Below are 144,179 nucleotides of genomic sequence, written 5' to 3' on the forward strand. Positions count from 1 at the left end.
AAAAGATACACCCATTTCCTATTACCTTTTATGGGAGACAAAGAGCTATATTTCCTTCTATCCATAAATGGCAGATAAGTAGCCATATATCTTACATTTGCCTTGACAAGGCACCTTAATTACCAGATCACCTTTTGCCCCTGTTGCCCCTGCATTCCAAAACAAATAGCTAAAACAAATGGCTCGTGGTATTAAATTATATCTAAACAGAGATCTTGGGTTCACATTCTCACACACCATCAATGAAAAAAGAATCTAACATAAGAATCTAACATTTCTTACTTTCTAAATCCTTTGCCTAATTACATTAAGCCAACAAATCTCATACATAACATAGATAGCTTTTTAGAAGAAAAGGCCTTTGCAAAGTAAAAAGGAACTCAGTAAAAAACAGCTTCAAAATAAGCCTCTTCAGTTTACACCCCCCCCTTTCCCAGCCAGCTGCTTTTCCCATTAGCTCTTCCCAAAAATTATTGCCCTTTAACTCTCTCAGTATACCTTAACCTTAGGAAAATATTGCTAGAGTCTGATGGGAGGCACATGGTATTATTTTCTGTTAAACAATAAATCTTACTATTTACCAACTCTTAATTAGTGTTTTTGCAGCTTGATTGTATTCTGTAATATGTAGGGTCAGTGTAACATTTGCTCCCAGCCTGTAATTCCCTTTTACAACTTTGAGAAACTTGTCTCCTGCTACTGCTATAAATCAGGGGGGCCCTTGTTCAGGAGAGCAGGAAGATAAACAACTGCCAAAGTACTTAGCCAGCTAGTTTCTGCCTGGCATGAAACATACAAACATTTGCAAATCTATCTTTAAGCTCATTTTAAAATACAGGCCTTGATCAGATGCCTCATTATCACCTTCAGTCATTGCGTCTGAAAGGGAGAAGCACAGAAAGCTGCCCTCTATTGATCCACCTCTATTGGGCCAATAGATGCCTCTATTGGTCCACCTCACTCCATATTTTTGTGTACACTGACCTATTCAAGATTTCAGTCAGGGAGTCTGTGCCAGCCCTACCTAGGGAAGCTGGGGATTCACTGGGCTACAGCCCTTCCCCTGATAAAACGAACGAGCATCAGAATGGCTTCAGCAGACCTGTGCAAGAAACCCCAGGTCCAAAAGGGTGGAGATATCGATTGTTATGTGCTTGCCATTTGTCCTTCACATCTGATGGATAAAACTCCTCACCTCTGTTTGCAACCTGTGGCTCTGTTTTGATCAGAGGATGGATTGCCGGCAGACATAAAACAAAATGGCCACCCCTTGATATATAATTGGCAGCATCTTCCTCCCGATGTGCGAAAAGAGAGCGAGAGAAAGAGCAGCATCTGTGGACTGAGCTGGAAGCGGCACAGACATCGCCCGAGTACCAGTGTTCAGCGCATAACAACAAAGGCATTTTGGCAGAGGGCCCTCGGTACCCTTTACTACCAGCATATGTTTCTGCCATAATGGATGTCAAGCTCATTTAGGAAAAAGAAAGGGAGGAAATTACATCAATCAAAGCGGAATGGGCAGTGGAACGGTTCATTCTAAATGGCCATTGGGATGCAGTTCAGACTCTTAAGTGTTGTTGTTGAAGTCGTAGTTACATAGAATGAAAAAAGATAGATGCATTGCCATTGCAATGATTACATCGCCCCAATGACAGGGCGGTCGCAGCCACTGCAACATCACCCTAGTCAGATGTGGTGCTGTCCGCTTGGATCAGAGAGTGTTAACAATGCGACTTTAGGGAAGCTGATATCTTTCGTCCTCAGTCTTCCATCTGCAAAATAGGAAGAATTGTGGGGAGCTGCCTTTTACTGAGGCCACATCTACAGCACTTTTTGTGCCACTTCCAACAGTCATGGTTTTCTGCAGAAAAAAGAAAAAAAAGGATGGGAACTGTAGTTCGTAAAAGGCACCACCCTCCCACAGGGCTACCATCCCTACCACGTTTATTAAACTACAGTTCCCAGGATTCTTTGGAGGAAAGTGTGGCTGCTAAAGCTTTATAAGAGTGTTTTCAATGGAGGTTTTTGGATGTGACCCGAGTCAGGCCATTGGCCCACCAGGTTTTGGATCTAACTCTTCCCAAGCTGAATCTAAACATGTCTCTACTTTAGCAAATGGATACATCTCTCAATTTTCCATGGCTGGACTGTACCACCTTATACAATGGCAAGAGTCGTATCTTATTGCCTCACACACCATTTGCATGCAGCCCCCAAAAGGTCACCCACTACAGAATGCGGCCATCGGGCTGTAAAATGTTCCCCACCCATCCTTAGTTGTTCATCATAGTAGGGATATTGGGGTATTTGTTACATACCTTTCCTGTTATAGGGTCAGACTGGGATAACTGCTCTTTCATCTCAAAGCCCTTCCAACACTTGTCATTGTCCTTTTTCCAACCTAGGGAGAATAAGTCTTAAAAGGTGATTTTACCCTGAGCGCTCTCCATTTTGGGAGGTTGGGCACCTAGAGTCAGCCATGGCAGTGGGAGAGAGAAAGCGTCAGCATGTCAAATTCAGCATTCAGTCCTGAAAGGTCCTGATACTGCTATCAACAGCACATTGGAACCTTCAAGGATCCTTATGGATTTTGCTGTCAGTGTTAATAAAAATCAAGTAGCGAGTGGAAAATATTATCCAATTAAACGGTTTTTGAGGGAGCAGAACAAACAAACAAACCAAAAATCCAGCACTTATTGATGGGCTAACATCTTGACAATAATAGACAACAACAACAACAAGCCAACAAATAAAGGGCATCAGGAAAGAAAATGAGGTAAAAATGCAACAAAGCAGACAGAAAAGTACATTTTATGGCCAACATTGGCTAGGAACATGTATAGACTTCCATAACTGACCAATAAAAAACTCTGCATAGTGTTAGTATTCAAAATGCACAGCAGTGAAATTGGTCCAATAATAGAATCAGAGAATCATAGAATTGGAACGTAAGCCAGGATTAATCTTGTCCAACCCATGCATTCCAGGTATCACAACTAAAACATCCCTGGCAAATGGCCATCCAACCTCAGTTTAAAAACCCCCAGTGAAAGAGAGTTCACCACTTCCAAGCTAGTCCATTCCACTGTTGAACAGCTCTTATCACCGGAAAGATCTTCCTAATGTTTAGTTGGAATCGCCTTTCTTGTAATTTTAACCCATTGGTTTGGATATTGCCCTCTTAAACAGCAGATAACAACCTTGCTGCATCTTCCATGTGACAGACCTTCAGACAGTTGAAGATCTATTGTTTATTTCCATACGTCCATATCATAAAATATATGGGCAATGTACATCTATGAAACATAAAACACCACTGAAAAACAATACCAATAATCATTAAAGTGCCTGATTAATCAGTTTAAACATATGCAAAGGCCTGTTGGCATAAGCAAATCTTCAAGAGCACCTTGTGAGATGTTCTCAGTGATCAAGGTGGGATACAAGGGCTGAGGCCGTCCTTATGGTGTCCTGGATCAAAGTTCTATTTATCATGATTGAATCCTTTCATTTGTCTACGGAGCTCAAGGATGTGTACAGGGTTCTGTACAGATTTGTGGGGAAGAAATTCAAAGTTTGTTGTCAGTTCCAGGAAGCTGAAACAGATCCTGGACTGGGAATGTAGGAGAAATTCAATTCAGTACACATTTAAAGCCAGGTCTATGAAATTCACACTTTCTGGTTGGGGGACACCCATCACAGGCTAAGTATCTACTCAACTTTCCCATCAACACCTGAGATAAACAGCATAAGCAGCCCCTATGGAAATAAATACATTCAGATTTAGAACCTTGTATGCCATTATATTGTCATTTATGACCAGGATAACTCATGAGAGCCAGTGTGGTGTAGTGGTTAAGAGCGGTGGACTCGTAATCTGGTGAACTGGGTTCGCGTCTCCGCTCCTCCACATGCAGCTGCTGGGTGACCTTGGGCTAGTCACACTTCTCTGAAGTCTCTCAGCCCCACTCACCTCACAGAGTGTTTGTTGTGGGGGAGAAGGGAAAGGAGAATGTTAGCCGCTTTGAGACTCCTTCGGGTAGTGATAAGCGGGATATCAAATCCAAACTCCTCCTCCTCTTCTTCTTCTTCATGACAGCAAATCATGCATCTAAGTCATTAAATGTACTGCAAATGTGATAACAAAGAAGGCATTCAAAAGCTGAACAACTGGAGGGGGCATCAATGCCCTACTTTGTCTAGGGCAGGAGTGGAGAACTGGATCTGGCTAGGAGAGCAAATCCTTACCTCCCTCCCTCACCACTTTGGGCCACTTTGACAGGTGGGTGGGGCCAGCCACCAGGCAATCAGCCAATGTCATTGTGAATCAGGCAACAATTATAAAAGGGGCTAGCTGCCAGTGCTGATTAGCTGAATGGTGCTGACAACAAGCCCCAATTTCTCTACTGCAGCCAGAATTTGTCAACTGATCACTACTGTCAGGGAGCCCAGCTTGCCAAGGAACAATTGGGAGTATGCTTTAAGCTCGCAGTTATTCCTTTGCAGCCACCAAGGTCCTTTGCAGATGTCAGGTGTGGGGCAGATGGACGTGGTTTGAAAACAGTTTTGTGGGCTGAATCAGGATCCCTGCCAGGCCTACATCAGCCTGAAGACCAGAGGTTCCCCATCACTGATCTAGGATCAGCCATGACCCTAACTATGTACCTCACTGAATGTAATAATAATAATAATAATAATAATAATAATAATAATAATAATAATAATAATAATAATAATAATTTATTTATACCCCGCCCTCCTTGGCCAGTAAAATTACAATAAAAACATAATGGGGGGGAGAAGAGAAAAGAAAAGAAACCAATTTAAAATACGAGTTAAAGTGCAATTTAAAATGCAGCCTCATTTTAATAGTAGCCCATAGATCAAAACCATTATGGGAGGGAAACATAAGGGTCAGACTGAGTCCAAACCAAAGGCCAGGCAGAACAGCTCTGTCTTGCAGGCCCTGCGGAAAGATGTCAAGTCCCACAGGGCCCTAGTCTCTTGTGACAGAGCATTCCACCAAGTCGGGGCCAATACTGAAAAGGCCCTGGCCCTAGTTGAGACCAATCTAACCACCTTGTGACTTGGAACCTCCAAAGTGTTGTCATTTGTGGACCTTAAGGTCCTCCACGGGGCATACCAGGAGAGGCGGTCCTGTAGGTACGTGGGTACGTGGGTCCAGAGACCACCTACGTCAATCAAGGCTGCTATTCAACAAAAAAGCATGAAGGATCTTGGCTGCTTAAGGAAAGAAGTCAGAAATGAAAACTATTCCCAGCCTAAAAGAAGGCATGCATTCTGGGTGCTTTTATCAGCATCAGTTGACACCCAATAACCACCAGAATCCCTAGTGTTACCACCGTTCCTGTACATCTCCGGTACTCTGGTATTCTTCCTAGATTGAGAGAAATGGGGCATAATCAGGTTGCAGCTGGCAATTGTCATCAGAAAACTGCAACACACCTATTTGCCTTCCATCCCACTTAAATCAGATGTCAAGGAAATAAACAACTATCTGGCTTTTAGAAGACACCCGAAGGCAACCCTGTATCAGGATATATTTTTTTAGTGTCTATTGTTTTACAATGTTTTATGTGCTGTAAGCTGCCCAGAGTGACTGGGGAAACTCAGTCAGATGGGCGGGGTATTATTATTATTATTATTATTATTATTATTATTATTATTGAAAGTGTTGTGGCTATTGCTAAAGCAGCAAAAGCAGCAGGGGTGAGGGAAGCAAATTGAGAAGGGCACTATAGACTCCTGGAAGGAAGTAGGAAGAACTCAATGCCTTCAGTCCATTTTTACATGGAAAGGCCATCGTTACAGCACCCACTCTTAAGGCAACATGGACAGTGCATAAATCTACAGCCAATAAGAAATTGCATCTAGGGGTGCTATGGAAAAACATTTATCAGAAAATGATTACACAGGAGATTTGCACCATAGGTACCAGCTTCAGCTTGACAGAAGATGAAGGCCACGTGTAATTAACTCCTAGTGATGACGCCTGCATTTCCTCTCAATTGATATGTGGCAAATCTTTCTCTTTACATGAATCAGACTCTAATTGTGAGTTTGATTGCATCTTCTTCTCCCGTGATAGCACCTCAGCTCGAGACAAGAGATGAGAACCTATTGTACAGCAAAGAAAGGGAAGGGAAGGAAGGAAGTATAAAATAGAATCCAAACTTATGTTCCATGGAATGTGCTCTACAAATTGGGATTATCACAATAGACTGTCCACATTTTGGATTGCTCAGTTTGGAAACCAAGGCTTATGAAAGACAGTTGAAGGAGTTGGGTATGTTTAGCCTGGAAAAGAGGAAACGGAGATGAGATATGATATGATAAAGGTAAAGGGACCCCTGACCATTAGGTCCAGTCACGGCCAACTCTGGGGTTGCGATGCTCATCTCGCTTTATTGGCCGAGGGGAGCCAGCCTACAGCTGCCAGCATACAGCTTTCTGGCAAACCAGAGCAGTGCACGGAAACACCATTTACCTTCCCGCCGGAGCGCTACCTATTTATCTACTTCCACTTCATGCTTTCGAACTGCTAGGTTGGCAGGAGCAGGAACCGAGCAACGGGAGCTCACCCCGTCATGGGGATTCGAACCACCGACCTTCTGATAGCCATCTTCAAATATCTATAGGGATGTTGCATGGAAGATGGAGCAATCTTGCTTTCTCCCTGCTCTGGAGGTTAGGACCTGAATCAATGGTTTCAAGTTACAAGGAGGGAGATCAGGAAGAACTTTCTGTCAGTAAGAGCTGTTTGACAGTGGAATGGACTCCCTTGGAAGGTGGTGGACTCTACTTCCTTGGAGGTTTTTAAGCAGAGGTTGGGTGGCCATCTGCCATGGATGCTTTAGTTGAGATTCCTGCATTGCAGGGCGTTGGGCTAGATGATCTTTCGAATCCCTGGATTCTATGAGTTCAGCAAAATCTGATTTAAACGTGACTCCAGAAACTTATCCATGTTCCACATTTCATGCCCACCTTCATGTCTAGGCACAGAATCAGCACACTGGCACGCTATTAGCCCAGGCCACAGTCCCCTACCAAGCCAATGTGTAGACACAGGTTAAGGCGCCCAGTTTAAATGAGTTGCCAGCTGGGGATGGGGCACAAATGTAATGCAATTCACATTTAAAGGTGAACCTACCCTATTCCCCAGCAAGCCAGTAATAAAATTTAGAACACAGTTACCTTTCTAGTAACATCAAGGTGGTGATAATAGAATTTGATCCTCGCACAGAAAGCAGGGGCCCTTGGTGTAACAGGAGATTTGAGTGAGATTTTTTTTTTTAATTTAAGAAAATCACTTTTTATTATTCTTTTGAGCTTGCTGTTCACCTTCTTCACTTGCAAATGGCTTTGTTTTAGCACTAGAGACTTTAGGCTGCTATAGATTAGAAGAAGCCTCCTGGGTGTTGAAAGGCTTAATTAGTTAACCGTTGTAAAGTGCTTTGTGATCTCGGAATTGAAAAGCTGCACATAACAGATGCGGCATTTTACTAATTATGATGGTTATTATTAATTGACTCTATTAGCCCGCAGCCCTTACTTAACTAAAATCCTCACTGCAGAAAGAAGGGTTTTACCCAAAAGAAGCATGTTATTATTCTCCAAGACCCAAATTCTGCCCTCTGCTGCCGTACAAGTTCATCAGGCCTCCCTAGGCCTTCATTCTTGCCAAGCCTCAACAAGCTCCAAGATTTCTTTTCTCGGCCATGACTCAGGAATGGAATGTGCAGAGATGATATCGAAGGGACAAGGCCAATTCCGAGCATGTGCCAAGTGCTTCTGCTCTTGCCCAGCTCTGCCCATGTTTGAAACTTGGAGGCAAGATGCTAAGACCGGCAGATGCAGTCCTCTTTAAGAAATTAAGTTTTGGACTTCAGCTCTTTCAGAAACTTGTAGGCAGCAAACTGGCAACATGTCAACTGACCCTCTGTACCTAGGGACCAAAAATGGGGACTGGCCTATGGCATACAGATTGTGTGAAAACCCCAGCCTCTCCTTTCCCATCTGGCCTACTTGAGAGGGGGGAGAAAGCCCCATACATGCTTTGTTTGGAAACATGAGAAGTTTCAGGAAGAGCCACCCAGCCAATATAAAACTGTCCATCCTTAGCTGCTCAAAAGAGGAGCAACAGCTCTATTAGGAAGATGCTGCAGAGGCAGTGCTAGCTTCTTGTGGTCTGTTGGACAGCTCCCCTGCTGATCTAGGGCACCTAAGCTACTCAGTTCCTGCTGGTCAGCTCCCTGGTTGATCCAGAAGACTGCTGGAGCCCAATACTTACTGGTGACCTCCTGCACTGCTCAAGGTTGGCAGAGGGATGGGTGAATGGAGATAAGATGTCAATGTTCCTGGGGAAAAGAAGGTTTAAGATCCTGTGGGTCCAGGACCTTCTGCTGCCCACAAAGCACTGCTTTGTGGTGACCATGCTGTCCCAACAAAACTACTCATGATTCGTGATTGAGGGATCCACAGTATCCAATGGCCCCTCAGCTGCTAACTCTGGGAATTTAGGATTGCTCCCCAAACTTTTTTTAATTGGGTGTCAAACCTAATCAGCGTCTCTTATTTAAGATGAACCTCTTTTGAGTCTCTCCGAGAGAAGCTGGGGAGATACATTTTAAGAAAATTCATACTTATATGTGGCTTTCTAGATTTCTTTCATAGGGTTAGCTAAACATCAGCCTTGGCACTGAAGGGGAAGGGTGGTATTTCAGTGATGGAGCATCTGTTTTGCATGCAGAAGGTCCTGGGTTCAATTCCTGGACTTTCCGGTTAGGACTGGGAATGTCTCCTGTCTGAAACTCTGGAGAGCCACTTGCCAGTCAGTGTAGCAAATACTGACCTATATGAGCCATTGGTCTGACTTTGTAGAAGGTGGCGCCTTGTGTCCTTATATTGGAGGGTTTGTTTTGTTTGTTAATTATTTGTATTTACAGATCACCCTTTACCAAACAGCCCCAGAGCAGATTACAAAATATCACCATTAAAACAAGCACAAAATTTATAAAAATCATAAAACTACAGAATTAACCAAGAGCATAATTTAACAAAATGGTTTCATTCCACTGCTTCAAGACTGGGACAGATGTGTCTTGCAAAGGGCAGAATTCATCCAAAACTAAGCCCTTTAATGCCCATTAAGCTTCATCACAGAGAATTAACAATCACTCTCTCGCTGTCTCTCCTTCAAATCAAGTGGATTCAAAACAATTCAACTTCAGCTGGATCGGGACCTTCCTACACAAATGAAATAAATGCCTCATAAAGGGCTTGTCATCATGCAACGTTCAGAGCACTCATTCTGTAGGCAGATTTCCAAGACCAGGGAATCTCATCCGAAAGCTTCGCAAGCTGCTGGTTATCATGCAAAAGAAAGAGGATTACTCTGAACACTGAATTTACAAAAGTAAACTTTTTGTACATGGGTTGCTGGTTTAATAAGGAACCGAAGCCTTGAGGGTCTGGGTCTCCCTCTTCAGAAATGTCTCAAAGCTGTGCTGGAATGTACCCCCTTTTTGATGTCCTGGCAGTCAAGCCAGGCTGCTTGGTGTTAAGCATTTTCAGACACACTACAGGGTATAATTTAGCTGGAGTTGTATAAATCTGAGCGTGGAATTAGCTTCACTCTTTGGGGACGTTTGGTTTTATTTGTTATCAGGAAATTAAAACTGGCACATCCCAAGAAGCCATTGAAGTGTTCACTCTGCAACTTTTAACATGAAAGAGGGGGCGGAAATGTAGGGAGCTGTTTTTCAGCATTGAGAATCCAATTACTCGACAGATGACGCCCACTCAACATGGCTGCATCGGAACTTTCTGAACTGGTATTTTCAAGGACATTTCATAAGCTGCAGATCAAGTCATGAATACAGAAGAATATGTTTAGCCCAAGGTAGATTCTCAACATCTCCCAGAACGTTAGCTGTGCTTTATTTATGCATTTTATTTGTATCCCACGCTTCCTCAGAAAGTGCTCATTGATGACTTCTTGTCAACCTGGAGAGAAGGGACAAGTGGTGTTCCACAGGACTCTGTCCTGGGTCTGCTGTTCTTCAACATCTTTATGGATGAAGGCATATAATTGGTAGATGACACCAAACTTAGCAACCTAGCTAATACAGTGGTATCTCGGTTTAAGAACAGTCCTGTTTACAAACGATTCGGTTTGCAAACTCTGCAAAACCAGAAGTTGTTGTTGTTTGGTTGGTTAGTCGTGTCCGACTCTTTGTGACCCCATGGGCCAGAGCACACCAGGCACTCCTGTCTTCCAGAAGTAGTGTTCTGGTTTGCAAACTTTACCTAGGTCTACAAATGGAAACCAAATGGTGGAAGGGCACCGGCGGTGGGAGGCCTCATTAGGGAAAGTGTGCCCCAGTTTAAGAATGGATTCGGTTTAAGAATGGACTTCAGGAATGGATTAAGTTCGTAAACCAAGGTACCACTGTACCTTTGAAGACAGACTCAGCATTTGAGAGGTCTTGGCAGGATGGAGACCTAGGCCAAAACTAGCTCAGTGAATTCCAACAGAGTTCTGCATTTAGCTAAGAAAGGATCAGGTCCACAAAGATAGGCTGGGTACCAACCTAACTTGACAGCAGTGTATGTGAAAAGGATCCAGGAGGCTAAAATGGTTATGAGCAAAACACTGGAAGACCCCCTAATTCTAATTTTTTTGAATTCTAGGACCAAGAAGTCTGGCAGGTTGTGATCATGGAAAACCTCTCTTATAAGATTAAAGCACAAAGGAAAGGCCCCAAAGCAAATGAATTCCACATACTGTGGAATAAATTTATTGAAAAATATGCACAGCTTTCCTTCAGCCCATGGAGACATTGTGGACAACTACTCTGGGATACTCGGAATTTCTGAATAATGACAAAACGACAATACTTACCATAATGTGATGTGGCAAGGCAGGGAGAGAGAGACACCTGCTCCAAACCTCTTTCATCTCACTCATGTGGCTTGACAACGCAGTGGCTGATGTGTAAGTTAAACTCTATTTTAAAGGCTTGCTTTCCCTCTGCCAAGCTTGGACCAGCTCAGCCAGCAGTACTCCTAAACAAAATTTGGAATGGGGTAATTCATTTATTTTAATTTAAACTAGTATAAATCCCATTGGTTTCCTATACTTAGGATTGCTTTGTCTATCTGCTGCTGCTGCTGCTGCTGTTGTAGGTATCCATAAATTCACATTAAAATACATATTAAAAAATAGGATTCCCCCCTCGTATTGACTTGCCCATCTTAAACTTACTTGCCCATCCACAGAGAAAATCCCATGAGTACACTCCCATCAGGCTTTGCACCCAGCCACCAATTTATACAACAACCCCCAATTTTAATGGCCACCAGAGATTCCAGGAGCATTTAATGCATGTTGTTGTTTAGTCATTTAGTCATGTCTGACCCTTCGTGACCCCATGGACCAGAGCACGCCAGGCACTCCTGTCTTCCACTGCATCCCGCAGCTTGGTCAAACTCATGCTGGTAGCTTCGAGAACACTGTCCAACAATCTCGTCCTCTGTCGTCCCCTTCTCCTTTCCCAACATCAGGGTCTTTACCAGGGAGTCTTCTCTTCTCATGAGGTGGCCAAAGTACTGGAGCCTCAGCTTCAGGATCTGTCCTTCCAGTGAGCACTCAGGGCTGACTTTCTTCAGAATGGATAGGTTTGATCTTCTTGAAGTCCATGGAACTCTCAAGAGTCTCCTCCAGCTCCATCATTCAAAAGCATCAATTCTTCGGCAATCAGCCTTCTTTATGGTCTATAATTTAATGCATAGTTCAACCTTAGCTGTAAACAAAGTATAGCTCATTTGCCCAATTGCCCATTTGTTGTGTATGGTTGTGTGTGTGTTTGTGTGTGTGTGTGTGTGTGTGTTAAAGGACAATAAAATGCAAGCGCAGCCCAACTCCCGGCGCCAGCTGCCCTTGCGGCGTAAATCATCAAACCCTCATTGAAGGCCCATCATGTCCACATAAAATCCAAAGCGCTCCTGAGAGGGAGCCATTCAACCCAGACAGTCTCATTAGCACAACAGCATTAAATTAAACAAGTGCATAAAAAGTAACACACTCTCCCAAAGTCTACGCCTGATCTCTCTGCCCAGGCAATTGTGCACGAGGCAGATGTGTCAGCGCATGCATGTGTGTGTTTAAAGCCTTGCCGCGGCGACTCAGATGCTGCATGTTTAAAAAGTCAATAAATTAAGCACGAATCATTGGGCCCGTTAAATGGATTGCAACTCATAATCATCCAACTTGCAACAAGGTCTTCATTTTAACTGACCTAGATGGATGTAAAGAGTTATTAAATAAATGAGAATACAAATGGCTTGTGTGAGGGACGTGGGGTTTACTTTCAGGATTCTGGTCGTTTTTCATAAGGTTTTCTTAAGATCTCTGGAGAGGGAAGCAAGATGGACCCCAGCTATTTCCATACTTCAGTGCCCTGCACTTGAGAAACTGCTGAAGCAGAAGCTTTTCTCAAATCGGCAAGGCAAAGGAAGCATTTGTTGCAACATGTGGAGAGAAGGAAATACTTAGAATACTGCAGAGAAAGAAGAGGCTGGAACCAGGGACTTCAGCCAAAAGCAGGAATGCTGTAGGACTCCAAGGCCAATCAGCCCCAGCCAAAAATGGCTAAAAGAGGAAACTGTCTTGCACTGAGTTAGACCACTGGTCTATCTAGGTCAGCAGCTCTACAGGGCTTCAGGAAAGGCACATTGAAAAGCTTACCAGGAGATGCCACTGAACCTGGGACCTTTTTGCAGGTTCAATGTGCTCTACTCCTGAGCCATGGCCCTTCCCCAATGGTCAGAGGCCATGGAAGTTGAAGTCCACTAATATCTTGAGGGCCACAGGTTCTCCATCCCTGGTCTACAGACAATGTTGGCTCCAGATTAGTTGGAGGAACTTGGCGAGTGACTTCCTCCCTGAATGGGGCCATCTTCCTGCCATTGCCCTTGCTGCTCTCAGAAGGAGAGGTCGAGGCAAGGGGAAGGCGATGGGCATTGAGCAGGCATTGGACAGCAAGGAACCACAAAGAGGAAGAGGAGGAGAAGCTAAGTGGCCACTGAGATCAGCTGTTGAGAACCCTGATGTAATTTGTAAATCTATTAGTTTGTAATCTGTTAATCTGAGATTTTGAACCATCACCAAGACCTTACAATGAAGCACTAGAATACAGGAAGCATTCATGTTTTGCCTACCAATTGGACCAGACCACAATCCAACAAGCTATATCTAAAGTGGAATTTAGCTGAATATGGATTTGTTGTTAGGAGGCCCCTATTCCCCTCACAGAACTACAATTTCCTCAGAAGAGGGGTTGAGAATTGTAGTTTGTGAATGGAATAGGGGCCTTCTAGAAAGCTCTCGGCACACTTAACAAACTACGGCCCCCATAATTCTTTGGGGTGAAGCCACAACTGTTTAAAATGGTATCATGGGGCTTTAAATGGGTGGATGTGGCCATGCTCAGAGCAGATCCCCTGAAATTAATGGATGTGACTGACTTAGGTCCATTCAATTAAACCAGTGTACTCTCAATGAGATTTAGTTAGATGCCATCCTATGCAGCATTTTTTATCATAGCTCTGACTGTAAACACTTTATTGTGCATTCAGGACTTGCTGTGGTGACTTCTGCTATCCATATAATCCTGAAACAGAGAAGTCTAACTCTAAAGAAAAAGAATGTCACATATAATTGTTCCCCATTTAGCTCGAGAGCAGAAAATCACTGTAAGTAAATGCAAAGTAAACCAAAATCGTTTGCTAATTGCCTGTCACTACTGCAAACAGTATTTTATTTGCAGAACAGCATTTTGCTTTTGAAAAAAAAGAAAGAAAAAGGAAGCTGGAGAAATGAATAATTTCTTTTCAAATATTTACTATCAAAGAAGGACCAAGAAAATCTGATATTAATTATTATTCTCTAGATAATCGTCTGGAATCAATAAATGTAAATACAGAACAAAGGGAGAGCTGTTGAATCTCATTTAAAGTGTGCATACCAATAAAATTAAGATGTAAATGGGTTATATTTTAATTTCTCTGATGCCAAAACAAAGACAGAATCAAAGTAATTGTAACTGTGATTAAAGGATCAACTAATCCCTGATGGAGAGGTCTTGAGGTGCGAAGTCCTGTGAAGAATGAGAAGCAGGCAGAGGAGAACTTTTCAATACGGCAAAGCACAAAATGGATAACAAGGTATTTGGGCCCAATCCTAACCATGCTTATTGAAAACAAAGCTCTACTTATGCCTGGACATAAGAAGAGCCAATCTGGATCAGACCCAAGGCCAGAAGCGGTTTAGTCATGCTGGCCACATGACCCAGAAAGCCGTCTGTGGACAAATGCCGCTCCCTCGGCCTGAAAGGGAGATGAGCACCGCAATCCCATAGTCTCCTTTGACTGGACATAACTGTCCAGGGGGTCCTTTACCTTTACCTTACCTCCAAGCAAATAGTTTTTAGAGGTTGCCAGCCTCTGAATCTGGAAGGTCTCAAGGATTCATTTAGCTATTAAGAGCTGACAGAACCAACCTTAACCAATTTATCTAGACCCTTTTAAAGCCATCCAAGTTAACGGACAGCCTCCATTTCATGTCATTTAGCACTGGTGAATTATAAGGACATGAGGAGAGTGCTGAATCAGGCCAATCCCACAGTGGCCAACCAGATGTCTGTGGGAAGCTTGCAAGTGGGACCTGAGTGCAACAGGACCTGATCAGGGTACAGTAAGAGATCGCTACACTGCATTTGTGCCTAGTACCATCCCCTCTGTGCTTTCCCTTGAAACACAAGCTCCGCGGCGTAATCAAATCAGCAATTTAAATTCATTTGACAAACCGAATTATTGCAGCTGAGAAAAATTATTTTAAACGGGCCACTTTATTTGGAGATCTAAATATGGGTAGTGTTGAAAAAGGAGCTCTGTTTAAAATACTACACGAGTAAATTACTTGCAAATGGACTAGATTAAATTTCAGCTGAATCTAATTGAAGGAACTGCTTTTGTTTTTATGAAAAAGAAGGGAAGGCAGATTCGGTTGAGCTGTGTGTGGTCTCAACATAAGGTGAAAAGGGGAAGGATCCCAATCTATTAAAGCAATTGGTTAGTCAGGATTAATTGAGGACCCACTCTAAGTATGGCTGTGTCTGGATCCAGCTACACATACTGTATCCAGCTATACCAAGGGTGGTGAACCTTTTTGAGCATGAGGTCCACGTCCTGGGTGTCACATGAGGTCCACATCTGAGCATGAAGCAATGTCCTGGGCGTCACATGTCAGGAGTGGGTGGGGCTAGAAGCAAAAGTGTGTGGCGCAACAAATGCAACCTTTGACCTTTGTACAGTAAGCTAATTTCTAACTTCACTCAAACATCCCTCTCTATCTTCTATCCAGGCAAGCAAAGGCATTATCAGGGTTGAAGGACACTCAAGGAGGGTCCAAAGTATGGGATATTTAAGATGCACACAAACCAGCAATTCATGCCTTGCTGGATATTGTTGTAAATAAAAATATGCCCTTTTCCCTTATGGGGTATCCAAGAGCCCATATAGAGTCCTTACATTGGTTCCCTATTGGTAGGAGAAAAAAACAGAGGCCAACCAGAGAATATTGAGAAGCAAAGCAGCTAGTAAGCTTGATCTTTATTGATCTGTTGCAACAGGGTACTCCCCTCACACACAGGAGAGGAGGAGGACCCACAAAATTGCTGTGCAAGGGCTTATAAAGACTTGAAATTCCCATCCTCTAGATCAAGACCACCCCCAGAAACATTATGCATACATCACAGAAGGGGTGTAACCTAAAACCACCCCTCAGATACATCCCACCTACATCACAGAAATTTAAATGTTGTTTTTCTCTTGTCCTTGTTTATCTCCTGTCTTTTTTTAAATGATATTTTATTAGATTTTCACACAGAAAAAAGAAGATTACAAAGACAACAACAAAAATTAAACACACACACAAAAAAAATTATGCAAGACTATGCAAGATAAAAAATAAAAAGAAAAGAATAAAAAGAAAAAGAAAATCCCTCCTTTCAAATTCCCGACGTTCTTTCACTTATTTTCATGACTTCCTCCCACCTCCCTCTTTGTATTCCATTTTAAAAAATTGTTCAGCAAAATTATGCCAAATATTCACCCTTATTGTTCAGACCACTTAATTTTTTATGTTAAGCTCATTGATTTTTTCTTATCCTCTTAGTCCTAAAAATTATTAAATTTACACCATGTTTGACTTTTTGCTAAAGCCAATTATTCCTTTCCGTCATCTCTTGTTATTTCATTAGTATTACACTAATTCCATAAATATAAATTTTTTACAAAAAGCATTTCTCATTCTAAGTTTATCCAACATCCCCTTTTCTGGCTCCGGCTAGTCCTTATATCATTATATATTCTCAGTCCGGTGTTCTAATATCTGAGGCCCTCAGGTCACTTCTAAGCCCCCTCTGCGAGTTTTCTTGTTTCTGTTTGTGGTTGCATACATCCTTGTTCCCCATTGGGTTCTTTCGCATTTTCTTCTCTTTCTCTTTAGGGAGCCAATCTCCGGGGAGTTCCGTATAGTGAGATTCTTGATTTCCTTTCATCCAATTGTCCCATTACCCGGTGATGCACACCCCATCATTTAAGTTGTAATCCAAGAAACAGTTGTTCCAAAAATAATCTTCCACTTGTTTCACAGTTCCACCAAAGATAAAACTTTTCTCAAATCCAAGATTTAGCCAGTGTCCTCCAAGTTCCATTTCCCAATGTTGCAACTTTTGGTCATGTAGGACTTGACTCTTTATCTTTTGAGGTGCATTCACAACCTCTTCCATCTTTTCCTGCCCTCGCACTTGCTCTGTTAGGCCAACTTCCTGGGTAGATTGATGTGAAGTTTCTGTAACTGCATTTCCCGTTGGCACCTCCTTACTGACTGCAGCTGTTATATAGGCTGTCTGTTGATTCATCAGGGAAACTTTCTCATCCAGCTGGAGCAGCACATCATATATTTTGTCCAGGGTAGATAAAACTCCCTTTGTCTTTTTGTCAAGGTCAGGGATCTAGTCCCACGGTCTCCCAGTTACAATGTTCTCTTTGTAGCTTGTAGCAAACACACTGGCAGGCTACCTCTAGGGGGTGTAGTTACTTTTTAGCATCCATTTTTAAAATGTAACCCGCAAGGAAAAGATTACTTTGGATTCTCTGATATTCTGTTTCCTTTCAACATAAGACACACAAGCAGAGTGGAGCATTAGAGTTTTTTTTTCCCTTTCTCCAATTCTATCTTTCAATTTTTCTATAGTCCGGTTACAGGCATCACCGACAATTTCTTTCCTGTCACTCCGTCCCCAGATTAGGGGACAATGGAGGCTTACTTTCTTAACACACTCTCAGCAGGATTTAAAAGTCAAAATTTCCCCCCCTTTCCTCCTGCTGGCTGGGGGGTTGATGAGTAAAAATGAAGGAAATTCCCAGCTGTCAATTTGCCCGGCTTTTAGCTTGTAGGATCTTTGCTTTATACTTTATACAAAGAACTGGAAGCGGACTTCCTGTTTACGCTTTCCCGTCTCGGTTCAAATTCAAGAATATTTTTTAAGTCCCGAAGTTTCAATTATCCTACTCACGGGTTGTTGTTTAGAGTCCGAATTGTCACAGAAAAAAGGACAGCGCTCTCCGACATCGGCTATGCAGCTTCGCTCCACAGAAGTAGCGATTGACTCTCAGCACCACGTCTACCCCCGTCTAGCTCCGGAGCCCTTAGTAGAGTCCCTTTGCTAAACGGGGGGCACAAACGGTGCCCGCCGAGTCCCACGGCCGCCGGCTTCTTCCGCCTGCGGTTTTTAAGAGGGTCCCCACTTCGCTGCAGCGGTAAGACCCGATTTCTGTGGGGCTGTCTCCCTCTGGATCAGAGGGGGTCCGCCATTGTCAGAGGCGCCGCCTCCGGAAGCCTTGTTTATCTCCTGTCTGGCAGGTTACTTGATTGGATTTCCTGGGGAGCCTGGCCATTCTTTTGTAGTGGTAAAATACTTATTTCCTAGGCCAGGTCACAGACTCACACCTTATTCATATCTTAAATGTGTCCTTAAGACAGGATTTGTGAGGAAAGAGACAATGGGGAGACTTTTCCAGTTTGACCTTGCAGAGAAAACATTTGGTCAGTTTAGGAATCAAAATGGTTCCAGGCTGGCCTTCCTGTGTTGATCTATGTATGTGCGGTTATGAACATTGCCATATATCTAAGACCATAAAATTCCTATCACATTATGCACATGTTTCAGAGGCAGTGTACCTCTGAAAAGGGTTTCCATAGGTCGACAGCGGAGGTTGCCAGGCTCATGTCATGGTTGTGGCTATTTTGGGATGCATGGGGCTAGACCCCAGGAAATATGATGCTGAACTAGATGAACCTTGGTCTTATTCAGCAGCTCTTCATTCCCAGGTATTGATCGTATATTTGCATGTTGATCTCTGAAGACCTTGTAGCAGGAACCCCACCCCCACCCCAATCATTCTGTTTGTACAAACTTCACACACACTCACACACTACATACGCTATGCTTCTGTTATAAATTCATAGAAAATCAACCATACATTGGATTTGCACTGTTCCACTTTTATTTTACTCCATGAAGGAAAGACTACAAAATGGGGCAGGTTTGATACAGGGCAGCCATAATCCCTTCAGCATCCCAGCACATACACAGGTGCCCTGCCCAGTTGCTATGCCAACCCTGATGGTCCCAGACAGAAGACAATCAAGATCACAAAGAACCTGCATATGGGAGTGGATTCAGCATGGACTGAAACAAAGGACAATGATCAGATCTTCCCTCAGGGGGCAGGAAACTGCCAAGTCCCCTTTGTCTCCTGGAAGTTCCTGGAAGTTCATCAGGGGAAGGGGGGAAGGGAGGAACCAGCCAGGTGACAAGACACTCAGGTTACCACCAACTCCTCCCTCAGCCCCTCCCTTCTGTAATGTATGCCTCCCTCAGCCCCTCCTTTCTGTAATGTATGCATGATGTTTCTGGGGGTGGGCTTGATCTAGAGGAGGGGAATTTCAAAAGTTTTTATAAGACCTTGCACACTATTCTTCTGGGTCTTTCCTCTCTCCTGCAAGTGAGGGGAATACCCTGTTGCAACAGTTCAATAAAGGCCAAGCCTACAGGCTGCTGTTTTGCTCCAAGTTATCCTGGTTGGTGTCTTTGTTTTGTCCAAGGGAGCCCTCGGATTTTTCCTGTAACAACCTAAGGACTAGAATCTTAATTTGTACTTTAAAAACAGACACACACAAATGCCAAGTTGAGAATGCTCCATTAAATGCCAAACTGTTCTTAATGTGGTGTGCCATGTTGATCATAACCACCATCACTTTTTGCGTGTTTCTTACTTCATTAAATCAGAACTGCCCAGGGCAAGTTCTCAGTGGATTTTGCTTTGCAATGCCAACGATAAACATGCAAACTGCTTTATCGTTTGCTTCGTTAACTGTTCTGAAAGGCCAGTTGGCAGCTTTTCAATGTGAGAAGGGCTTGACTTTCTCGGTGCTTCCACACGAACACTGAAACAACCTTAATGGGTTTTGCACGGCTGTCTGGCAGTCTCCACTTCCAGCCTTTAAGTAAGGAAACTCCTTGAGCCTCAATATCTGCCACTGCTTGAGGCTGCAGACATCAGCCCTGGCGAATGCCGTCAATCAGGCGGCCTCCTCTTTACACATCGGAGCATCTGAAGAAACGGCGCAGATTGTGCAAAGGTGGAGAAGGCCAGTGCATGATATCTAAGCATTACCTGTGATTATTTTAATATGTAATTTGCTTGGTCGGCCACAATCTGCAAAAGGAGGTTAACTCAAGCATCGGAGAATGTTCCTTTTCTGTCTGTTATAGTGAGCCGTAAGCACTCACATTCATTTCCTCAGTCTATTCATTTTTATTTATATATTTTTTAAAATGTTCCCATTAAAAGAGGGAGAGGAAATATCCCAGGTTGTATTAGGATTTTTTTTTAAAAAAAATCCCTCTCATGCCTCTCCTTCTTTTAAAGCTATCGAAAGTTATAGCCTAGACAGCTGCTTCCATCTAGTGGTAAAATAAACACACACTTTAACTAAACCAAAGCATATATAATCAAGAATAAATCCTTGCTTGGTTTATCCCTGCCCATCTGCATTATACATTTAAAGCACTATCATACCACTTTAAACAACCGTGCTTTCCCCCCAAATAATCCTGGAACCTATAGTTTTAAAGGGTGCTGAGAGTTGCTAGCAGACCCCAAAGAATCCTGGGCATGTAGTTTGTGCTAAGAATTCTCTGGGAGGAAGGTCTGGTTGTTAAACTGTGGCTCTCTGAGAGGAACGGGGTTTCCTAACAACTTCCAGCACCTTTAACAAACCATGGTTCCCATCATTCTTTGAGAACACCAGACCTCCCCCCACACTTGAATGCAAAGAACACATTGTCTTGTTGATTATGGATTAGTTTGTACCATTCAACTGCATTTGTTTTTGTTTCTTTTCTTTTTGAAAAATTCATTAATTTATTAAGAAGAAGAATAAAAAACATTTATTCTCAGAGCAGCTGGAAATGAGCCAGCGTTTTGTAGTAATAAGAGTGTCAGAGTAAGTTTTAAGGTTTTAAGGTTTAGCTTGCTTTTCTATTAAAATTATACTCAAAGAAGCTTACAAATATTGTGATTTTACAAATAAAGTACACATTAAAAAAAAAATGCTAAGAGTCCATTGTTGCCAGGATGATTCCAGAGTAACAGAAGTGGCCGTTCTTACTGAAGATATGGATGCTTTTGAGTAACACCGCACTGCATCTATGGGGAAAGTTAAGTGTGAAATCCTATTTCAGCAGCCCTGGTTAAATTAGAAATGAACAGGGAAAGATTGCCTCCTTGCCAGATGTTCTTTGAAGGAAAGAACCAAAATAGGTCAGCAGTAGCTATATGACTGGTTTCTCGGACAATTGTTTGGCTGGTCTCTGAACATGGAGAGGTGAATAGCTGTGACCCCGTGGCCTGGTTTCAAATCCCTAATCAGCTATAAATCAGATGGACTAGGGACTCTTTGTCTGCCTGTCTCTCTCTTAGCTTAGCCTAGCTAACAAGGTTGTTGTGAGGATAAAATGTTGGGGCGTGAGGAAGAAGAACCAAGGGCTTCTTGGTGAAAAGGTGGCATATAAATTTAATAATGTATTTCTAAAAATGTGGTGCGGGAGGAATTGTGCAATAGGGATTTAAGAAGAAGAAGAGTTTGGATTTGATATCCCGCTTTATAACTACCCAAAGGAGTCTCAAAGCGGCTAACATTCTCCTTTTCCCTACTTCCCCCACAACAAACACTCTGTGAGTGAGGCTGAGACACTTCAGAGAAGTGTGACTAGCCCAAGGTCACCCAGCAGCTGCATGTGGAGGAGCGGAGACGCGAACCCAGTTCACCAGATTACGAGTCCACCACTCTTAACCACTACACCACACTGGCTCTCTTAAGGTTTTGTGCAGATGGGCAGGTGGGATTTAAGAATCCGAAGGACCACATCTCCCTACATGAGCCTGCCTGGGCTTTGCCTCCGCCTGATCAGGCATGTTTGGTGAGGGCATGAGAGAGGGCTTTCTCGGTGGCTGCGCTCAGATTGTGGAAGTCCCTTCCATGGGCAGCTAGGTTGGCCTCGCCTCTGCTTTTCCTTTCACCAGCAGACAAAATCTACTTTGATCTGACAGGAACTTCAGCCACCAACCGGCTGTGGTGGCAGTGTCTTCTGAGGGTGGGTTCTACTAAGCGGTTTTAAGTGTTTTCCCTATGCTGTTTTTAACAGGGGTTACTTATTTGTGTTCTTGAGATATTTATACTGTATGTGCGTGCGCGTTTTAGCTGTATCTGTTTTAATTTACTCTTGGGTCCTGCGCTGGGAGAAAGTGGAATATATAGAAATGTCACAGATACATGAGCAAACAAAGAAAGAAACAAGGGAACTGACTGTTTCTTAAAAAGAAATAATGGAGAGAGAGAAAAAGAAGTTTGCTCTTCTTTCAGTATTCACAGCCTTCTAATAATTGTGTATTAGAACCTTCCTTTGCTATTTATTTCCTCTCTTTTTTCTTTCTAATTTCCTCCCCCAAGTCATTTGCATCTCATCCTGCCCTTCTTTCTTTGGGTTAGGAAAATATTTCAGGGGAGAAAATGCTCACGGAAGGCTCAGGAAATAAACTCTGGCTTGGTTGACAACCAACGGCTTGGTCGTCTGCATTGATCTTATGACTCCCTCTGCTGGTTGCTCAGCTTTGTGCTGCTTTGAGACAACCTTTGGCCAGTCTCGGCCCCACAGGTACTTTTGCTGTGATCCTGCAACACCAGAGACTGAGGAATTGCCCTGCCTTCCTCTGCAGCTCTTTCAACGGGTCCCCCCCCCCCCGCTGTCTCCTTGGTCCTTTGCTGTCTTTCTCTTAGTAATGACTTGTTTTGTTTTATTTATCTTTTTAATGTACATACTGTTCTTCATCTGAAGATCACTGGGAAGGTTACAACACGAAAAAGAAGATGATGAAGACAGTGGTGTGGAGGTGTTGCTGTTAGGTAGCTCTTACGCGGACGAGGGGGGAATTGAAATCTTGAAACATGGTATTTCCTCATGAGGAAACCCCAATGGAAGAACAGTGGCAAGAAAAATTGATGAGCTACGCAGAGCTGGCTAAATTGATATACAAATTGCGGGACAAGGACAACTGTGACTTTAAGGAAGAATGGGAGCTTTTTACAATTTATCTAAAAAGACAACAAAATGAATTGGGCTCTTTGGCAGGTTTTGAATAAACATACACAAATTTATCGGTTGATAACATGGTAGATAGATAATGTAAGGATATGTATAATTTTATAATATGCAGAGAATAATAAGTCTCTGTGGGGGAGGGAGGGTTTGAAGGGGTTGGGGGAAAAGGAGGAGAAATGATGAATATGATATGCTTTGATAATTTGTTATGTTGAAAATGTTAATAAAATATTTTTTTAAAAAAATAAAACAGCTCAACTGTTGTTGTTGTTTTTTAAAAAAATATTGAACCAAGCGGCTTGAAAGGGAGAATACAATGTGAAACCATCCAGTTACAGTCATCAGTTTGATCACCTGTGACGTGAATCTGGGTAAAGTGCTTTTGCTTTTTAATCACACGTACGTCAATGACAGGATCTCTGCATCACCACTAACCAATTTCGTGAATGCCCCCTGTTAATAACGTAAGTATAATTATGATTTCTGCATTTCATTTCCCTCTGGCCTTGCCATTCACTTTCACTCTCTCTCCAACCTTATGTACCTGTCAACTCATTATAGTGCTGCATGCATCTAAAGAAATAAACTGTTTTCTCTGAAAGCTTATGCCATAATATATGTGTTTTTAGACTTTAAGGTGCCACAAAACCCTTTGTGGTTTTGTTTGCTTGTTTGCTGCAGCAGAATAACATGGTGACCCCTTTTGAATTTATATTGAATTAGGGTTGCCATATTTCAGAAAGTGAAAACTAGGACACCCCACAATTGATGAGTTTAAGGAAAACCCGTAAGTTGTTGAACCACAAAGATCCAGGACAAAACGCCACCTTTTGGAAATTCCCCTCAGAACTGAAATATAAGGTCCAGGAAAATCCGGATGTATGGTACCCCTAATTTAATGGTCTTTTATAGGGAGATAGTATGGATAATAATGTATCATTGTCAGTGTGTTGAAGTGCTTAGAGTGCTGGACTATGCCAAGGGTCAAATCCCCACTCATTGTGTGACCTCAGGCCAGTAATTCACTCTGAGCCAAACCTACCTCACAGGGTTGTTGTGAGAATGAAATAGGGAGGAGAACTAAGAATGGCACCATGAGCCCTTTGGAGGAAAGACAGGGTATAAAATAAATAAATAAATAAAGCCTCTGGATTGGTCACTCCTGTATTGGTTGGATTGGTCAGTTCTAGAAAACGGTGTAGCTCATGGTCAGCGCTGTTGGAATCAAGCCTTGTCAGAGGAATGTGCCATTCTTTAGGCACCGGCTGATATCCTTGTTGACCTCCCCTCTCTGCGACTCCCGGCAGGAAAACAAGCGAGGTCTCTTTGGCGATCCTCCTCAAACGTGAGAAGAACACACCACTCCTCCTCCCTCTCCTCCCTGGGGACACCCAGGGAGGGGAAAGAGACAGACGGAAATATATTTACATGCTTTTATTTCTGTCTTTTGCAGCAGTACAGAGAAACATGTCTGCACTTTCTTTTACATCAACAGCAGAGAGAATATATAGCTCCTCCCATGTACTTCCAGTACAGGTCAGATGACACACTGAGCTAACATCTGGTGCTCAGTACAGTGAATGGACTGCCCCTTTCTTCCCATGGTAACAGTCACAAACATCCTGTTTGGCTTTCCAGCCAGCTGCAGAAGCTTCTGCTCGCTGCTGCATTGCTCCTTTTTGGTAACAAGAGCATCTACTTTGCATGTGGGTCCCAGTTTGAACCCATGGTATCTCCAGCTAGGACTGAGAGAGACCCCTGACAGTCAGTGTAGATAATATTGAACTAGATAGACCAATGGTCTGACTCTGAATCAAAGACAGCTTCCTGTGTTCCTACGGATGTGACGGAACTGACTTCCTGCCCTTCCTACCTGGGTAATAATAATAATAATAATAATAATAATTTGTTATTTATACCCCGCCCATCTGGCTGAGTTTCCCCAGCCACTCTGGGCGGCTTCCAATCAAGTGTTAAAAACAATACAGCATTAAATATTAAAAACTTCCCTAAACAGGGCTGCCTTCAGATGTCTTTTAAAGATAGGATAGCTGCTTATTTCCTTCACATCTGAAGGGAGGGCGTTCCACAGGGTGGGCTCCACTACTGAGAAGGCCCTCTGTCTGGTTCCCTGTAACCTCACTTCATGCAATGAGGGAACCGCCAGAAGGCCCTCGGCGCTGGATCTCAGTGTCCGGGCTGAACGATGGGGGTGGAGACGCTCCTTCAGGTATACAGGACTGAGGCCGTTTAGGGCTTTAAAGGCCTCATTGTCAGCAGTCCTGCTCAAACACTGACCCTTACTCTGACTCAAGCATTTCAGCATCAGCTACTGACACAAAGGAAATCTGATGTGGGGAGGTTTCAGCTGTGGCCACATATGACTCCAGCCTGACCTTTTCCATGTCAAAGGTTTGGTGTCATCAGAACTGCAGGCCCTATTGCCTTATTGGCTCCCACTCTGATTAACCGGCCCTGGTAGCATTCTTAGAGGAGCTGGAGAGGAGCAAAATATTTTTAAGTTTCATTTATCAAAGGCTGCTCATTAAGGTCAGTAATGTTCATGCACGTTCCAACATGTGCAGTTTCTTTTTCCTTGGGTGCCGCACTTCTATCTGCATCGAGTAGCTTCAGTTTCATTTACTCAACTTTTTAATACATATATATATATATACAGGTGCTTTTGTTTACAAGATCTGCTTTCCGCAGATGTGCTGCAGCGGACATGATGTCATGTTTCAAGTTGCCTGTCCTTGCTAAAATCAATATCGAGCTTCCGTTTGTTGACACAGAATTGTTCCTCGAAAAGGAAGGGAAATCTTGAGTCTCCAAGATGAGTAGACACACCCTACGCATTGCTGCAGGGGAATGCTTTGAAAAGCAGAAGCTGCCTTAAAACACACACATTCATAACACATTTCCCCCCACCCAAAGGACTCTGGGAACTGGAGCTTATCCCTCACAGAATTACTGTTCTCCTGGAGCTATCCAAGGTGCTACCCATCTTGCTCATTGACCTTTCTGAACTTAGCCTGCACTTTGACCGCTGTGTGCAACAGAGCACTGTTGCAGGAAAGTTACAAGAGAGCCTGTGGCGTTCGTACGGAGCCCCCGGTTGTCTCACGGACTATTGACCCGTACACCACTAATCCGCCGGCACCAACCAGGTCCTCCCCGGTAAAATCACTTCAATCTCAGTCAGGTTCTCAAGTTAATAAAAAAGAGTGTAGTTTATTTCAGACACAATCAAACTTTAACAGCATTCCAAACACTGTTTTGAGAGCCAGTGTGGTATAGTGGTTAAGAGCGGTAGTCTCGTAGTCCTGGGGAACCAAGTTCGCGTCTCCGCTCCTTCACATGCAGCCGCTGGGTGACCTTGGGCCAGTCACACTTCCTTGAAGTCTCTCAGCCCCACTCACCTCACAGAGTGTTTGTTGCGGGGGAGGAAGGGAAAGGAGAATGTTAGCCGCTTTGAGACTCCTTAAAGGGAGTGAAAGGCGGGATATCAAATCCAAACTCTTCTTCTTCTTCTTCTGTTACTCTTTACTTTCTTAATCTTATTTTCCTCTCTCTCCAACTGCCTTTCCCAACCAAACAACCCACTAAAACCAACCAGCTAACCAACAACAACTAACTCAAACCTTGGACTAAGCCCTTTTATAAATAGGTAGCCTCCGCCTCCGGCTTTCCTATTGGTCTACATTTTTAACCCTTTTTCTCCCCCCTGTTCAAACATTTTCAAATGAACTGGCAAACACCACAGAGCCTTCTGCACTTGAAAAGAAAAACAGATTTATTGTGGCATGAGCACCTATGAACTAGAGAGCCCACGAGATGGGTGGCATTTTATTAGAGGTGTAGGGAGACAGCTAATAGTGTCGCCAATAGACCTTGAAATGCAAGAGGTACATTCTGGGATGGTTCAATACCTCCCTTTGCATGGTCTGCATGCAACATTAATCTCTGCTGACCCTCAACTTTTCCACAGTAAGTGAGATGCCTGCATTGCAGGAGTGCTGGACTAGATGACCCTTGAGGTCCTTTTCAACTTTACAGTTCTATGATTCTTTGATTCTAAGTGTGGGTGTCTGACTCCTTCATGCATGTAAGCTGGCCTTTGTTTCACCAGGTATTTACATATTGAATATTCAGAATTTTCTGTTCATCATGTTTATATTTTGTGTACAGTGGACGCTCAGGTTGCGAACGTGATATGTGCAGGATACACACTTGCAACCCGCAGCGTTCGCAACCTGTGTCTGTGTATCTGTGCACGTGCAGGTTGCGATTCGGCGCTTCTGCGCAAGCGCAAAGTGTGATTTAGCACTTCTGCGCATGCGTGGCCACCGAAATCTGGAAGTAACCTGTTCCGGTACTTCCAGGTTTTCGGGTTCATAACCCGAAAAAATGCAACCAGAAGCAGCTGTAACCCAAGGTATGACTGTACTGATTTTATATAATAAAAGTTGTGTGTGTTTTTTTAAAAAGAAGAAGTATCTTTTTGTTATCTATAAGGTAAAGGGTAAAGGTAAAGGACCCCTGGACGGTTAAGTCCAGTCAAAGGCAACTATGGGGTTGTGGCACTCATCTCGCTTTCAGGCCGGGGGAGCCAGCGTTTGTTCACAGATAGTCTTCTGGGTCATGTAGCCAGCATGACTAAACCGCTTCTGGCACAACGGGACACCATGATGGAAACCAGTGCTCATGGAAATGCAGGTGGCACTGTGGTCTAAACCACTGAGCCTCTTGGGCTTGCCGATTGGAAGGACAGCGGTTCGGATTCATGCAATGGGGTGAGCTCCCATTGCTCTGTCCCAGCTCCTACCAACCTAGCAGTTCGAATGCATGCCAGTGCAAGTAGATAAATAGGTACCGCTGTGGTGGGAAGGTAAACAGTGTATTATCTATACAGTGGTACCTTGGGTTACATATGCTTCAGGTTACCTACACTTCAGGTTACAGACTCCGCTAACCCAGAAATAGTACCTCGGGTTAAGAACTTTGCTTCAGGATGAGAACAGAAATCGTTCTCCGGTGACGTGGCAGCAGCAGGAGACCCCATTAGCTAAAGTGGTGCTTCAGGTTAAGAACAGTTTCAGGTTAAGAACAGACCTCCGGAACGAATTAAGTAATTAACCTGAGGTACCACTGTAATTTATATATTGCTGCACATAAAATAAATTTCTAAGTGTTGTACAAGAAAAGTGTGCAGTGATAAAACAACAGCTAAAACAACAGCCATAGTTTCGAAAGACAATAGCTTACTAAGTCACAACACATTGGGGGAGGGGACATTTTATGAAGCATGGAAAGTCTCAATAAATGAATAGGGTTTTTAAATCTCGTCTAAAATCATAGCACCCTTGACAAGAGTCGGGGTGGTGGGTGCTTGAATTCACACTTGCATCACCCTTTGACCTCTGGCATTTTATCCATTCATCATTTCCCATCCTTCTTTATAAGTTTCCATTTCACTGAAATCCATGGGTCTCCAAAGCTGGTTTTGGTGACACCTTCCACTTCCTCTGGCAAAAATGAGCACGTGCTATCTTTCAATGAAGACTTTCGTGCAAGTTGAGACACAGGCACAGGATTTCTGGGCATTGTTTGAATTAGTATTTGGGGTGCAGGAAGGGAAAGAAAGGTTTGTAAATGAACTGCTTTCCACACCCTCCCCAAAACATCCTTTTATGCTTCTGACACTTGTCATGTTCTGCTCTCAAATGTGTTGCAATGAAGCGTTACTTAGGAAACTACCCTCTGGTTACAGTATCACCAGCTGAATGATGTTTTTAAAATGGATAAAAGAAAGGGTTTTGCTACTGCACCATCAAAGTTTGAGAAAGAATTGTTACAAAATAATGCGAAACTACTTTCTAAAATGTATAAACTATTGTTGGAATGGTTCACCAAATATGAAGACGTTAAATTGGTAACAATTCAATGGGCAAGAGATTTTGGGTATAATATGCTGTTTGCAGCACAGGAAAAACTTTGGAGAGAGGATTTAAAATTCACAGCGTGTTATACATTGAAAGAAAATTATATGAAAATGATGTACTGTTGGTATTTAACTAGGACGCAGGTAGCGCTGTGGGTTAAACCCTAAGACTTGCCGATCAGAAGCTCGGCGGTTCGAATCCCCGTGACGGGGTGAGTTCCTGTTGCTCAGTCCCAGCTCCTGCCAACCTAGCAGTTTGAAAGCATGCCAAAAGTGCAAGTAGATAAATAGGTACTGCTCCGGCAGGAAGGTAAACGGAGTTTCCATGCGGTGCTCTGGTTTTGGTGTTCCATTGAGCCAGAAGCAGCTTAATCATGCTGGCCACATGACCTGGAAAAATTGTCTGCGGACAAACAGTGGCTCCCTCAGCCTGTAAAGGAGATGAGAGTCGCAACCCCAGAGTCGTCTGCGACTGAACTTCACTGTCAGGGGTACTTTACCTTTTAAGTTAGCAAAAATGTACAGGACTAGTTCAAATTTCTGTTGGAAATGTAAGGAAAAGGAGGGCACCTTTTATCTTATGTGGTGGAATTGTAAAATGATAAAGGAATTCTGGGAAATGATATATAATGAACTGAAATAAATGTTTCAAATAGCCTTTGTTCAAAAACCAGAAGCCTTTTGGTTAGGAATAACAGGTGTAGAGATACCGAATGGACTGAAAAGACTGTTTATGTACACTACAACAGCTGCAAGGATGCTGTTTTCCCAGAGCTGGAAAGATGATAGGATACCTGTGAGAGCGGACTGGCAGATGAAAATACTGGACTATGCAGAGATGGCAAGACTGACCGGGAAAATCTGAAACCAGGAGGATCAAAACTTCAATAGAGAATGGGACAAATATAGATCGTATATAAAAGAACACTGTAAACACTTGAACTCTTTGACAGGCTTTCAATAACTCTTGCAATAATACAAAGACTTTGGATAAAATGGAGGACTGTAATTTGGAGGAATTTATAATATGCAATTGATAAAAGTATTTAAAGAACCTAAGGAGGGGAGGGGGGACTCCGAAGATTCGGAAGAATCTTGTTTTAATTCTAAGATTTGCAAGAATTTTATTTGTGTGAATGAACTTGTAATACCAATAATAACTTTATGAAGGGGGTGGGGAAACTACCCTGTGCTGAGTCAGACCACTTGCCTCTGTAACTCAGAGTTTTCCAGGTCAGATGTAGGCAATGTGTTGCTTTCCCTAAAGATATTGCTCTCCTACAACTTCCACCATGCCTCACCATTAGTCATGTGGGCCAGAGAGGCTTCGATTTGGAGTCCAAGAATATCCAGAAGGTCTCACGTTGACTACGCCTGGGTCAATGACTGGCAGGTGCACTCCAGAATTTCATACAGCTGCCTCTCTTAGCCTCCCTAGGATGCCTGAATCTTCTGCACACAAAGCATGCATGTGATTCAGAAAATGGCAACCAAGACGATATAAAGAATGGAGAATGTCCCCACTCACCCCGAGGAAATGTTGCCACATTTAAGGCTTTTTAGATTAGTGAAAAAGGTAAATAATATGCAATATAATAGAAGTTTATAAAAAGTATGCATGGCATGGGAACTCGTGGAGATCCGATGAAGCTGAATATTATATTTGTGTCAATTAACTCAACATTTATTTATTACAGTCGTACCTTGGAAGTCGAACGGAATCCGTTCCAGAAGTTTGACTTCCAAAACATTCAGAAACCAAAGGACGGCTTCTGATTGGCTGCAGGAAGGTCCTGCAGCCAATTGGAAGCCATGGAAGCAGCATTGGATGTTGGCTTCCAAAAAAGTTCGAAAACCAGAACACTCACTTCCGGTTTTTGATTGTTCGGGAGATGAAATGTTTGGCAACTAATCCGTTTGAGATCCAAGGTACGACTGTATATTTATTCTTTGTTTTATTTATATCTCACTTTTCTTCCAAGTAGCTTAAGGTGGCTTGTTATCATCACAACTCTGTAGTGTAGATTAGGCTAAGTAGCAGTAACTGGCCCTAGATCACTCAATGAGATTCATGGCTGACTAGGCATTTAAACCTAGTCCAGCACTCTAACCATTGCACCACACTGGCTCTCAAAACTGCGGCACACCTTCACAAAGCACTTAAAGGACTTCCAACCTTCCTTTTGGATGAATCAAAGTACTGCTTTTACAGCAGATGAAAAACATTGTTGCATAGGCAAGGAGGAATTCACCTTTTGAAAAGTGAGGTTAACACCTGCCAAGTCCATGTTAACCTGCACAGTGATTATACTCTGATAAGTCAGGAAATACACTTCTTAGAAAGAAAAAGGGAAAGGGGTTGGGCAGACAAGGAACCTGTGTAAACTTGACTTCTACTGACAGAGACTTCCTCTCCTCCTCTCCCGCCCCAAAATAAAACCATTTCACTTTCAGGTTTCAGAAATTAATAAAAGGAATAGAAAGAGAGAAAGACACACCGAGAAAAGAGTGCATAGATCATTTCCAATAATGGGCAAAAAGGACACGTGTGTGTCCGACTTGAAAATTTCGCATATAAAGTCATTATTTGCTTAAGTGATCTTCTCTTGGGAAATTTCAGGTAATATCACTTATGTAACATGCTCATGTGTTTTTTTCCACTTAAATCGTTATTCGTTTTCTTATTTCTGTTAACACAGCATTTACAAGAAGGCCCATTGAAATGGATGTCCCTGAATTTTGTTCCGTTTATGAATTTTGTTCCATTCATAAATGATTGATTTTTTAATAGAAATTCATTAGTTGATTGTAATCAAATCTCAAAGTGGCTTACAAAAAGACTAAAATAATAAAAGTATCAGGAAAGAATCCCAGTTTTTAAAAAACTATTTGAAACATAAAAATAAAAAATAAAAAATAAACTAAAATTGGATTAAAGTACATTTCTGTATATGCTTTCTGAAACAAAAGAACATTTTCAGCAGGTGCGAAATGAATGAATTTTGCTGGAGGGAAGAGTATTTCTTTTCTGTTGTCTATTTCAAGGTAGTTCACAACCTAAAATTACAGTACATAAAACACAAAATGAATTATAAAAATAGAAGCAAATGGAATCCAATAATACCTCCTTCAACAATGCATTTAAAAGGCCATGAGATGCCAATCAGCCAAAGAGAAATGTTTTTGCCTGGCGTATAAATGTGTATAATGAAGGCGCCAGCTGAGCTTCCCTGGGGAGAGCATTCCACAAATGTGGAACAAGACTCATACAAAGGTATAACTCTTGCATATCAAGGATTCTACGTGAACGGGAGATGCTGTCAGGGGCTGGGTGGATGAGGAAGAATGGTGGAGACCGCCGCCCCAGGCATCACCTAGAGAGGAGCAAGGGGCAGGTAGCATAGACCTCCAGGAGTGGATTGTTACAGGGCAGACCTCAGAGGGAGATGAGGGCAAAAGCTGGGAAATAATGGGAGAGGAGGAGGAGGAAGTAGATAGCAGAGCCCGAGCAGCAGTTGAATGAGACGCTGTCACTGGAGAGAATCCCAGAATCCCAGAACCCGTACCCTTGCCCCAAACCAGGCGTTCACTGAGAATAGCAGAACAGAGAGCTCAGAAGCAACTGTTACCGTCAGAGGCAGGAGGAGGAGTCAGATTAATAGGGAACTAATCCCCTGCTATGCAAAAATCTCCAAATGAATCCCAACTTCAGTGTCTAAAATCCCTGGTAAAGGACAAGGATCCTGAGATCACGTTAAGGGTAGCCAAATTCTGTGCGATTGCCATAAAACTTAGGGAACAAGCTGTGCTATCATAATGATTAAGGCCTTAAATGATAATTTTAGGTTGTATGTTAGTGACTAAGTTTTAATTTATATATATATTTAACTGTTGCTATATCTGTATTGTCCCTGTTATACCTAATTGCAAATTCAAATGTATCCCTATCGTGTTTTAGGACTTCCTTGATATTGTATGTGGGCTGGAACTGGTCTGTGACCGAAATAATAAATTCATTCATTCAATAGGGAAGTAACGGAGAAGGGGGTGGAGCTTCACTCGGGTCAACGCTAGGCATTATGGTGCATCTCGAATTCGTCTCAATAAATAAATTGTATCAATAAACAGAAATGAAAAAGCTTACCAGTTCCTCCCCTCCCACTGGCAATTTCCCTGAACAGTGTCTCTAGTGCCATGGGACCCTCCAGATTCACTTGGTAGGCAGTACAGAGGATTACAGACTCACTGTCTCAAACCGCAGAGTGGTGGAGAAAGTTTCATTCCACAATTGGAAGTCTCTTGCTCTAGTGGAACAGCAATGTTTGATACTATCCTAGGCTATCTGCATATCTATTTTCCCCACAAGATTAAGATGGTAGAACAAGGACTCCGATTAAGATGTATTTGCACTCGTGAAACCAAGATGCTGAAGGATCACTTCTGGGACCTTCTGCAACAAGCCACATGTTCTAACATGCCCCCATGGTTGAGGGGGCCTGGAGCCGTGAGACATCAGCACACCGTGTGTGCATGCCCTGCAGTGTGTATGCATGTCATCAGCATGCCCCGCAGTGTGTTGACTTGTGCAGACACACTGCAGCTCATGTGCAGGACACAAACACGCCCCATGTCATGCATACACTGCTGCCATGGAACTTTTGGGTGCAGCCCTTTCATAGGAAATATTGAGGGGCTGGGGCCCCCTACTTGGCATCCCTGCTGCCATACAGCATGGTAGCATGGTTTCTGGAGTTGGCCCTTATGTGGAGAAATCACGTAAAAGGGTCTTATCTATCTGTAATCTGTAATCTATTTGGGAGAACCAGGGATGCTGCAAACAAGACCTCCAGAGCTATGGAATGGAAGGAGTCATTGGTTCAGAACTGTGGCTGGCAAACAAGCCTGCTTCGTCTTGCAGGGCAGAGCAAATATTTTTCTCATCTCCTGGACCTCTGGATTCTGAAATGAAAGAAACAGCAGCTCAAAGATTGCCAATGTGACTAGGCCTTGGCCAAACTATGCTCCAGTGCCCCATGGTGTGAAGAAGATGTACAAAGATTGATAGGTCCAGCAGCTTTTGTCCCAGAGTCATGACCCCAGAATCATGTCAGTTGCTTCAGTTGACCCTGAGAACATGTCAGTTGTCCATCCACTGTAACATAAAGCAATGTGATGAACATTTTCTTCTTCATCTGCCATTTACCAACTCAGAACCAAATTTGAGTTATGACCAAAAGGGGGAGAAAAAGAACCCATCAGGAAGGAGGAATGTATTTGGGTATGTTGGGGAGCAGAGAGTGGCTCTAGATTCTCCACTGAGCTTCCTCTGAGCTTAATCACTTTTCACACAAGTAGTTTTTTCCTTCCTTCCTTCCTTCCTTCCTTCCTTCCTTCCTTCCTTCCTTCCTTCCTTCCTTCCTTCCTCTCTCTTTCTGCTATTACTTCTCTCTTCTCTGGAACACACATGGCGAAGAAGAGAACTTTTATACGTCATCCTTACTGATTATAATAATTTTACACAGGGTTAGATTTTTTTGTGGGGCTGCATTTTCCACAGTCTTTCTTCGGAGCTCTGATTCATCGGGGTTACTACTTTTGGAATATTTTACTTCTCCATTATCAGGAGGACTCTTCCTAGTGATTTTCACATAGCACATTTTCTGTGCAGGATTTTTTTACAAAAACCACTTCTGATTAACTGTTACACTGAGCTAGAATTCCCTGGGCTTTGTGTTATGGACAGCTTTGAATATATTTGATTTTTATAGGTAGCTTTTCCTTTCTCCTTCTTTATTTCATTTATTGTGCGGAGGGGGAGGGCAGAGAGAACTAAGACTGTTTTATTCTTTTATTTTTACTAGACACCGGACACTAGACTGATCTCTAACAGCTTGTATCTAAGACCACAGGAGCAGGGCTGACCCAGGATGCTTTGCTGCTTCAAGCAACACAGAAAATGACCCCTCTCCTGCCACTACCCCTCTCCTCCACACCCACCTGCCCCCTCTGTGCCCACCCAGGCCAGCTTGAAGGTGGCAGTTGTGATGACGGCAGATGGCTGCAGAGGAATACAATAGCTGACATGGCTAACTATAGGTAAGTATTGGAAGGCTTTTTCCTTGGAAAGCTTTGATGGCAGATATAATAATAATAAAACCCCAGTGAACTACAGATGCTGCTCCTCAGCATCAATGCTGAGGTACAGTTTATCTTGCATGGTTTTTTTTTTTTTAATCAGGGGGCTTGAAAAGGCTTACTATATCCTGGGTTTCTCTTTTGAGTCTCTTATCATCACTTTGCTTCAGGGTTGCAATAAATTTTTGAATACAGTGGTACCTCGGGTTACAGATGCTTCAGGTTACAGACTCCGCTAACCCAGAAATAGTGCCTCGGGTTTAGAACTTTGCTTCAGGATGAGAACAGAAATCGCGTGGCGGTGGCACGGCAGCAGCGGGAGGCCCCATTAGCTAAAGTGGTACCTCAGGTTAATAACAGTTTCAGGTTAAGAATGGACCTCCAGAACGAATTAAGTTCTTAACCTGAGTTACCACTGTACAGCTGTCCTTGCTAGACTGCTTATGACTGCCTGGCAATAGACATCCCTATATTTTATTGATTTACAGTATTTATATACCGCTTTTTCAGGCAAAGCTCACAAAGCAGTTTTCAGGAGATTTCTACAACAATAAGCATCACTCTTTAAAATAAATAAGGTTACAATAAAATGGGTAAGACAAGTTATTTGTTTAGAAATAGCTGTTGCTGCTGCTTATCCCCTCCTCCCAGGGTAAAGATTTCCATTCAGACTCCCCTGTGGTAGCATTTGTGGAGAGGGAGAGACCATGATATATAATGTCTAATATTGAGATTCTGTGTTCGTTCCTTAGCTGTATTAACATGTGTTTCTATCACTGTTATCAGTTGTAATTGTCAGTTGTTCTAAAATGTTTTAATGGTCTGCTGGCTGCAGATAAAGAAAACCCTTCCATCACTGAAGTACTAATATTACTACTAATACAGTGGGAGGTTACTACTACTGCTGCTATTATTACACATAGTACAAATATTATTATAGGCATTATTTGCATCTTGCTAATATTACATGTTAGGACTTGCCGATCGAAAGGTCGGCGGTTCGAATCCCTGCGGCGGGGTGCGCTCCCGCTGCTCGGTCCCAGCGCCTGCCAACCTAGCAGTTCGAAAGCACCTCCGGGTGCAAGTAGATAAATAGGGACCGCTTACCAGCGGGAAGGTAAACGGCGTTTCCGGGTGCGGCTCTGGCTCGCCAGAGCAGCGATGTCACGCTGGCCACGTGACCTGGAAGTGTCTCCGGACAGCGCTGGCCCCTGGCCTCTTGAGTGAGATGGGCGCACAACCCCAGAGTCTGTCAAGACTGGCCCATACGGGCAGGGGTACCTTTACCTTTTTTTTTAATATTACATGTCCATCTGAAATTGCACCAGATCAACATCTCAAATTCGGTTGTTGGCTCGTGTGAATATGATGCTGAATTCCAAGAATGAGGGTTTTTCCCCCTCCCTCTCTCTCTTCTAACCTTGCCACCCACACATCATATTTTTTCATTGCCTGGAATTAAATTTACCTGAACAGGTGGAATACTGAAAGAAGGAAGTGCTTCATGCTTTATTGAGAAGTGGGCAGGACAGTGATGGAAGGGGAGATGGATATTTATAAGGTGCTTGAGACAGGCTGCAGAATGGGGTCTCCATCTCTTCTCCAAAGCGGTGTGTCGAGATCTGAATCGCCTCAGCGAGGTAAGAGTCTGTCGACTTCTCTTTGAAAGCTATTGCCTAAGTAACATTCTTCCATCAACACTGTGATGAAGGGGATAAAGCAGTTCCTTTGAATCGGAAGGACTTGTTTTCATATCCTCACTTAGGGATGAAACTCACTGGGTGGTTTTAGGCCAGATATTCTCTTGTCAGTCTAGTTTACCTCACAGGGTTGCTGTGAGGGTAAAAGGATTTAAGGATTTATGTCCCCTTAGCTCCTTGGAGAATGAATAGGATATAAATGTAATAGATGGGTAGTTCCCAAACATTTTCTGCACCACAAACATTTTGGGGAAACACCTAATGCTTTTTCTGCCTGTTGTAGCAATTGTAATGCCCTGTGCTGAATGGTTTTTTTTAAATTGTGAACAATACAACAGTAGAGGGAAAGTTTAGTTCCTCGACTGGTGGCTCCATTTTGGCTTCTTTGGGTACCTTCCAGCAGATGTGGATTTCCAAGCAAGAATGCAAAGCAGGAAAGCAATGTGCAGAAAGGAAATGCCCATAAAAATCTGTGATTAAAAATAAAATTTAAAAAACTGCTGCCTTCTCCAGTGCTTCTAATATTGGACAGCTTTAGCATACTCAGGAATCCAAAGTTTTTTGTCTCTTTTGTAGGATATGTATGCTTTTTGTGGCTTCTGCAATTTCCATTGCTCCTTTTATTTCATATATATTGCATTTTATTGTATTACTCAGATTTTGAATTGTAAAAATCACAATATATGAAATCAAAGAAGCAATAAAAAATAACTAAAATCAGCATGAAGACTTAATGAGATGGATGTGCCACATCACAGATCCACAGACGTGGCATGGAGCACTTGAATGAAGCTTATGGACCACAGTTTAGAAACCTCTGGTGTAGAGGATGCCATGTTTTCCTTGAACCCGGATGAGCTGATGTGTGATGTAGAGCAAGGGGTTCACAAAGTGTGATCCATGGACCACCGGTGGTCCGTGAGCTTCATTCAGGTGGTCTGCAGCATGTCTGCATTCAATATTCATCTTTTTTTTATTCCTTCTTTGATCTCTTATATTATATTTGATTGCATTGCAGTTTGAATTCCGTAAAATGCAACATAAGAAATAAAGGAAGCAAAGACGATACAATTAAAAATCATACAGCATCGAGCACAGTACATTAAAATTGTTACAAGAGACAGGGGGGGAAATGATGACATGGTCCGCAAAGACCACCAGCAGTTTTCAAGTGGCGAAAAATGTTTGGGAGCAACTGATGGAGAGTGTGATGGAGAGCTGATGGAGATAGCAGCTCAGCTTCCTTTCTCTCCTTTTCCTAGAGCCTGATGCTGCCAGTTGGGGGAAGGAGGACACTGATGGAGCTAGTCTTTCAGTAAAGCCATTGGGGTTAGAATAAATCCCCATTCCCAATGTCCATGGTGTTACCACTAGCAGCACAGACAACCATGCTGACATTCACTCTCATGATCAGGACATGGAAATGCAAAAGAAACTATGAGCCATTCCTTCTTGATCAAAAAGGAGTTGAAACATAGGAGAAATCCTCACTAGAAGGCTGTGCTAGGGCAGTAATTTTTTTCCCCAGGTGGGGATAGCACAGAAAGTTATCTCATTCATGCAACATCTTTTTGTCATGTGCAAAGGGTGTTACAGTACGGTGGTACCTCTGGTTAAGAAGGTCCGTTCTTAACCTGAAACTGTTCTTAACCTGAAGCACCACTTTAGCTGATGGGGCCTCCTACTGCTGCCGTGACGCCACCGCACGATTTCTGTTCTCATCCTGAAGCAAAGTTCTTAACCCAAGGTACTATTTCTGGGTTAGCGGAGTCTGTAACCTGAAGCATCTGTAACCCAAGGTACCACTGTACTGGCAAACATGGGCAAAGATCTTTGACACTGTTTCAAAGCAAGCGACAGCTACTGTTGCAGTTGCTCAAGTTTGATGCGGGTTAACGTTAAGACCAAGTTTCTATCTCTCAGAAAATGTGCTGGTTTGGAAAACTCCTTTTCTTGGCAACTGGTTGCTTCCTTGCACATGCTCTGCCGCATGCCAGAACCAATGAGGAAAACTGTCCCACGGTGAGGAGGTTGCGTGAAACTTGGAAAGAAATTGAAAAACTGGTAAGTTGCATTGGCACTGTTATGTGTACACCAATCTTTGAGAGACTTGGGTTTGGTTTCCTTGGAACAAAGGTCACCAGAGACTGAGGGAGTTTTCGGTGATAGAAGGTTTTTAGAAGGGGGGGGGGTACACTCAGGGCTTCTTTTTCAGCCAGAACTTGGTGGAACTCAGTTCTGTCACCTCTCAGGTGGGCACCATTACCATTCTAAGAGAAAGAGGGTGGTGTTCATGGTGAGTTCTGGTACCTCTTTTTCTAGAAAAATAGCACTGGCATAGTGATTAGTGTCTTGGGCTAGAACCTGGGAGGTGAGGGATCAAATCCTTGGTCCACCATGAATCACACCAGGGGACCCTGGGCCAGTCATAGTCTCTTGGCCCAACCAACCTCAAAGGGTTAATGTGAGGATAAAATGGGGAGGAGGGGAACCATGTATGTCACCTTGAGATCCTTGGAGGAAATAATAAGGGAAAACAGATAAACAAAAATAAGGCGGGAGCCTCACAGAATTAACTCTCCTGCTCCCCTGTTTGGTATCTGCTCTGCCATTAGATTTCTGTAGGGGGTCACCAAAGACATAGCTTTGGGTTCTCACAGAGAAAAGCAGAGCAGTTCTAGAACCAAAGATGTTTGTTTGCTTTGTTCTCTTTCACATCACCTCTAGTCAGAGGAGGAAGGGAAGCCCCCTTCTGCTCACCTTCCAGAAGGTTCTTTAGCTTTTAGTTCCAGTGACAGCAAATCACCTGCACTTGGCCTACTTTCTGGATAAGCAAAGACCCATTTCCCTCAACAAAACAGAATGTGCCAAACTATCTAGTTAACAAAAGAAATTGTTTTGACCCTTTCCCCCCAATCCTCTTTTTCTACAGGGTCAGAAAGAGCTGTAAAATTTCAGAGCTGGAAGCACAGCACTATCGCCTCACAATACTATAATATTACAAAGAAGCCTTACACTTTCAATGATTTACTGGCTGCCTTGACCTGATTTGTTTTTGTTCTGTTTTTATGAACCATTGTTATGCGTTTAAATGGTGTTCCTTTTCGTTTTGTCAACCTTCTTTTCCTGATGTAAGAATGGAGGAGGCTCATCTCAGGAATGCACATTTATGAACAAAAGCAGTTTGTGTGAACCAGCACAGATTGTGAAAATGGTAAGATGTTAAGCTTCAGTTGTGCATTGTGACCCTTCTTTTGCTAAATGTTTTCGATGTAAGCCATGATATCAGCCTACTGGCTGAAAAGTGAGATAGAAATAAGTAATAATGCATTTTCAATGGGTATTTGTTTATTTCAGCAATTTATATACTGCTTCATTACACGAATCTCAAAACAATAAAAATAAAATATATTCCCCACCCTCATACTTTTAAACAAGTTTCACAAAGTAGTAGTCCATCTCAGTGGAGTTTGTAGGAACAGAAAACACCCCAATTTTTTTTTTTAAGTACAGTTCTCTAAATTCGGGGTAGTAGCCAGCACGATACTCCCCAAATATTATGCGCTAAAGCTCCCAGGATCCTTGGTGATGCCGGTGGCAGCTGATGTGAGCTGCAATTCAACATCTGAAATCCACCATTTGGGCTACCCCCTCCTCTAAATCGTTCTTTTAACATTTATTTTGCAGGGTGTCTCTGATAAAGTAGCTATTGTTCTTCAAATCCTCAATGAAACAGCTACGCTCTTTGAAAGGAAGGACGTCCCCTTCTCCAATGTGAGAGGCGTTCTGGAGTATATCTATTATGTGCATGATCAGCTAAAACCTTGTGTAAGTACTAAGAATTATTTTCCTAAGGAGTTATTATGGCAACATGAAGCAGAATGAAACTTGGTGTGCAGAAGAAACAGAGGGTAAGACAAAATGAAACTTGGATTTGTACATGCCTGTCTCTCGGTTAATATAGGTGTGTCCACATGGCATATTCCCCAATGTTGTCCCAGACCTTTCTCCTCTTTGAAAGTGATTCCCCAGGCCCTGGCCCTTTTGGGTTTTCTAAGTAGGGGGGGGGGGACATATTTAAAGGAGAAAAGGTCTGAGACAACACTGAGTAGCCCCTAAATTTATGGGGAGACAGACAGATGCAAATCCACATTTTGCTCCAGTGTTGACAAGCCCAGAATGTGCATATTCCACACTTTAACTGCTACAGCATGGGTCGGCAAACTAAGGCCTGTGGGCTGGATCAAGCCCAATTGCCTTATGGATCTGGCCCATGGACAGTCCGGGAATTGCCGCATGGATTGCCAGCGCATGTGTTCTTTCCCTCTCCCTCACACGGCGGCGGTGACGCCTCCTCCCTCCTCCTGGCTTCTCCTGGCCCTGCCTAGAGGAGGATGGGGCCTGGGCTTTGTTGGTGCTAGCAACAGTAGCACTTGAGTGGCCACCATTTTAAGCAGCCCCTCTCCAGAGCCCTTTCTCGCGCCACTCATTGTGCCGCCGCCACCAGCCCCTGCCACTCGCAAGACACAGGTAAGCAGTGTGGACATTTCACCCCTCCCATTGCAAGAATCTCACAATGTTTTCAGAAAGGAGGGGGCGGAATCTGCTCATCGCTTCTTCCGCTCCAGCCTGACTCTGTAGGAGTCTGTGTGTTATCTGTGTAGAGATAATTTGACTGCATAACGAACAGTAACACTCATGCAGTCCGGTAGCCTCTGTTAGTCTTTATTTTGTAGTTTATTTCTAGTTTGCAGTAGCTGTAAAAGAATAAAGAAGTTAAGCTTCAGAGCCGTCGTTCGTGTAATTCATACTCTGCTGTGTTCTGCTGACTTTTTTTTTTTCAATGCATAATTTTTATTAGTTTACATAATTCAAAATACAAAATTAAAATATACAGATTCAATTATTACTTTCACAGATTTTTAAATGTGACTTCCTTCAACCTTTCCACAAATCATCCATACTAATCTTTTTTGTAATTTCGCAGTTCTTAGTTTGTAATGCCATTATTCATCCTAGTTCTCCCGTTTCTCTTTAGACAGTACCCTTTACTTTTTACAGAGCTCCTTTAAAACCCACTAGAGTTATCTGTCCATCGCTTAGATCTTCCAGATAGTTCGTGAAATTTTCCCAATCTTTAGTAAACCTCTGATCCTTTAAATATCTGATTTTCACAGGGAAAATCTGTGTTCTGCTGACTTTGGTGCTGAGTTCAAAGTTGTGAGTCCATTGCATTTAGACCTCTTTTCCTGAGTGGAAGGTCTCTGAAAGTGCTTCCCAGCTTGCCTAGTCCAATCAGGGCACCGGGGCTGAAGAGGTTGAGCCCAGTCATTGGCACTGGCTCAAAGGCGAAGCTGAGAAGCAGCCACTGGGGCTCATGGTGCTCTTGCATTTATTTATTTATTCAAAATATAGACCAGCCCCCCACAAAGGTCTGAGGGACCGGCCCCCTGCTGAAAAAGTTTGCTGCTACAGGAAGTCATTTGTCTTCAGTTTACTCTATAGCAGAGAGCTGAATAGAAAGTAAGACTCCAACAGCCAATCTCCAAATACCACCTCTCTTTCTTTTTTCTTCAGAGGTGGGAAACAACGTGTTCTTGCCAACTATGCTAGTAAGGGTCTGTGTTCAAATTCTCTTCCCACTTAATTTACAGCTGCAATCCAAAACCAGTCTTCCTCTGATGGACAGCCCGATAGAAGATTGTTTCAAAAAGCTGCAGCTATTTTTGAATGATGTAAGTAGACTGAGCGTCTCTTCAACAAAGCTTTTAATTCTAGGAATGCTTCTAACTCATTCTGAGTTTACAGCTGATCACGTGGGCCAACTGCGCAAATCAAGAATGGGGTGCTTACAGGTCTTCCAGATGTTGTTGGACTCTAGTTGCCGTCATTCCTGAGCATTAGCCAAGCTGGCAGGGGCTGATGGGAGCTGGCATTCAACCACATCTGAAGGGCCACAGGTTCCCCATCTCTGCCATAAATGATTTCTCAAGGTCCATGGTTCCTAAACTTTGTTTCCCGTGGACCTCTAGAAAATTGCTGAGGGTCTCCACAAACCACTGAGTGATTTTTTTTCCTGCTTGTTGTAGAACTTGCAATGCGCTGCGCTAGATGCAATGTGATTTTAAATTGCATTTTTATTGCTTATTTTATTTGTAATAAACAGTGTTTTCTCACATCACAATTTGAATTCCATAGAGGTCAAATTGTAATACTGTAAAATTTGAAAGAAGAAATAAAAGCGGCAATAAAAATACAATTAAAGACTCAATATCAATATTTAATGCAACGGATGTGGTGTCTCCACAATCTTCAACCACAAATGCACAGACATGTCACGGACCACCAGAATGAAACTCATGGACCACAGACTGGGAAGCTTTCATTGATGTTTTGCTGCCACTTCCCACTATCCTGCCTCATCACCAGGGTTTACCAGATGACAGCTCATTGTTTTCGTTTGGGGAGGGGGCAGGGATAAAGTGTGCCTGTCCCTATATCTGCATATGAGGTCCTTTAAATAGAACAAGATAGTTGTTATTATAATATGATTTTATTACCCACCCTTCGCCATAAGGGTGTGCTATAACAATTTCAAATACAATATTTAAAGTGGTTTTAAACAAACTACAAGCCTCACAAAGCCATGCAGGGCTGGTTTGGGGACAGCGGTGTGAGCATTGCACCCCCCCCCAAAAAAAAATGCATTTGGCAGCCCCCCCACGCTACGCCCCTGCTCTCAGCCTAGCCTACCTCAACTGGGGATTCAGTTGGGAGGAGAACTATGTATTGAGCTCATTGGGGTATGTTGTTGTTTAGCCGTGTCCGACTCTTCGTGACCCCATGGACCATTGGGCTATAAGTACCAAAAATAAATAAATAGCAAATGAACCCAAGAAATCCTTTACCATTCTTCCTTGTTTTTAGACTGTTAGCGGTCTTGGGAAAGTAGGATATCAATGTTTTAAATAAATAAATACCGTGTATTTTCATGTATAAGACTATATTTTTTCCTGAATTTTTGAAGTTTAAAATAAGGGATCATCTTATACATGGATAGTGCCTGGTGCATTTTCTCCCTCCAAAATAGGGGGTGTCTTATACATGGGGGCGTGTTATACACAGAAAAATATGGTAATACCTGCAACAACATATTCCACCAGATGACTAAAACGGACTCGTGACTATATGGGAGTAAACAAACTACCTGCCAGTATATAAAGGGCTGTAAGGCGGGTAATAAATATAGAAACACATTAACGAGGATTCCTTTTTTGTGTGTGTGTTTGCCTCGCTTGAAACAGGGGAGCAGTCACTGCACTTGGCAAGTGGCTCGCGAAGATGTCATGGTGGTTTTCCAACAACTTGAGCTTGACATTTCTGCTTCACGGCATCGACAGCGTAGAACTGAGGTGAAGGATCTTCTGCTTCCATGAGTCGGCCGATGCTGCCACACAGCCTTGTAGCATTAAATATACCTGTACAATAATATTTGTTTCCAAAATTAATTATAATAAATGTATTTTGAATAGAACATCAGGTGTCACTCATTTGCTCTATTTCAGGGCTGGGGAAATGTTTTCATCTCAAGGGCCACATTCACTTCTGGGCAATTTTCCGAGGGCCACATGGCAGTGTTGGGTGGGAAAGTGGGCAGGACAACCAATGTGCAGTTTACCTTTCTACAGTACGCTAGTTTCTACACAAACTCTGATTGGCCAGAAGATATACTGGCCAGCTCCTTCACTATTACTTACTTGTGTGCATGTTACTATTAATTGAATTTGTTTGCAAACTGCTTTTCCCAGCAGCATCATTAGCAAATTTGTTTGCAAGCAACTTGTTGTTGCTGTTGCTGAATTTATTGGCAAAATACATTTTTTCTTTCATCATAATTGTTAAGTTTACGTACAAAATATAAAAACTACTTTTTTATTCAAAGTGCAGAATGTGATGTACAATTAACTCAAGTTAAAACAACACACATATACACAAAGAGAAATCCAAATGGAAGAAAAATGTATCCTAATGTTATAAGGAAAAAACTGCTCCCTTTCCCTTATAGGGTATTCCAGAGCCCTTATAGCAGGGGTCGGCAACCTAAGGCCATGGGCCACAAGTGGCCCACGAGAGTCATTTAACCAGCCCATGAGTCACCTCCGAATCGAGCTGCCCACAGATGCCAGAAATCGCAGGGCACACACAATCCAGTCAACAGAGGGATCTCTGCTGGAGTGAACCAGCCCAGTTGAGGTAAACCTTGCCGACCCCTGCTTTATAGAATCCTTAAGTGGGTTCCATATTGGTAGGAGAAAAATAACAGAGGCCAACCAGAGTACAATGGTACCTCAGGTTACAGATGCTTCAGGTTACAGACACTTCAGGTTACAAACTCTGCTAACTCAGAAATAGTACCTCGGGTTAAGAACAGTTTCAGGTTAAGAACGGACCTCCAGAACGAATTAAGTTCTTAACCTGAGGTACCGCTGTATATTGAGAAGCAAATTGGCTAGTAAGCCTGATCTTTATTGAAGGGAAATAAGCTATTGCAACATGGTCCCCACTCACCACACGCAGGAGTAACTTAGTATCGGCAACAATATGAAAACAAAGCAAGCTAAGTAAGACCAGGGAAATGTCATTTGAAACAGCCAAATTGTAATTGGGGGGGGGGGGCATAAAATGATGGAAATAAGTTGTACATTGCAAAGCTCTCTCACTGTTGTTGTTATTGGTTTATTGCTAAAATGTTCAAAGCAGTTTCTTTGTTGAGTAAATGGTCCTAGCTAGGTCTGCTAAATATCTGCTTTGTTATGTAGAAACGAAATAGCTGGGAGATAAACAGAAGGGGGTATGCATTTTCTCCTTCCCCTGGCTGTGGTCATCATGGGCGCCAGTGTATGAAAGGGAACAACAGGCTGGTAGTCTTGTCATGGAATTGGCTTGGAAACAGAGAGATCTAATTCTCTCTCTGTAACAATCTAGTGCCATGACATTGGGGAGTCCACTCCTTAGACACCTATTGGGAGATATCTGCTGTAGTGTCAATGCTGTGAATCTTCCACCTTATGCTCAGCCCATAGATAAGTGTAAACAAGCCATATATCACAGGAAAACCCCATCTACCTCCAGTGGCCTCCATTCCAAGGAAACCCAACCCAACATATGAGCTTGGACTCTTGAGATCTCTCACCGCTTAGAAATTAGGGTACACCCAATTTTATTTTGGGAAATTAATTAATAGCACTTAAGGCATATTGGTAAAGGACAATATTAGGCTAAGTGGGCAATAGGATAGAGTCAGTGTAAGGCAACTCGTAACTTTGTTTGGAACACTGTCCTTAACACTATGCAATGATTTGTTGGCTCTTAAAACTTTTACTGAGTTTGACTCTGCAGAAATTGTTGTGCTCCAACTCCCATGAGCCCAGCTAGCATGCCAGGGAAAGTAGGAGTTTAATTCAGCACCTTCTATCTAGAGGGTCATACAGTTTCCCTAACCCTGTTCTAAGTACTTAAAAAAAATCGGAAAGCATAATTTTGTATGACTCATTGTAACGCATGTCTATTGATTTTTCTAGCAAGGCCAATAAAATAACATTCCAAACTTGGCTAATGTGTGTGAAAATACGGAAGGGGGTCATGAGAAGGACGTTTTGACCAAATAAATCGGAAATACAACATCTACTGGACTGCAGATTACAATAAGCTCATCTTTCCTGCGCCACCATGTGGTTTCAAGCAGGAGGGAAATCTGGAAAAGAAACCAATGTCGCTGTTTCCGAGCCAGGCTATATATGAAACTCACCACATGAGAGCAGTCTGGAGCTGTCTATTGAGAATGACTTCCCTGCTGAAAGAGAAAATGAGAGAGGAGACCACAATAAAATACCAGGATGGGAAGAAGTCACTGGCTGCTCTGCTCTTTTTTATCCAGTGGTACCTCGGGTTACAGACGCTTCAGGTTACAGACGCTTCAGGTTACAGACTCCGCTAACCCAGAAATAGTACCTTGGGTTAAGAACTTTGCTTCAGGTTGAGAAGAGAAATTGTGTGGCGGCGGCACGGCAGCAGCGGGAGGCCCCATTAGCTAAAGTGGTACCTCACGTTAAGAACGGACCTCCAGAACGAATTAAGTTCTTAACCCGAGGTACCACTGTACTCTTCCCCAGTCCCCCCCCCAACACAGCAATTTGAACTCTATAAACAACTCTAAACCAAGAAAAGTGTAAAAACTATTAAAAGTGGGCTCATATATTAAACAGTTAAAAACAATTCCATATGCAAAATTTTAAAACAATTCCACATAAAAAAAACAGCTAAAAATAAGATCCAATACTATTATGCAACACTCTAAGCTCCGAGTGGTGTGAGGTTCAGGGTTTCCCAAACTTGGGTCTCCAGCTGTTTTTGGACTAAATCTCCCACCATCCCTAGCTAGCAGAATCAGTGGTCAGGGATGATGGGAACTGGAGTCCAAAAACAGCTGGAGACCCACTAAGCTGTGACAACATTCACATGAACTGCTAACCGTTTCTTACATTATGTTTTTGGCAGTTTTGTGACCTCAGTGGTATTTCTCCACTTCTTCCTAAGACTGGAATTCTTTTCCTTCCTCTATTTATGTTGCTTTACTCTTCAAAAATACTGTACTTCTTTTGACGAATTAACTTTCTCTTGCTTTATCCCCTCTGACATTTCTCTTCTTTGTGTGTGTGTACTGCATATATCTCACCCAAAGTAAATTTACATCAATTTGTAACACTGCTTGTCCATTTTTACAAAGGCATTTGCTTTTATAAATTACGCATTATCTCCTCCCACACTATCTGATTCCCCTCTCTGTTCTTCCTGCTCTTTTCCAATTGTGTCATGACTATTCTTAGATTGTAAGCCTTGAAGCAAGGGAGCATTCTTTCTGTAGTATTTTGTTTAGTTTAAAGCACCATCTCCTGCCAACCTAGCAGTCTGAAAGCATGTCAAAGTGCAAGTAGATAAATAGGTACCGCTCTGGTGGGAAGGTAAACGGTGTTTCTGTGCGCAGCTTTGGTTTGCCAGAAGCAGCTTAGTCCTGCTGGCCACATGACCCGGCTCCCTTGGCCAATAAAGCGAGATGAGGGCCGCAACCCCAGAGTCAGCCATGACTGGACCTAATGGTCAGGGGTCCCCTTTACCTTTACCTTAAGCACCATCTAGGGTCCTCAACCTTGTTGGGCGGGGGGGAGGGCATTTTGAAATTTTAAGGAACTGTAAGGGGTACAACAAAATACCCATTTCACAGAAGGGAAGCAGGCAATGCTCAGGTTCCTCTCCCCCCCCCCCAAACAAAACCCCAATAGGAAGAACTCCTACATCACCCACAAGCAACAGGAAAAATACAATGGAAAGATTACTGTATTTTAATATTTTGTTGGAAGCCACCCAGAGTGGCTGGGGAAGCCCAGCCAGATGGGCAGGGTATAAATAAATTATTATTATTATTATTATTATTATTATTATTATTATTATTAGCAAGCCCTCCAACAAAACAACAACAACAAAATTAAAAAGAAAGACAAGTAAGAACAGGGGGGTTTGTCAAGTTCCAGTCATGTGTGTGAGGGCACTGTGGAGCCTATGGTTGCCACACTTGGGACACCAGCACTATAATTTGGGTTGCCAGATCAGGCACATCCCAGATCCTGAGACTTGAAGGCTCAACCCTAAGATGTGAGGAAGCCCCTAGCAATGCCATGAGGTGGGCCCTGGAGATGGAGGTTAATTGGGAGAGGGGAGCAGAGAAGGGCAGACTCCTCCACCAAAGTGTCTGACAATTTATGGTGTCAGTTATAAATTATGACAAGGCATAATTTGACATGTTTAAGGGCAATGTCCAATGAAGGAGAAAGTGCTGCTGGGGCAGCAGAAACAGCCTTGTAAAGTATTAATGTTATATACTTAGGAGTCTTCTGGGAGAACTACATGATTCAAAAAAAGAAGATAAAGTAGTTTGAGCTCAAGTATAACCATATCTTCCTGCTCAGGAGTCTCACAAAGAAAACCGGAAGAGGCAGGGCTTCCTGCTTTCTAAGTTGTTGACATTCTGACACCCTTATCTGAATGGAATAGGAATAGGAATAGGGATAGTAGATTTCTTTAAACAATTTACTTGTTGGCCTTTAACCAATTAATCACTTACATGCAGACAAATTTACATGCAGTACGTATCACGTATCCTAAATAACTGTCTTTTCTAAAATCCTGACAGAAGGGGACAGCTTCTGTTATTAGTGAGATAATATTCAAATTTAACAAAACAAAAAATTACACTAATCTTTTTGAAGAACAGGGCATCTTTATAATGATCATTTGCAGTTATGAGGTATTTTAGTGTTTTGATTTCTTGTTGAGACTAATAGCCACCTTATTCTTTCTTATTTCTGATTCTATTATTTTCCTTGAGGCAAAAGGGCCTGAAAAATAAAACAAAGTCAAGATCCATCGTTGTGAAAGAGGGACATTTAAATGACATAAGAGAACAGGCAGCTTCATCTACCTGAAGTTGTTGTAAGGAAGGAAAGCAATGGCACTTTTGTCGGGGAAAGGAAAATTACATTCCACCCTCTCTAAACCGGAAAGGTGTTTTGGCACAGAGCAGCTGGAAAGAACGAGTGCTTCTGGCTGATTTCCCAGGATGCAACTGGCTCATGGGGAAAAATAGGTCCTGGGAGAATTCCTGTGCTCCTAATCGTACACAGTACCACCCAGCAAGGTTTGTGAGGAGCTATCTTCTTGATGTACCCTTTAAAAGGAAAGTTCATGGTCACTTAATGGAGAACAGGTTAGTTGTCCTCAGCACACTATAACAAAACTTTTGCGGTCATATAATTGGGGTGGTATCAATCCATGCTAACAGGTGAAGTAGGGAGTCGAGTATGCCTGACTGATTGTGAATATAGAACCAAAAAGGTGTTTGCTTTTTCTGGCTAAATATACTGGACCTGATGTCTGTGGTGTAAGATTCGGTGAAGCTGGAATACTATGAGGAATGCTATCCCTTATTAAAGAGGTAATAAATGTTTAAACCACAGAGCCTAGGACTTGCCGAAGGTCGGCAGTTCAAATCCCCGTGACAGGGTGAGCTCCCGTTGCGCGGTCCCTGTTCCTTCCAACCTAGCAGTTCGAAAGCACGTCAAAATGCAAGTAGATAAATAGGTATCGCTACAGCGGGAAGGTAAACGGCGTTTCCGTGTGCTGCTCTGGCTCACCAGAAGCGGCTTAGTCATGCTGGCCACATGACCTGGAAGCTGTACACTGGCTCCCTCGGCCAATGAAGTGAGATGAGCACCGCAACCCCAGAGTCGGTCACGACTGGACCTAATGGTCAGGGGTCCCTTTACCTTTACTAAACATTTCAGAAATCTGCTGAACCATATATTTCTGTCTGTTTCACTCTTCATTTCTAGACATGCAAGTGATTTGAAATCTTTGCCTTGTCTGTGTCACAGAGGCAATCGGTTTTTTTTGGCATGCTTTTTAAAAACTTAAAAACTCACCCCATTCATGAAGGCTGATGTTTGGAACAAACAAACAAACAAAAATTCCTTCCAGTAGCGCCTTAAAGACCAACTAAGTCAGTTCTTGGTATGAGCTTTCGTGTGCATGCACACTTCTTCAGATACACTGAAACAGAAGTTTCCAGACCCTTCAGGTCCAGTATATTTAGCCAGAAAAAGCAAACACCTTTTTGGTTCTATATTCACAATCAGTCAGGCATACTCGACTCCCTACTTCACCTGTTAGCATGGATTGATACCACCCCAATTATATTAAAAAAAAGTAACACGGCACATTAAGTGGCCTGGCTTGTTCAGCAGCACAGAAGGCAAGCTTAAAATAGCACAAGATCTTAAGATGCACTTGAATGAACACATCCCCCAAAGGGGACAATTTTTGAAGTTTTATTAGTAAGTGATGTGGAATATTAAAACGACCAATGCTGGCGTGATGATGTGGCTTAGTGAAAGGGATTTCAGGCAGCATTTATAATTTGCACTACATTATAAAAGTAGGTGTGAAGAGAAAAAAATAGTAGGATAGGTGAGTAATAAGGACCAAAAATGCCCCCATTAAAAAGACCAAAAAGGACAATCAAGTGATTTTTGAGGTTGGTCTTGAAATTTACTGGTAGATTTCAGATTTCTTTGATGTTTCCTATTGTGTTCTTCATCATCTAAGAGAGCCTTTCTCAGCCTTAAGCTGCCCAAATGTTTTGAAACTACAATTCCCATAAGCCCCATCCAGCATGGCCCATGGTGAGTCATGATGGGAGTTATAGTCCAAAGCATATGGGGGGCACCAGTTTGGGGAAGGCTGAGTTAAGCATGAATGGTATATTATGTCCTACCTCTGCAGGGAGCAAGGGTCATTTGGCACTGGTTAGCCTTATCAGGTGTCAGGCAACAGGATGCTAGATTCCAAATAGCAGGAGTTTGCAGGACCAGGGAGGGAGAGATCTCAGTGAGAGCATCTCTGCAAGACAGATGATGCTTCCACAAACAAAAGCAAGTCTGAGATCAAATAGCTGAATTACAATGGAGACCTGCTGAGTGTCCCTTAGATGCAAGCCAGCAGGAATTTAAAGAGACTTTGAGCTGTGAACTCAAAGATTGCTGGGCTTTTCCATATGCATGTCAGGAAGATCTTTCAGAAGAATGAGGGTGGGGAACATTTAGTGAGGTGGTTCCTCAGTTGAATCTGAGCCTTGGGTAGACTCTGGTGTCACATCCTTTTCCACTGGCTTAGATTCTGCGCAGTAAACATTAAGGCAGACTCCTGCTGACCTCGGTCAGATGTCTTTGCTTTGCTCACTGTCCAAGCATCCAGGAATTGAGACATGCAGACACTCAATGTTCACTGCATTTCCAACATTCCACAATGTGATAAAACATATTGGTACCACCTATGGGTTTTCACTGATGAAAATATACTCTGAAAAGTGCACTGTGAGATGCAGCACAGCACATAATGTAGATTTCACAGGCAGGATGCCCAGCCGCAAGCAAAGCTCTTTATGCGCTTGTCTGTGCTCTCTAGATGCCTCAGTCGACAAGATGTCTCTCTCCTGAAGCTGAGTCATCGCAGATCCTTCCTTGAACTGCCATGAATGACTCAGTATATGATGGGGTGGGGGAATATCTGAAGAGGTCTTCAGAAGCCTTGCCAAGGATGCTTTAAAAAGCAGTAAACAAAGGAGCAAGACAGTGTATTGATTTGATGAATCATGACCACTGTTTCTCTTCTGGAGAACTGACCATTACTAAATGATAGGTGTGATCAGAATGGAGCATTCTGGCAAATATATTGAAAGCTAGGAATTTCAGACTTCACATTTTAACAAGTCTGAAATGGGGCATTCCACATTGTTCACATTTTATTACAGAGCAACAAAAGTCTTATGGAGAGGCTAATGTTATCCAGTCTTGGCTATTTATGTATTTCATACATCCATGATTGTCCCACTTAAATTCAGAATCTGGATACTGAGAATGTCAGCTTTCATTTAGAAAAAATAATGAGATTCAAGCCCTTGTGTTATGGAGATAAGCTTGTAAACATATTGGTTTGCCAGTGCCCGATAAAATCTCAGAAACCAGGGAAGAGCTTGGCAGGACTTGCATTGAAAGGGGGATTAGGCTAGTGATAAAATATTGTGCTCTCCAGATGTTGTAAGCTGATGACTCCCATCAGTTCCAAGCAGTGTTGCCAATGGCTAGTGCTGATGTGAATTGTGGTCCGCAACACCTGCAGAGCATCATATCAGCTGGATTTCGAATTCAGTGCTTTGGCACAGCCATAGCACCTTGCTGTTTGTCATGCCTAGGCAAATAACAATACATTGTGGAGAACAAGTGTGCATAATACACAATTGCTTAACAACTCAGTCATGTAGTGTAGCCTTGCATTTCTTGCTCAGCATTCTGGCTATTATTGTTGTTGTTGTTGTTAATAATAATAATAATAATAATAATAATAATGGTAATAAATGTATTTCTAAATAGCTCTTCATCTCATGACCTCATGCATGGCATTCAACAATGCAGGAATATGCAGCTGTCCTTTACCTGCAACCTTGGCATTGTCCAAATTTTTTTCAAAAGTCCTTGCATTCATAAGGACTAGAAGATTGCTCTTTTTAAAAAAATGAAAGTGGATGTGGTCACGCCACCTTTTGTGCTCATGAAAATGATGGCATATTCACAATCCTCTGTATGAGTAACAGCAGCCAAAGAAATATTTCCTTGGGTATGATGTGGATAGATGACTTCCCCTCCCACTAGTTAGCTGATAGATTCTTGGCCTCTGTAGTGACATCTGTATGCACAATTGAATTGCAATTGTGATCGTAATTGAGTTTAATAGATTTCCCCCTGACAGGTGACATAATAAAAGTAACCTTCTCATTTGCTGTTGTTTCTGGTCAGTGCAAGACAGCATAATTTATTATAAAATGAACTTTTCCATTTGCCTTACATAGGATCAATACAAGAGACAACTATTCATTCAGGTTTTCGTTGCCAGTTGGAACCATTGTAATAATTCCTTCCTAAACCCTGGGAGCAGCATCTTCATTCTAAAAAGCTCCAAATCCTTTGCTTTGGAAGATCTCCACTAAAGTAAACTAAAGGGTTGCCTGTTTATTTTTAAAAGGTGATGAAAGGCATAAGCATCTTGGTTGTTTTCCTTCACGGTTAGCAGGCTATTACTTGATCTTTTTCTTCACTGAGTGTTTTTACCACTAAAAGGATCTGGAAAAGTCATTCTGGAACAATGCAGGTTGGCTTTTAAGAGCCAGCTTAATAGGAATCTCTGCTGATAGCACCTTTGATTGTCAGATACTTTCGCTAATTCTACAAGTTAATGGTTTAATGCCTTGATTTTTCACTGGTGCTCAATAAGCACTATGAAAGCTCTAACACTAAACAGAGAAGAACAGCTACACCTGTTTTAAGATGCATTACCTTAATTATTATTTTCTTGAGGAGATCTATATCCCTCCTTTTGTTTTCTAAAAAGAAATACTCAAGGCAGATTCTCGAGCAAACCTTATAGTTAAACAGAAAATTACCACTGGGTTCCATACAATGCCTGCAAAAGTTTTGGACATATCTAATAGGAAATGGAAGTGCAAATGTAATTTAGACTAAGCATTTTTGAGTACTGGATCAAATTAAGTACTTGACATTACTCAGAGGTAAACATTGTGAACATGGAAATCCAAACCAGTGTGAGACAAGCTCTAAATCCAGACCGTTAGTCAGGTGCATTCATAATCCAATAACAGTCAAGGGATGCATGCTTTGATATGCAGAACCTCCTCTTCTATCATCCATATTCCATTATTATATTCTATAATTCAACCAGAAAGCTTAGTCCTGCTACTGCAGCAAATTGGTGGATATGTGAAATGTGTTGGGGCCACATTGTGCTCTGAGGGGCTCCTACAGTTCAGTGTCTTCCACTGAGTTGAAGATGCAGAATGACAATGGTAAACACAGACCAAGCGTTGATTACATGTTTTGGACTCTAAATTTTGGGTTAGTTTTACCTCAAAATGTTTGTTTTGAATGACTCTTGTGAAAATGATAGAACAGAGAGTTGTTTGTCCACTCCCTCCCAGACTCTTTTGTTTCTACACAGCTTCTGACCTTGATGAGATACAGCAAACTGATAACACTCGGGCTGCAGCAACAGTGAGTCTTAGAGGATGGTGTTATATGTAGCTATTAAAAAACACAGAAGCCACAACTACGTCTCAGAGCCAGACTCAGGGCAATATTGGCCTAAGTGCTTTTCCTTATGATTATATATAATTGAACATGGAAACCTCGGCTGGTGCCACTTTTTATGATTCTAAGATCGTCCTTCCACTGCAAATGGTTTCTTAGTCATTGATCTTCAGAAGACGTGTTTCTCAGTCTCAGTGTGTCCCTATAATAAACTTGCCAGACCGTTTAGAGAGCCCTTTGCCTGGCGAAATTGAGTCCTTGGACTCTTTGTGTGGAGGACTGAGAGGGCTGTGTGAATACAATAGACTGCTGTGCAGAGATGAAATTTCCATTTGTTGCCCTGATCACCGCTGGCAAATAACCTTGATCCTCAGGCCTCAACAGCAACCTGTAAACCGAACAGGATATTATTATAAATAGAAGAGAAGAGAGGAAAGGAGAAACCACAGGAAAAGGATGGGAAATCTTTTTCAGCCTGGGGGCTGTATGGAAAATAAGTGGAAGACATGTTGGGATCACAAGGAGAGAGTTGGTATTTCAATGGGTTTAATTTTTGTGAGCCGCCTTGAGTCCTGGTTCGGGGGGAAAGGTGATGATTTCATCTCTCTGAGGCCTTATGCAGCTAAACCCCAAACTAAGAAAGAGCTAATAATAGATTCTTGCATCCTACGTAAGTTGTGTAGAAATGTGTGGTCTTCTGAGGAAGGGATGTGGCGTTCTGCTAAGACCACAGTGTGAGAACGTACACTCATAATGGTGACTCCCCTCAGAGACCGCCAAGATAAGGCACCGGAGAGCTGCCCAGACATCACTGATGCACGATGACCCCCTTTGGCCACTGGCCAGGCCTCTGCAGTGCCCAGTCGGGAGAGTGGGAAAGCTTGGTGCTATCGTCATAGGATATTTAAGAACAATATAAAGCCCAGTAGTATCCTTGCTTAACTGAAGTTCCTACTGCCAGCTGCACTGAAGGAATAGGAAGACATGCTGCTGTTCTGGAAGAGCTTTCCCAGAAACCCAGAGGGCTGTGAGATCTCTTCTTTGATGCTTTGATGCTTCTTGTTTAGCAAATAAACCCTGTTCAAGTCTCAGCTTGCTGTTTCCTTTCTTGCCTGCCCTGGTGTGAAAATCTTTCACAAAGAGTGCAAATGGTCAAAAGGAAGCAGCCTGCTCCTCTTCAGCAATGGATCAATTTTTTAGGTCCCATTGGAATTTTTGCACATTTGAGATAAATGATATCTGTACGGACACCATGTCCCCTGTGAAAAGGAAGGACAGGCAACATCAGGGCCTGCTCAGGTTTGACTGTTCCCTCCTAGAACACAACGGCCTACTTTATATCTTATATCCTTTATTTTGGTATTTTAAAATGGTATACCTCCTTGGGTGCCTTGGCAGAAAGGTGACTGGCAAGTGCAATAACTACTGGAGTAAAATGTCCTTGGGTATATAAATTATGCTATTGGAATTTGCTACATTAGGAGCCATATCTTGTGGCCTTCCATGGGCTAGAAAATTCCCTCTATTCTCCTGTCCCAGGAAGGGAAAGCAAAAGGGGGGGAAAGGGGGGCACCAATTGTGACAGGTGGATTGAAGTCTGCTTGATGGGTTGTACAAGTTGTGCAGACCCTGTATATCTTCACATATCCAAAACAATCTCAGAGAAAAATCAGCTAGGTAGAAGCTTAGGAGCAATGGGTTTTAATAAAAGGTAGATTTATATTAAACATCAGGGGGGAAATGTCTAAACTAGGAGTGTGCCCCTATGTGGGCACACATTGGGGCCCACCCAACTCTAGAGTTTGGCATATTGATATATATGCAACACATTATTTCAGTCCAGTAAACACATTATACAATGATTCCACCCCCCCCCCCCGGCAAGAATTTCTGCTGTCTCAGGCTGAGTGCTCTTATGTAAGTGCCAACGTTGCCTTTCACACCCACTCTGTGTGGATGGGCCAATTCCACACACACACACTGCATCATGCACCCTATAAAAAGAAAGCATTGTTATGTGAATTTGGGTCTCTGACTTGCAGAAAACCGAAGCTCTTCCTCTGGTTATTTTGAACTGTAGCAAACTGGGGTGGTTATTTGCTTCACTGTTTATATTGTTTTTTAAGAAAATATATAAACCAAAAGTCACAATTCTCAGCTACAATGCCTCACTATCTGTAGTGCAAGGCAATACCAAACAGAATTGTTGCAGATATTTCATAGTTAATGTATGTGATTGCCTGTACTGTATGTACCATTTAAGGAGGGCAGGAGGCAAATGATCCTTTGGACCATTTGTAATTATTCCCCAGGCGAATGCTAATATAGCCTATGCAGCTTTTTAGTAGTGCGCTTTTGAACATATCCAAAACAGGCTTTTGGACCTTGTACCTTAAAGCTGTCATGTAAGTATACAAGTATGACTTCATTTATACTATCATGCTGCTCCTTTATTAACCTGGGACTTAATCCCTCACTTCCTTCTCCCAAGGGAGTGTTTATTTTCATCTTTAATTAATTTCACCCACTGGTTTTTTTACACTTAAAGAATGATTCAAGGAGCCCAAGTAAGCAGCAAAGGCTTTGTAGCTATGTCACAGTAAACTATACAGTGGTACCTCAGGTTAAGTACTTAATTCGTTCCAGAGGTCCATTCTTAACCTGAAATTGTTCTTAACCTGAAGCACCACTTTAGCTAATGGGGCCTCCTGCTGCTGCCACGCCGCTGGAGCCCGATTTCTGTTCTTATCCTGAAGCAAAGTTCTTAAGCTGAAGCACTATTTCTGGGTTAGCGGAGTCTGTAACCTGAAGCGTATGTAACTTGAAGTGTATGTAACTTGAGGTGCCACTGTAGTTAGCATTTTGTTGCAAACACACTGAACTAAGTTCAGTTTGCTCCTCTCTGCTAGCATGACAAAAGAACCATAATGGCGTTTTTCTCCCTCCTTCCACCATCTTTTTTACTCTCTGGGAAAACGGCTATGCAGACCATACTCCTATCATGCATGCTGGATGAAGCCCCTTCAGATCCTAACCCATGGAAGACAATAGCCCACTGAAGCTAGGGAAGGCTGATTCCTCTCTTTAAAAGGCCCTTTCGACCTGCTGCACAAATGACAAAATAGGGTTGCCAACTTCTCAACCTGCCTCCTGTAACTATGCCTGTAACACTAACATCATCTTGAGAGGCATACAATTACCGTAGCAGGTGGATCATGTTTCTTTCCATGCAGAATCGGCTGCTGACAACTGGCCATCAAGCTGCAGTTCAAGAGAAGTGCCCTCCTTCCCCATCTGGCAACCATATTTGCAAAAGGGCTCTGTGGAACATATTGCAGTCTGTGTACTAAATGAATTTCAAACAAGATAGCAAAGTTTTTGCTGTATAAATATTTGCTTTCCCTTAACGAGTTATGGTTTCATAAGTGAGACATGGAACAATCCTAACCACAGTCTCCAAATTTTGATCAATGAATGCTCAGGTTTTGCAGGTTTTTAAAAATTTGGTGTGAGGATAGGCCTGCTATCCAGTTATTTATTACATCTTTTCCCCCAAGGAGCTCAAGGTGGCACGCACAGCTCTCCCCATTTTATTCTCACAACAACCCTAGGAAGACCAAATGACTAGCTGGAGCTCACCCAGTCAGCTTCAGGGCTGAACAGGGATTTGAACCTGTGTCTCCATCCAGCGTCCGAACCACTACACCCCATTGGCTGTCAATGTGCTCAGTGCTCGTTCAGGCCATGAACAAGACACACATATAATATAAATGCAAATGAATCCAACGGAGTAAATTACAAATGCTTAAAAATCTCCCCTCATAGCAGACTTGGCAACCTTACCCACCAACCTCCCAGCCACCGCAAGACAAGTGGCTTTTGCCAGGTCAGCAGATTCCCTAGGTAGACAGAAAAACGCTGATTTTCTTAAAAAAACCAAATGCAAATAATAATTCTATCACTACCACACACACACACACACCTCTCCCGATGAGGGCTGCACATGAGCAAAGCTCCACATGAGCTGAACATTGGAAACAGTGTATTTTTTATTGTTTTGAAGGCCTGGTATATGCTCACAACAATCCTGTGGGGTAGGTAGGTCAGGCTGGAAGACAGTGATTGGCCCAAGGTTCACCCAGTGATCTGACAAGGATGAAATGGAAGGAGGGGGAGAGAGAGCAGGGAGATGGCAGTTGATGGCAGTTGATGGCAGTTGGTCTTAGGGTGAAATCCCAGCAGAGCTCATAGGTCTTGTAGGGTTTTGGAGCAAGGAAAGGTATATACAGCAGCAGCAGCAGCAGCAGCAGCAGCAGCAGCAGCAAGATGTCGGAAAGTAAGTCCATAGGAAAGGTTTTTAAATGATGTAAATGGAAGGGAATGAGTGATGGAGCGCAGCATTAGAAGAAGGAAGGTGGGTGGCATTGGAGCACAGAGGAAGAAAACGGGGCACTGGTGGTTTCAAAGCCATAGATAAGGTGCCCATGTTTGGGGAGCAGCAATTGCTTGGCGTTAGAAAGGAAACCAGAAACCCAGGTAAAGGAAAGGTATGGATGCAAGTGGCAGAACAGAAATTTCGTGAAGGGGGAAATGAAGGCAGTCGTGGAACAATTAGGTATTATACAAAGTATGAACTTGTATATGTGTGTGCAAAAAATAAAAATAAAAAGGGTTTTGTATACAACTCGACTCCAACATATAAAGGCAGTGTTGTATAGTGGTGAGAGGGTCAGACCAGGACCTGGGAAACCCGGGTTCGAATCCCCAGTCGGCCATGAAGTTCACTGGGGTGATTTTGGGCCACTTTGCTGCCCGTCCGCCTAACCTACCTTACAGGGTTGTTGCGGGGATTAATTGAGGAGAGGGAGAACCACGAATGCCACTTTGAGCAACTTGGAGAAAAATAGCAGGATATTAAGGCAAACCCAGCGGGAACGAACAAGACCAAAACCAAAACGGGTTTAGTTTAAGTTCAGTTACTGGCTGCTAATAATAGTCCAATAAGATATTTCTGGGGCCCTCCCGGAGATTTCTAAAACAGATCAAAGTGATATTTGAGAGCAGATTGTCAAAACTACACCCAGAATCAAAATAATAACAATGATGAATAATTTCAGTTTATTACCTGCCTTTTACCATAAGGCCCCATGGCGCACTACAGTAATTTAAAATACAATATTAAAAGCAGTTTATAACACTAGCTAACTGTATGTAGGTTAGCAGACCTGTTGCCGGTTTAGTAACTGTAAGACAATGCTTTTCTCAGCTGTTTAGTATAGCAGCTCTCTTTCCTATTTACGTACACCTGAAAAGGAGATGCTTAATTTTGGCCCTGCTGTAAGGGATTTAAAATCGTGCTTCCACTTCTACTCAGCAACTTTCGGGGTGTCCTGGTTTTTACTTTTTGAAATATGGCAATCCTAAAAATGCCAGTTGTCATATATTGGGACTTGGACTGCATGTAGCTTGGACTGCAGACTTTTCTCTGCTGTCAGCCCAATCATAACCATGCAAATTCTCCTGAATTCATTGAGGCTTGCTCTCAGGTAAGTAAGGTTAGGATTGCTGTCTTAATTCATGAGGTTTTTCCTTTGCTAACTTCCGAAGAAAGGATATAATAGCAAAGTGACCATAATCATTTACTTTAGAGAAAGAAGATTTAATTTGATGGTAGATCTGATTATACTATAGTATAACTGCAGCTCAAAAATATACAAGTACATTTGCTATCATGATAGGGGAGAGGCATGGAAGGGAAGGGAAGGGGTAAAGGGCATTGCATACATTTCCCTTCATGCTCCCTGGAATCAATGTCCATCCTACCCCTACTATCTTATTTTGAGACTTTTTGGCAGGGGGCTGAAATCTGAAGAATCACAACTCTAGCAACTCACATGCAGAATTTTTTTTGGGAAGAAAGGCACCCTCAAATTTATCCAAAACATAAAATATGGCCCAAGCAGGAACAATGATTTATCAATACAGGTACCAGAAAACAGGGACTGTTACCTGGTAAAGGGATGATACAGATCATAGACTCCAATCTAGTTAGTCTGGACAAATCTCTAATACTTAATTGGGCTATCATGCAAGGCAGGGAGTGGAGAGAAGGTTTGCAGGCTCAGGTAAAACATATAAGCCCAAGCCTCAACATCTTTACTCTGAAGTAAGCCCCATAGAGTTCAGTGGCATATACCCACAGAAAGCTTCAGCTCAGTTTCCTCTGCCTGTCCTAAACTCATTGAAATAACTTGGTTTATGTGTGTCTCATAGCCACACATTTGGAAGTATTTCCTGTTAAATACATTGTGGCTTATCTAAATAAACATGCATAGGACAGGGCTATGAGTGTGTTTATCTGCTTGCACCGATAATTTGATTTAATTAATATAATTAAATCCTTATCACTTCTGCAGATAAAACTTTGGTGTAAACAAAAAGCAACATAAATGCTTTTCTTTAAAGTGGTAGGCATACTCTCCTTACAGATCATCAATACAAAAGACATTAAGAAGATGAATTGGGATTGTTAAACAAAACATCATAAAAGAGTAACAACATAAATGCATTATAGGGAACAAAATCTTTCCCAAACTTGTTTACTGCATGTGAGTGGGTTGCACAGATAGCTGCATTTCACACTTTTTTGTGTGCATGATCCAGGTAGGATTTAACTAGATTAGCTAACGAAAATCCTATTATGCACCAACCATATAAAAGCTGCTCTTAGAGCCTCTGCCACAGTCAGACAGTTCAGGTTGGCAATAAACTTAGGGTTGTAATGGTTTCAGCAAGCTGCTTTAACTGTTCCTTTAACCTATGTAAGACAGATTTGTGGATGGTGTGAGGTACAGTTGACCCTGGAGCTGGTGGATCTGGGTGATATAGGATTCCTTCTGAAGGTTGAGGTCCACAATTTTGGGGGACATGGTGGGCCCCTCATTTGTTCTGGAAACTCAGGTAGCAGTCAGATCCATGAATCTGAAGTTGGTTTGCCAGCTGTAACCAATCCAAGAAAAGGGTGGCCTAACTATATGGTTAGGGAAGCTTTTAATGCCGGATGAATCATTGTATTTCAATACTCCGCTGGAAGTAGCCCAGAGTGGCTGGGGAAACCCAGCCTGATGGGTGGGGTATAAATAATAAATAATAATAATAATTGCTACAAACCCCAGGAAGGGAGAGTGCTCTTGTGCTTGGGATTCTCTTCACTGGTTTCCAGCAGGCATCTAGCTGGCCACTATGAGACCAGGATGCTGGGACTAGATCAGGGCTGGATTTAGGTTCGATGAGGCCCTAAGCTACTGAGGTACAGTCATACCTCATGTTACGTTTGCTTCAGGTTGAGCGATTTCAGGTTGCCGCAGCGACCCGGAAGTACCAGAAAGGGTTACTTCTGGGTTTTGCCGCTTGCGCATGCACAGAAGCGGTGAATCACAACCCACACACGCGCAGTCATGGGTTGTGTTCTGCTCATGTTGTGAACGGGCCTCCAGAACGGATCCCGTTCACAACCAGAGGTACCACTGTAATGGGGCCCTTTATATGTCCAGCTGTCCTTTGTTAACAACAAATTGTCACTGTTTTTTGTTGTTGAATATATGCTAATTGGTAATTTATGGACCTAATAGGTATCTAAAGCCATTTGCACATGTTGCCATACAACCAGTCCATGCAGAATGTAGGCACCCTATATATAGAAATGAGCAAAGCAGTGATATTTTAGGGAGCAGGCTAGCAGATGGGGCCCATTACTTACATCATAGGAGCCTACACAACACAAAACACTGTTGCTGTATGTAGGTTTTATTTCGTTTGTTTTTTATCTTATATTTTGGAAATGTACATCCAGGTTTTTTCCCTTTAATTTTTGGGGGGTCCCCAAGAGAGAGGGGCCCTAAGCTATAGCTTGTTTAGCTTATACATAAACCTGGCACACTAGACTCCCCCCACCCACCCACTCTTCTTCCCTCCTCTCTGCTCTCCACGCGTTATCCTCCCTTCCACTCCACCTAAGCATCTTTACACCTCCGAGCCCAACGTCACTCGCAACCCGACGCAAGATCTACCTCCCGCCCCTGCCTGCGCGTCGCCATTGGCTCTTTCTTCCTGCCCGTCAAAGTGCCGACAAGCGGCTTTCTCCGGGGAGGAGGCGGGGCTGCTGCTGCTTGGCGTAGAGCTGTCACAGGAGGGAGAGAGGGGAAGGAAGAGTCTATATCGTGTCGCCACTGCAGGCGGGGGGGACTCCTGCTTTGCGCCGCCCGGTTTGCACGCACAGCATCTCTCTCTGCCGGGTTTCATCGTTTCTCTTTCTCTTCCCCCCTCCCTCCTCCCCGTGATCTAGGAAGCAGCCAGGTCTATTATTCGTTCAAAATCCAAACTTTGCGCGTGGAGTCCGTGCACAGCCCTCCTCCGGCCGAGGGTGCCGTCCAGCAGCAGTCCGAGGCGCCGCGCTCCGCCTCGCCGAAGGAAGCAGCCGTCGCTTCGCCCAAGGAAGGAGCTAGACCCAAGGAAGGGGCGCCCCGCAAGGAAGCTCCTTCACCCACCGAAGGAGCCAGAGCCAAGGAAGCCGCTTCGCCCAGGGAGGCTCGTTCCCCCAACGAAGGAGCCAGACCCAAGGAAGGCGCGCCAGTAAAGCAGGGCTCGGCGCCTGCGCTCCAGCAGCTCCTTTCCCCCGGCGACAGGGACAAAGCCGCCCGGGATCCCGCCCCGAAAGTCTTCATCCCTTCCTCCCACAGCATGCCGGACAAGAAGTTCTTCGAGAATCTCTCCGGAAAAGGGAAAGCCATCGGGGTGTTGACCAGCGGAGGCGATGCGCAAGGTAAGACAGGATTTTATTTTTGTTGTTGGGAGGGGGGATTGGGTAATGCTATGCGCACTCCCCAACCCCACCGAAGGGGGGAGCTCATTGCCAGACGCCTCTAAGGGGGGGAGGGGTTGAGGAGCAGGGACCGACCTGAAAGGGGACTGGACGTGGTTTCCGTGCAGGGAGGGTTCAGCTGCGCACGCATGGCACCGGGAAAGAAACTGGAAGCGTTACAGGTGGAAAGGGAGGGGTCCCTAAGAATGCATAGGGTAGTGGACGTGAGAGAGCTGGGCCAGAAAGCAGTGGGGATTCATATATGCAGGAGCAGGGGGGGAAAGGGTTGGTGGGGGATGTTGACAGGTGAAGATTGCAGGAATAAGCTTAGGTGGTGTAGGGATAAATAAAAGAGGGTACGCGCTGCGTAGCTAAGATTATTATTTTTTATATTTTTCTGCTGGTGGTAAAGTAGCTAAGAACTGAGCTCCAGTTTAACAGGAGAAAAACCCAAACCTTTTTGCAAAGGTTGAGTTAAAAGTGTTCTTGGAGTGAGAGTGAAACAGACTCGGGGGAAAAATTGCTTCTGACATTCCTCCTCCCTCTCCCATCACATTCCCAAACGTGTGACCTTCCTCTTAAAGGACCAAGCACCGCCAGGCTCTCTGGGAACTGGGTTATCATTCAGATGAGGATGCCTTTCCCCTCTCTGGCAGGAGAGGGAAGACCAGAGGACGGGGAAAGGCGAGGGAGGCCTTTGTTGTCTGGGCTGGTTTTGGAAGTGATGGGGCTGCCTGCTACAAGAGGGAAGAGGAAACCCACTGGGTGGTATTCAGCTAACTTATTCATTTCAGAGCTGTTGAAACTAAGGGACCTAACTTAGTCATGTTCACTGATTTCACTGGGTCTGCTTAGTCAAATACCACCATCTGTGGTATTTGGTTCTGGCAGACCTGATATCCTCAGGCTTTCCCTTCACTTTATATAACACATAATTGATCCGGAATAGACAAAGGGTTCTCCAAGACAGCCTTATATGGCTAAAAACAACAAGCCACTTACTGGAAATAGTAGTGTGAGGAAATCGATTTTTAATTCTTAAGAATTTAACATGCTGCTGGATGAGGCCCATCTAGTCCAGCATCCTGTTCTCACAGATGCCTGTAGAATACCAGCAAGCAAGACCTGAACCCCCTCCCTTCCTGCGGTTTCCAGCAACGAACGCGTTAATTCTGGACAGTTAATTCTGGATTTACTTCCTTCTGCATTCATACAATTTGAATCATGCACTTCAGAGGGCGAAGACAGTGGCGGTTAAGTGAACTTGACCATGTACCCTAAGAGGAAGAAATGGCGGTGGCGCGGTGGTAAACGTGCATGGGAATCACGCACGTGTCTAACGAGGGCCAGGATAGCACCCTGCGTCTCATTCATAACTTCCCCCAACAGTTGCAACCGGTGACTAATAGGGCTGCATGGGATTTCCAGGGGGTGGTAGAATCGCGTTGCAAGACGCCTGGCTCCTCCTTGGGCGGCAGCCAACTGGGGTTTGTTCTTCGCCTGCTCCTGTTGGCATCTGTCTGTCTCGGGAGGCAGTGGAAGATTAACACCTCTGGAATTTGCAACACGATCAAGAGCCACAATTTCCGTTAAGGGCTGAACCGGCTCAAGATCACTCCCCTGCGACTAACTGTCCTGCATTGTAGGGGGTTGGACTAGATGAGACTGCCCTGTGCAGTGGGTCTACTCAGAAGTAAAGCCCACCGACTTGATTGGAGGTTTCTAACCTGAGCTTGGATAGGCATCTGTCAGGCATGCTTTAGCTGTAATTCGTGCCTTGCAGCGGGGTTAGACTGGATGAGCCTTTGGGGTCCCTTCCAAGTCCACGATTCGGTGATTCGATTATTCTATGACTCCGCTTGCAGCTCGCGGCCCCCGCGTGCCCTTCTTCCCGGTATCCTCCGAGGCAGGGCTCTTCTGGCCGGCGCAGGCTCCGCCTCCAGTGTGTACGTGATCCTTTGCGAGTCGCTGCGGATTGTGCCTCGGTACGTCATGCTCGCATGTTGGAAGCATCGGCGGCACATCTTCTCCCCGTCTGCCTTGCTCCACCGGGAACGTTGCCCATCCATCAGTTAGTGGCTGGACCAGGGCTTGCTTTGAGACCGGGAGCTAAAGCCTGCGGGTTCTCCTGAGTACACGCGAAGGAAAACCGTTCTCCTGAGAGTGTGCAGAGGGCAGTCGCCTTGCCAGTGCTGTGAAGCTAGCGTTCCAAGCGGAAGGTTCTTAAGTGGTATTATAAAGTTGCACAGAAGCAATTTCACTGTACTACTTGGGGTCAAATAATATTATTACCCCTCCCTCCTCCACGCGTTCTCTCTGCTTACTTAAGCTTTCATCATGTCATGCCGGCGGAAGAACGTGACTAGGTAGCAACCCGAGTAATCCACACTCAAGTGCTGCCTCTGGGAAGTAGAAGGAGGGCAAATCCTAGTTTTTCCAAGGAAATAAACTGCATCATTCGGAGGGCGAGCCCTGGCACTCATTCCAGCGTGACTGGGGCTTATATAATAAAGGCAACAGCGGCGGGGCGGGGGTGAGAGAGACGGAGAGGAAAAATACATTTTTGCCACAAGGCAGTCCATTGCTACATTTAAACCTTCTCCTGAAATTGTGTCTCGATTTGGTTACCTAAATGGCCCCTTGACAACTGTAGCATGTGAACAGCCAAGAGGGAAGAAGAAAAGTTTGCATTGCAAAGGCTGTGGGCATCAGCCAAACCCTTTTGTTTTCTTCCAGGATCGGAAGAGCACGGGCTGAATCCAGCCTAAAGACTTAGAATGATTATTTTTTCTGGAGAGAGATTAAAGAGACCCCTCTGGGAAAAGTAGGTTTGTGTGTGTGTGTGTTTCTGTTTTATTCACCTGCCAGGGAAAGAGAAACACAGGCAGGGTTCTGTATCCACATCCCGGAAGGAGAGAGTAAGCATGCACTGGTTGCCTTTGAGTCATAATCTTTCAAGGTCATTGAGACAAGGTGGAGCAAGTGCAACTTCTGACTAAAAGTTGCAATGCTGGAGGTTACAGAGGAAAGCTTATGCAAAGCAGCTCTTTAGATCCACTAGTTTTTTCCTCGTTTGCTGGTCCTTCAGTGCCCAAACTTTTTCTTTAACAGGCTTTATAGTCGGAGATATGTCATTTGTACGCATCATTAATCGGAACTGGAAATTTGAATGCACATTCTTGTTCTCAAAGTCAACCGCTGATTTACGCTTCACATTTGCACATTTCTGTTATATCAAGTTTCTCCTTATTTGCTCCTGTATATTCATACAATCCTAGAATTTTAGTTTTGTATGTGTGTCGAACAAGACTGGAGAATACATACAGATATTACTGCTTCATATTTTAAAGCGAGGACTAAGAACGTTGTCATGAACACAATTACTTAGGAGTAAGTCTCGCTGACTTTGGCAGGACTCTCAATTATGGATGCATATGATTTGGGCTGCATATTTTCTAAGCTGCACACTGCTATGGCTCCTTTTCAGTAAAATAATTGCCAATGTCTTGTCTGAAAGTGAAGACAGTACGCTCATGATGTGAGAGACATTCCAAGGCTGCCTTTTCCTGCACCGCAAAAAAAGTATCTTGGGGCAGATTCCGGAATTGTACCAGCTCCTTATGGTATGCTCAGGGACATATTCACAGCGGATAGAAATCAGCATCATCATTCTGATGTCAGGCGACAAATGGAAAGGGTCTAGCATTTGAAGTCCATTTGCGGTTTTGGTACAAACTGTTACACAAACACCCTACAAGAGATGTCTCAGTGCCCATCAACTGATCAGAGATGAGAGAGGTCCATTTGCAAACAGTTTATTATTGATAGGTAGCTCATATTGGGAATAGGGCAATATTTATGACAGCTGACATAAATACTGTGGATGAGGATGAAATTTCTTTGTAATTCACCAGCCACTAAAACCTACCTATACTAAAATGCCACTATTTCTGTTAAATCCACTGTATTTACTCCTGTATTCGTCCTGCTGAATTAAAGGGGACAGGTTGTTGTAAAAATTGGTAGTACTGAATTGTAAGTTATTTTGCATTATCATGTCACACATCTAGTAGTTCCAGCCATCAAACAAACAGTATCCCTCTATAAACTCCTTCGCAGCCAAAATAAAAGGCTCAGCATACTCATAAGCTGCTGCTAAAATCTGATGTCTGCGGCTGTGCAGCAATGACTGAGCACTGTTAATGCTTGAGGATAGTTTTCTGTATATGAGAAGATAATTACATTATTGTAGATATAATTGAATTTCTATTATGGCAGTGAAGAAACCAAAGGTAATAAAATAAAGCCTTGCTTTCCATGGCCTCTCATTAGCCCTCTAACTAAAATACCATTCCTCTGTGTCTCTGCATATTCTCGTTGCCTGATTAGAAGTTTCAAGATGAAATTGAAAATGTGAACGGTAACAAAAGTCTTAGGTTCTCTGAGAAGTAACAAGACATTAAAAAGTGTTGAGAGCTGACATTGGATTGGAGTTAATTGAATTTTGGTCCCATTGAAACCAGCCTGACGTTAGTCATACCTAACCCTCTTAATTTCTCTGGGAACAAAGACTAGATCCAACCCAAATGGTTTTGAGAATATGTTTGGTAAAAGGAGCCTGTAGAAACAACCATTTAAACATTATTTTTGCCTAACAATACAATACAAACCGTGTTTCTCGCAGCTAAAGGTCAGAGCAATCTGAAAATAAAGAAACATTTCCATGTGATATATACAGAAATAGAAACAAATGTGCAAATAATGAGCCTTTTTAAGCACTTAAAGCAGGCACCCCCCACCTCGGCCCTCCAGATGTTTTGGGACTACAGTTCCCATCATCCCTGACCACTGGTCCTGTTAGCTAGGGATGATGGGAGTTGTAGTCCCAAAACATCTGGAGGACCGAGTTGGGGGATGCCTGACTTAAAGGATACCAGCATGTCTGCATTTCACCTCCCCACTACATGAGGTAAACATACAATTATTTACCCAGTGCCAATGTTATGCTGTATCTCTGAAAATTTTACTTACTGTCTTGGCCCGAATATAAGGCACATCCGAATATAAGCTGCACCTTTAAAATTAAATGGGGGAAAAGAAATGACAATGCCCGAGGAGGAGCGGGGGCCGAGGGGGGCCAAGGAGGCAGCATCTTCACTCCACAGCCATGGGCAGCAGCGCTTCTGGAGGGTCTTCGCTACCATGGTCCCCCAACGGGACAGGTGGAGAGAGGCGGTGGTTGGCAGGACTCACGTGCCCCTTGGTGGGCTAAAACCAAGGCAGCACCTTGGGCTAGCGCCAGTCCCAGCACACCGGCTGAATCTCCTGTTCCTCCTCCTAGCAGACTTTCTTTCTTGCTCTTGCTCTCACTCTCATCTGCGCTCCTTCTTTCCTTCCTCCTTCTTGCCACCTTCTGGCTCCCTCTCAGGGATCTCCTTGCCATGCCGCCATCTTGGGAGCTGGCCCAGCCAAAACCAGGCAACATCCGGGGACAAGCCCACTCCAAGCCAATTTTTATAAGGTCGCAAATATAAGCTGTACTTTAACTTTTCACAGTCAGAATTTGGGGAATATTATTATTATTAATAATAAATTTATTACTTATACCCCACCCATCAGGCTGGGTTTCCTCAGCCACTCTGGGCAGCTTACAAGAGGAGATTAAAAATATATTAAAACATCAGTCATTAAAAAAACTTTCCTGAACAGGGCTGCCTTCAGATGTCTTGTAAACGTCAGATAGTTGTTTATTCCTTTGACATCTAATGGGAGGAAAAAAAGTGCAGCTTACATTCAAGCCAATACGGTATTTTGTCAACTTACAGACTACTTACAATATATAAAAAACAAGTAGTTCACAGTAAGGAGTCATTGACTCTAGAATACTAATAATGATGTATGCACATGGACCTATGTTTCTGAGTGTCTGTTAGCCACGATGGCAAGTGCCAACAGGACTGGAGTCAAAACAGCCGCCCTGAGAAACAAGAGGAAAGCATCAGCATTCTCTGGGAAACATCAAGGCTTTCAGAAATACAAAATATATTTTTCAGGAACTCAAACCCCCTCCTCCAAAGCAGGCCACTGACAACAGAGCATGTGTAGCAGGCACAGAATTTTGAAAAATAAAATAAAATTGGAAAGGGGAGATGTAGTTAACTTTGAACAGGGATCCTGAGGATCATCTAGCAATGCAGGAATATGCAGCTGTCCCATACAGTGGTACCTCGGGTTACATATGCTTCAGGTTACAGACACTTCAGGTTACAGACTCCACTAACCCAGAAATAGTGCTTCAGGTTAAGAACTTTGCTTCAGGATGAGAACAGAAATCGTGCTCCAGCGGCACGGCAGCAGCAGGAGGCCCCATTAGCTAAAGTGTTGCTTTGGGTTAAGAACAGTTTCAGGTCAAGAACGGACCTCCAGAATGAATGAAGTACTTAACCCAAGGTACCACTGTATAGGGAATGATCCTTCAACCTTGGCATAATCAGCACCATGCTCTAACCTGCTGAGCTATGCTGATGACAAACTATAGGACCATTACCTTTGTTTCCTGGTTGTGAACTTCTGGAGGCCTGTGATTAGCTCTTGATGGACCTTTGGTCTGACCCAACACATAGCACATTTAAATGATCCTGCATTTAGTATCTCTTGAGTTCCAGCCGGGTGATCCAACACAACGGTGCTTTATTTCTAAGCAGGAAGGTGTTAGGGCTTAAGCCATATCCCATAGCCTAGAAATCTTGTCCCTAGATTCATACGCATAGGAGTCAGCTGCAGTCGCTCAGAAATGACACCCTGGTTTTCTGCTGCAGGTCCTCCATGGCTGAGCAGCGGAATAGAGAATAGGGCTTGGTAACTAAACTATAGCTCAGAAACAATAGGGGAGGGGAAATCAGGTTGCAAGGAAACAACTCGAAGATCTGTCCGGACATCTTCAGTTTAGTTGAAAATGACATGTTACCTAACAAGAGCAATCAGGAGCCGAGCTTCATTAATATAGAAGGCATGCAAGGGGGGCGGGAAACCCCATTAACCTACCTATTCCGTTTTACTTTTCTAATTTGGGAGAAAGCTTATTATAGCAAAGGATTACCAGACAAATTCATTAAAGTGAGGACACTACTTACTAAGAAAGGCAGGTTTTGGGTTCCCTTTGGGAAATATAAATTATGCAGCTTTAATCATGGTTTATGAGATTATAATGGCTATAGGATATCTGATACTATTTTTATTGAAATACAGCATGGCTTTGGTTAAAGCACCTTATTAGTTCTGTTCAAAATGAAACAATAAGTGTTGTGTCATTTTATTGGAGACCTGCAGGTACTGTCCGAGCAGTCCAGCATCACATCAGCAGGCATATCTGGGTTTTTCCTTCTCTCCTCCTTTTGCAGCCTTCACATTCTCAGTCTTCTCTGGAAAATTCCTCAACCTGCTGGAGCAGATTTTGGGGGGGTGGGGTAGATTTTGTGGGGTGGGGTAGGAACTGTGGCATTGGGGCAGAGGAGAGGAAGGGAAAGACCCATACATGCTAGTGGAAGTCTGTTGTACAAGTGGGATCCTGCAAGTGGATATAATCCAGTACTATGGTGCATCATGCTGTTGCATTATGCAATATGGGTGATTCTTTCTTTTGACTTTGGTGTGGGCTGATTATTGATAGATAATGAGCATCAATGAGCTGTTGATTATTTTGAGCTGCTGAAATTTGAATCCTCACCATCGATCAGGATAGAGGCTGAAACCGTTTTGTCTGACATGGGTTGCACCAGAAGGGCTAGACATCAGCCGGTTTAAAATTTGATTTGGAGAGAATTGATCTGTATTCTTGTGAATAGGGTGATACCGCTGAATTCAGTGCTGTATTTTATCCTACACCCACACAGTGAGCACTCAGAATAAAGGCTGCACTTGACTTCCCTGGGGTTGGAGACAACATGAAACTGCATAATCCAAGCTGTCTGGATAACAATCAGATCAGATTCAAATTACTACAATTGAGGGTTCAGGAAGAGGACTAGGGAAGAATGCATTCACACTAGGCCAAAGACAACAAAGAACCCTGTGGTGTCTTCAAGACTATCAAATTTGTTGTTATTGCATGGGCTTTTGTGGACCGGGGCCCAATTAGCTGCTGTGGCAAAATTATCCTAAGACTTAATAATGTCATCTACAACATCAGGGATTCTTTCACTTGTCCATTTTCCAGGGTGATTTGTGCTATGCTATCATCTGCCCGAGGGACGCGGGTGGTGCTGTGGGTAAAACCTCAGTGCCTAGGACTTGCCGATCACATGGTTGGTGGTTCGAATCCCCACGGCGGGGTGCACTCCCGTCGTTCGGTCCCAGCGCCTGCCAACCTAGCAGTTCGAAAGCACCTCCGGGTGCAAGTAGATAAATAGGGACCGCTTACCAGCGCGAAGCTAAATGGCATTCCGTGTGCTGTGCTGGCTCGCCAGATGCAGCTTGTCACGCTGGCCACGTGACCCGGAAGTGCCTGCGGACAGCGCTGGCTCCCGGCCTATAGAGTGAGATGAGCACACAACCCTAGAGTCTGGCAAGACTGGCCCGTACGGGCAGGGGTACCTTTACCTTTATCATCTGCTCACAAGGGATGCGGGTGGCGCTGTGGGTTAAACTACAGAGCCTAGGACTTGCCGATCAGAAGGTCGGCGGTTCGAATCCCCGCAACGGGGTGAGCTCCCATTGCTCGGTCCCTGCTCCTGCCAACCTAGCAGTTCGAAAGCACATCAAAGTGCAAGTAGATAAATAGGGACCGCTCCAGCGGGAAGGTAAACGGCGTTTCCATGCACTGCTCTGGTTCATCAGAAGCGGCTTAGTCATGCTGGCCACATGACCTGGAAGCTGTATGCCGGCTCCCTCGGCCAATAAAACGAGATGAGCGCCACAACCCCAGAGTTGGTCACGACATTCTCTTGTGGCGCCTATAACCTAGGATTAAGGTGCCATTTAGCTCCTGCTTTCGCATCTCAGTTTCTAACACTGGGCCAGATAGGTCAGTCTCTATGCAAAACAATGAATGGACATCAATTTCAGAAATGACAGTATCTATAACCCAGTGGCAGAATCTTTCAGTGTCTCAAGACACTTTCTAACTGATCTTAATTCAGGTGGCTATTCTGCAATGAAGGAATTCACATGGAAGAATACAGCATGAAACAGCTGAAACACAATTTATCAATAAGTTCAGTGCCATCACTTGTGGGTTAAATACGGACATAGGATTTTTAACACACTACATGTGTTAATATTACCAATGCCTGGACATCTGTGCTATCTATAACTGTAGCTTGTGATTAGCTCCATGCCCAACTGCAGGTGTTAATTCACTCAGCAATGCTGAGGTTGATTGCATTATCACCAATCTGCTTCTGTAAAAGGTTAAAGGTGTGTTTATTTAACATACACTTAAATTCTAGTTAACACTGACTTCAATCCATCTCATTGCAAGGTGAAAGCGAAAGGTGAAATCTTAGGTATACAAAGCAGAATATTGACAAAGTAGACTTAAGATGCCTTTCAGGTGTTGTTGCAGTGCAGCAGTGCCTTGTGAATACCACATTGGCTAACCCTGGCATATGCCATAAAATTTAGCTAGTTCTTAAGGTACCCCAATATTATTTTGTGGGTTTCTTGAGGGGGGTGACTGCAAGGGTTCCCCTCTGGAAATTTTTACTAGGTCGTGATTTTCAAATCCAGATGTCAATAGTGGCTTGGGAGATGACCCTCCTAAGCTCCGATGACTATCAAGCTCCAGAAACTCCCAAGGCGTTTGCAACTCAGGAATAAGTAACCTAGGTTCTGACTGTAGTCTTTGGCAGAGTGAGTATTTTCTGGCGAATTTCTCTGGAATTTTGATGAGACTGGCTGTTGAAGCAGAACAATAGTCAGACAATTTCCCCTCTCTTCATTTAGCACTGAGAGTGCAAGGGGGCCGTTAACAAATACAAACACAAAGCTATCTTATAACGAGTCAGGTATTTCCAACTAGAGATGGCTGGAGCTTCCTTCATGTGAGACACGAACTTTACAACTGAACTGTAATCCCACCAAAGGAGGCATATGCTGGCTGCTCCCCGATATCTCTGTTTCAGGCCACATGTGGTTACTCCTCTCTGGTCAACTCACTGATTCTCAGTGGATTTTAGAATAATTGAATGTGTACTAGCTGTGTACTTGTGCTGAAGGCACAGAACCATTTGCTCCTCAGATTATGTGAGAGAATTGTTGCAAGAATAGTCTTGCCATGGCACATGCTGAAGTCTAGATCTGCTCACACATGTCCAGTTGATCATGGCATTTAAATAGTCATAATTTTAGGGTTCTCTACATGTACCAAATGACTCAGGGAAGGGAGGCAACTGACTCATATACTTCTGTCTGCGTCAATATTTAGTGTGACTCTACCCCACATTCTCTGTGAACTTGTGTGATGGGCACTGTGTGCTGCTGAACATGCTGCCTTGCCACCAGGGCACAAGGGGCATTTGTCCTTCACAAGCTGGTATTGGATTCTTGAAGATCTATTTTCCACTGCTGTGGGCCTGTGCTCCCAAGCCATAAATGATCTTCAGTGCATAAGATAACTTCAGGCAATTAAAACCACAGTTGAATGTTCTGGAAGGTGAATGGATCCAGCTACCTATTTGGCAATAGCATGTTACTGTCACACAGGCAGTCAGGCCATGTTAATGTTCATCATCAGTGATGGGATTAGGTATTTGGGTCATCTTGTTCACTGGTTTGCGCAACTGGTTCCAATGATGCCATTGGTGCATCTTTGGAGCCTTGTGAGTGGGTCATCAAGTTGCTGGAAAAGGATGTTGATCCAGGGAAGTGGACAGGAAAAAGTTTTCATTTGGGGCAGGGGGTTACAATTCTCTTTATAGACCCATTTGTAAAAAAGTTTGGGAACCACTAGCCTATGTTGTCTTATGCTTTGTAAAACAAGAAGCTTTTAAAGTATTGAACCCTAGTTTGTGGAACAAGGATATTAGCAACTAATTTATGGTAGCTTGCACAGACTTTTGTTATGAATCAGTGAAACTTGCAAACAAAGAAAGCTTTTATGAACCTAACTGGGTCTGTAACATCCACACAGTAAGGATGGAGTTTGGAGTGGTGTTCTGGAATACTGCCAGACAGAAATGCTTTTTCTTAAGATAACTAAGTGGGGAGGATTTTGGTGTAGATTTTACAGTATGACCATTGCTGCTAGCTCCGTCATCTACATTGTTCCACTTCCCAATTTAGATCCCTTTGTTTTCCATTTACAAATTCCTTGATACGTAACCCTCATACCCAGTAGGGTAATCCTGCACTCCCCCACTTAGAGATTACTGTGTGCTATACAGGGCAAATTAAAGCACATCACAGATATTGGAAATTCTTCATTGTGACATATTGCAATATCTTTATACTGCCTTACACTTATCCTTCAATTTGTCCTTAAAGGAAATTGCTGTTCTTGGAAATTTGCTGTCAGGACTACTCGAACCCAAATTCTGCAGAGCTCTGTGGTTCACAGTTGTGCCCTGGGGTTATTCAGCAAACACATGGTGACTTGTCACACCACACGCAGAACATTTTGCAGTTTATTGAAGAAAATGGGGCAATGTTGGAGGAGATCTTGTTATTTTGTTCGTATCTTACCTTACCCCATGGAGCTCAGGGTGATTGATGTACATGAAGAATTCAACTATTGGTTGAAATAGTTCAGGTGAGAGGTAGTAATTGGCTCAGGCTCATTCAATGAGCTTCATGGTTGAGTAGGGAATTGTCTCTCTTGTATCTCTGTCCATGCTGGCACTGTGCAGGCCCGGTGGTGTGATGGCTTCCTGTTGGTTGTGATTGGTCTTTGGGACATCCTGGAATTTTGCATCAACAAATGTTCAACCATTCCTTGATGCCGTGTGAATTTCATGGGAAGACTGCATATTTCTACATGGGCTTCCTGTGCCGGTCATATATATGTCAACAAAGCATATAATTACAATACACAGTGTCCTTTCTAAAGAAACAATCAGAATTAGTTTTGTAACGTGCCTTTTCATGCTAAAAATTACAGTTTGTTTATCGTTAAAGACACTTCAAGTTACTGTTTGTTTGGTAACAATGTTAACCTTGCCTCTCTTTGCTTTCTCCTTCCCAGGTATGAATGCAGCCGTCCGTGCCGTAGTGCGTATGGGAATTTATGTTGAAGCAAAAGTATACTTTATCTATGAGGTTGGTGTTCACATTTGTTATATGTATGCCCCCACGGTCCATCTTTTGGTCTATGCAGAGAGAGAGAGAGAACACTCCTTTGGAAAGTGTGGAATGACACGGGGAAAAGCAGGGACAAATTGGGAAATGCAGCCATTGTCTCTCAGTACTGCATGCTTGACTGAAAGTATAGGAAACAAAAAAAGGTAGGAATCAGAAAAATACGGCGACACAGAGAGGGAAAGTAAGGATTTCCCCCCTAATTTTATTCTCCTCCTCTGCTCCACACCTTTGCTCCCCCCCTTGATCCAACTAAGGAGGTCCACACATGGAAGCAGCCTTCTCTGTGTGTGACACTTGCTCGATCTGAAGCCAGGAGCCTAAACTGCATGTTGGTGCTGTCTGTCCATGCCACATAAATTCATTTATTACTCTTTTTCATTATCTTATAAACTGCTTCACTGCCTGAAGCCACCAAAGTGGTTTACAGTGAGATAAAAATGAGCTAAAGTACAAAAATACGAGTTCTAAAGGCAATGAAAAAAGGCATACAATTATTATTCCATTAATGACTGGGTTACAGCTCAGTGGAAGCCTTTTTAAATGAAAAGGTATCTCCTGTAGGTACCTAAATATCATGACCTGTCTAATATCAGCACCTGTCTAACTTGAACTGGTAACTGAGGGCTGGACCTGCAACACTAAAAGCCCAATTTCGAGTACAAACAAAACACCTCTGGGGCATGTGGTACTCTTTCTAGATCCAGCTGTTACTGGAGGCTGAGGTAGTCTCAGTGGCCAGAAACACCTTTTAGTAGCTGTTTAATAATATTTGGCCTCCCAGCCCATGTCTCTCATTTGGGATGTAATGACAACCACACAAATAATGGTTCTGCTCCATACTCCCCATTGCAGCTCTCACCCTATGAAGGCACGGTTTTTTCTAGTACATTCTCACCCAGTGGGACGCACACCACTTTCTTTCTCCTTTGTGACAAGACTTTGTACATCCTCTGCTATGTCAGGCAACATATATCGACCCCACAGCAAAAGTAACAACAATGAACAAACCTCATAAAGAACACCAGTAGCAAGGGAATGGCACTTTCATGACAATCAGAAGTATTGGTGTTGCCCCTCTGAGGTGACCCACAAGTGCACCATAACATGGCTTAATTTAAAGTAATAAGGGCTTCTCTCCACCAGTGAGAAACTTGGCCACAGGTTTTCTGGCTCAAACATCACTGCTGCCTATGCAGCTGACATTCAGGCAGCCCAACCAACACAAGGCTAGTGGTTTATGAGGCAGCAAGGAGGGCAGATGACGTTATTTACCGCTCCGATGTGCCATGTAACCTGCTGCCAGCAAGAACAGATTTGCACTTGAGTGTGCATCCCTATGAACATGTGCATTTAGGTGTGCATTCAGTCGAAAGCCATGTAATGTGGGTTACTGATACCTGTACACCCCACACTCCTTTCAACTTCAAGGGAAAATCTCTTGTGATGTGGAAGGTAGACTTTGTTTTATATTGTTAACTAACTTTGGTGATGGTGTCTATAGGAACTTAAGGGTAGAATATACATTGCAAATTTTTCCTCTGCCCAAGTTCATGAAGCTCAATTGCTGGCCCTAAGACTTCATTCTGCATATCCATCCAAGTTGTTTTTATAGTGGGTGGTATCCTTATTGTAGGACATAATATATATTTGAATCTATGCATGCTGAACGTTCATTGGACTTCTTCCAAAGCCATACAAAGAGCCTATTGTCCTTAAGTTTATAAGCTAATAAAGCATTCAGCTCTTGATAAAGTTGCATCTGAATTGATGTGATTGTAGAGATTCAAAGTGCATTAGGAAGTGTTTTTATACGGAAGAGTATTTTCCTCCGTCTGGCTCTTTGTCTTTGCTGGCCCATGCCTGTCTACTTCCGTAACTTGTGAGTCGAGGAACTGTAAAACATATGAATATGCAGGCAAGCGGAACTCGGTGCACCACAATCCTTTGTTGTATTGCCACAGCAACTAACCAAGTATTTGTGTGTCATGCCAGCGCTGGAAGTTCCTGTTTTACTGTTTTACTGAAAAGTATTTTGCCACCTTGCTTGAAAGAAGCTGGGTGCTTTTATGGTTGGAAAGATTTTTCTTTCCCTTATCTCTGCAAAGAGTTATCTCAAATCTGCCCTCTTATAGTGCTGGCTGACTTGGGGGCGGGGGGGGGGTCACATTCTGAACTGAGCACTTGCTCTCCACAGAATCTCTGAGCTGAGGTTCAGGCAAAGGGCCTCTTAAGCCCCACAGGCCCCTCTGATGACCCACATTACATTTAGCATGAGATACATACTAAAGAAAATCTCTCTAGCTGTTCACCCTGGAGGAGAGTGTTAAACAGCCCTTTGCCTGTCTCTTTGCTCAAGTGGCAAAAAGCAACTGATACAGGAATATGGAGACTATACAGGTGGGCAGATCGAGTCACTAATGGTTTTTCCCTGGCATGATTTCATTGGCGTTCTGGATGCAATCTTCCTTTTCTGTATGTCATGCATTTGGAGTGCTGCCTTTTTTTTTGTTCATGCAGAAAACTTATTCTGTAATGGAAGTTATTTCAGGCCATTAACATTCTTTTAAGCAAATGCTTCAAAAAGACTCTTAAAACATCTTAGTAGTTAAAAGATAATTTCCTAAGTTTATGAAAAGATAAACTTCATGGTAGAGCACCCATTTTGCAGGCAGGAGTTCCGAGGTTCAGTTTCTGACATCTCTAGGTAAAGCTTGTCAGACAGCTAGATGCTGCCACTCCATGTAGCCTGTACTGTATAGATGTACCATTAGCTGACTTGGACAAGGCAGCATAATAGCTTCATATCCGTAATTAACCTAACTATGCTCTGGGACTATTTCCTCTTTAGTTCCAAAGGTCAAAGGAAAAACTTGGGAGGTAATAGCTAACTCCTGCTTCCGTCCAATGTTTTGACCTTTGAAGGTGGGAAGGTTGGCAAATGTTTGATACCTTTTTTAAAGTTTAATTTGACTACTAGCACAACTTACTCCAAAGTAAGTCTCACTGATTTCAGTGGGTCTTCCTACCTGCTGCATAGAATTGCAGCCTATTTGTGTTTAGGAAAATTGTACCCTGATTAGAGAGCCAAGTCGTGGAGTTTCTGGTCTTACATTGATGTGCTACAGAGTTGTAGTTCCTAGCATCTTTATTCTGCTTCTTTTTTTTATCCCGTTTCCGTTTTATTTGTTCAGTGAAGTAATTATGCGTTGAGGTCATGGGGAAAACTACCGTAGCCCCCATGTCAGCACTGCCGCCATTTTGTGTCAGCTGTGCATTCCAAGCTGCGATAACCTGGAAGTTGTGCTGACTGTAACTTAGCAAAGGCAGAAATGCAAACTGGCTGCGGACAAGTTGTGGGGTGCTTTGTCTTCAATATCCCTTTCTGTTTAAACACACAAGTGCCTATCAGAAAACTAACTTTTCTCTAAGTGTCTCCTGGAATGACGGAAGTGTTTGGTGAGTAAACCTTTTGTATTAGTGACGATGAATAGACTGGGATCCCATCTAGGCATAAAATAATCTAGTAAAAAGACCTTGAACTATTTATTTTGATACCACTTTTCTGGTGAATCTTACAAATCTTATCAACCCCCCCCCCCGAAAGTATTAAAAGTATACGATAAAACAACTTTAATTTATTTTTATTTTAACCTTCTGGTGGCTACATGCCAGCCAGCAGTGGGTGAGGATCCAGAGGAATGGAGTTATAGATGTGATATTTGTAGGTAAAGGTAAAAAAAGATAAAGGACCCCTGGACGGTTAAGTCCAGTCAAAGGTGACTATGGGGTTGCGACACTAAGCTTGCTTTCAGGCCGGCGTTTGTCCACAAACAGCTTTCTGGGTCTTGTGGCCAGCATGACTAAACCGCTTCTGATGCACAGAGGACCATGACGGAAGCCAGAGCGCACGGAAACACCATTTACCTTCCCTCCGGAGTGGTACCTATTTATCTACTTGCACTGGTATGCTTTCAAACTGCTAGGTTGGTAGGAGCCAGGACAGAGCAACGGGAGCTCACCCCGTCGTGGGAATCCGAACCACTGACCTTCCGATTGGCAAGCCCAAGAGGCTCAGTTGGCAATGCTCCAGCCATATGAAAGCCAGAGGTTTCCACTCACACAGCCACATTCAGGCAAAAGCACTTCTGTAGAGCTCAGAGCAAGATTATTAAGGGGTGTGCCCTTGGAAGAATCTAGAGGGCTACATAGAGTATTGCATTTACCTCCACCCCAGATTCCCTACACTGTGGTAACGTTTCAGGGTACAATGTGTATGAGGAGAAATTATAATTATTGCTCATTAATATGGATGAGCACGCTATTGAGTGGCTAATAGTCTCTAGGTATAAATCAAGAGAAATTAGATATCTGGGAATTTGTCAGATTATGCCTTTATTATGCATAATATTTTTCAAGTATATGAGAAAGCAACATTAGATAAGAAAAAGTGGGCCACTTTAGCTCAGCATATGTGTGTGTGTGTGTGTGTGTGTGTGTGTGTCTTGTGATATACTCAAGAAGAAAAGGATGATGAATATATTTAGACTGCAGCAGTTAGCTTGTCCTAAATGAGAAGTTTAATACACTGCTTAACCTCACAATGGATCAGGATTTACTATAGAATAGATTTAATTCAAACACATTCAGCACCATCTATTATCTGGATAGAAAGGTGTTGGGGGAATAGAGGGAGAAGTTTATTTGTAATTCTCTCCCCCCACCCCACCACCCACAAAAGTCTGGCCATTGGTTTTTCTTTTAGGAAATGTGTGATATGAGATTCTGGTAACTAGAAAACCACAAATGCCTTCTAGCATTATAAGGCAAAGTAAACCATCCCAGCTACAGTCTGTGAAATAATCTTTTCTTAAGAAGTGGCATGCATCTGCTTCTAGAGACTTTGGTGCTGAAATGTAACAAATCGAAAATGTAGCAACTCTAGTGCATATTGTATCAACTTCAACATTAAAATTAAGGTACTTCCCATCCCAAACCTCAAAAATCAAAAGAGTGAGCAAATCGACTCGCTCTTTTTTAGGAATAGGAATCAGAAATTCAGGACTACCCTGGGAGAACTGGAGCATATGATGAGATGCAGTTTTTTTGGTTTTTTTTGAATGCTTCATTAGCTGAAGAATGAATCATAGCCAACATCTCTTGAATGCATGGGTCTGCCACAAAGAGGTATTTGTTGTAGGTACCAGAATATAATTGGGCAAGTCCGGTGCCATGGCACGTAGGCTGGGAAATTCCAAAGGATATGTTGAAAGGACAGAGATTTCCTCCGCTCCACTTAAGAAACTATCATGAGCACAGCAGCTTCAATGGACATTGTTGTTCTGGTGATTTGCCCTCTGTCTGCAGTGGAGAGTAGCCATGGTTGCTGTAACAGGCTTGTAATTAGTGTCGAATTTTCTGTGTTTGTGTGTGAACGCCTTTGTCTCTATGCTTACTCTGTCTCTGTGAGCACTGCAACATTCTCAGGTTTATCAGCTGCAAACTTGGTTTGATTTACATTACCTCAGCTGGAAGTACAGTCAAATTATGTAGGAAATGGATACACAGTAAACGTTAAGGCTTCCAACAAGCAATCAGCTCTTTTAAAAGAAAAAGCAACAATGTTTTAGAGAAAATTACATAGATAAGAGATTTTTTCTGAAATGTGTATTCAGAGAAAGGGACAGGTAGCACTTAGGGGTTTGGCAGATAATCAGAGTGCCCTAACACCGTATACATAAACCAGCCTTAGTGAATTTTTACACAAAAGGTTTATCTACACTACAGATGTATAGTTCTGAACATGTTCATGCTGTCATAGCTTCTCCCTACATGTGTGTGGTTCTGCCTTTTTCCTTCTCCTGCAGCAATGGGACCTCTTTGAATTTGCCCTGACTGCATATAACTGCCCCTAAGAGTTGGCTCCTGTGGTTGCTGATATTATAAACTGTTTTAGCCTTTCATTTCAAATCTTCTTGCTTGCAATAATAATAATAATAATAATAATAATAATAATAATAATAATTTTATTATTTATACCCCGCCCATCTGGCTGGGCTTCCCCAGCCACTCTGGGCGGCTTCCAAAAAAATATTATAATACTGTAATACATCAAACATTAAAAGCTTCCCTAAACAGGGCTGCCTTCAGATGTCTTCTAAAAGTCTGGTGGTAGTTGTTCTCTTTGACATCTGCTGGGAGGGCGTTCCACAGGGAGGGCGCCACTACCGAGAAGGCCCCCTGCCTGGTTCCCTGTAACTTGGCAATGGTGACACCATTCTCGTTCTTTCCTATCCATCTTACGTGATCATAAACTTAGCGTAAGTTTTATCATAAAAACCCTTTTATGTTACCACTGTATTTAATCTCCTCTTAAATGAGTGCTCTTTTTTATATGTCAGGTTTCTGTAATGTTTCTCTCTTGTCACAGGGTTACCAGGGCATGGTTGATGGAGGTGAAAACATTGTTGAAGTCACATGGGAAAGTGTTTCAAGCATCCTTCAAGTGGTAGGTCCTGAATTAAGAATCATTTTCATGCAAGTGTGTTACTTTTCCAAAAGCCATCCCTAAAGATCTAATGAATAAAATGTTTTCGCAATTAAGCAAAATGCTTTGCACTAAACAGCTTTGTGTTTCGGTCCCAAGCCTGTTTATTTGAAAGTAAGTCTTAGATAGACTTACTTAGAATTTTTGCTTCTGTCACCATCCAATATTTTCAGTGCACAAATATCTGGGCAGCCTTGTTCTCTCTCTCTTTTTTATGCTCAGGGAAGAGAAATGGAGCAGCATCCAGGCAGAAGAATGCCAGCAGAGCTCGGTGTCTCTCTTTGCTTTTTATTTCCCCCTCCTAGTATGAGTCAGTATAAAAAATGTTCCTATGTTGCCTTCAGGATTTAATAACTGTTTTGTGTTGGCTTGAGCTTGGCTCCTCTTGCAGGAAAATTCCCTGCCTGCCGTGACTTGCATCACGTATGGGTATAGTAGTGCCAAGAAATGTTTTCAGCATAGATGAGCCCTGTACCACAGTAAATTGACACCGTTCTGAGAGCAAAATATGGACATAGCTTTAATTCTTTTTCCTGCATCAAAAAAGAGGAATTAATATTGCGTAATCAGCAACTAGCATGTTTTCAGCAAAGGAAATTACATAACACTTTTCTCTTATATTGACACTCTTCTAGTATGCAAAAAATACTTCTGACCAGTGGCAGAACTTCAGTCAAGGATAATAAATGTGATTTAAACCTTGACTGAAGGGATTTATGCTTTTGAACCATATACTATAAAACTAACAGAACAGATTATCTGTTTCATAAGATTCAGCTGAAACACTGATTCTTCCTGACTTTTAAATCTTGCACAGCAGCAGTTCTGAAGGTGTGGAGGAACAGAATACCAAGTCCAGATTGAAAAAATAGATAAAGAAATAAAGGAAACTGTTGTGCAATGATAGCAGGAAGGCGAAAAAGAACCCGGCTGAAATGCTACTTTGTCCTATAGTCATGAGTAACAGTAATGTGTGTCAAAACAAAAAAAATTCCTTCCAGTAGCACCTTAAAGACCAACTAAGTCAGTTCTTGGTATGAGCTTTCGTGTGCATGCACACTTCTTCAGCTATCTGAAGAAGTGTGCATGCACACGAAAGCTCATACCAAGAACTGACTTAGTTGGTCTTTAAGGTGCTACTGGAAGGAATTTTTTTTGTTTTGACTATGGCAGACCAACACGGCTACCTATCTGTAACTGGAGTAATGTGTGTGTTACTTATTAAGGAACTTGTCATTAATGTTGTTTATTCCCCAGTAGCAATCACTTTATTATCACATCTGTTATCTATAATTCAAGTTTATATATAACTGACTACCAGCCATCATTTTTAGTCACCATCTGTACCAGACGACCATAAATGCTGTGCTTTGTGCATAAGCCGAGTAAAGAGGATTAAAGTCCGTTAAATGTAAGATATTGGATCTTCTGGTCAATGTTGTACTTTCACACCTGCATCCTGCCCTTTCTCCACAGAGTTCAGTGTAGCACACATGGGCTTATCCCATTTCATACTCACAACATTGACCCTAGTCTCTCCCTTGTTTCTTGCTCCCTCCCCTAAATATCCAACTGATCTTAAATGAAATGACCTCTGCAGAAACCCAACATACTGTTGCTGCTCTGTGTCGGACAAGCACTGCACATGGTATAGGGAACCTTTCCATATCAATGCTCTCTGTTTTTATTTTAGCCTGGATCTCAGGCACGAGAGGGAAGCAGCAACTGCTGACCTCCTCTCTCCCCATGCTCTCTACTGCCCTCAACATTTTACCAGCTGAGGCTTCCAGGACTGATCCTTCTTGTCTGGTGCCTAGCTGACTTATGAACAGGTTTGACAGGAAACCCACCTTTAGCTACCCACCCCCTGTCACCTCCAGGCTTCCTGGCAAGAGAGGAAGTGTCTGTCTTGTTACGGCAATTGAGTCAACTCTCCCTGGCACCTTGCTCTCCCTCTCTGCCATCCTCAGTTCTCAGTTCCCTGCTAATAAAGGCATTGCTATGACAAGTATCAACCAGCCCTAGTGGGTTGTGAAGGTGACCTTTTGTCTCATCATTGGTGGTGCTGTTTGACCACTGATAATGAATTTTGTCCCTAGAATAAAAGGCATAGTTTGGAACCAGTGAGCTACAAAATAAGCGCAATAGCTTAAAATCATTTTCAGTCTTATGGAGGACATGTTGCATATTTCTTTAACCAAGTAGTGTTTACAGCTGACAGCAGACATAGGAAATGTATACAGACTATATCAGGGGTCAGCAAACTTTTTCAGCAGGGGTCAGTCCACTGTCCCTCAGACCTTGTGGGGGGCCAGACTATATTTTTTGGGGGGAAATGAACGAATTCCTATGCCCCACACATAATCCAGAGATACGTTTTAAATAAAAGGACACATTCTACTCATGTAAAAACACCTGGCAGGCCCCACAAATAACCCAAAGATGGGTTTTAAATAAAAGGATGCATTATACTCATGGAAAAACCTGCTCATTCCCAGACCATCCGCGACCCGGATTTAGAAGGCGATTGGGCCAGATCTGGCCCCCAATCCTTAGTTTGCCTACCCATGGACTATATACTCCATCATACTCCTGCCAGCACCAGCTTCTGCATTAGTGCTTATAGCAATGGAAGTAAAATCTGGAGACCTTGATTTCTCAACCAGATTCTTCTCTTTTATCTTGAAGGGAGGAACGGTCATTGGCAGTGCCCGCTGCAAAGCTTTTCGGACCCGGGAGGGCCGCTTGAAGGCAGCCTGCAACCTGGTGAAGTGTGGCATCACTAACCTTTGTGTTATTGGTGGGGATGGCAGCTTAACAGGGGCTAATCTTTTCCGTGAGGAGTGGAATGGCCTTTTAGAGGAACTGGCACAAAATGGTAAGTTGTGGTTAAGCTTGTGGAACATTAAGCTCCTCATGTTCTATGTCATTTATTTTAGTATTTTTAAATTGCAAACCACCTTTGGTACATCAGCAGAAAAGTGCCAATAAGTGCACAGAAAACGTATTTGTTGTGCTGTACAAGTGCTTACGTCGTTAGTTTATTGTAGAAGAGAAGAAGAATTTGGATTTGATATCCCGCCTTTCACTCCCTTTAAGGAGTCTCAAAGCGGCTAACATTCTCCTTTCCCTTCCTCCCCCACAACAAACACTCTGTGAGGTGAGTGGGGCTGAGAGACTTCAGAGATGTGTGATTAGCCCAAGGTCACCCAGCAGCTGCATGTGGAGGAGTGGAGACGCGAACCCGATTCACCAGATTACGAGTCTACCGCTCTTAACCACTACACCACACTGGCTCTCTTGTATAAGATTTATATCCCTCCCTACATCACCATGGTCTCGGAACATTTCGCAATTAAATAAAAACCAAGTAGAATATACTTTAAATTGCAACCATCTCCCTTCTGTTAAATATATTGGTCAGATTAGACATGCACTGACAAATATCACTTGGACACATGACAGCCCATTCAAAAACCCTTTGTGGAATAGGAGAGTCTTCAGCTGTTGTTAAAATATAACCAAGGTTTGTGCTGGTCAAAGCTTGGAGGGGAGAGTATCCCATACCTGGGGAGCATTTACACTAGGATTGCAAGTGGATACAGAGGTGAAGGTGCTTGGATTGAGGTCCTAGTGTTACACAATGATGCAGTTTGTCACTTATTTCCTTACTGATTCCAAGAAGGCATCTGAGAGACAAACTGTAGCTAGACAGTTCTGTTCTCCCACTTGCCTCTGTCACAGAATTAGGCTCTTAATCCTAGCTGTTGCCCTTAAAAGCCAGAACTGATAGCCACTGCTGTGTAGTTTTATCCCTGGTTGAGAGTGCATAGCACTGTGGTAACATCTTATTTGCCAGTAGAGGAGCTATAATGGCCCTTGATACAATTAACTGGTTTTGTGAAACTCTTAATAACAAAAAAAGAGCACATGGCTGCTTTGAAAATGGCCAGCATTTGTAATACATGGATGACAAATGAGAATTTGAGTCACTATTGCAGGTTGGCAAGCTGTTGTATTATTCAGTGGATGCTCTCTTGTCCAACAAGTGCTCTGGGGAACAGAAGTGTATTTTGCCTCTCAAGCAGTACTCGGTTTGGTCAAACTCTGAAGCACAGTTAGTGACATCTGACAATCATTTTTTCACACCACAAAACCTAAAGGGTTAAAGAGTTTTAAACCTAAAAATTTCAATGCGAGCTCTTTTGTGTGAAAACAATTGATTTTTCTTTGGAGTGAAACTCTGAACAAGCATTCTACCTTTCTAAACATTACTTAGGGGGCAGAAGTGGCTCTGAGGCCACCAGTTGGACCACCTTGTGTTGTATTGAGCACAACTGATTACATTTAAAGGTTAATAGTTGTTGTTGTATTTGTCTATTCATACAAGCACAGTCTTATCAAAACTTCAGTTCCATGATCCTAATAAAGTGAGGACAATCTCTGGTCTCCCAGCCCACTCCCCATTCTTTGCCAATAATTGAGGACAGAAATAAAACTCCCATTCATTGGCGAAGCTTCATGCAGCATTAATTCACTTAATCCTTTCTTCACGAAGAGCATTTTCTTGTCTCTTACACATGCTAGACTGTATTAAATAATAAAGCTACATTGCTTTCACTTCAAGGGCAGGGGGTGTTTGTCAGACATTTCTGGATCTATTTTTCTCTTGCTTTTTTGCCAGGTGAGATTGAAAAAGGGGCTATCAAGAAGTACGCTTACCTCAACATTGTGGGAATGGTTGGCTCCATCGACAATGACTTCTGTGGTACCGATATGACCATTGGCACTGACTCTGCCTTGCACAGAATCATTGAAGTTGTGGATGCCATTATGACCACTGCTCAAAGGTACTTTGAACTCAGGATGTGAGATTTTAAAGATGGTCACTTGGGCAACGGATCAGAGCCATGGTTCTTTTCTTTAGCAGTACTAAAGTGCACTGAAGTTGTATTAATTTCATCCTTTTGCCAAAGATGCAAGGGTGGTTATGTCACACGGCAAACCCGCCTGCGTTGCGTTTTATGACAAAGAGAAGAGCTAAATGAGAATTTGTGGGAAAATGTGGCAGTCTTTGACTGCATCCACTATTATTTTTTACCTTGCCACCACTGGCATGCGAGGAATGCTGCCCTCAGAACTGCTTAGTTTAAACTAGGAAGCACATACAGTACCTCCAGTCTCCTCACAGCAGTTCCAGAGGAGGAGCAGGGAGCAAGAGAGGTCAAGGCTTACAGTTACTCATTCACACAATGCTAAAACACAGATTGGCGTTGCATTGAAACTTTTGACCGTAGTCTGCTTAAATACTATTGAAATCAATGGAATTTAAGCAGCTTCTGTGGAGGCTTGCAGCCTTCTGCATTGTGCAGCCAGAGGAAAATGGAGCTCTGGAAGGCATTTCTGGATTACTGGAAATGGCAGCTGAGTCCTGTCACCACTTGGGCTGGTATTTATCACATCATCAGACACATGCAGTGGTATGAAAACTGCGTGTGGAGGTCAAAAGAGGGGAAAAGCCATCTTGCATAGGTCAGGGGCTTTTAAGTTAGGCTTTGCTTTAATATTGCTTTTTGGTATGTAGTTTAGTTCTGTGAACAAATGGGGGGGGGATTGAGATTTGATTGTGAGGACATGCCTAGTTTTGCAGTTTTTCAAATAGTAGCCATAATTGAAAGGAAATTAAGATTTGAGGAATAACCTGTACACTCTCTTAAATGGCATGACTTCATTAAATTTAGTGTGACACAGTGGTCTGCAATCTTTGTGTGGGAAATAAGAATGCAAAGAATAATGGCAAATTATAAAGGTAAAGGTAAAGGTACCCCTGCCCGTACGGGCCAGTCTTGCCAGACTCTGGGGTTGTGCACCCATCTCACTCAAGAGGCCAGGGGCCAGCGCTGTCCGAAGACACTTCCGGGTCACGTGGCCAGCGTGACATTGCAGCTCTGGCGAGCCAGAGCTGCACACGGAAATGCCGTTTACCTTCCCGCTAGAAAGAGGTCCCTATTTATCTACTTGCACCCGAGGGTGCTTTCGAACTGCTAGGTTGGCAGGCGCTGGGACCGAGCAACAGGAGCGCACCCCGCCGTGGGGATTCGAACCACCGACCTTTCAATCGGCAAGCCCTAGGCGCTGAGGCTTTTACCCACAGCGCCACCCGCGTCCCATATCGCAAATGATAGTATGCTACAAACCAGAAAGTTAAGAAGTGCCTGGGGGAAGATGGAAAACACAAGTGCAAATGTAGTTTCTACAGTGCCAAACAATCGCCTGTCTTCTTTCTATGAATTTGTACATATCACTTCATACTTTGATGCTGTTGTGACGCTATTAATATTTATTGTAATCGTTACAGCCATCAGAGGACCTTTGTCCTGGAGGTGATGGGGAGACACTGTGGGTACGTATGTCTGTCAACACCACATTTAGTTAAAACTGCCGAAATATATAGTTCACACTCTCATTTGGATTTTCTGATTCTGTTCTAGGTACCTAGCTCTTGTTAGTGCCTTAGCCTGTGGTGCAGATTATGTCTTTATTCCTGAATATCCACCTGAGGAAGGATGGGAAGATCATATGTGTTCTAGGCTTTCTGAGGTAATTATTTTCTGCAGTGGCTTTCAAACTCTGTCCTGGGATCTCCTAGTCTTCTTTGAAAGCTTACGCGGTTCCTCAATGAAAAGATCAGGGATGGCCAGAAAGCTTTCAATCCCGCAGTGTCCTAGGTAGAGCCAAAATGGAAGAAGTGTTCCACAGCATTGTTTTCCTACTGCGAAATTGTCCTCCTTTTTCATCATCTTTCCATTTTCACCTAGTAAAGTCCACCCACCCCCCAGCATCACATGGGGCAGCATAGAGGGAAGGCACTTCCAGGTTGGCTCAAAACATTTTGGCACCTGAGGTGTCTGTGTCTTTGTGTGTTTGTTATGTCTATATAAAATGTGAAAACTCAATAAAAAATTTTATTAAAAAAAATGGTGCTTCCCTCCCTGCCAGGAAAGAAGGGGTGGGTGAAAAACTACATCAGGAATGGGGAAGGGGGGGATAAGGGGGGGATCTACATTGGAATCTGCTGCGCCTGTGGATCCTGCCATCCAAGGCAGTCACCTTGCCTCATGGGTGGGCCGGCCCTGTCCATGGCACATGTTCAGGTAGCAGGCACCCCCTTGCCAGCAGGCACCTGGCATTTAGGTGAGCAATGACAGCACTGCCTTGTGAACTGCTTTGTAGTCCACCTGACTCTTATCTTTGGTGCTAATGTACAGAATGGAAGATATTGCTAGTGTTGAGGATTTAGACCTGATTGGCTATATCAGGGGTCAAAAAACTTTTTCAGGAGGGGGCTGGTCAACCGTCCCTCAGACCATGTGGGGGGGCCAGACTATATTGGGGGGGGGGAATGAACAAATTCCTATGCCCCACATATAACCCAGAGATGCATTTTAAATAAAAGGACACATTATACTCATGTAAAAATATGCTGATTCCCAGACCATCCGCAGGCAGGATTTAGAAGGCGATTGGGCCGGATCCGGCCCCTGGGCCTTAGTTTGCCTACCTAAATGATGATGCTACAAGGAAGGGTTATTTGCCAACAAGGTAATCCACAGCTGGCTGGGGTTGCCAGCAGTAATGAGGTGGTAAAAATGTGTTAGGAAGCAATATTTTTATCCTGGTTTAGCAAGGTCTGTGGCATGATTAATGTTCATTTTCAAAATGGCAACAACACATTAAGTAGTTGTAATAGTCTGAGAAGCTTTCAAGGTACAGCCCAGCTTTGAACTTCAGCTATTTGCTGTGGTCTCAGGCCATGAGGCAGATTTAATGGCTTTTCTGCATTTTTTTTACCCTAGAACCGTGCACGAAAGAAAAGGCTGAATATCATAATTGTAGCAGAAGGTGCCATTGATTGCCACAACCAGCCTATAACTTCAGAGCAAGTTAAGGATGTAAGTATCAAGCTGCCAATTAAATCTTCTACCAAGGATATACGTAACTGAATGCTTCTCTTCCACATAGTGTAAAGAGTGTATCATTTCTCTATTAACATAATTAGCCTTTCTTTATATGGATGATTGCATTTTAATCATTTCAGGCGATACAATAAGTATTATATCTGTGTCCTTTAGCAGTAACGTAATCTCAGTAATTATGATTATAACCTAGCTGCTGCCTTTTAAAAGGCATAAAACAAACATACAAATGCAAATGAGTATACTATGTTATTTGGGTATTTTGTAGGACCTGGTCAAAACATTCAAAACAAGGAGGATGCCTTCAGTTCTCAGTGCTGAACTGATTTTTGTTATCAAATTATATCCATTATATGAACTAACTTTGGCACTTATCAACTTGGCTACAATTCCGGCAATTTGAGCCTGCTCTATCATCAAGGCTTCTCAGAACAAACTGTTTCACTGTTCAGCCAGACAGTGACCCAGAAGTGCTATAAAAGGGAAGAAAAATCTTCACTTTAATGTGGATTGGAAAATAGTTCCAAGATGAGTAAGATGCTGCTGCACAAACCATGAGGAGGCCATAACTTACCTTGACATATTATGGGTTTCTTCCGTGTTTGCAAGTGGGGGTGGGGTGGGGTTGAACACACAACCTTTCAAAATTGTGTGGCCATTCCCTGCTGCATACGCTTTACCTTTGCTTCTGCCGCCAACACATTTATACTTGTAAAAATTCTTTTAAACCTCCTCTGACTCAGATATAGAGCCTGGACTGTTTGGACTTTACTTTCTGTCACCTCAGCACACTTTCAAGTGCTTTGTGTGGTTCCTTACCACTCCCTCACAATGTACAAAAGGGAATGCCAAACAGGGAGATCCCACGGTAGTTCTCCCTCTAACTCCATATACCAAAACCCCTTTCTGTATCACTTTCTGCATCCTGGGTTAAGAGAGATCTTGCATTCAGGCTTTCACTTCTGTACCTCAAGGCCTTGTCCCAAAGTTACCATACATGGAGGTAGGTGAAGAATTAATGCCCAAACAGTCCCACTAAGATGTTCAGTCAAAGTCTGGGGCTATAGGGTCACCCATTGTCAGGTTGTAATTCTTAATCTTGACTGGAAAGAAGCCAGATTCTCAAGGAATCTTGCCCCACAAACAGAGCAGACTATTCCAGTCTGTTTGTTCAGAAAGAAAAGTTTTCACAGATCTGGAGTTAGGAGAGTACAGACTTGATTGTAACAAGGAATAGGACATGACTGGGTTTTTTCCTTGCTCTTACTCCTCTGTATACAATGGTATATATTTTTACCTCAGCCTTGTATGAAACATAAAAAAAATTATTCTTTTGTTTGTATAATATTTGCGCACTAGAGTTAAGTAATTTCAAAACATTCTGCTTTAATTATTATAGGGAACAGTCTTTCAGGATGAAGATAAACAATAGTTTTTCAAAGACTCGAAGTGGGAGTAGTGGTGACATCATTGCCAGTGCTGTACACACTTTTTTTTTATTATCCTGCTGTTTCTTCTAGTCAAACTGGTTCTGAAACCTTGCCACCTTCACTTTTTAAAAATACTTGCTTACATAGGAATCAATTTTGCTTGTCTTAAGGTTAAAGGGATTTGAGAGTGTTGCTCCATCGCTATTAAAGAATCCTAACTCTTCATAATCTTTGTATTGTATGCATTCTTAAAGTTTTAAACTAGGATTTCCACCTACTGTTCAGGCACAATAGTACCCCAGTGTGTTTCTGCAGCTGTTACAGCTCATAATCCTATTCTCGTCTTTAACTTGACACTTTGGTTTTTTTGCAGCTTGTGGTGCAGCGACTAGGGTATGACACTCGCGTGACTATCCTTGGCCATGTGCAAAGGGGCGGCACTCCCTCTGCATTTGATAGGATTTTGGTAAGTAGATGCAGGCGGCTTGTGTGTTCATCACCGCTGTTTAGGGTGTGACATAGTTCCTTGTCCTCATTCAGATTGTAGAACAGTCACAAATGCCACTGGCTCTCTAGTGTGTGGGGTAGTGAGAATAAAGTCATACATAAATGAGCAAGTCATGGATTAAAATTTGTACTCAGCCATTATGTTCTCTCGATTTTGGACAATAAGTGTCTCTCAGCCAACCTTTAGGATAAAACAAGGTAGAACCATGTATGTCACCCTGACCAAGGAGGACTAGGTAATTCTGTAATACACATACAGCATCTAACACTGAAATCAGTTTTCTGTCTGTCTCATAATTTCCCGTTGCGACATTCCATCAAAATGGCTGGTCCAGAGTAAATGAAGCAGTCTGCACCTGGCAGCCCTTAGCACAGAGCTAGCCTTCTGAAGGGTGCTATCTGCCTACCGCTCATTGTCTTCTCCATAGGAAAAAGGGGAGAATGGATAAGCAATATTTGTGGAAGTGGGGACTGGACTTCTTTTTGCCTATTTCCTGCAAGATTTGACCTTCCAGCACAATGAGTTGCTGATCAGGGAATAGCATCGGAACTTCCAAGGCCGTATATAGGTGCTTAGCAGAATGGAAGTAGAGGCCATATAGATAAAGAAGTAGACTCTTGATCGGCTATGGAATTATGTACATGATTTAGGGGTTCTTTGCTTTCTCATCTGTTCCGCGATAGATTTTAAAGCAACCTGTGGTCATTTGTTCTTATAGTATTGTAATAATTATCCCTCCCTATTTCTAATTCTGCGAAACTGCTCTTTACAAAGAACATTCTGTAGATGCTTGCTGGCATGTATCAAAGTCGGCATAGCCTCCATGCAAAATGTTCACGTATGGTTAAAGGTTTCTTATGGATTTCTTTTTTTCTTTTCTTTTTCAGGCAAGTCGCATGGGTGTGGAGGCTGTTCTTGCCCTTCTAGAGGGCACACCTGAAACTCCTGCTTGTGTGGTCTCCCTGTCTGGAAACCAAGCTGTCCGCCTGCCTTTAATGGAGTGTGTGCAGATGGTGAGTTGCTGAAAAGAAGCAGTTGTGTTTGTTCATTGACACTCTCTTGTTGGTTAGCCATCAATAGTTGGTTGTTACTTGGAGCCTGGAAAGATGTGAGCTGAACTCTTATCCACGTTGGGCACAATTAACTCCAGTCATTCATTCAGTGACAGTAACTGGGCTATTTGTTACTGCCCCATGAATCTTGACAGCAAACAGCACTGCTTACCTTTTGTAATGCAGATGCCTTTAACATAGTAGCTGCACATTTATATTCGCAATGAGTCTCTTGCTATCTAAACTCTCATTTCTTGTGGCTAGTTTGGTTTAGTGACTACACAGTAACACCCACATACCATAATACACATACATACCAATGAGCTGCATGCTGAGATTATTCTGGTTTCCCAAAACCTTCGCAATAATGTTCAATTGAGGCATTCTGTATGTTGCAGTCTTATAATGCATGATTTGAGACCATGAACCTAATACAATATAGTCCTTTCCTGTTTATTTCTGATTTTAAAATGTATGCTTTAGCTTTCCCAGGCATTGAAGTAACATTGGCTGAAGTGCTGGGCTGGTTAAGAATCCAATTATATACATGTCTACGAGACACCAGTCCCATTGAACTCAATGGGGATTATTTCTAAGTAGACAGATTGCATTATAAATCCCACTGAAATAATTTGGATTTACTATCCTGAGCAAGGCTATAGCGATTGTCACCATTCGGATCTACTTCATAGCCTTCTAGCATTGTGATAGATAATATCATTTTCTAATAAATAATTACCTTTTTTCTTCCTTATTTCAAAAAGACCCAAGATGTACAGAAAGCCATGGACGGAAAAAGATTCAGTGACGCTGTGCAACTTCGTGGAAGGTACTCCTCTGTTGTTTATTTCTCTGCTGGCAGCAATAACTTTTCCAATAAATCATAGCTAATTGTGTTAAGGCAGGCATAGGCAAACTCAGCCCTCCAGGTGTTTTGGGACTACAACTCCCATCATCCCTAGCTAGCAGGACCAGTGGTCAGGGATGATGGGAGTTGTAGTCCCAAAACATCTGGAGGGCCGAGTTTGCCTATGCCTGTGTTAAGGGATTATTTTTCATGGCTAAGGAACAGGGGGCAAATAGATTCTTTTATGCTAGTTTCTAGTGTACACATTTTAACCCCAAAATCCCTCCAAAGTTATATGACTATTCTAGGCCAATTCTATACCGGGAAAAGGAATTCACTACCAGTATTATCTCTGCAGAATTTAAAATGCCATTTCATCAGAAATGGTGCTTGCATTGCCTTTCGCAGTTCATAGAGCACATAATATTAAATGCTAAGTGGGTATCAGTTGTGGAGTTGTATAGGGAGGAGCAAATGTTATTTCTGAAAGATTCCCTCAAATGGCAGATCATAAGTAGTCATTTGCCTATCCCAAATGTATATGACACATTTGTTGTTGTTGTTGGCATATGTCTATCTCAAGAGACATGGGAGTGTGCCTCTGGAGGTGAAATCAAACCATTGAAAGCGGAGTGAAGGTATTTCCCATTCAGTCCTTTCCAAAATAAAACAAGTTGCACGAGGGAAAATCATTCACATTCCATGATTTGTATCCAATGAAGTTGAAGGGCTGATGATGGAAAGCACTGGTGGAAATGGAGGAGTCTACCAGCCTAGCCGGGAAGCGGGGAATTTTTCACCAGTTCCCCCTTCCACCTGCAGTCCCCTAAACCACATCTCACATTGTTCCATTGGTTCCCAAGCCAACTAGAAGCGGAATTGGTGACTCTGTCAGCAGAGTGACACCAATGGCTACAATCTATGTCTCAAATACAATCTACCAAGTAACAAGTAAAGATATATAGTTACTAAATGCTCTGAGTGACACTTTAGGTTAGAAAAATACCTCTCGGTATTCTCTAACATTGTGAAATAGCTTTATTATTCAGACAACAGCGTGAAAATACTGTTTTCTGTTGCAGGAGTTTTGAGAACAACTTGAATACTTACAAGCTGCTGTCTACCAAAAGGACGGCTGCTGACCTTCCCAAGGTACTTCTTAGATAGTTGTCAAGTTGTCTGGTTAATTCCTCATTCCTGTGTCCTTAGGGTGGCCAATTAAGTGCATCACCAAGAAAGGGCATGCCAATTTGCATAAAAATTGAAAATGCTGATGTATATGAATTTAAAAATAGTTGCTACAGTTTAAATAGAAACACCATCCTGCCATTGTGGGGAAGACCTTTCTCCTTACTCACTTTGCTGTCCCAAGAGCTAATAAATGGATGGCTTACAGCAAACATGCCAATCTATAGATTGGCCCTTCCTCTTCCTCCTTACGGTTCTTTATACTTTTCCTGCTTTTCAACTGCTTTCAAATAGAGGACTGTCCTCTATATAGTAGAAGACGCTACGTGTTTTGTTGAGAAAGCATCTAAACACACACAGCAGGTTGTTCAGAATTTTGAAAACGGTCTCCATGGAAACATCTATGGACTATGGACTTGTATATTGGGTTGAAGCCCGGCGGGCAGTGATCTAAATTTTGTAAATATAGCATTTTGTAAACAGTCTAAATTTTGTAAACATTGCCATGTCTATTTCCTTGTTTAAACTACCAAAATACCATTTTTCCTGAAAGGTCTAGGCCTTTCTCAGATACCAATTCCAGTTGTGAAATTTAAAGGTGTACCTTACGAGAGGTACTGAATGCATCTATATACCCCAAGCTGTGTTACAGTGGTCTACCAGCTGGTCAGCTGAACAGTTATTTTAAAACAAGGTTTTTTGCCCAGTGCTAATGTATGTCGGGAGAAATGTACATACTGGTTTTGCAAAATGGCTCAATAAGTGGGAAATATCTGTGGCTACAGTTTTACTTTTAAATCTTTCTGTTTTCTTTAACAGGATGATATCTCATGTAGCGTATGTAAAAAATAAACAAATAAAGTGACTAACCTTAGCAAGGTCTTTTGCTTGCTAGGTTGGCAGGCTCTTATTTTTGCATGGCAATGGGATTTGCTATATAGTTCTTTTTGTTTTTCGACTGTGCACTTCATTGCTTAAAGCTGGACAACCAGTATGCTCTTCAGTTTTGCCACAACTTTGATTTACACCAAGCGTAACTTTGCAGAAGCTTTAATAGAGCGCATAAGACGTGCTTCTTGTGAAGATGAAAGAATTCGCCAGAAAATGCAAAAGGTCCCCATTTATTGTCATGGTGAAAAGGTAGAAAAATGCCATGCATTTCAAGAATCGCTTGAAATACCTCATTTTCAGTTCCGCTATTTTTATATGACTTGGCATAGGCAGACATGGTCCTCTGAAAATACCCCTTGTTGTGAGGCCTCCTCATTTTCCATACAAAAAGTGACATAAATGGCTCCACGTGAGGCCTGGCATACTACCAGAGTCTCCAGTAGGGCTGCCATTTTTGTGATTAAGAAGGTAGAACAAGCATGAGCAGGTTGTGCTTTATTTTCTGCTTTCTGAGACTCATAAGAGGCAGATCACACATTAAAATGGCCTTGAAGTGGCTCTCATTTTTCATTTATGCCACAGAAGCTTGCAGGCTTAGGAGAATTCCAGCCATTCTTGCAACATTGGCAAGCATGAATTAATTACCAGAGACCGTGAGAGCCATAGGGAAGGAGGGGATATAAGGGAACCAGATTTCCAGGGAGGCACTGCCAACATAAGCTTCTTTCTTAGAAAGTACAGAAGAAAGATTCTTCAGGAACATGTTCTTTGCTGAAATGCTGTGCAGAGGTGGGAATAAGGCCTCAGTCAGAGGGGTGAAATATAGGCCTGTGCTTTCCAAGAGCCCAAATTTTCTCTCAAGGGGGCTGGTAATTGCCGATTTAGTCAATTGTCTAGATAAGCGTAGACTAGCCTCCTTAAAGACATGCTCACATTCCAGTGTATGAAACAAGATAGCAAATGGACAGTAGATAACGAAAGGAAAAGATCATGGAGGCAACTGGCGGTCATGGCTTATTTTGATCACACATTGGCCTGCTTCTCACAGACAGTTGATAAGGAGGCAAACTTCTTTCTGCCTTTGTCATTTCAGGTTAGAGGCTCATGTGACAATGTGCACCTTAAAATCCCTTGCACAGAACATTCCATGTGCAGGAGACTTTAATGAAATGTGAAGTGACATTCTGTCACGTGAACATTGCCCTGTAGTCTGATTTCTCACAGTCCAGACATAGGTTTAGGGGTACTCTCATTTTGACTCAAGAAAAATCACCATTTTATAGTTCAAATCAGGAAAAATAAATACAATAAATGAACAAAAGTACAAAGATTCACAAAATGTTTAGGGGTACCCCTGCATCCCCCCAAAAAAAAGCACTGGGTTTGGCACTTCATCTGCTGTTTATGAGAACTAGGTCATAGTTGCTATTGGAGACGGGAGGTATATTATATTGCCTGCAAAAGGGCTTGGGGAACATTAATTGCAGGCCAGTTTTGCCCCCCCCCCCCAATGCAACTAAACTTCATTAACTCAGAACCACAAATAGAATTCAGAATTATTTTATTCAGCCAGCTCATGATTCATCACCCCTTGTCTATGTTTAATGATACTATGTAGACGGTCCTTTAAATGACTTTATGTGGTGGCTGTCGTCATGTGAGCTATTTGTATAGATCTGCTTTAGACAAGCCATGTTTCTCTACATCAATGCAAACCTTTCCTTCTCAGACATTTCTGCTAGCAGTTTTTTTTGGGGGGGTGGGGTGGGGGAGATGCCCCAAGCACATGCTGAGTTGTCCCACATAAGTGGCTTGCCATGTATTGACAGGCAAGTCTTGCAAGCCACAGAGTGATGAGCAGTGCACTCCTATACATATCTATTGGATGTAAATCCCACAGAGTACAATACGGCTAAGTCCCAGATAAACAGGCACAGGATTGCATCCTTGAAATATCAGTCAGCCTTGATTCTGACATCTGAGTTATGAGATCCAACTACATAAATAAAGTGTATTGTGGAGATGATTACAGTGGTACCTTGGTTCTCAAACTTAATCCGTTCTGGAAGCCTGTTCCAAAACCAAAGCATTCCAAAACCAAGGCACAATTTCCCATAGAAAGGAATGCAAAATGGATTAATCCATTCCAGACTTTTAAAAACAACCCTTAAAACAGCAATTTAACATGAATTTTACTATCTAACTAGACTATTGATCAGGAGTCAGCAAACATTTTCAGCAGGGAGCTGGTCCACTGTCCCTCAGATCTTGTGGGGGGCCGGATTATATTTTGAAAAAAATATATGAATGAATTCCTTTGCCCCACAAATAACCCATAGATGCCTTTTTAATAAAAGGACACATTCTACTCATGTAAAAACATGCTGATTCCCGGATTGTCTGGGGGCCGGATTTAGAAGTCGATTGGGCCGGATCCGGCCCCTGGGCCTTAGTTTGCCTACCCATGCCATTGATCCATAAAATGAAAGCAATAAACAATGTACCGCAGTCACACAATCAATCAATCAGTAGTTGAACTGGGTTCCACACAGTTGCAAAAACAAAAAAGCCACAAAAACACAAAATAAATAGCAAAAATAGCTCTTCCTAAGCACAGCTACATTAGATTTATATATTCTGTATGTGAGCACAAAATTGCTAGATACAAGCGGTGCTTCTTTGAGGGGCAGTAGATGAAGAAATTAAACATCAATCTGAAAATCAAAATCTTGTAATACAACATTTTGTGCAGCATATAAGCGATTGTGACAGACTGTATTCTCCTCAAGAGAATTGCTTGTGGCAATTGTGTAGTATTTTTACATCGTGAACTGCCCTGCGATCTTCGGGTGAAGATGGTATACAAATTTAATAAATAAAAATAAAATTTATGTTCTACCTTATGTACACATCAAAGGTGCTTAAAAGGTGCTAGAATAATGTTATATCCCATACTTGAGCAAGCTAAAGGCAGATAGTATGGCAATAGTTTTATAACGCTGAAAAGAGTGGTTGTCAAATGCCAAACTGATAGGGTTCTCACATACTTTAAAATGTTGTTAGGTGCTGGCAATAAGGAATCATTCGCTTGTGCCATAGCTCAACACAATACGGCATGTGGCATCACATACTTTGGTTGCAGTGGGCCAAGGAACAACATTGCACAAAAGCCATGTATGCATGCATATGGTTATTTGGGTTACAATTCCTATTCTGTATAAATTTGTTTCTGTATGCATGCATGTGCTTGTTTCTCAATGCTGGGTTATTGTTACGCCAGAATCTGGACTGGATAGTTCAATGCCTCACATTTTAATTTGGACCTGCTGCTGATTGCAAATAGCTGAACACTCCCTGAGTACTATGAATGGTTGACCCCACAAGCTAAGATTAGTGTTTTCTAATGTTTCAAAATTAAGTTTTCTATAATGTGATGGGGTTCAGAAGGTAAGGTGTGTGTCTTGCTTTCCTTTGATGCACTTTTATATATTTGTCACTGGATATACGGTTAGCAGCAGGATAAAAGGTAAACTGGATGTTCAGATTTACCGCTTGATAATTCCTTTTTCCTGCCATGGGGTTTATGTTCCTGACTATATTTTCTCTCTCTTCTGCTGCAGACTAACTTCAATGTAGCTGTTTTAAATGTTGGTGCTCCAGCAGCTGGCATGAATGCTGCCGTTCGCTCTGCCGTGAGGATCGGTATAACCGAAGGACATAAAATGTTCGCTGTCACTGATGGATTTGAAGGCTTTTCTAGAGGGCTGGTTCGTATATCCCAAAGACTGTATTTTTTAAGAAATCTCAATACTATGGGAAGTGTTCCAGTTGCTGGAAATCACAGGAGGGAGAAGAGTTATTGCCTCAGGGTCTTGCCTGAAGGTTTCCCACAGTGAAAACAGGATACTGGATAGGCCACTGGCCTCATCCAGCAGGCTCTTCTTATTTTCTTATTCTTAATTTTGTTTTAACTTGCCCTCTGGCAGACCCCCAAAACTTAATTTTCCAGCTTTCAAAATGCACTTTCATACAAAGATTGGAATTCAAAGAAACCAGAGCTAGGTTTTCCACTGATAGTTACAATGCAATGGGAATGAAGAAGAGAGGGTCCTCCTTGGGGAGAACATATGTCGACTGTAGAGATAAATTTAGTGAAATTTGTTGCGGGCGGGGTGTTTGTGAGGTATTTTTAGAACACTAAGCACAAGTGACCAACACCACCAAACAACACGGAGCAGGAGTCTTGTTATGACAGATGGATATTGTGCATCTCCCACAGGAGCTCTCCTCATAGAGGCAAGACCAGTTTCAAATATAGTAAAAGCATAACGGTTTGATCTATTTTTGCTTGGATTGCAGTTAATTCTACCCCCATATGTCTAAAAAAATACCCTTAAAATCTTCTTGAAGAAGAAATGATTAACTATGTTTACATGAAGCGTTTGCTTCTTTGGTACTTCCTGAGAAATCTTCCATATCAGATTCAATGTATTTGGTCTCAAGGGTAGCTTTGAAGTGACCTTGGCAAGAGGCCATATTTGGCAGTTTGCCTATCCCGGAATAGCTGTGGGAGTATGGAATCTATGGAGATAAGAATACACGCTAGATAACTATTTCTGAAATTATATCACAAAATCTGTTGCGTTTGATTCTTGTTTCTCAGTTGTGGTGGTGTTTGTTGAATGCTACATTTATAGTGTGCCCAGTGCTGGGACTCCTGATGCGGCATGTTTATGAGTCTATAATATATTATATATGTTATTATTATAAATTGTTCAAAATAAATCCAGATTGCCTCTTCGTTAAACAGGTAGAAATTAGAGCATCTCTCAACTGCATCACATTGTGACACTTCTTAGGACTGCAGAGTGGTAGTCAACTTAAGTTTTACTCAGAGTAGATCTATTGAAATTAATGGACCTTTCATTTCAGTGTGTCTTCTCTGAATAAAACATAAATTAATACCACCTGCAAAATTTCATTCCCAAACCATTGACAAGTTGCTTTCCACCATAAGGAGAGACCATTGCTCAAAAGTACTAAAAATATAAATTTATCTGTAACTTTTATTATTATTTTTATTTATTGAATTTATATACCACTCTGTACCTGGAGGTCTCTTGTAAGAATCCATTTGGACTTCCATTTTGTTTAACCCATTAGATAAAGTTAGAGCTGAGCCAAAATTTATCAGAAGACATTTTTCTGAGATTTTTCTTTTTCTGAACCCCCTTTACCCCGCAAAAAAAAGAAAGCCACTCCAAATGTTCTGTGCCATATTTTTGTTGGAGCCACCATTCTCTGTCCCTCCATGTCCTTGAACGTCACTAGATCTGGGGCTTTGTGGAGGACACAAAATGGTGGCCAGACTACCAGCACAGTTAGCACTTGCAGCAACAGCAAAACACACACACACACACACACACACACACACACACACACACACCATTGTGGGAGTGGAGAGAAAGAAACTGTGCTGCTGCCATTGCTAATACCGAGCCACATCTCGGAGAAGCTGTCACCATCTTTATCTCCCCCCTGGAAAAATGTGTTGATTTCCCCAGTTTCTCTGCTCACAGAGTGGAGAATATTGAGAGGCCATCTGCATACGAAAAACATCTGAAGGAGTGCCAGAGCCCCGTGCCACATTCTGTGACCTGCCACTGTTTTTGTTTCTCTTCTCATATTGAAGGAGTGCAATGTTTTTGTGCAATTGTTCAGGACAGAAGGCGTGTAGCCCTCCCTATTTCATTAGATGGTACCCTGGTCTATTATCCTCTCTGGAAAAGTGGAAGTCGAAAACTGAACAGCAAGAAACACTGGTTTGGACACGCTGCACAGTGTTGGGCTGAATGAAGTTAACTTTTGTATCCATTGCAGAAATGACCTACAATGTGTATCTAAACTAGGGCATAGTAATTCAAAAACTATGTCTTTTTTGTTTTGAATGACAGATCAAAGAAATCAGCTGGGGAGATGTTGGAGGTTGGACTGGCCAAGGCGGGTCAATTCTTGGCACAAAACGGTAATGTGATCTTTCATATTAATATCTTTGAGAAAACTGACTTTCACACACACATGTGTGTGTGTAATTTAGTGTGAAGATTTATATACAGACTTGATGCAACAGTCAATAAAGGGGATTTTTTTGTGAACATTGCTAATGCAGACTTTGGAAGATCATAGGGGCTGCAGAGCGAGAGAAGAGGACTGTGAAGTCCCAGTTCTTGAGCAGATCTGCTTATACAACATTGGATTCTGCCTTTTAGTTTTAATTAATGCTTATTATAAAAAGGAAGAGAAGACTTGCTTAATGGTGTGATAGAAGGAGCTTCTATAACTTGATCCTGAAATTTAAATGTTTTTACCTCTGCATGTATTACAGATATTGTAAAGGGGAAAATAGAAATTTTTTTAAAGAACGTAATTGATTTTCAGTTACATTTTTATGAGGCATAAAGTGTGTGTAGGTCGGACAATGTCAACCAGTCATCACAGGAAGCAAAGGCTTTTCACAAAGCTATAACGTAATAGTTTAGAGATTGGGTGTAACCTTCGAAGCTAAGATGTGGAAAAACACTTAGTGTAAAAAATTATAGTCTCTTTTAATCATATAGCCTTAAGTGCCCTGCAAAAAGCTTTTTAAATAGAGATGTGTATATATTTTAGTGCACTCCCTGGAAAGTATTTGGAGAAGATTGCAGAACAAATGCGAACTCATAACATCAATGCCCTCCTGGTAATTGGTGGATTTGAGGTATGTCACTTTGTTTTGTTTCCCTTGTAAATTCTTATTAAATGAGCATGTAATAGCTGAAGTATTGTAGTCAAGGATGAATGCTAGAATTTAGATTGCAGTAAGACCAGCAAGATTATTTAATTTAAACCTAACCAATCAGTTCACAAGGTTTCAATATGTTAAATGTCTAGATACTAACTAAGTTACATTACAGTTATGTAGTAGGAGTTGGAACTCTATGCGGGGTTTCTATTTTCATGTTTCTTATTACGCTTAGAATTATGCAGTGGGTATTTTTTTTAATGAATTGCACTTAATTAATCTTCCCACAGCATGGTGCCAATTCTGAAAGCCAAACTCCTGTTCAGGAGTCCAACTTCCCTAAACATGGCTTTCATAATCCTGTTATTTAATCAACATTATTGAAATACTGATGTCATCCATGTAGAATTGGGGGTGGAGACCTTAAATTTGTAAGATTTTAATTCTCTGTGTTATACAAAACTTGGAGGAATGCTTAGATGTATTTACAGTATTATGCTTGTCTGTTGTCTTATATATTCTGTGTTGGCCTTTCCTAGTGTGTCTCTGTGGCTGGCAATAGATAGTCGTTTTCAAGTGTGTTGAGAGAGAGGCTTCACTTCCCATCTAGTACACATTTGTTTCTGTTCTACTAACATCTGTAGTGAAACAGAATTTTGAAGCATTGCGAAAGCCTGTTTACCAAATGTGTCATGAGCGGTGATTCCCTCTTTCAAATCACTTTTGACTCTCTGGAAAAAAAGCAAACAAACCACTATTTCCAGCATGTGTGTGTTTGTGATACAGTAATCAAATCCCTCTGCCCAAACCCCATCCATGTTGCAAGCCTTGTCCTCTTGTTGTCTCCTCTAATTCTGCATTCGTTACCACATGTGCCCATCAGGCCTACTTGGGACTTTTGGAACTGTCCGCTGCCCGGGAGAAATTTGACGAGTTCTGTATTCCCATGGTTATGGTTCCTGCAACCGTATCCAACAATGTACCGGGTTCTGATTTCAGCATTGGTGCAGACACTGCTCTGAACACTATCACTGATGTAAGTTTCTCTTCTCTTGGTGCATGCTCACTAACATAGCTATCCCAGGTGCTGCTGACCACGGCTGGAGCTGGAGACTTTTGTGAACCAGAACGCCCCCAAAATATGATTGAGGCAGAAACTAGGTGTAAATACATGTGTGTGCATGCACACACATACAGAGAATTTTTTTTTTATTAGCCCATCAATTTCAGAAAGTTTGAAAACTACATTTTTACTTGATTCATTCATACAAAAACTATATCGCACCTTTCCAAAAATTTGATCTTCAAGGTTTTTTACAAATACTTAAAACAATGTAAAAACATATATAATAATGGATCCAGTCAGAAAATAGCAGCAAAGACAGATAACCATTAAAAGCTCAGAGTTAATTTGGCATCTAAAAGATTGTAATTATGAATTTGGGTGAATGGTTTTAGTTAATCATCACTCTTTGGCTATTTACTCTCTGAGGATAGAAAGAAGTCTGTTTATTTCCATCACACCTCCAATGTGCTTGTGCACATCTGTGTGACTTGAATTCATGGCTAGCATGCTCAGGATTTCTGACGGAGGATTTACCTTTTTAAATAGAATTTTCTAGATTATTGCAAAGCAGATTGCTGTCGCAACACTGAAAAATAAATGCACAGGTGCTTCTCCATCTCCAAAGGCACTTGGTGTAAATTTTCCTCAAGCAGCCTCTTTTCTCCATTCTGTTTGGCAAACTGCTCTTTCTGGTGCCTCCAAAGCATTTTATGATTTGTCATAAATCTGCTTTTACATGTGTTGAAAGGCAGAGCATCCCTCAGCAACATGCAATGGGCTATATAAATCTTTAAAGAACCCTGTAAAATTTACATGTTTGATTGTAACAGGTTTCATAGGTGCAAACCTGCTTTATTAGATGCAAAAAAAAAAAAAAAAGAGACATCGAGAGCTCAAAGCAGTTCTGCTTTTTCCTGCTGATGTCATTCTTGGCAATTAAAGTTTTCTTCCTCACAAGACACTTAACATATTTCCAGTTCTGGTACATAACATTCTCCACCTCTAGTTTTATAGGCAAACTAAGGTGAGTAATGGTCTCCTGCATGTTTCTTGTTATCCTCTCTGCTTCATGGATTTTCTTGGGACCTGTAGATCACTTTTCTGAAAGAAATGGTTGCTCCTTCTTTTGCATTATACTTAAAATGCAGATGTCAGCAAGTTGGACTAGACTGTAGGTAGATGGTTGTTTCTACATTTCTTTCAGTAGAAGCTGAACCATCTTAGAATCGCTGTGGCTTCTATACGAGGGAAGCATTGTGGCTGGTTTAGCATTTATTTTCTTTGGTCAGTAGTTCTCAAATGGTATTCCGGTGGTGGTAAGGAAGAGAGGTGTCTCACCACTGTGATCTTCTGCTACCACATTCAGCCACTGAGGATTATGGAATGCATACTCCATTTCCAACAGGTACAGCTTGCTCCACACAGGAACTGACCATGTGCCCTAAAGATACCTCAGAATCCCCTGCAACCTGGAAGATGTTGACGAAGAAAGGAAGTTCTAAAAACACTGGCATATATATTGCTTCCAGATGGAGGTTTAGCTTTCAAGCTTTTATTTTTGCCTTGGGCTTCTGCCCATCAGGCTGCCGCCTGTCGTCCAAAGACAGGAAGTGCAACATAGTTGAGAATTGCAATTCTGTTACCTGTTCTCACCTGTCCTTTCCTGTCTTCATCTGAGATTGTTCTCTCCCAGTCCTAACTGTTACATTTGATTTTGTGAGATCTTAACCTGTCTGTCCTTTTGTCCATTTTTCTTCTCTCACCATTCTTTCCCCCTCAGTTTCTCTGTCCTCCATTTTGTTTCCTTTTTTGCTTCCCTCTCTGTCTCCTTTTCTCATTCCCTGCAGCCATCTTGGGCTCAGGAGTGATTGGTTTTGTGCTTTATAAAAAGACAACTCTAGTTTACAGCCACCTCTTTCTGCTGAAATTTTGAAGGAGAACAATGTTCAAGAGGGATGGGAGATTCTGTGTTCAGAGCAAGAAGGTCAAGAAACAAGCAAATTGCCTGTTTAGGAAAGGTGTTGAAGTGTTAACAGAGGATGAAGAGAAGGTAGAACTACTCAACTCCCATTTCAGGAAAAGTTAGACAAATGATATATGGATGGATTTGCAGTCCAGGATAGGTAAGGAAATAGCTGGAGAAGAGAACGCATAACAACTTTAAATAAGTTGATGTCTCCAGGGTCAGATGAAGTACATCCGAAAGTGCTGAAGGGGTTTGGAGAGTTTATTTCAGAACTGCTCTCTGTAATCTTTGAGAATTCTTGGAGAATGTTTGAGAGCCTGGACAGAGACAAATGTACCTATTTTCAAAAAGGGGGGAAAGGTGGATCTAGAAAACCACAGACCAGTTGGCTTGATGCTGATACCTGGCAAAACTCTAGTCTAGAACGTATTATTAACCAGTCCATCTGTGAGCATCTAAAAATGAATGCACTGATTACTAGGAGCTTTCACAGATTTATCAAGAATAAGTCCTGCCACACAACCATCTCTCCTTTAATGATAGAATGACTACTTTGGTAGATCATGGGAATGTCATGGACATAGTATATCTTGATTTCATTTTGTTGGCTGAACAAAACTACTGTTAAGCAGATTCACAACTGGTTGAACACTTGTACCCAGTGCATGCTTCTTACTGGCCCTGCATCAAACTGGGTAGCAGTATAGTGATATGTGTTAGTGTTGGACCTCGACTAGGGAGGCTGGGCTCAATTCCCTATTCAACCACCAGGCTCATTGACAGTGCAAAGGATAGACTATAAACGTGAATAGGTTTTTTACATTTAATTTGCAGATTTATAAATCGCTTCACAACCAAAAGTTAACAAGGATAAAAACAGGATAAAATAAGATAAAATGCAAAAGGCTACACACTCTGTAAACCGAAGACAACAAAAGCATTTCTAAAATCACACAATTAGTAAAATAAAAGGAATGAGTCAGACTTCATGGAAATCCTTCTTAAACACAAATATCTTCATTAGCTGCCCAAATATCAAAATACTCAGGGCATGTCTGATTCCAGTTAGTAACTCATTCCAGAGGGTTGGAGCTGCAACACTAAAAGCCTGCTTTCTAGTGAATACAGTAGAATGCAGGAGTGTAGTTGACAGGCACTGATATTTGGGGAAGGCAATCCTTTAGGTCACTTTGTCCCAAGTTGTTTAGGGCTTTTAATGCTAAAAGTAAATCCTTGACTTGCATATTTGCACCCAGTTCAGTTCCCTCAGCAGATGTTATATGGTGTGAATGGCATGTCAGAGCCAGCTACCTAGTTCTGCACCAGCTGCAGTGGGAGATTTAGTGCCTATACTTCCGGGAGAAACTTCTTTGAGAGGAATGAATGAATAAAATAGAACCACACGGCCAACAACTGAAGATTTTCATCGCTTGATAGAACACTGCTATATAAAAAGTTCAGTTCCGTTAAGTTAGTGGTTGCATCATTCAGAAGTAAGAATTTAAATGCATCTTGTCAGGGATAAATGCATCTTGCAATAGTGCTGCTCTTGACAGGCCTTCACCAATCTGCTTACCTTTTGCTTTGGCCCTCTCACGTGGCCTGTGTTCAGCATTACATGAGAAACTCCCTGTCCCCTTGACTTTGAAGATAGAAGAAGAGTTGTCTCATGTCGTGCTTAGCTTTGGCAAGCCTTGGCCGGCTCCACAGCCTAGTGTGATGATATGGCTGTCCCTAGCCTCTCCGGCATGTACAGAAAACTGGAGAGGAAGATAAGTAGTGCCCACAAATGATGGCCGGCTACTAAGCTGTGCCTAGCTTCTTCCGTGCTCCTAATCCATTTTGAAAGCTGAGTTTGACAAGCAGGGTATAAATAACCTCAATGGTTATTTTCCTCAACCTTTCAGAAAACAAAACCGTTGCTAATTTCCTTTACTACTAAACGACTTCAGTCTCTCTCTGCTTTCCACGTTCTTGCTTGTTTCACCTTTCTACTAACTTCTGCCGATCTTTCTTCTGCACCAATGCAAATCCAGCAACCTGTGGTGGGTCTACATGAGCCAAGCCCTTCTTCAAATCACCAGCTTCGGAAGTCTCTGCACCCTCGGAAAGTCAGACTTTCCATTGCCACGCACAAAGAGCCACTAGCATAACGCCTAATCAGTAACTATGCAAAGCCAGGGCACCAAGCGTGTTGCTTATCATTCCTTGTACCACCACTTCAGGCCTACGATGGCTGTCTGCAGTTATTTGAAGCACGGCCCCGTTTTGAGGAGTTTTGCATTCCTATCTGCATTGTGCCTGCTACTATTAGCAACAATGTGCCCGGCACTGACCTCAGTATCGGTGCTGACACTTCCCTGAACGCCATTGTGGAGGTAAGATGGAAAATACTTAAACCCATGTCAGCAAGATGAAAGAGAAGAAGCTTTTCCCTTTGGTTTTATGGGGATGAATCAAAATTGTGGTTTCAAATTCTGAAGGTCACTGCATCGAAACTCCTGAAATTTAGCCAGGATCCCATGCACCAGATCTCTTCAACAAGATCAGCCCATAAAATGCAGGTGCTGGTGGACAGGAACAAGTAGGATGCGCCATAGGGTTGTGCACAGGAAGAACTCAAAATGCCAAGTTATGCTCCCAACCATCAATCATTTTAGCTCCCTAAATTTTAGTTGCTTTAACTATGCGGTTTTGCAGCAGAAAGGTGGCACGAACATTTAATTGCAACAATTATTATTATTATTATTATTATTATTATTATTATTATTATTATTACTACTACTACTACTACTACTACTACTACTACTCTTACATCGTCATCAGTGATTTTTTAGGGGGGAAAGATGCTGGTACTCACCATGAAGTTGTTACAATAAGTGCCACACTTGTAACATTTGGAGAGAAAAATGGTGCTGGTACTGCATATAAATAATAATAATAGTAGTAATTTATTATTTTTAAATAATAACCCATCTGACTGGGTTTCTCCAGCCACTCTGGGTGGCTTCCAACAAAAAAGTAAAAATACATTAAAACATCAGTCATTAAAAACTTCCCTAAACAGGGTTGCCTTCAGATGTCTTCTAAACATCAGATAGTTATTTATTTCTTTGACATCTAATGGGAGCGCCACTACCGAGAAGGCCCTCTGCTTGAGTACCCCTGGAAAAAGCTACTGTTGTTGTTGTTGTTGTTGTTGTTATTAAAGATACTTCCTTTGTGGTTGCTATCCTCCAGGAATTCAGAAGAGTGTTGTAAGATCAAAACAGAGATGTTAGGAAGGCAGTCTCCTACAGCTGAAAGCAGTGTTCTTCAACCTTTAGTGGATCACAACTCCCATCATCCACAGGCCAAAGATGATGAGAGTTGGGTTTCCAGATCTGGGTGAATTACAAGGTTAAAGAGCACTGATCCTAGAGGCTAGGGCTGCCAGCTGTGCATCAAACTCCCTCCTTATGGAAGAGTAAAGATGAGCCAGCACAAAGAAAGGTGATTTTGATGTTCTAAATAAATGGGCCCCGTGGTGCCGGGTTGGGGGGGGTGCATTCTAGGGACAATCAAAACCATGAGATCTTCTCCAGGTGGAAGAGAAAACTCTGACTTCATAGAGGGCAGTTCTGATGTTGGATTCCCATTGTCTGCAGTGCGAAATTTTCCAATGTCACAGCTCCAGATGGTGATGGGGTGAGAAGGATATGTGTGCTGAGGTCGACCAGAGGAAGGCTGGATGATGATGATGATTTATTGAATTTATATACAGTGGTACCTTGGTTTGCAACCGTTTTGGATTACAACCACATCAAACCCTGAAGCATATGTCCCCTTTTTTATTACAACCCTTTTTTTTTTAATTACAACCCATATTTTTGGGGGGAGGCCCCATTGGCGAAAGCGCACCTTGGGTTACAACCTGTTTTAGTTTACAACTGGACCTCTGGAACAGATTGTGGTTGTAAACCAAGGTATCACTGTACTGCCCCATGCCCGGACGTCTCAGGGCAGTTGGATCTGAAGGACCCAACACTTTGCCACTCCTCCAACTCTTTCAAGCCAGCCCTGAAGCTGGTGTAGCTCAGTCTCTTTTATTTACTTGGAGGGAAATGTTTTGTTCTTGAAACAAAAAAGAAGTAGGGATGTGCCCAAGAGCATTTCCACTCTGCTGCAAGAATCTTTCAGAGCACTGGGTATGCTAGGTGGACCACCTTCAGTTCTCTCCCTTCCCTGCCCAAGACACATGGTCCTATAAAATAGGCAGTTGAAGAAACTGTTAGTTAATATTATGACAATATGTATCACATGTCAGACTATTAAGTTACCCAACTGATTGCTTTAGAAGGTAGTAAAGTGTAAGTAACAATTCTATCTGGATCCATATATTATGGATATAACATCTATAGTATATAGATGTATTATAGTATATAGTATTATAGTATATAACATCTGTTTCCTTGCAAGTTATATACACTTTATTTCCATGAATGGAACAGTGTTTCTAGAATGGGCCTTTCCTGCTTTCCTTTCCTACATTTACCCAAAAAAATAAGATCTGGAAGGTTGGGGGGATATATTGTATTTTGGGGAGGGGGCTGCAGATGAAGGGGAGAGCAGTTGGAAATGGTTGTCTCTCTTATATGTACTGAAGAGCAACTTTGGATCTGGCAGCACAATGTTAGCCATGCTTACTCAGAAGTAAGTCCTGTTTAAGTCAGTGGGACTTATTTCCAAGAATGTGGGGTTAGGATTATAGCTCAAGACCGGATCATTAGAGGGAAAAGACTTGATCTCAGTCATAGCTTATGTTGAAATCTAAGAATCAAGAGGAGCCATGGATTTTTGCTCCAGAAAAACGGCATTTGTAAGATTTTCTGAAAAAACTACTGGTTTTTTTATGCCAAGTTTCACCTAATATTGTGTGAAGCATTGCCGATGACTTGTGGAAATCTCAGAGAAATGTTTTTGAACTAATTATTTTTAGTTCTCATGGTGCATGATAAAAACAAAGCAGTTGTGGTCTGAATGATACTAAAATAACATCCTTAAAGGATGGTGAGCATTTTGGTTTGAAAGTCACTAACAGACTATTCTTTGCTAGACATGCGACCGAATCAAACTGTCGGCAAGTGGAACAAAGCGACGTGTGTTCATCATTGAAACTATGGGCGGTTATTGCGGCTACTTGGCAAATATGGGTGCCCTCGCTGCAGGAGCTGATGCTGCGTACATCTTTGAAGAGAAATTTGATATTCGAGAACTCCAGGTATGCAGATCCTATATTTTACCTATTGGCTACCTCGGGCTCCATTGGGAGGAAGGGCAGAATGTGGACTGAACTCAGTAAGTAATAATATGTAAATTCAATGTCTGTGGAGCAGGTATATCAACAGATGTATCACTGGCTGATGGCTCAGCTCTGTACATGAGAACTCTTGTCTCTTTAATAGAGTTGCTTTAGGGGTGACATAAAGTAATGGGATTTCTGTCTGGCAGGCCACCTTAAGGACAAAGCAAAGGTTAGCAGTAGGCAAATTTACATCACTTGACTCACAGTCATAAATGATGCATTCTTTTTAGGCCAACGTGGAACATTTGACTGAAAAGATGAAAACCAGCATTCAACGTGGTTTGGTGCTGAGGTAAGCTGACTGCTCACTAAAGTGCACTGTAAAAGGAAGTTAATTTGTTGTTGGGATGGTACTTTGGATGGGAAGAGAAGAATGGCAAATGTCACCACTGGAAAGTGCTGTAGTTCATTGACAGAGTGCAGGTTCAATTCCAGAGTGCAGGATCTTGGATGAAAGGAACAGCAGAGACCTTTGCCTGAACTCTTGGGAGAGCTCTTGCCAGTTATAGGAGTATAGGAGTAAGTATAGGAGTAAGCATGGACCAATGGTACCAAATAGTATGGGAAACAGCCTTACTAGAAAAATTAACCAACAAACTAAAACTGACATGGGGACAAATGGAAGAAGACGCCTTCACCCCGGTATGGCTCCCCTTTATCACATACACAGCCCAACAAGACAACGACAAGAATCCACCAACAGCATACGAATCAATATGGCTAACCTGATTCAAAAACACCTACCCGCCCCCTCACACATGTAAACAAAGATCACCACAGCCAATCACAAACAAGCAGCCGCACCCTAGGCCAGCCCCAATTTCTCTCACCACTAAAGGAACACAAGCAAATAGCAAAGAGAACCTGCCCAAAGGACACTGACACAAAACCCCACACATACATTAAGTAAAATAGAAACATTGCCACCCGACCCCACCCCTACCCACCATGGTCCCCTCTACCTCTTCCCCCCTTTTCTTCCCAATGTAACAGTAATGTCTCAACAAATGAAATTGACCTGTAGAAAATGTGGCTTGAAAAAAGAGACATTGCACATATTTTCTAAACCAAAAAAATCTAGAGAGAGATTGAGAGCACCTAGCCTAGTATAGAAAGAGCAGTCTCCACGTCCAAAGGGGGCACCCTTGAAAATTATGTTGGCTGCCAAGTCAGTTCACCCACCCCCATACCCTGGTGAGCTGCTTGTGGTTGGCAGTAGCAGTGTAATAGCCCACCACAAGCAGTGGCAAAGTCCTTGCCATTTGAGATTTCACTCAAGAAATTTTGGAATGGCCAGCAGCTTCCAGCAACCACACAAACTTAAGAAAAGGCCAGACTGGGACTACAATTAGACCCATGGTGTCAGTGCCATACGCCAACACTGAGCCTGATTAAAGGGCAGTTATATATGCTCATTCATTGCCTCTCTCCCTGTCCTCACATTGCAGCTGGACAGCTTTTATTTTTTTTAATGTAGTGTCCTATTTCAGTTTTGAAGGCGATAAGCTGTAGGGATTTGTACTGACAATTCCCTTCAGTCATATTTGCACCACTGTTATTGTTACTTGTTTGAGAGTCAAGTTTAGGAGTACGAAATTCCTTCTGGATTTTGTTTTGCTTGGTTTTGTTCTTTTTAAAAAAGCTCAGGATGTTTGGGTCTGGTCCGTGCCTGGGTGGAAGACTTGGGTTCCATAACGAAAAAAAGGCAGGCTATATATGTAACTCGATAAAATATAAGCCAACCACACTTATGCTTGTGTTGTACAGGAATGAAAATAGTAGCGAGAATTACACAACTGACTTCATTTACCAGCTCTATTCCGAAGAAGGGAAAGGAGTCTTTGACTGCAGAAAGAACGTACTGGGTCACATGCAGCAGGTAGGCCTACCTTACAGATTCTCCAGGATGAAACAGAAGACTTAAAATGCTATTCTAAGTGCTGCAGTTGTGAATGCAGGAGCTGGTTTCATGTTTCCTCCTGGACTAGAAACCGCCCAGGACAAATGCTGCAGGGCACATGGCTTCCAGTGCTTAATTTCTGCGTCCATCACCTGGGACAAAATCTGCCATTGATGCACGTACATCTACATAGCTTGAAAGGAACCTTTTTGCCTACTTCAGGGTTGCAGATAGTATTACATAACAAATAGCTCCATTGGCAGAGTTGTTGTTGTTGTTTAGTCGTTTAGTTGTGTCTGACTCTTTGTGACCCCATGGACCAGAGCACGCCAGGCACTCCTGTCTTCCACTGCCTCCCCCAGTTTGGTCAAACTCATGCTGGTAGCTTTGAGAACACTGTCCAACCATCTCATCCTCTGTTGTCCCCTTCTCCTTGTGCCCTCCATCTTTCCCAACATCAGGGTCTTTTCCAGGTAGTCTCCTTTTCTCATGAGGTAGCCAAAGTATTGGAGCCTCAGCTTCACGATCTGTCCTTCCAGTGAGCGCTCAGGGCTGATTTCCTTAAGAATGGAGAGGTTTGATCTTCTTGCAGTCCATGGGACTCTCAAGAGTCTCCTCCAACACCATAATTCAAAAGCATCAATTCTTCGGCGATCAGCCTTCTTTATGGTCCAGCTCTCACTTCCATACATCACTACTGGGAAAACTGTAGCTTTTACTATACGGACCTTTGTTGGCAAGGTGATGTCTGCTTTTTAAGATGCTGATTGGCAGAGTAGGAGACTCTTAATCTCAGGGTCGTTGGTTTGAGCCCCACGGTGGGTGAAAGTTGCCTGCCTTGCAAGGGGGTTGGACTGGATTGACCTTTGTGGTCCCTTCCAACTCTACAATTCTCTACTTCTAAGTTTAATAGCATTTAACTAGTTTTAATACTAATTCATTGGTAACACCGAGGCATGAAGATATTAGCACTGGGACCACAGCCATTGAATTGAGGTCTTGCAGCTCTGTATGTCAGTACGACTTAAATTATAACTATCTGATGCTGCACAAAGAACTGTATGTAGAAGCAGTCATTTGTTTATGATGCTGCCTTTGTTCAGTGGAGACCAAGTTCACTGCAGGCGCAGGTAATCTTCCAACCTGAATCCCTAGTTGCTGTCCATGACTATGGGCATGCCTCAATTTCTGCCTAAGTGCGAGGCAGGAAGTCTTGTAATTGTTTTGTAACTCCAAACAGAGTCCTAAAACTTCAACTCACTGTTAACATTGAATTTCACAGGGTGGCGCTCCTTCGCCATTTGACAGAAACTTTGGGACAAAAATTTCAGCGAAAGCTGTGCTTTGGCTCTCCAAGAAACTCAAAGAATGCTATCGAAGAGGTAAGGAAATGCTGGTGGCATTAAAAAAATAAAAATTAACTAGTTTAATGTGTCAGTTGCTAACATCAATAGGAAGGTGCCAAACATGTGATACTGAGTCTGTGAGGCACACCTGTTTCTTCTCTCGTATGTTATCACATCTATGAAAAAAGGCTTAGCTGCCCTGTTTTTTTTTTCTCCTTAGCTTGCTGGAAATATTGAAGCCAGGGACTGGTGACTTGTCTGTTTCCAGTAATGGCACCTCATTTGTACAGTGCTCTTCCAGTTTGAAGACTGGAGTCTTGAATCACTGTTGGCCTTTTGAAAGCAGGCTGTGTTTTGATGTGCTTTTACAGGGGAAAGTATCTAATCCTGCTTGACTTTAAAAAAGATTTCATAGTTTATATTGCTTGTAAACTGCTTTGCAGGCCCACTTCAGGGCAGACAGACAGTATAAAATTATTAAAAGGTAATATAGCAAACATTTACAAGCGGCCGTTAATATTTCTTAACCAAGTAGGCCAGCTCCCTTTCTTCTTTTGAAAAGGCATGTTTAAGACCAAGGTTGCATTCTCAAGAATATTTGAGGCTGATAATTCAGAAAACTTAATCCACAATTCTTTATTTACAGGGGCTAAAGTATCCATGCATGTTAGGTATACCTCATGGTATTCTATATATCAAGCCACATTCAAGTGGTTGCAACAGAACTAAGTAAAAATCCGTCACTTACTAAGGAATCCTTTCACTTAACTGACTTCTAATTTTCTGAGCAAAACGTAAGTCTAGACAAGCTTACTCAGGGGGTAAGATCTACCAACTTCTAATGGTACATTAGAACCTGCATAGGATAAGGCTTCAGATTTCTTAGAATATTAGGCAAATTACCAAAGCTTGCCATGATTTGGTCATGCTGATTGATATTTTACTTCAGGGTAGTCAACTTGGTGCCGTCCAGTGTTTTAGACTACAGCTTTCATAATTTCTGGCTGGTTAAGCTGATGGGCATTTTAATTCAAAACATCTGAAAGACACCATGTTGGCTATCCCAGCTCTACTTTTTTTGATTATGACCGATTCCTCAAACTGTGCTAAAATGTGAGTAATCTCAGAATTCCAACCCCAACCCCCCCAAGACTTAAAAGTTCTTGACAATAATTTGTAAAAACATAGGAATGCACCACGTGAGTTACATATATTCTTCCTTTCTTGTTTTGTTTTCTTGGTTGCTGCACGGATCACAGATGAAGGTAACACACTTCATTCTTTTGCAATTTTATCAGGTTTGAGGAACAGTTCTTACTGTAATGTTGAACAATTTCTAACGAAATTAACCATGGCCAGTGAAACCAGTTATTTATCCATTCTCTTTCACTCTAATTACTGATTTGAAAACCATGCCCTCTAACAGTTTCAGTCCCTATTTTTTGTTGTCACTCTTCACTGTAATATTTCAGTTAACCAAATTCAATTAAAAACCCTATGTGGAATTCTTTAACATTTCATTCCCCCCCCCCTACACTATTCCCGTATGTTACTTTTTGTATAGCTAAAAGAAGAAAATGTATGTGTGTTTTTTTTCAAAGGAAGGGTATTTGCCAACACTGAGGACAGTGTTTGTCTCCTGGGAATGCGCCGGAGGAACCTTATTTTCCAGCCTGTGGTTCAACTGAAGGATGAAACAGACTTTGTGTAAGTAAAGACAGTGCAGGGAAAAACACTGGTGTCCACACGAAGATTAGAATTAAGAATTGATATCTCTTTGGGGACAAATGGTAGACTCTAGTTCAACTTTAGACTTGAAGTGCCCTCCCCCACAAAAAACTCCTGGGATTATTGAAAGAATTTCTCTTTTACAAGGACCTGGCAGCGCTGAACCAGACACAATCTTCTTTCACCCCCTTTTTAATCTTTTAATAGCAAATGCTTCCAATGCACTGTTGCTGTTGTGGGTGGTGCCCAGCTATTGGGTAGCATGGCAACTGCTGAATTTTTCAAAAATCTCTTAATCCCTGCATCATCTCTACTGGGCTTTTTGCCCAGCCAAGCTAGGTGCCAAGTCTGAAGCTTGGACTTTAAGAGAAGCAACATGCCCCAGTGGAAGAGCATAAACTTTGCATGTAACATTTTGCTTCTGCGTTATTATTTAGTGGCATCTGTAAAGACCTCAGCCTGAGCCATTTGACTGCTTTGGCTACCTGCACTAGACTAGCCAAGAGTCTCACTGAGCCCATGGTAATGTTGGCAGACTTGCATTAAACTGCTTGTCTAAGCAGCAAAACCAGCAAATTAGAATCTTTGTTTTAATGGAGGAAGGGGAGTGTGTTTCCATGATCTAATGGCTCTCCTATTGCATCGCTTGTGCAAATAGGCAGCTAGTTTATCTGCTGGACACAAGTTGACATGACAGCATGTCACTAGCACTAACTCTCCATATAAACCAGCTATTTATATGAGCAGAGTGACAAGACCCTGTTGCAGAGTTCCTGTGTCTTGTTTCAAGTTGATCAGCACCCTCAGTTGTTGGTGTTCCTTATAGCCTGCATATAAGTTTAAATGAGAACTTCTAAAAACTTTCCCCTTCTTTCTTGCTAAACAGGCACCGAATTCCCCGCGAACAGTGGTGGCTGAAGTTACGGCCTCTGATGAAAATTCTGGCCAAATACAAGACCAGCTATGATGTGTCAGATTCGGGCCAGTTGGAGCATGTGCTCAGACCAAAACAGGCAGAAGCATGAGCCAACAGGTCCAAGGTGTCCTACTGTTAAAAGGTTGCAATAGCTCTCCATTGTGTGTCAACGATGCTTTAGAATACTTGTTGCAGCTTCATTTTGTAACATCTAAGTTATTGTACCAGCACTTTATGTGGAAAAACAAAAAGCCGCCATCACAGACACTCTCTACCTGGTATTGCCCTAGGCTTCTTAAAAAGACACCACACAAAACACCCTAGAGCCTAACTTAACAACAAAAAAACCCCAACTTACCAATGTGTTCCTTACCAATAACCTGTGCAAAAACGGTTCTATGCACTCTGTGTGATGCTATTCATCTCTTGCACTTTTACCAGATAGTGTTTACACTTAAAGAGTATGTTACAGAGGCTTAGTTTTGTGTCAAACTTAAAAAAGGAAACTTATATTTGTCCCCCAACAGAATAAAATACTATATTAAAAGTAAGCTCTGGAGTCATTTGTTCTGTACAACGTGGGACGAGCTTGCTTCATCCTACCCACTGGCTAGAACTTCTCAGGGCTAGCCCATGTTATTGGTACAACCAATGGTGACCAATGGTCAGAGGTGATAGGAGCTGTAGTGTGGCAACATCTAGAAGGTGCCACGTTGGCTAACCTGCACTAGCTGAACGTGCTCTTAAAAGGAAAAAAACCATTGGATTTCAAGGCCTGCAAATACAAGGCAATTTCTTGCCTGTGTAGCAAGTTTTTTATGTAGTGCAACCAAATTCAGTCCAGCTGCTTGGGTATCTAAGGAGCAAGAGTAAAAGTAGCAAGTGCAAGATTATGATTTTTCTCTGCTGTAATTGCAAAGAAAGACCCCAGCTTCAAAACTAATGTTTGCCACAACCCCTGCAGTGGCTTGGATTCCAAAGCAGATGTAAAGCTAGCTTGTTAGATCTGCTCTAGAAGAAAAAAGACTTCTCCCTATGCTTAGAGCCCTCAATCGGGGTGGAGTTAGCAGAGCAGCCACATGGTACCCAAGTAGGCTGGGGCCAAGGAACAAGACAGCTGGAATGCATCCTCATGCGTAAAATCACCACCTGCTTGAGTTGCATATATATTAAGATGGTAGGAGCAACCCTGTATTCAAAATATGAGTGCTTCTGCCAGTACATCTTTTACTACCTAAAACACCAGGGAAGAAAGGAGTAACCTCTCGCCAACTACGTCACTAAACAAAATGGGGCAGGCACAGACTTGCCTTCTGCTGTGATGTCTCTAAAGATGAGCTACCTGATGCGGGAAGAAGAAGTCCCATGACAAGATACTAAGCAGATCAACTCATCAGAGGCTGGGAATATTTAATGGCACAAGGTTGAGACACACAATATTCAAATAAGAGTACTGAAGATGGTCAATGACCGTAATCTTAAAAAAAGAGGAAACCCTAACTCTTATTAGACATGATTTAAAGAAAACAGAAAACTTAATTGTGTGCTTCTACAAAGTGCTAGGTACCATCTAGTTAAATGTAACCATGATCAGCTAGGCAGAACCAACAGTAGTTCGGGTGGGAAATTAGTCAAGAGTTATTAAGCTAGTTTGGGACCAGAATCCAGAGCTTCAGCTTGGCAAGTAGAGAAAGACTGACAGAGGGTGAAATCCTGCTTGAGAAGTAAGCACCACTGTGGAGTCAAGCTCTTTAAGATGACACAAGTGTAGTGCTGTCCGGTCCTGACAGCACTGCTACAGAGGACCCCAAGTTATTTTGGTATCTGTCACACACGATTGCATCTAATCTGAGCCGGCAGCAAATATCATCGTATAACCCACGAAGGGTCTTTGGCAGTGTGTGGGTTTTCTGGGCCAAGAATAGCCAGTCCTTTTGTTCTCTTCCCAGCGGCAAGATATCTGAAAGTCAACAAAGAATGCACCATTAGTCTACCATTCATTTGCAATTGTCTGTTCATCGGATAAGTGTAGGGAATATTAGGTAAAGGTAAAGGTACCCCTGCCCGTACGGGCCAGTCTTGACAGACTCTGGGGTTGTGCGCCCATCTCACTCAAGAGGCCAGGGGCCAGTGCTGTCCGGAGACACTTCCGGGTCACGTGGCCAGCGTGACAAAGCTGCATCTGGCGAGCCAGAGCCGCACACGGAAACGCCGTTTACCTTCCCGCTGGTAAGCGGTCCCTATTTATCTACTTGCACCCGGAGGTGCTTTCGAACTGCTAGGTTGGCAGGCGCTGGGACCGAGCAGCGGGAGCGCACCCCGCCGCAGGGATTCGAACCACCAACCTTTCGATCGGCAAGTCCTAGGCGCTGAGGCTTTAACCCACAGCGCCACCTGCGTCCCTCCTAGGGAATATTAGGAGTCTTCAATTCTCAGGACTCAATGGGCGAAAGTGATGCTTTCGTTTTAAACTGTACTGGGATCATTATTGATAAAGGGCAATTCAGAAACTGAACAGCACATGTCATTCTGAAAAACGTTTTGATTTTAGACAGCATCAAAGTCTCTGGAGCTCCTTTCACTTGATGTTGGAGGGTTGTTCAAGCTGGAGAAGTAGAACATATTTGTATGTACGCATTGCTCAGTCTGCAATTCATGCTTGGCTTGCTTATGAGTTATTCTAGGGCTTCACCACAGTCCCAATGACACCTTAGCATACTGCCATCCAACTAGCTAGATTTGATTCACAAATCAAGGTTCTGTGTAAGTTTTACACATCCAACTGTTTTGTCTCACTATCCCATTCAATAGCCCCATGCCACAGGAAACCCACAATCCTGAAAATTAAAGGGCTGTGTGGCAAACATCAGTTCCCCCCACTCCCCTTTTGGGTTTCGGAAAGCTATCTGAGAATTTTCACACTTCCCGGTCAGGCACACAAACTCACTTGTTGGCTGCATCTATGAGGTTATCTTTGGAGACTGCGAAAAGATTCTCTCTGTGCCTCTGCTTCATCTCATCGGAGATCCCGTACAAAAAGGTATTCATTCCTACAAAGAAGAATTCACAAACATTAAGAAAACTAACTTGATTCTTAAGAGTGAAAGCAGCAGGTGGCAAACCACACCTCAATCCTGCAGCTCCTACTTTTAGACAGATCTGTTTCATAATGCACTGAGATCACTCTCAATTCTTCTGGAATGGCATATGTAGCCAAGAACTATGCAACAAATTTTAGATAATTTCCCCATGTTGGAAATGCCTGATGTCAGAAACTCTTTTTGGCTGCAATTTAGACATATGAAACTGGGTCTGCCCCCCCCCCGCCCCCACTCAAAAGCATCAAAGATAACTAAAATATGTGCAAAATCATATTTTGGCTTTCAGGCTGATGGCTATTTTGATCCAGGAAAGGCTATTCGCTCTACTCATTTGGCTCAATCCCAAGCTGAGAAGTCAACATACCTTTATCCGATGGTGCTTGGGGGGCATCCACAGATGCAAACATGGCAAGCTTGGCTTCGTCAATGTCTTGCTGCGTAAATTTTCCTGCCTTGGCCCATTCGGCAGCCTTTTCAAAAGTAGACAAGGTACCCATTGAATTTGGATCCCTAAAAATGCAAGGAAGGCACAGGTAAGTTTATACCGCCAGGTTTTTTTTTTTTTTTACAGAGAAATGACACCACAAAGCGACTTGCCCTTGTTCAAGTGGTTGCTTTTTCTAGCTTTGCCTCACACTGTGATCACAGATAGATGAAAACCCAACTGTTAAAAAGCAGTGTTGACTTCTGAAGGGTATTTCTGTCCCAATGACATGGTATTGAGCAGGTTCTTACAACAAATCTGTTGAGTTCACTGAACTTAGAGAGCTTGAAATCATAGGAACATAGGAATGTGCTTCAAACTGAAATAGACCTTTGGCCAATCTAGCTCCATATTGTCTACACAGACTGGCAGCAACTCTCCAGGGTTTCAAATGGGGGCCTTTCCAATCCCTACCTGGAGATGCCGGGGATTGAACCAGGGACGTTCTGCATGCAAAGCAGATGCTCTAGCGTTGAGCTACAGCCTTCCCCTGCCACTGACCTCAGGACCGGATCCATATATTCTGTACATCCCAACACTTATGAGCCACACAGTGCTGGCATTCTGTTCAGCACTGCAAAAGTGGAAAGCAATTACGCAGCTTTCCCTCCACTGACGTGTTCGTGCTTTTTACATTATGGGATTTCCTCGCAATTTAAAAGCACTGATCTGAGTGCTCTGGGGCAGATAGGCAAAAATCTACTTTCCCTTTACCACTCAATGACTTGTACAATTCCAGTTCCTGAACGCATTTTATTTGGCAGAGAATGCTGGTTTACAAAAAAAACACACCCTGAAAACCAAGAACAGTCAAAGGAAGACATTGTGGTTCTACTCAGTCGACTAGTTACCTATAGGAGTAGAAACTGAATATGCCATTACTGGCAAGTTGCGCACCACCTCCATATGCACCTCCCTTCTCTCTAATTTCCGTATGCAGAAATTTAGCCGTCATTAGCCGGGCGAGGATGCGAAGGCTGAAAAAAGAGAGAGATTGTTAGTGAACAAGAGATTACTACATTGCAGGGGTTGAGGCTAGATGAACCTTCCAACTCTTCAATTCTGATTAAGATGCTCTCTCCCTGGCTCTTCCTTTTTTCCTCACCATCATCATCATCATCATCATCATTATTATTATTATTATAAGTCCGCATGAACAAATGCACCCAATCGGCAAAATTTCAGACTCAGTAAGATTCCATAACTAGTCTCCCCACAGAAGTCAAGATCTCTGATCTCCAAATTTCCATACCACATTTTTTCTCCTTTTTAAAAGCACAAGACTTATGCAGGTAAGGGAATGTGCTTCTCCAAGTGGACGTTTTAATGCACTTGCTAGATCATGGTGCCCTCTACCTGCTAAGACTCCCAACTCCAGTCATTAAGGCCAGGTAGGGATGATAGGAATAGTAGCAGTGGCTACCTCTGTCCTAGACATCCCTTGGGGAGAGCGAACTGGGGGCTCCGCAGGCAGAATCAGTGCCAGCTACCTGGTTCCTTCTTGCTGCTCCAAAGCAGCGCCTCCGCCTAATGAGTGCCAGGAGAGCACAGGTGTCATTAGCTCAGAAGTGGTCCCTTATCAGCTGCTGTTACCTTGGCAGCAATGCCCCCTGAAGACACACATGGAGCAGTGTTGCTGAAGCCACACCCCCAAGCAAAGCTTGTGAGCCAAACCCACCTGTGCCCCACAGACGCTCTCCTGAGCTGAGAAGCAGGCACCAACACAGAGCAAACAGGGAGGGGGAAAGAAAGCCTGATTTTGTGCACTGTGGGTCACCCTGCCTGTGAGTCCAGACATAAATGCACTACTTGTAGCAGCCTCTAACTCAAAAAACACCCCAGTGTTTTGAAAGCAAACATCTTCCCGAGAGCACCGTCGGTTATTTCTGAATGCAGATCTCAACACAGCCGCAACTGGAGATTTAGTTTATTCAACTCTGATCACGCACTATTTGGCAGCACTTCCCATCGTCTTACCTTGCGTGGTCCGGGGCTGTAAAGGGAACTGTCCGAACGCAGGCGCCAACGTAATTGACCGGGAAGGGCAGAAGGAAATGAGTCTTCATCTGGCATGGCTGGAAAGTGGGGTCCTGGAGGAAAAGTCACATTGTGTTTGGTTTAGATCACCTCTGGCAGAGTGTGTGTAGGCAGAACAGCGTGGGCACTCAGTTTTAGGTGACCGCCTCTTCTTACCCATTCAAAAGCATCAAAAGGAGTCCAGAAAGATTAATAGTCAACTCTGCATTTGGTTACTGGGATAGAGAAGGAAGGAGGAAAATGAGACCGCAGAGTCTCAATGTGATTGCTTGGAGGGCTCAGAACAGCCAACAGCAAGGGAGAAGAGTGAAAGCATTTTAAGAATTTGATGCCCCCTATTATTGTTTTTTAAGGGCAGTAGTTGTCAAAGGCAAGGAACAGCTCAGCACAGCCCCACATTTGAAGGGGGCACAGTTTGCAAAGGGGATGTGCATTCCCCAGGCGTACAACAGAATACACTTTCACTTGACGTGTAACTTAACTCTCTTCTCCCTCCCTCCCTAGCCTAGCGTTGCCTTTTATAAGCAATGAAGGCAGGGCTTGGGTTACCTCTAATTTCTGGACACAGCCCAGCAACGTTAGTAGCTTTAGAAATATAACTTTATGAAGGCCCAAGTGGGGATAAATCAGGAGACAATCTTTGGAATACAAGAGCAGACTGTTTATATTCCATTCAACTTTTTTAAAAAAGATCTTGTATGCCACTTTGAAGAACTTTCTGGAGGCAAAAAATGTTTCAGAGATGGGTCATAGCTAAGCCGTCGTCCTCCAACCAGTTTGTAAGGCAAAAATTGCACCCTAGATGCACCTGCCATTGTTGAATTTACATAGGAGGTCTACAACGAAGTCTTTCTTGGGTAGGGACAGAAAAGTTACGGCTCCAAGAATCTGCTGGACTCGAACTCCCATCAACCCTGACCACTGGGCTATGCAGACAGGGGCTGATGGGAGTTGGAGACCAACAACAATAGGACACAGGATTGCCATTTTTGTTCTAAGACATTTTTCCTGTGCAGGTGACAAACAACATCCTCGATTGCCAGCCACTTATCACTGACCGTTCTTCTTCTCATAAATGAAGAAAGCACTCAAACAAAACAAAACAAAACAACTCTAAGAAATCTTGATTTTTGCCACTGGGGTGGTTTTTTCTTTTCTGTCCAGCCAGAATGGAGAAATATTTCTAAAAGAAAAACCAACTCATGGAAGCAGAATTGGGTGCCACCAGCACACAATTGTTTTTTTTTTTTTTGGGATGGGGAACATTTTACTTCCCCAAGCTTCTACCCGATTTTAGCTTCCTGCTAAGGCTTCAGGTTCCCCCAAAAAGTGACCATAAAGAAACACATTAATCTTCAGAGCAGTAAGGCTCAATTTGGGGAGTAGTGACAAATACTGGCAACTTCGATCTAAGGCAAATGAGCTAAGACTCACCGTAATGAGCTTCCTGGTGATCTGGGAGCAAGCAGGCACATCACTGCCATCGGTTTTGGGGTCTGAAGGTTTCTACAAAGAGAAAACTTGGTTGAAACAACAGAGATCCGATTGGTTTCTCGCAAGTAACCAGCACAGCTTCCCCAAGCATTTCCTTTCTGCTGTGTCCAATATTTTGCTGCTGATCACACTAAGGGTTGCATTCAAAACATGTCCTGCAGGCAGTGCTAATGTTGGGATACCCTGTGAGGATTACAATGTAAGACGGGGGTGGGAAGCCTCCGGGTCAGGGGCCAAATGTGGCCCTCCGTGTCTTTCTATCTGGCTCTCCAAAAAACCCCTCTCCCCAGGTTGAATCCCTCTAGGGCATCTGCTTTGAGCCCTCAGTGTTTCTGCCTAACTTACACTGTAATAATGCATGAATGGAGAATGGGGATATGAGTGTGTACAGGAACTTGGGATTTGGGGCCAAAATGCAGCCTATTGCACAAAGCTAATGCTTTTGATGCTTTTGAATTATGGTGCTGGAAGAGACTCTTGAGAGTCCCATGGACTGCAAGAAGATCAAACCTCTCCATTCTCAAGGAAATCAACCCTGAGTGCTCACTGGAAGGACAGATCCTGAAGCTGAGGCTCCAATACTTTGGCCACCACATGAGAAGAGAAGACTCCCTGGAAAAGACCCTGATGTTGGGAAAGATGGAGGGCACAAGGAGAAAGGGACGACAAAGGATGAGATGGTTGGACAGTGTTCTCGAAGCTACCAGCATGAGTTTGACCAAACTGCAGGAGGCAGTGGAAGACAGGAGTGCCTGGTGTGCTCTGGTCCATGGGGTCATGAAGAGTCGGACACAACCAAACGACTAAACAACAACAACAAAAGGGTCACGGCCATTGCTCTGCCCACACCCAACTCTGGCATGTGGCCCCCAGAAGGTTCTCTATAAAGGAATGCGGCTCCCAGGCTGAAACAGGCTCCCACCTAGGCAATGAGAACAGCCAAAGCAGAAGTGACATGGGCGATCAGAAGTGACACCCCACAGCCTTCCATCCCTCCTCTGGCTTTAAAAAACTGCTGCAGGGGGCTTCATACATTATTGGAGCTCTGTAGGACATTTCCCCTGATCTAAATCCCCATCCCACTCCCAGAAGCTATCTGGCCCACTGGGGAGAAATACAAGCCCTGTTGGGGTATCTCCCTCTACGGAGCTAACAGCATCTTTGGAGGGAAGCAGTCTATATCTTCCCTTCTTCTCAATACTCCTCAAATTCTATCGCACAGATCAAATTTGGACACCATCAGCAACACGTAGAATTCAGCTGTGGTATCAATGAACCAAAAGGCAGTGCCCCTTCTCATCTCAGCCTCAGCTCCCTCTGGAAGGGATGGAAGAATAGTACTTGAAACATGCTAACATTTGTAGGAACCACAGCAGGAAGGAAATGTGAGAGAGCAGGGGGAGGTGCTCTTGACAGCCCGTGTTGAAGTATTTGTATTTCCACAAGCTACAGAAAAATGCACCGGATATGTAGCCAATTCTGCCTCTCACTTGCATGAGAACTGGAAAGTCACCTGCAATGTGAACGCTTTCTCTGCTAATCCTGTTTTACCTCAATCACATGGGGGCGTACGGGCTTGCGTTCCTTTTTACTCCGGGCGATGCCCTTTATGAACCTTTCGACGGCTTTCGCAGCGTGTGGCATCTGCTGAGGGGTGGCGTTCACCGAACATCTAGGCAGAAATAAAATTGCATCTATCACATGCACCAACACACCGTCTGCGAGGAACAAACTGTGCTTTTACACCTCCCCAATTTTCCGAGTCGAGTTCTGTTTAGCCATCAAATATCACCGGCTTTAAAAAATGCTGGGCGGACTTTAATTCTGGTCTCTGCCTGGCGAGGGCAGTATGTAGCCAGGCTTCCCTCCGACTCTGAAGCTGAAGAGGCTCAGCAGGGAGGTTTCGGTGGTCCTGGCAGCAGTGCTGCAACTTCCCCAGCTACAAAGCTGGGAGATTATTTATTTACTTTATAGTACTTTTTCGCTCCGAGGTGGTGTACATGGTTCTTCCTCTCAACATTTAATCACTATGCCCCGCCCTGCAAAGTAGGGTCAATCCTAGGGGCAGTGACTGGCCCAAGGTCACCCAGTGAGCTTCACTGGTCAAGCAGGGATTTGAACCCCAGTCTCCTAAATCCTAGTCCGACACTCTAATTGCTACATCACGACACTCCCCTCATTGCAATGCCTTCCCAAGCTAGGTCGATGCACTTGCCGCTGCCTGAAATCAGGAGCTGTGTTCAAACTGCAGTAACCCAAGCAATCACACTCCCTTCTTCTCCCTGCTGGCAAGAGGGATGGAGACCAGAATTCTTGCTTTGAGCAGCCAAGAGTTGTGGACTCCCAAGGCCGCCATCTTGAGAAGTAGTATGTTATTTGCCAGCTGCATTTATACAGAACCTTCCTGGCCAAGGAACTCAAGGCAGTTCAGTTTTAAAATACTACAAACAAGCAAATAGTGAAACACAGAATAACAGCGTTCTCTTGGGTCAATGGAGGGAGGGTGCTCAATAATTCTCCTTTATTGCTGATGGTTGCATCAGCAACAGATTGTGTTTCCAAACTATGTAAAACTGCAATTTACTTTTTTTAAATCTTCATTTACTTCATGCTTTAGTTTGCCACTAGAGTTTCGGACTTTGGATGCTGTAATTCCAGGATGACGCTTGAGAAGGCAGACTATTTCTCTCTCATATGCCCACTGCCTGCTAACTGAATGCTTTGTGGAGTAGCTGTCTCTCACACAGTTGTGTACATGCAAGATTCACTATTAGGAAGTTAGGAGGGAAGCCAGCAAAGGGCTTAGAAATCCACTCGGGGCTAGCTTAGGGTCACATCAGGTGAACATTAACAGAGCCTCACCTCATGTTGTCGCTGTTTAAGAGGTATTTCTTGATGCGTGGCAATTTCCGCAGCACTGGCTTAATGTCGGACATTTCTGCAATCCTCTTCATCAATCTCACCTGAATTGGGGAAGCAGGAAGGAGAGAATAGTAAAGCAAAAGCAATGAAAACCCACCAAGCAGACCCGAGACCTTAAAATATGTGACTATGAACAACCGGGGCGCCTTCTTCCCCACAGATAGCTGCTGGGAATTTCTCCCTTGTTTCTATGTGCTTCTCTAGAAACCTCAGGCAAGAACTCTTGTTGGAACAGAAACAGCAGTGTGAAGAAGAGGCTACTTGAGAGACTGCTTCAATCTCTGTGGAGCCACTGCTGTTAGGCAGAGCGCACAGCACTGGGCTGGGTAGACAAATCAGACACCTTCATCTAAGCCAGTTCTCCTCTTTCAGAATGATGGAAGCCTTCTCCTCTCGGCTGTCCCCTTACCTGCTCCATGCCGTTAAACATTTCCTGCAGCTCTCCGGCGGGCGTCAGGGTTCTGCTGGCTCTAATCGAGGCGTACATGTGCCCGGAATCGGGAATCCCGTTCGAGAGCTCTTGAGCCGTCATCTTGACTAGAACCTTGAAGTGTTCCTCATCTTCAAAGTGAGGGCTGCAGAAAGTGGAGAGAGGAAGCAGAAAGGCATCAGTTTGCGGGGGGGGGGGGGGGGGAAGAATCACAGCAGAAAAGCACTGAAAGGGCTTAGAAGCAGCCATCGCTGAAGAGTTGGGCAAAAAACTTCCAGCTGTAACCACCAGCCCTGTTCGTTCCGCTGGAAAGTCTAAAGTGATTTTCAGAGATGCTCTCAGCAGCTGCTTAGTTTTTAGGGCAATTTCTTCTTCTGAGCATTCAAGTGGCCTGGCTACTGTGTTCTGCATCAGCCGTGGCTTCTAGATTAGATATACAGTTGTACCTGTATATCGGGTTAAGAACTTAATACATTCTGGAGGTCCATTCTTAACCTGAAACTGTTCTTAACCCAAGGTACCACTTTAGCTAATGGGGCTTCCCGCTGCTGCTGCTGCGCAGCCGCCACATGATTTCTGTTCTCATCCTGAAGCAAAGTTCTTAACCCAAGGTACTATTTCTGGGTTAGTGGAGTCTGTAACCTGAAGCGTCTGTAACCTGAGGTACCACTGTAAAGGCAGCCTATTTTGGGGCTCAGATAACCCAGCAAGCTATGTTGAATCAAAAGCTTCTCAAGTACTCCATCCAGCTACATCTGATGTGACTCCCACACAAGGACAGCACTGCTGGATCAGGCCCACAGCCCATCTAGTCCAGCATTCTATTTGCCAACCAACTCCCTGTGGGAGGTACACAAACAGGGACTGAGCATGACAGCATTCATTCCCAGACATTGGTAATCGGGGGGACACTGCCTCCAACAAGGGCAGCAGTTTGTTCACACCACGCTGAACGATGGCTGCACATGACATCTTTAAGTGCTTGTAGACTGGGCTCATAGTTTGTTGGCAAAGTACCTGCCTTGTGAGAAACTCCAGTTTAAGTCTGTTAAAGGGGAGGTTCTCAGGCATTCAGGGAAAGTGCTTTTCAGCCTGAGACTCACAAGAAGGACTGCCAGGAGGAGACAGGAGACAACAGGCTGCCCCATGGACCAATGGTCTGCTTCAGTAGAATGAACCTTCTTATATTCACGGAGAATCATTGAGTTGGAAGGGACAACAAAGGTCCTCCAACCCCCTGCACTTTAGGAACCTTTTGCTCAATGTGGGGCTCAAATCCATGACCCTGAAATTAAGAATCTTAGGCTCTACTAACAGAGCTATATTCTTTCTTTTTTAAAAGTAAGTTACCTTGTTATGAATTAAACAAAACAAAACAAACAAACAAAACCCATGCTTAATCCTGTGCACATTTAGCTATGCACTTACTTCATTTTCAGGGTGATATGAAATGAATGGCCACATTTTGGGGGTGTTATTCTATTTTCTAGTATCTCCAAGCTTTGTGACATGTATCAAAAGCAAGCCATTTAGCTCTTTTAGCAGGAAAGCACACAACTGCAAACAACACACACACACACACACACACACACACACACAGTACCTGTTGAATATTTCACTCCAGATGTGCATCATGGCAGGCAAATTTCGATCCAGGCAGAGAGAAGAAAAGAGCACACCCTAAAGGAGAAATTTAACAAGAAAACTCAGATCAGTAGACAAACCAGTAAGAGATCCTCAACTAATTACTTAAGGAATAACAGCTATCTGCTCAGTTGTGATTCCCAGACAGTTATTTACTGGGCATGGTACTTTAGAAATAGGAAGCAACATTGCCAGTCATTAATTAGGTTTGCATCTCATCTGCAGCAAGGGAGGCACTCACATCTCTAACCAACACAGCCCCAACATGAAAGAGCACCAGGGCCACGTGACACCTGACCTGGAGACTGACTTACCTGCTCATACACGTCCAAGTGGGAATCGTCCACGGTGATATGAGGGCAGACAGAAAGGCCCCCTGTTTTCAGATCTATCTCTTGAGCCTGTTCTCTGTAACTGAGAGCGCCACAGCCCATTCTGCAAGAAGGAGAGAGCAAGTAGGGTGTGGACAGCAAGCCAAGCAAAAGCCTGCAGCATTTAACTATCTTCTCTCCTGGCATTTATTTTGCACATGTTGGAAGAAGGGCTTTGGAAGCCGAGCCCTAAGAGGAATGGTAGAAAGAGCTGGGAAAGAGTAGCCTGGGGGATGGAGGACCTGAAGATTTAGGCAAAAGCCCAATGGCAGCATTAGAGGAGAACATGCCAGGTGTCCTCTTAAAACCTGCTGGCCCAAAACAGAAGCAAATAGGAAGAGGGACTGCTGGAGCTTAGAAGGTCACTGCAGCTTCAAGAGTAGCATAGCAGATTTGGGGGCAGCAACACTAAACACTAAACCTCTGTGCAATCCCAGGGATGTAGCTCAGCAACCAAGTCTAGACAGCAACAACTTTAGGGTTGTTGTTTCTGTTACTGGATGTTGCATGTTGTTGAAGGAATCTTGTTGCATTTTTAGTATTGGAATGCAGTTTTTTGGTATGTTATTATATTTCTGCTTCGCTGCTACTGTGAAATGGTTTTGCTACGTTGTTTTGAAATTGTTACTGTGTTCTTGTTTTGCTATGTTATTATGAGATTGTGGTGTTTTGTTTGAGATGTTTCTTTGTTGCAAGCCACTTTGAGGATGCAGTAAAATGAATGAATGAATGAAAGGTTCCAAGGCTCAATCCCTGGGCATCTCCAGGCAGAGCTGGGAGAGACCACCGCCAGTCAGTGTAAGGGAGGGATGGCAAAATCACTGGCCCTCCAGATGTGGCTTGACTGCTGCTTCCATCACCCCTGGCAGACGGCTGCAGCTGATAGGGGCTACACCTGGAAGGCCACAGGTAAGCCACCCCAAATGGTACAAGGCACCTTCCTTTAGAACTACAGGATCACACAACTGTGGCGTTGAAAGGGACCCAAACAGTCATTTAGTCCAACCTCCTGCAATGCAGGAATCACAGCTGTGCTCTTCTTCTCCCAAAAACTTTGTACCCCAAGTCACCAGCCCCAGTACCAGAGGGCCTGCCCCACAATTGCTCGGAGAACTGTTTAACAACTTTCTTGTAGTCAGTAACCAAACAAACCCCTGTGTTGCAAAGAGAATGTCAGCAATGTATAGGCAAAACGATGACCATGTACATACGCAATAAACAATCTTTTATAGAATTCCTTCAAACAATAACAAGTCCAAAATGAAATCTTTGTGTTGCCTATACATTGCTGACATGAATAACTTTCTTGGCCAAGGATATACATACAGTGGTGCCTCGCAAGACGAAATTAATCCGTTCCGCGAGTCTCTTCGTCTTGTGTTTTTTTCGTCTTGCGAAGCACGGCTATTAGCGGCTTAGCGGCTTTAAGAAAAAGGAAACAAACTCGCAAGGACTCGCAAGACGTTTCGTCTTGTGAAGCAAGCCCATAGGGAAATTCGTCTTGCGGAACGACTCAAAAAACAGAAAACTCTTTCGTCTTGTGAGGCATTTGTCTTGCGAGGTACCACTGTATTTTGTTCAAGCTCATTACACTATAAAGATAGACTGTAATACCATTAAACGAGCAATATCCACAACATGCACCCCAATAGTCTCCCCGCAAAAAATAATTTGAATTTAGGTCAACTCATCAACCCCAAAAGAAGGGAGAAGGAAGAGGGAAGAGATAGTGTTCATTAACCACCTTTGCTGGAATGAAGTTTATTGCAGAGATAGCCCACGGGGTGCCCTGCAGATGTTCACAATCTTAGAATTGTACAGTTGGAAATGTCCACGAGGGTCATATAAGTCAATCCCCTGCAGTGCAGGAATCATTTGCCCAACTTGGGCCACTACTCACAACCCTGAGATTAAGAGTCTCGTGCTCTACCAACTGAGCTATTCCAACCGAGCTGTTGTAGGACTATGCATCACATCAGCCCGAGGGAGCATGGTTGGTGGTCAGGACTGATGGGGAACTGGCAGTCCAACATCTGGAAGCACCACATGGGCTCTCTCTGGAATAAATCCCCAAAGCACAAATAGAAAGCTCCTCCTTACTTGGTGATGACGTTGCAAAAAAGCGGGACGTAAGGCCGGAGCTCCTCCGGAAGAGTGTTCAGACTGGAAACCGCTCTGAAATACACCATGCCGTTTGTGGGCTGAGCACAGTACTGGACAGGGACATCCTCAGCTACAGACAAACGAGAAATGAGTTCATCAATATATGGTGTCAGAATTGGAGAGTGGAGGGAGCAGTGTTTCAGAAACAAGCCCGGCCTCCTTCGGAAATATAGAGCACTGTACAATTCAAGCCCAAACCCTTCTCTTGCCTCGTATAAAAGCTTAAGACCCACAGACCCATTCCAAGCTGCCCCACCTCCCAGGTTCGATCCCTTACATCTCTAGGTAAGAGTTGGGAGAAACTCCTTTCTGAAACCCCAAAGACCCCAAGAGTCAGTGTTGAAAATACTGGACTAGATAGACTTGTGGCCTGACTCAGGAGGAGACAGTTTCCTCAGAAAACATCGGAAATGGAATGGAGCACCCAGAAAAATGGACGGGCTGGCTGCAACCCTGTACAGGAGCACTCACTGTGCAATGTTACGTAGGCTCCTTTAAGACACCTGCTAAAACCTCCCTGTCCTACCCCAGTCTATCTGGATGCAAAAATCAGTTATGTATACATGACTTTAAATTGCAGTACAGTGGTACCTTGGATTAAGAACTTAATTTGTTCTGGAAGTCCATTCTTAACCTGAAACTGTTCTTAACCTGAGGTACCACTTTAACTAATGGGTTCTCATCCTGAAGCAAAGTTCTTAACCCAAGGTACTATTTCTGGGTTAGCGGAGTCTGTAACCTGAAGCGTCTGTAACCTGAGGTACCACTGTAATTTTATCTGTACATTATTGATAATTATTTTACTGTCTAGAGACTTTATGATTAGGCTATTTATAAATTTTACTGTATCCAGCAAGCATTATGTTGCAGAGCCCTCTCATACTAAACTGAAACCTGCCTGCATTTCCACCTGGGAAGAAACTCAGATTGGCGTCAACAGACTGAGAAAGAGCTGCTATTCCAACAGAGGGCTAACTACGTTCACTGGCTCTACATTTTCTGTTTTGTAACAGAACATCAGCATTGAGTGACTCCGTCTTACCTGTAAGTGACGTCTCCAGCTCAGTAAACACAATCCTAGGCTCAATATCCGAGACCTTCAGAGCCGGGAGGCAAGATGTGTCTTGAGGCTTGCTTTGCAGATCAAGCAGTTCCAACCCTAGAAGGAAAAGTAGAATATCGGTCAGTGGTTCTGACAAAAACTATCCAACAGGGATTCAGGTTCAGCGGCAACAGAAGGGATTTGACAAGGTTCTCCTGGGAATTTAATGAATTTCCTTCCCAAACAGCTCCTGGTGGTTTTCAAAGTTAAGTCCCCTGCTGCCAAATTTTGGAGAGGCAGTGGAATACAAAGGGATACAAATCTCCCCTCACTTATTTATTTCATTTAAAACTTTTATACTGCCCTTCATTGAGGGCCACAGGGTGGTTCACAATATAAAAACACAAAAATAAACGTCGGTTTTCAAAGCGCGCGTTGACCTCAAATGGGAAACCGCAACGAATGCGGTTTAAATTTCTGTTATCTTTTAATACAGAAACAGGGGAAAGGGGAACAAGAAGGGTGCAGAGATCAACCACCAACTCAAGCTGCACTTATTCACATCCTCTGTCTGTCTGTCCATCCCTCCAATCACATAAACATAAGAAAGTCAAAGCAGGCAGAAAAATGTCCCACCTTTTTCATATGTCAGCTTCTTCTCTTCTTCAGAAAGGGCCTCAAGTTTTTCTTTCAGCTTTGCCACTTCCATCGAGGTTTGCTTCTCGTAGAAAGCCCCGTCTGGACTCATCGACAGCGTCAGCCTATGGGGGTTACCCTTGTTGCCCAGGACCAAGGCGAAGAAAACAGAAAATGGAGTGCCCATCAGTGCAAAGAACAGTCTGCTATTTTAAGATCTATCCTGGCCATCATGGGAGAGGGGTGTTCTTTAGCCTGGGGCGCTTGGCTGACCGCTGTCAAGAGACAGCATGCTGGATGTGATGGACCTTTGCAAGTCCAGAGTCGTTGTCCCCTGCCCTGTAACTGGCTCCTTACCTTAAAGTACTGCTTCATCTTCTTCTGAAGAAACTGGGGGTCCTCCTTAAGGCACTGCCTGAACCGAGTCACTTTCTCGGCGATCTTTAGAAGGTCAACGGGGTCTCCTTCGTGGTTCCAACAGGAGGCAATATACTTGAGGGATGAGAAGAGGCGAGGAATTAGAAGCCAGCCATGGAAGGCAGGAGGACTGCTGCTCAGAGCAACCCTTGAAGAAGCGGCCATTTTGCCATCTACACCTGAAGATGCCTCTGCTTATGGAGCCCAACTTACAGGCCAGGCAAACACCCGAAAGATAGGCCACAGACCAAGCTCTACATGAGGAGAATGAGCCATAGTACAGTCACAGGACTCAAATGCACTGGTCCGTTCGCCAGTATACCCAGTTAAAAGAAATTGAGTGTTTTGGAAGACCTCTGCCTCTGTCATTTGGAGCAAGAACAAGCCTGACATGGCAGAAGAAGGTTTGTCCATCTACCCTAGTTCTGTCTACTCTAAGCAGCAGTGGCTCTGCAGAGGCAGGGAAAGGTCTTTCCCACCACCAGCTGCAGAATGGTTTAACTGGAGATGCCATGGGTTGAATCTGGGACCTTTTGCATGCAAACATGTTCTCTCTACCCCTGTTTTCCACTTGACCTGCCCTCCAAAAAGGTCCTGAGCTCAGGTCTAAGTATGGAAGATATCACTATCTTGCAGCTATCCAATCTTTATTCTGAAGCGGTAGAGCTCCCTAAGAGAGGCTGTTCCACAACAAAAAGACAAAAACACACACCATTTCATGCACATATGTAACATATAGAAAAAAAGGAAAATGCATAACCAGAGTGGATAAAAATCAATGATTTTTTTAAAAAAAATAAAATTGGATTATTTTGATTTAAATTGATTTTTTTAAAAAACATTAAATCAGATTTTTTAAATTTAAATCAGATTTTCAAAATAAATGCTTTTGGAGGAAAAATCTTTCTAAAGATAGTTTTCTGTTTAAGTTACATTATAGTCCAAAGGCTATTCATCAAGAAATAAGGATTTGTTTTAAGTTTTTCATGTGTGCTAAAACTCAGTCTAAGTTTTTTTAAAAAGTTTAAGTTTTTTTTTAAAGTTTAACCACATTAGTTAACAAACATGGATACATATGCTATAATGTTATTGCTTTAGTTCAATAAGTTGTTTAAATTGTTATTAAGGAAATGGTTATTTTTCTCCTTCCAGTAAAGTACAGCAGAAAAGTTGTCCAAATATATACAATAATTTCATAATTATCTGTCTATGTATTTCTACATAACCAAATCAGTAATTTTTGATATAACTGTAAAAACTATTATGAAAATTTATTATTCCAAAAATGAAACTTTCCTCTGGTTGTAAATATTAAGATTATACCAGCAAGAATGAGTCTATCTGTAAGAAAAATGATTTAAATCAAGTCTTACTGACTTGTGATTTAAATCGTGCTTTAAATCAATTTGATTTAAATCAAATCCACTCTGCACATAACCAAAGAAATACTAATGCCAATGAGTGCAGCAGGGGAAATCTGACGAAAAGATGATTTAATTAAAAAAGCAATGGCAAGATGGAACTCTTGACGTAATTATCCTGAATATGGAAGGTTAACTTTAAAAGCTAACTGGACTTGGAACTGGTGAAATGCTGTCATTTCTACCTTGTGATCAACCCATTTCCTACCCCATTACACAGGAATAATGACCAATGTATTAACAGGGTATTGTTAAGAAATGCTGTTAACTCGAAAGGAGACAAGGCATGGACCCATCATTGGGGAAAGAGCACTTACTGAAGTCAAAGCAAGTCCAAAGCTAGTTGACTGATGCTTCATCTGGATTTCAATCTTGTGAAGCAGTGCTTCAATCCTTTCTTCCTCAAACCCATTCCTTGGGAGAAAACAAACAAGCAGGCGGACAGTTAATATTGCTCTAAAAGCACACACAGAAGGGAGACTTCCACTCCCATTGAAACATTAAAAAACAGGCCAAAAAAAAAGACTCACACACTCAATGACTCACATACTCCCCAGCCGCTACAAAACAAAACAACCCCACACAGCTTTTACTTACTCAATAACTTCATCGACAGTCCTGGAAATAATTTGTTTCACAGTCTCAATGTTCTCTTCGGCAATCCCTTGAAGGCCAACACTGAAATAAGCCTCTCTCGTGGAGCCGTTAAACCTGCAGAACACAGAAAACAAAGGGAAAATTGTCTTGGCTGCTCACAGCAGGGTGGGGAGACATGTTGCAATTCAAGGGCCATATCCTTTCAATTGTAGCCTCCTTGGGGCCACGAGACAGTTATGGGTGGAGCCTGAGAAAGTGGGTGGGGCAATAAAGGTGACCTTAACTTTGTAGAGAAGGCGACGTACCAGTAGTGCACTACATAGGTTTGTGCAAAGAGAGAGACACACTTATTCTCCCCATCCAGGCAAGGAAGAGGCACCATCTCAGTGGAGGCATGTGTCCCAGCCAGGCAAAAGCACCCAAAGAAGGTGAACAGCAGGACTACCAAGGGGTGTGGCTTGCAGACCACATGGAAAGGCTTGGAAGATCCACATTTTGTCCCTAGGGAATGAGATTCCCCACTTCTGGCTTTCAGCCTTCACCCTTGGGCAGCTGAGTCTTGAAAGAGTTGTGCCCCAGGAAGGGAAGGGCAAGTAGGAAAGAAGTGGCATTAAATTTGTTTCAGAGGCAGAAGAACAGCAGAGCCCAGACAGGGTGCATAAAGGCAAACAGCAAGGGTAGAAACACAGGTGAACAGCCCATTCACCAGAAGGAAGCTATAACACACAGCTATGAAGGCTAGTTGTAAAATTTCAGGAAGACAGAATGCTTTTAGTGCATTTAGCACTAGTTAGAAGCGGGAAGTCCAGACATTCCACGAACTGAGATCCAGTCAACCAGGAATCCTGAGAAGGCGTGGGTCTGAACCAAGTTCCCAGGAGATTTTATCCGTGAAATTACAATACAGGTAATATGCAACTGACACACATTTAACTTGTGCGCATTCAGCTTTATGCCCTTGGCAAAAATGTTTTAAAAAGTTAAAAAGGTGGGTGGGCATCTGGGAAAGACTTTGGCAGCCCCATCCGCCACTGAACCCAACGTTTTGACTATACGTGATTCTGGATTTGCACGCTATCTATCCCGGAACGTAAGCCCAAATTGAGAATCGCCTGCAGTTGGTGTGTTTTCACTTACTTGGCTGGTCCTAAACAAAAAAAAATTCCTTCCAGTAGCACCTTAAAGACCAACTAAGTCAGTTCTTGGTATGAGCTTTCGTGTGCATGCACACTTCTTCAGGTATCTGAAGAAGTGTGCATGCACACGAAAGCTCATACCAAGAACTGACTTAGTTGGTCTTTAAGGTGCTACTGGAAGGAATTTTTTTTTGTTTTGACTATGGCAGACCAACACGGCTACCTATCTGTAATTGGCTGGTCCTGAACTATTTTCTCCCCCTCAAAGTGAAATCAGGGAACAGCAGTGTGAAATATTTCATTTGTGTCAGCCTAGTGTGACTGGATGTATGGAAGTGAGAGCTGGACCATAAAGAAGGCTGATTGCCGAAGAATGGATGCTTTTGAATTATGGTGCTGGAGGAGACTCTTGAGAGTCCCATGGACTGCAAGAAGATCAAACCTATCCATTCTTATCAGCCCTGAGTGCTCACTGGAAGGACATATCCTGAAGCTGAGGCTCCAATACTTTGGCCACCTCCTGAGAAGAGAAGACTCCCTGGAAAAGACCCTGATGCTGGGAAAGATGGAGGGCACAAGGAGAAGGAAACAACAGAGGACGAGATGGTTGGACAGTGTTCTTGAAGCTACCAGCATGAGTTTGACCAAACTGGGGGAGGCAGTGGAAGACAGGAGGGCCTGGCGTGCTCTGGTCCATGGGGTCACAAAGAGTCAGACACGACTAAACGACTAAACAACAACAACAAAGTGTGACTGGCCCGAAGTCAATCTGTAAACCTTGTGGCATGAGTGGGGATTTTGAACCTGAGTCTTCTGGATCCTAGTCCGACACTCTGATCATAACATCACATTGCCTTGTTGCAACCTTACTTTATGCCACTTAGAAGTCACAGTGTTAAGCAGCATATAAAATGGTTGGGTGGGTTGGGGGGGAGTGAAATAAAGAGCAAAGTGTGCTTTGCCCCTATTTTAAATGCCCAACCCGAGTAATTTAATTAAAAAACAACAAATTGAACTAAAGTTGTGGGGCGAAGTCCTACACTGCTGCACGCGGCCAATGCACTTACCCAACATCTGGCGAAAAATCTGAACCCAGACCAGCCTCGATTAAAGCTTTATAAAAGGGGGAATTGGGGCCACCAACCAACAGCGAAGACAACAAGTTCAGCGTGAAGGATTCAAAATTATCTGTAATGCTAAAAAGAGAAAAAGTTTACAATAGTACCGTGGGATTCAGCATACAAAGGACGACAACGGCAGTTAAGACCAAACCAAAACCTGAATCCAGGTGCAAAGTTACAGAAGGCTGGTCAACTTATTCTGGAAACAATGCAGAAAATGGGAGAGAGTCTTCTGCGACATTTTAATAGGTTCCGGAAACATTCTGAGTAGCTGTGGATTATAGACAGGAACCTCTATAGATTACGAGCCACTCCCCACATTTGTTGTCATAAAAATACGAAATCAATGAAGAAAATGGCCAAATAATTTGTCCTTTCATGACTCCTGAAACCAGGTAGCTGAGAAGCCACTTCAATCTACCACAAAAGAAGATTGGCTGACTGATCTACCATATCAGGCTGCGGTAAGTTTTACAACAAAGCAACACATGTGAATCACTTTGAACCTTCTAAAATGCTAATTGCTAAGGATTCTACTGGTAATTCCATGGTGTCCAGTGCTGAGTTAGCTGTGGATTCACGGAACATTATGAGGGTGGGAAAGTGGCAATGGTGCCACAAGCCTATAGCTTTTCTTTTCTATTTTTGCCCAAAGTTGTTTGCGAAAAAAGCAAAATTCACCAAAATCTACACTTCTGGCATGGGCAATTTCTGCCCAGACACTGCTTAAAGGGGCTGAATACCAGCTATGTCCAGAAAATTTTGGACATATGGCAACTCTGTTCAGCCATATTCTGCAAATGTGTAATCCCAGCTCATCATATAACTGCAGGGATGTAACCTTCATGGCTTTTAATTGTCAGAGGACTGACAACATGGCAAAAGACAGCAGCGCCCCCTGGTGACAGCTCCACATCACTACTCAACCATGAAGCCTGGTGACTTTCTATCAGTCATATACTGCCTGCCACTGAGTCTTAACGACCTGGTAGGATTATTGTTGGGAGACAATGGACACTGCCCCAAGCTTTTGGGAGATGGGCAGACTGCTTTATAAATAAAGAAATGCAAGTTAGCCCTCTGAAAAACAACCACCACTGTACCCCTTTCTCAGCTAAGCCTTGCTGAAAAAAAAGTATGGGGGTGGGGAGCCAGGATCCCAAGGGGCGAGGCTAAGCATCACCAAACTAGTCATTTTATGCTTTTGGTGGCTTGGGTCAATATGCACTAAGCACAACTGGAGAAGGCAGAGATGATGGGAGCCCAATGCAATGCATTTCAAGGTTCCCTGTTCATCAGGGAACAGCCAGCTGTTTGAAACTCATCCATTTCCTGTTCCACATACTCTGATAGGAGGTAGCTGACGCTGACCATCGTCTGCTTCTTGGAGTCTGCAGCAAGCGAATCAGTTCCGCAGGTCACATGGTGTTCCCTCTGCAAAAGAGAAACTGATGATTTGAGAAGGCAGGGGAATGCAGCCCTCTCTCTCTCTGCCTCCAGTATATGGAAGCACCAGAGTTAAGCCCACTGGCAAGAGACACATGAGAGTGGGATGCTGCAGCTGAGCATGTGCAACCTTACACTGAATCAGACCATCAGCCCAGTATACCTGAAGGAGTGTCTCCACCCCCATCGTTCAGCCCAGGCACTGAGGTCCAGCTCTGAGGGCCTTCTGGTGGTTCCCTCACTGTGAGAAGCCAAGTTACAGGGAACCAGGCACAGGGCCTTTTCGGTAGTGGCGCCCGCCCTGTGGAACACCCTCCCATCAGATGTCAAGGAAATAAACAACTATCCGACTTTTAGAAGACATCTGAAGGCAGCCCTGTATCGGGAAGTTTTTAACGTTTGGTGCTTTATCGTGTTTTTAGTATTCTGTTGGGAGCTGCCCAGATGGGCGGGGTAATAAATTATTATTATCTAGTCCAGCATCCTGTTCTTACATTGGTTAACCAGGTGCCTATGGGAAACCCAAGGAGCAGAAGAGCCCCCCCCCCCCATCCTGTGGTTTCCAGGTATTCAAAAGCACGACTGCCTCCAACTGTACAAGCAGAGAATAACCCAGCACAGTCGAGGCTCGACTGGCTGTGGCCCCCCCAAAGTCTCAGGTAAGCCTCTTTTTCCAGTCCTGCTTCCCCAAGATCTATTCACTGAAGATGGGAGCCTTTCAGAGCATTTGCACTGCATGCAGAAGGTCGGAGGTTCAGTCAACCAAACAGGCATCTTCAGACTCCGGCCTGAAGCTCTGAAGAGTTGCTGCCAAACAGTGTGGACAATTCTGAGCTATGTGGACCAATGGAGTGACTCAGTGTAAGGCAGAGCTGCCCATGAACCCAGCCTCTTCCACCCGAGTTAAAACAGGGAGCTAAAAAAAATAGAGACAGGGCCTTCTCTGCAGTGGGGCCCATACTGGGCAACTCCCTTCCCTATGCATACCTGCCTGGTGCCTTAATTAACCTTAATTAAACAAGGCCCTTGATCTAGTTCAGAACCAAGGCTGCACAACCCTAGATATTATCTCTTTTTCATGTGTGTTGTTATTATGTTATTGTATTTTTTTAAAAAAATTAAAGCCTCATTCCTATGCATTTGTGGGAAATATGGCATGTAAACAAACTGAACTACGACTAAACGTTTCCTAGAATTTTTTCCACATTCAAAATGTACCAGAAAAGCCACATTGTTACGGTGGGAAGAGATGAAAAAGCCAGGCAGATTTCCATCTTTCCTCAATCAGGAACTATTCACAAGATACGTAACTAGAAGCCACACTTGACTTGATTGTGGCTGTTATGATCATCCCTGCTAAACAATTAGGCTGGAAAGCGTTCTGTGGGAAATGACCAAGGACAAAATGGCCTCCGTGTGGGTCTCAAGAGTCACTTATGGAAATCCAAAGTAGAAATATTACTGTCAATGGCATACTCACAGGCTTATCCCAGAGCTGTTGTGTTGGGACAGCAGTGTTCGGCTCAATTTTCTGGAATTTACTCAGGGCATCCTCATGGATCTGTTCCAAGTGTTGTTCCAGTGGGAAGTTACCGTAAGTGAAGAACCTGGAATTTTATTTTTTATTATATACTACTATTAACAGGCAAAATAAGCTTGCACATTCAAAAGCCTGGATCCCAAAACTCCCATTTGCACATATAGATGCCACAAGATTTATGTTCCATGTTTTAGACCATGGTCAAGTGCAAAGGCCCATCTCTGGTTCACAGAGGCTGGAGGACCATCTACCATGTAAGATCCAGTTGAGATTCCTGCCTTGCAGGAGGTTAGACTAGATGGTCCTTGGGGTCCCTTCCAACTTTATAATTCTATGATGCTATTATTCTGCAGATCTTTCACTTTTGTTTATACTTTCCCAATGCTAATGATACACATCATTAATCCTAAAATGACAATTCATGGAGCAGTATACCTCAGCATCGCTCCTAAGCACAAAGCCATTATTTCTACATTTAATCTTAGTCAAAAGGCTGCAAAGCTACTGAAAACCAGTGATTTTTGCATTCTTGGAAAAGTCTAGAAAGCCATAGAAAAAATGGGCTAGAAAGTGAAGAGAGCTCCCTCACTAGAGGCACAGAGATAGGAAGTTGGGGCATGTGGTTGGGCAGAAACATGTACCTTATTTAAAAAAATGGCTCATTGCTTTCTCCGGCCACAATGAAGCACTCGTAGAAAGTGATAAACTGAGTGTCTCATCAGAAGAAGGAAGCTTTGGCCTAGTCAGCCTTAGCCGGCATCCAAAAAGGCAGAACAACTTTGCGGAGCCCCACCTGGGGCAACCTCGGGCTCTTAAAATTCCCTGGGTCATTTGCACAGGAAATGAAACACACACACCACACACCCAGCTAGGATTGACTTATTTCCTGGCTCCCCCAACTGAGAGCTGAAGCTGCAATAGCTGTGTTGGGCACACCCGGGATTATTACAAAGCATCCCTTTCCCTTTCAGACGCACGCTTCTCACCTTGCATTACTAGGGTGGTAATGTGTTGCATGGAATTGCTTCAGCTGTTCCCAGGAAAGATCGGGGATCTTCAGCGGGTCGCCACCGGACACAACTGCGTACGTGTGGTCAGGGAGAATCTTGTTCTGAAGGTGCTGGGAGAATACTCTCTCGTTGTCTGTCTTAAAAGAAATCGTTTAGGTAAGGGTAAAAAAGCTTCAGCAAAACTCACCTGCAACAACCACTGCTACTTCAGGGAGCACGTCAGGTAATAGCCACAGTTTTCCTGGAGAACCCAATAATCCCCAGAAAACAGGAAAACAGTGGAAGGAATCACCAAACTGTAGAGTTGAATGGGTTCCTGAGGGTCATCTAGTCCAACCCCGTTCTTAACCAAGACTCAGGGTGGAGTTAAGAGTGCATGTGGCCCTCAGCAAGTTTCCCAGGAGGGACAGCGGCCCTCAGGCTAAAGCAGCTCCCCCATTTCAGCATTAAATTGTGGGAAAATATATAGATTGATAGGAAAGGACTGAATTACGCTGTGAATGCACTGAAACATTGTGATGAGTGAGTGTCGCTGACATGAGAAAGAATTGATCTTACTTGAAGTGCAGATTTAGGAGTGGCTCCAGCATCCCATGATGTAAATGGCTGCCCCCTACAAGCATGGATGACCATCCAGACTTAAACAATGGTTTGTTGACAGCTTACAAATCCTGGCTTGTTAGGGATTCAGGATTGCGTATTTGGGCCTCACAGGAAGCCGAGCTAAACCATGGATTCTTGGTTTGTTTCCCCAGCTCATGTCAGGGAGAAGCGATGCCAGATTGATGGAGCTGTGTGCACTAATCTAGTGCTTGTTTCACAATAAACCACAGTTAGCTAGAAACACTGGTTTCCTACAAATACAGCCAATAGCTCAATTGGACATGATGTTGATGATTATGTTTTTATTATTTATACCCCGCCCATCTGTCTGGGTTTCCCCAGCCACTCTGGGCAGCTTACAGCACATTAGAAATTGTAAAATGTACAATATATATATAAAATGTGCTGTATATATATAAATATACAGGGCTCATCCAGACTTCTGCATGTGCTGTGCCTAGAAAGCACATGTCCTGGCTGTTTTCCACTTGACCCACGCTTTCTACGCATGGGTCCAAGGAGATTTTCCCTTGCCCTGCTCCTTTCCAATGGAAAAACAGCTCTTTAGTAATATATTAGAACAAATGGCAATCTAGGGGAAAACCCAAATTCCTGTTAGCTCTGACTGAGCACTAAAGCAGTGTTTCCCAACCTTGTGCCTCCAGATGTTTTTGGCCTACAACTCCCATCATCCCTAGCTAGCAAGACCAGTGGTCAGGGATGATGGGAGTTGTAGGCCAAAAACATCTGGAGGCACAAGGTTGGGAAACACTGCACTAAAGAGCAGTTTTTTTCCAGGAGGGTGATGGAAGCAGCAGAGCAAAGGGAGGAGTGGATAAGCCAATCTGTATGCATGGTTAGGAAAGCTTAACTATGAATGTCCGCTGCTGGGAATCACAAGTAGAGAGTGTGCTCTTGCACTCAGGTCCAGTGTGTGGGCTTCCATAGACATCAGGTTGGCCACGACAGTACAATATGCTGGACTTAGATGGGCCTTTGGCCTGATCCAGCAGGACTCTTCTTACGTTCTTAAATTAAAACGATTTTGAAAAAGGAACTTACAAATGCTCCCTTCATCTCATTGAAGACAACTCCTTTGAAGACTAGCGGTGTCTGAGGGTCTGCTGGATCCTCATGTTCTAATCTCCAGCCTTCCTGCCTGTGCAAGATGAAGACACACAACACAGAGGGGTCAACACTCCTTTGGGCAGCACCACCACGTGTGTGTATATGTGCCCAAAACGTGAAAGTCTTACCAGAAGTCAAGGTGTCTCAAACAAGGGAAAAACACGGCGTCCAGGTATACAGACAGAAGGTTCTGGAAATCTTTGGGATTTTGGGTGGAAAATGGGTAGAGAGTATAGTCGCTAGCTGTGGGGAAAGACAACAAAATAAATATTAAGAATTTAATGAAGGTGTTCCAGGGACAATGCGATTCCATGGTTCTACCTTTCGAGGAGGGAGGCCTGTCCTCTGAAGCCCCTTCCTAGCAAGGATTGCTGCTGCAAACCCCCTCCTCTGTTGCAATTCTGAGAAGGCTGTGTGTTCTAAGGCAAGGTTTTAGAT

The 144,179-nt window shown here is 43.0% G+C and overlaps 3 protein-coding genes across 6 annotated transcripts in view; 2 read left to right on the plus strand and 1 right to left on the minus strand.

The window, feature by feature from the left end:
- The first annotated feature begins 39,741 nt into the window (after positions 1–39,741).
- On the plus strand, positions 39,742–44,127 carry LOC310828607 (uncharacterized protein). Its single transcript, XM_083706221.1, has 4 exons — positions 39,742–39,807; positions 40,281–40,421; positions 42,248–42,328; positions 43,898–44,127. Exons 1-4 carry the CDS (start codon positions 39,763–39,765, stop codon positions 44,027–44,029), a joined length of 399 nt encoding a protein of 132 aa, XP_083562347.1. The 5' UTR covers positions 39,742–39,762; the 3' UTR covers positions 44,030–44,127.
- A 14,392-nt stretch (positions 44,128–58,519) lies between these two features.
- On the plus strand, positions 58,520–117,549 carry PFKP (phosphofructokinase, platelet). Of its 4 annotated transcripts, XM_083704747.1 has the most exons (24): positions 58,529–58,697; positions 62,706–63,182; positions 75,400–75,473; positions 81,943–82,020; positions 84,748–84,937; positions 86,744–86,909; positions 88,418–88,462; positions 88,551–88,659; positions 89,916–90,011; positions 91,839–91,931; positions 92,861–92,986; positions 93,790–93,854; positions 94,955–95,024; positions 99,572–99,718; positions 101,906–101,976; positions 102,621–102,708; positions 103,616–103,768; positions 107,990–108,142; positions 110,860–111,024; positions 111,339–111,400; positions 112,876–112,987; positions 114,291–114,390; positions 115,956–116,061; positions 116,969–117,549. In XM_083704747.1, the coding sequence occupies exons 1-24, from the start codon at positions 58,688–58,690 to the stop codon at positions 117,105–117,107; spliced, it is 2,895 nt and encodes a 964-aa protein (XP_083560873.1). In that variant the 5' UTR covers positions 58,529–58,687; the 3' UTR covers positions 117,108–117,549. The 4 variants fall into 4 exon arrangements, with proteins under 4 accessions (XP_083560870.1, XP_083560872.1, XP_083560873.1 ...); XM_083704744.1 differs by lacking the exon at positions 107,990–108,142 and having other exon boundaries at positions 58,520–58,697; XM_083704745.1 differs by lacking the exon at positions 103,616–103,768.
- Positions 117,550–118,391: 842 nt separating this feature from the next.
- PITRM1 (pitrilysin metallopeptidase 1) overlaps positions 118,392–144,179 on the minus strand; it is a 31,024-nt gene continuing 5,236 nt past the window's right edge. The window contains exons 5-27 of the mRNA XM_083704706.1: positions 143,870–143,984; positions 143,676–143,772; positions 141,987–142,147; positions 140,941–141,067; positions 139,360–139,448; positions 137,961–138,089; positions 135,758–135,871; positions 135,478–135,574; positions 133,680–133,814; positions 133,323–133,461; positions 132,687–132,803; positions 131,582–131,714; positions 129,425–129,545; positions 129,070–129,146; positions 127,446–127,611; positions 126,977–127,077; positions 125,666–125,786; positions 124,055–124,126; positions 122,561–122,673; positions 121,435–121,560; positions 120,464–120,609; positions 119,946–120,048; positions 118,392–118,958 (exon numbers count right to left, since the gene is read on the minus strand). Coding sequence (XP_083560832.1) covers positions 118,865–118,958; positions 119,946–120,048; positions 120,464–120,609; positions 121,435–121,560; positions 122,561–122,673; positions 124,055–124,126; positions 125,666–125,786; positions 126,977–127,077; positions 127,446–127,611; positions 129,070–129,146; positions 129,425–129,545; positions 131,582–131,714; positions 132,687–132,803; positions 133,323–133,461; positions 133,680–133,814; positions 135,478–135,574; positions 135,758–135,871; positions 137,961–138,089; positions 139,360–139,448; positions 140,941–141,067; positions 141,987–142,147; positions 143,676–143,772; positions 143,870–143,984 — 2,693 coding nt within the window. The 3' untranslated portion in view covers positions 118,392–118,864. The remainder of the gene's footprint in view (positions 118,959–119,945; positions 120,049–120,463; positions 120,610–121,434; positions 121,561–122,560; positions 122,674–124,054; positions 124,127–125,665; positions 125,787–126,976; positions 127,078–127,445; positions 127,612–129,069; positions 129,147–129,424; positions 129,546–131,581; positions 131,715–132,686; positions 132,804–133,322; positions 133,462–133,679; positions 133,815–135,477; positions 135,575–135,757; positions 135,872–137,960; positions 138,090–139,359; positions 139,449–140,940; positions 141,068–141,986; positions 142,148–143,675; positions 143,773–143,869; positions 143,985–144,179) is intronic.

This window comes from Podarcis gaigeae (genome assembly GCF_964106915.1).
Source record: "Podarcis gaigeae genome assembly, chromosome: 12".
Taxonomy (NCBI): Eukaryota; Metazoa; Chordata; class Lepidosauria; order Squamata; family Lacertidae; genus Podarcis; species Podarcis gaigeae.

Bases quoted from the DNA above. Each gene is read 5' to 3' on its own strand.
- LOC310828607 (XM_083706221.1), top strand. From the start codon at position 39,763: ATGAACAAAAGCAGTTTGTGTGAACCAGCACAGATTGTGAAAATG. The intron at 39,808-40,280 runs GTAAGATGTTAA...TTTATTTTGCAG, and splicing joins CAGCACAGATTGTGAAAATG to GGTGTCTCTGATAAAGTAGC. The intron at 42,329-43,897 runs GTAAGTAGACTG...CGCTTGAAACAG, and splicing joins TGCAGCTATTTTTGAATGAT to GGGAGCAGTCACTGCACTTG.
- PFKP (XM_083704747.1), top strand. The intron at 92,987-93,789 runs GTGAGTTGCTGA...TATTTCAAAAAG, and splicing joins TAATGGAGTGTGTGCAGATG to ACCCAAGATGTACAGAAAGC. The intron at 111,401-112,875 runs GTAAGCTGACTG...TGTGTTGTACAG, and splicing joins CAACGTGGTTTGGTGCTGAG to GAATGAAAATAGTAGCGAGA.